This window comes from Diceros bicornis, chromosome 34 (genome assembly GCF_020826845.1).
Source record: "Diceros bicornis minor isolate mBicDic1 chromosome 34, mDicBic1.mat.cur, whole genome shotgun sequence".
Lineage (NCBI taxonomy): Eukaryota > Metazoa > Chordata > Mammalia > Perissodactyla > Rhinocerotidae > Diceros > Diceros bicornis.
Window position 1 is genome coordinate 7,746,403 of NC_080773.1, and position 124,477 is coordinate 7,870,879.

The 124,477-nt window shown below is 39.1% G+C and overlaps 2 protein-coding genes across 2 annotated transcripts; one reads left to right on the forward strand and one right to left on the reverse strand.

Annotated features, from left to right (window-relative positions):
- The first annotated feature begins 1,383 nt into the window (after positions 1 to 1,383).
- Positions 1,384 to 35,516, forward strand: LOC131397767 (zinc finger protein 568-like). Its single transcript, XM_058530817.1, has 5 exons — positions 1,384 to 1,803; positions 2,805 to 2,857; positions 22,864 to 22,987; positions 23,293 to 23,388; positions 30,520 to 35,516. Exons 2-5 carry the CDS (start codon positions 2,849 to 2,851, stop codon positions 31,962 to 31,964), a joined length of 1,674 nt encoding a protein of 557 aa, XP_058386800.1. The 5' UTR covers positions 1,384 to 1,803; positions 2,805 to 2,848; the 3' UTR covers positions 31,965 to 35,516.
- An 8,734-nt stretch (positions 35,517 to 44,250) lies between these two features.
- Positions 44,251 to 104,408, reverse strand: LOC131397950 (zinc finger protein 91-like). The gene is made up of 9 exons (XM_058531048.1): positions 104,325 to 104,408; positions 96,891 to 96,976; positions 95,398 to 95,524; positions 94,231 to 94,323; positions 85,002 to 86,353; positions 61,873 to 62,037; positions 58,732 to 58,858; positions 57,514 to 57,612; positions 44,251 to 49,617 (listed from the first exon to the last, which is right to left on the reverse strand). The coding sequence occupies exons 2-9, from the start codon at positions 96,897 to 96,899 to the stop codon at positions 48,251 to 48,253; spliced, it is 3,339 nt and encodes a 1,112-aa protein (XP_058387031.1). The 5' UTR covers positions 96,900 to 96,976; positions 104,325 to 104,408; the 3' UTR covers positions 44,251 to 48,250.
- Between the last annotated feature and the right edge of the window lie 20,069 nt (positions 104,409 to 124,477).

The following is a 124,477-nucleotide window of genomic DNA, read 5'->3' on the forward strand; positions in this document are numbered from 1 at the left end:
TAATCATTATTAGTTCAAAAATTAGCTAAAACTCAGCTATAACCATCTGGTATCTTTTTAATATGTACCTTTAGTACATATTTTAAGATATATTTAAATTTTATTATGGTTATTGTTCTGTTCAGGTTTTCTAGTTCTTAGTAGAAATTAGTAATTTAAATTTTACTAGAAAAGCTACAATTTCCTCTACTATGGTTATAGAGTTGCACATAGCCTCAAAGTTCTTTTAAATTATGTGTCTATGGTTTAATCTTTCTCATTTCTAATGTTTTCATTTTGATTTAATTTCCTGTTTTGTTATTGTTTATCAATATTGTGTTTCATTTATCCTTTAGAACCAAATTGCAAATTTTAAAAATCTGGCCCACTTTTCTGTTTTCTAGCTCATCAATTTCAGAGTCTATACTTATTCACTTTATATTTAACAAAATTTAATACATAATGTTTCATAAGAAGAACATGACTATGCCCAAAATATAAGAGAATACTCTTAAAGTAAAAAGAAAAAAATTCGTAATTACACGTCCTAGAAATTAACTACTGTTAACAAATGTTAGTGTAACTTTTCAGAGATCTTACTACCCAAGTGGCTTTTTTTTTTGTATTTATGTACTTATACAAAATTTGAAAACAGTATTACGTGGTATATAGAAGTTAGTTTTGGTATTCCATTATTTCCATTCCAGACCCAGGGTTGTCCTCCTTCAATCGGTTAAAAGAAAGAGATAAGAACGAGGCCAGAGTCGTCGTGAAGGTCACCATGACCACATCAAGGTTGAACTATGGGCAGAAATAAAAAATTACATTTTAACCTTAACTGTCAGCACATGGCTGGAGAGCAATGCAGTAGTCTTTCCCTGCAGTTAGGACGTTTAGAAAGCCCCGGCACAAGACACACTGTAGCTGGAAAGGGCGACCAATCAGAACTGGACTCAGCTTTAACCTTGCACACTCTGCAATTTTTGCCTTTAAAATCCAGCCACCCCAAGACGGAGGGGCGGGGCCCACCTATCAACTTGCGGGTTGAGGTGTACTTTCCCGGTTTGCAAACCTTTTAGTAAAGTCTCTCTTTTCTTTAAAACTTATCTTTGCCTCGTAAAGCTGCTCATTTTGGTTAACAAACCTCCCCCAGGCCCTTCTCAGGTTCCCCGATCCTGAGCTGCAGACTGCCCCACTTCAGCCTCTCCTCCTCCACATCCCCAGCCCGCTAAGCCAGGACTGCATTTCCCAGACGGCTCCAGGGTGGGCCCAGCCCCTACTGGGCGTCCCTACCACCCCGCCTCAATGGTGCCGAAAAGCCAGGGCACCTGGCTGCGGCGCTGCGGCCTTCCCGATTGAGGACTGCACTTCCCGGCGGCGCCCGCGACTGGAGAGGGGCTTCTCGGGGGAAACCTGAGCTCCCAGCTCCACCAGCATCGTGGGGCGCCAAGGGCTGAACCGCCCAGGTCCGGGAGGACTCCTAGCTCGCGGCATGGGGGCAGCCGTCCTGCGGGAGGACCGCCCCCCAGCCCCCTCCCCGCTCTCCCCGGCTGAGCGCCGCCTTTCCCAGAAGCCTCCAGGGCCCACAGCCTTTTCTCGCCCGCCGGCGGCCGCTTGCCGCCTGGAGCCGCGGGTTCGCCCAGGTGCTCGGAGGATGCGCAGGCGCGGCCGCGCGGCCGGGACCGGGCTTCCCTGAACGCGGCGCGGCTCTGGGCGCACGACTGTGGTGCCGGCCGGCCCTGGCTGGGTTTTGCCTCCTCGGGACTACGTTTTCCTGAGGGCTCCGCGGCACAGGCGCTTCCCGCCGAAGTCGGCTGCCCGCTGGTAGGTTGGCGGGCGTTCGGCCGCGAGGGTCCGGCGGCCTAGCTCACTGGTTTGCGGCGGATTGGATCAGACGGGAGTGCGAGGACCCCGGGCGGGGCTGGGGTCTTCAGTACGGACGGCCGTCGGGCACGTCCGGGCCGCGTGTCCCCGCTGGGACAGTCGCGGACGGCGCCGCGCGTCCGCAGGGGGTGGGGGTGGTCTCGGGCCGGCGCGGGAGCGGGCTGGGGGGCTGGCGGGCTGGCGGCCGAGGGTGCCGCAGCCGTGTGGCCTCCTGCCTGCGAGGATCGCGCCCCGATGTCCGGGGCTCGGCGACCGGTGGCCGCGGCGCCCACTCTGCCTTTGCGGCTGGAACTGGAGGGGGGCCCCCTTTGTACGTCCTTGGTGGACGCTGGGGGGGTCCGCCGGAGGATGGGTTCTGGGAGTTCACCCCAGACCCCCACGGCCTCGCGCGGTCCAGACCGGCCGCAGCTCACGCCGCCGCCGCCAGTCGGTCTCCAGCGCAGTGATGGCTTTCTCTCCGGAGCTATTTCTGGTGTCCAGCGGGTTTCTAGAGATTGGGACCGGGTGCCCCTCCTACTGCCACTTTTTTGTTCTTTCACCCTGTGGCTGTCGGGAGTCCAGGCCCGTAGAGGTGCCCCCAGCCCAGAGGACAGGAGTGTGGGAGTCGGACAAGTGGATCCGCTTAGGCTGTGCCTTGCAGCCACAGACCTGGGCTCAGTGTAAGATACTGGGCCTGGAAGAATCCAGTCAGACTGTGATGGGGGAAGGAGGCCTGAGTCTGGGATGCTCTCCCAGGACTCCTGTGTGGGCCCCTAGCGTCGCCTGCTCTTCTTTGTGGTGATGGGAGAGGGTGGTGGAGTTGCAGGCTTCTGTGGCTTTGGCTCCCTCCCAGTGCCTGGGGTGGGGCAGGGATTTAGTCGGACTTCGCCTCCTCTGGGCTCCAGGAAGGGACTGTTGTCTCATAGTTTCTGAACCCTTTTCCACCTTTTTCCTTCTCTAAGAATCCGGAAGAGGAGAAGAGAAGAGCCGCTGTGCATCAGAAGTCATGGGAGAGGTAAGGTGTATTTGGCACTTTCTTCTTGGAAAGGGCTTCTTGGTTTTCAGGACACTATCCTCTTTGAGGATTCTATCCAAAAGATTAACAACAGTGATTTGGAGAAAGGGGAAGAGAGGAGGAAACGACATATATGGAGCAGTTTTCCTAAACCTGCCAGGAGCCTAGACCGGAGCTGTCTACTTTGCACACATTGTCTCATCTGATCGAGAATTTCCATTTTCCTGGATTTTGTTCATTCCCAGAATACTCTTGACAGATTGTGCCTCAGTGATTTGGCAGGGAAGTTGAAGAACAGAATAAGTTTACTCAGTTCAGTCTCACTAATTTCGTTGTTGTCCCCTCCAGGGTCACATGCAATAGCCTGTTTGCTTCCAAATTTCTAACAGCCTGGAACGCCTGCCAGACCCCTTCAGCTCTAGATATTTCTTTTCCAAGATAGAAATAAGATAATCGCTCTGTTTCTTTTTTTTTTTGTGAGAAAGATCAGCCCTGAGCTAACATCCATGCCAGTCCTTCTCTTTTTTTTTTTTCTGAGACGGACCGGCCCTGAGCTAACATCTATTGCTAATCCGCCTCCTTTTTTTCCGTTTTTCTCCCCAAAGCCCCAGTATATAGTTGTATGTGGTAGTTGCATATCCTTCTAGTTGCTGTATGTGGGACGCCGCCTCAGCATGGCGGGACAAGCGGTGAGTTGGTGCGCGCCGAGGATCCGAACCCGGGCTGCCAGTAGCAGAGCACGTGCACTTAACCGCTAAGCCACAGGGCTGGCCCTAATTGCTCTCTTTCTAATGATTAAAGTAATATAGGATTCTTGCAAAAAGTTTCTTAACTGGAGAAAATTAAGAAAGTGTGTCACCCATGGTCCAACCATCTAGAGGTAGTCACTATTAATATTTTGAAATTATTTTGTCTACACATATATGTGGGTATGTAATTTTATTTTATTTTTTTTGGTTTATTGTGGTAACATTGGTTTATAACATTATATAAATCTCAGCTGTACATCATTATACTTCCATTTCTGCATGGATTACATCACGTTCTCATGTTCACCACCCAAATACTAATTATAATCCGTCACCGCACACGTGTGCCTAATTATCCCTTTCACCCTCCTTCCTCCCTCCTTCCCCGCTGGTAACCACCAATCCAATCTCTGTCTCTATGTGTTTGTTTGTTGTTATTATCTACTACTTAATGAGTGAGATGTACAGTATTTGACCTTTTCCCTCTGACTTATTTCACTTTGCATAATATCCTCAGTGTCCATCCATGTTGTCACAAATGGCTGGATTTCATCATTTCTTATGGCTGAGTAGTATTCCAATGTGTATAAATACCACATCTTCTTTATCCATTCGTCCCTTGATGGGCACTTAGATTGCTTCCACGTCTTGCCTATTGTGAATAATGCTGCAGTGAACACAAGGGTGCATGTATCTTTATGCACTGGTGTTTTCACATTCTTTGGAAAGCTACCCAGCAGTGGAATAGCTGATCGTATGGTAGTTCTATCCTTAATTTTTTGAGGAATCTCCATACAGTTTTCCATAGTGGCTGCACCAGTTTGCACTCCCACCAGCAGTGGATGAGAGTTCCCTTCTCTCCACATCCTCTCCAACACTTGTTGTTTCCTGTCTTGTTGATTATAGCCATTCTGACGGGTGTGAGGTGATACCTCATTGTAGTTTTGATTTGCATTTCCCTGATAATTAATGATGCTGAACAACTTTTCATGTGTCTGTTGGCCATCTGTATATCTTCTTTGGAGAAATGTCTGTTCAGGTCTTTTGCCCACTTTTTAATTGCATTGTTAGTTTTTTTCTTGTTGAGATACATGAGTGCTTTATATATTTTGGAGATTAACCCCTCATCAGATGTATGGTTTGCAAATATCTTCTCCCAATTGTTCGGTTGTCTTTTCGTTTTGTTGATGGTTTCCTTTGCTGTGCAGAAGCTTTTTAGTTTGATGTAGTTCCATTTGTTTATTTTTTCTATCGTTTCTCTTGTCCGGTCAGACATGGTGCTTGAAAATATGTTGCTAAGACCGATGTCGAAGAGCGTACTGCTTATGTTTTCTTCTAGAACTTGCATGGTTTCAGGTCTTACATTCAAGTCTTTAATCCATTTTGAGTTCATTTTTGTGTATGGTGTAAGATAATGGTCTATTTTCATTTTTTTGCATGTGGCTGTCTAGTTTTCCCAGCACCATTTGTTGAAGAGACTTTCCTTTCTCCATTGTGTGTTCTTGGCTCCTTTGTCAAAGATTAGCTGTCCATAGATCTGTGGATTTATTTCTGGGCTTTCGATTCTATTCCTTTGATCTATGTGTCTGTTTTTGTGCCAGTACCATGCTGTTTTGGTTACTATAGCTTTGTAGTATATTTTGAAATCAGGGAGTGTGATACCTCCAGCTTTGTTCTTTTTTTCTCAGGATTCCTTTAGCTATTCGGGGTCTTTTGTTGTTCCATATAAATTTCAGGATTCTTTGTTCTATTTCTGTGAAAAATGTTGTTGGAACTTTGATAGGGACTGCATTGAATCTATAGATTGGTTTAGGAAGTATGGACATCTTAATTATGTTAATTCTTCCAATCCAAGAGCACGGAATATCTTTCCATTTCTTTGTGTCGTCTTCAGTTTCTGTCAGCAATGTTTTATAGTTTTCGGTGTACAGATCTTTCATCTCTTTGCTTAAGTTTATTCCTAGGTATTTTATTCTTTTTGTTGCAATTGTAAATGGGATTGTATTCTTAATTTCTCTTTCTGTTACTTTGTTGTTAGTGTATAGAAATGCAACTGATTTTTGTATGTTGATTTTGTATCCTACAAGTTTACTGTATTCGTTTATTACTTCTAAAAGTTTTTTGGTGGATTCTTTAGGGTTTTCTATATATAAAATCATGACATCTGCAAATAGTGAGAGTTTCACTTCTTCCTTTCCGATTTGGATCCCTTTTATTTCTTTTTCTTGCCTGATTGCTCTGGCTAGGACTTCCAGTTCTATGTTAAATAGGAGTGGTGAGAGTGGGCATCCTTGTCTGGTTCCTGTTCTTAGAGGCATAGCTTTCAGTTTTTCACCATTGAGGATGATATTAGCTGTGGGTTTCTCATATATGGCCTTTATTATGTTGAGATACTTTCCTTCTATACCCATTTTATTCAGAGTTTTTATCATAAATGGATGCTGTTGGGTATGTAATTTTGTTTTCAGAATAGGATCATGTTACTGATAGAAGCAACTCACTTATTGAATGTTTACTTTGAGCCACTTGTAGTTCGAAGTTTTTTACATGTGTTGTCTTGTTAAATCCATACAACAACCCTATGAGACAGGTAGAACTGTATTTCATTGATTCTGTGGTGCGCTTTTTTTTTTTTCACGTTTTAACTTCTCTGAAGTCAGGATAGGTTTTACAATTCCTGGCAAGTCGCAGTTTCATTGATGGCATTTTTTTCTTTCGTGGTGTATAAAGTAATAGTGGCTGTATAATTAGTGGCATCTCAGAATTGATGAAATATGGTATTCTAAGTGGACAAATGAGGAAATAGATTATGTAAGTCTGTTGCCCCCAAATTACACAGTTAATAAATGGTACAACTGGAATTTCTAAATTGCCTACTGATTTCCTTTGCCCACTTGTCAAAGAGTGTTATTTTATTTTATTTTTTTTTCGTTTATTTTAAACAAGTTTATACCTTAAGCATATTTTCTCTTTGTCATTTGTAAGTTGTTTTAGGAATATTTTTTCACAGTTGATCTATTTTGTGTGTTTTTAGATTCAGGGCTTTCAAAAAATGTTTTCTTCCCTTTATGTCGTGCAAGAAGGTCTTCCTTACTACAAAAATAGAAAAGTCTCTCATATTTTCCTCAAGTGCTTTTGTCCAAACAATTTAATCTTTAAAGTATCTGGTGTGAGATATGACCAGAGAATGTTGGCTGTAAAAGTCCTAATTTGGGGTGTTTATTTAGGCCTTTTTATGTGACTTTGGAGTAATTACATTTTTTTTTTAATTTTATTTATTTATTTTCCCCCAAAGCCCCAGTAGATAGTTGTATGTCATAGCTGCACATCCTTCTAGTTGCTGTATGTGGGACGCGGCCTCCGCATGGCCGGACAAGCAGTGTGTCGGTGCGCACCCGGGATCCGAACCCGGGCCGCCAGCAGCGGGGAGCGCGCGCAGTTAACTGCTAAGCCACGGGGCCGGCCCTGGAGTAATTAATTTTAAACAATGGCAGAGTATTTGTAGTATGTTCAGGGTTTGTTCCCTGGACGTGTCTGAGTGTGGCTCCTCTTTCCTTAATTCTGGCCAGTCAGTTCTCAAGGATTCCTTTCTCTCTAAAGACTAAGAAGTATTCTTGCTATTCTGGATTAATCTGTTTCTTCTTTTCTTCTTTTTCTTTTGAACTCTGTGAGAACTTGTTGAGTTTGTCTTCCCATTCCCATCCTGGCCAGAACCTTCCTCAGATTCTCAGAAGAGGACGGCATCCATTCTCAGCACATTTTGTGAGGAAGGAACTCTACCTCCCTTGCCCTTCAACCCTTGACCATTCATTTCTCCCTCTGTTCCCTCCTCTCCTCAGAGTGGCAAGGGTCCTTTCTCTGTGTTAATGAGAAGCCATGCACTGTTATAAAACGGTAAAGTCGTACCCCGTTTCTGTTATTTATTAACTCTGTGACAGGGCTTCCTCATAACTTCCTCTGTATAGTGTGGTCTGCAAGGTTTGGGGAATATGATGGTAATGGAAATTCACGTGAGTGTATACTTAAACTGGCAACCTGGAGGTCCCCCAGCTCTTACCTCTCGGTCTTCCCAACATCCAGTGATTTTGGTGGAATCTTGTTCCTTTTCTGGGCCCCAATTAATCTTCTACATGACGCATGAAATTTTCACATACCCTTCAACCTAAGTTAGTCAGTATTTGCTCATTTCCCATAGCAGGATTCTTCTGCTTGTAACTGGAGCTAACTTGTCCTGCTTAAAACCCCTCACCTGTGAGAACAAGTCTAAATGGCTCATGATCTGATCCTTCTTTCCAGCCTTGTCTCTCTCTGCTCCCCCCTGACTCTACTCTAGCGGTTCCCAGAATGCTCGGTGCTGTCTCTTGCGTCTTGCACAAGAAACACAAGAGGGGCACTTATCCCACACCACCCCTTTCTGAGTTCTTCGAAGCCTACTTTAGTCTCCTGATTATGCTTGGTGACTCTGAGTGACTACATTCCCTTCTGCTGCATTTGTCGTGATTCTTATCACACTGTACTGTGACTGTCTCTGTAAAACTGCTGTTGTTAAATATTGAATTATAGAAGCTGTAGAAGGTATGACAAATGATCAAACACCCATATTTAAGAAGTAGCACGTTAATTATTGTTGAAAACCCATGTGTGCCATGAGTCATCCCGATCCAGTCCCCTTCTCTACTCCTCAGAGGTAACTGTTCTGAATTTTGTGTTTTTCATTCCCTTGCTTTTCATTTTTAAATTTGATATAAATAAAATCATACTGTTGAGAATCTTATGCAACTTCATCACTTGTCTCTCAGTGTGTATTCAGGAGATTCATACAAACTGTGAATTTATCCTACTACATAGCCATCCATTATACAAATACGTCTTTTTTTCTTTTATATTACAAACATTCCTGTGAACATTCTTGAACTTGTCTCTTGGTGTCATGTGTAAGAATTTCTCTAGGTGTATAACTCGAAATAAAATTGTTGAGTCATAGGGTATGTGCGTCTTCAGCCTTACTAGACACTGTCCAGTTGTTTTCCAGTGTTTATACCCATTTATAAATCCTGTTTCTTCATATCTTTATCAATGTTTGGTATTGTCAGACTTCTAAATTTTTACCCATTTGGTGGGTATGAATTGATATATTATTTTGATTTTAAATTTGCATATTTTGGTACCAAATGAGGTTGAGCCCCCGTCATGTTTTCTCTTCTCTGAAGTACCATATCATGTCATTTTCTAATTTTTCTATTAAGTTTTATATTTTCAGGTTTTCGTTACCTTTAGTGTGTTGTAGGCATTTCTTAAATATTGTGGATTGTCATTGTTTTGTCAATTATATGTGCTGTACGTGCTTTCTCTCAGTGGCTTGACTTCTAGCCTTTAAATGATGGTAGAAATTCTCAGTTTTAATGCTGTTGTGGGAGATCAAGATTTGGCCACCCTGAAATCTATCTCTTTACCTTGGTTGTTTTCTCTAGGGACATTTGACCTCCCCCACTAACTGCCTAAAGAATTTGACATAGTAACTCCTTCCTGGAACAGATCTATCATGATGGCTGTAAAGATAATGTAGGATAAATGTTACAATAGGAAAGGCACCAACAAGCCCATCTTATCGGAAGTTCTGTCTCTCTGGCCACATTCTCCGAATGGCCCTTCAAGGAGTTGCCAGACAATCATTTACATTTATAAGGGAAATCTCCATTTGTAAAGGTATCTCCCTCTCTGTTTTGGGAAGAGGGGGGGATGGCCTCATTTCTAGAGGCTTATCAGTGTGGAAGGTGAGGCCTTAAATCTGCATAATAACCTTACTCTTGTTTACTGTGCTTTAGTGGTAATCTCCTGTAACTGACTCCCCCCACCCCCAACATCCTCCTTTGTCGTTGGCTAAACATGGTATTTAAGACGAGAATTTCTGCTATTGTGTGGAGAAACGCAGTGTCCCTGCTTTCTCCCATGTATACATGTTATTAAACTTAGTATTATTTTCTCCTGCTAACTTGTCTTGTTAATTATTTGGCCAGCCATAAGAACCTTAAGGAAAAGGGCAGAGGGAGATCCTCCCTCTTCCCCCGACAATCCCTTTTCCTCCCAGAGTAATCTCTGTCTTGTTCTGTGTCCTGAGAACTTGGCTTTGTGACCAGTGAGAATATTCTCCTTGGTCTCCACCATACGGATCGTGCATTTACCGGAGTGCACCTTGGTGGCCAGTCGAGTAGACTGGGGTTCCGAACTGTCTTTGTCCGGCTGTGCCAAGCTCTCAGGGGAGTTTGTCATAAAGGGCCCAGTCCATAAGGGCTTTTGTCGTCTTAACCTTTGTTGCTTGTTAGTGCTGGAAAAATCCCATTCCAGTATCGCCTGCCCGGTGTCACAGATTAGCGGGTCTGTGACTGGAGGCGTCCCACACTATTGTGGGACACCGGAGACACCATCCTTACCGCCTGTGCAACGAAGGTCTTTACTTTCTCTGAATATCTTTGGGAGTGAATTCTGTGGATCATGGGGGCTACATCATCTGTGCCCTCACCAGGGACGCCTCTTGCGTCCATGGTAAAGATTTATTCTAAGCGTGGAAAGTTACCTCCGGGTCTTTCCTTAAAAAGGCTTATTGGTTCGAGTCACTATTGGAATAAATATACAAATGAAGATCCTACTCATCAATGGCCAGACGATGGATCCTTTGAATTGGGAAAACTTCTAAATTGGGGGGAAAAAAAATGTTTTGAGAGCTCTCACACAATTGTTTAATTGGTACCCCCCAAAAAAAAATGGCCAGAAAAAGGAAGGGAAAAATTTGACTAGCCTTAAGACCTTGACTCAGGTTACAATTGAAGTGAGAACATGTAAAAGTGTAAGTGTTGATCAGATTATAGAGGTTGGAATGTTTGAGCTAATTTTATATAAAGAGGTTACATCAACTTTGCCTGAGTATGTTTTAAAATGTCTGACTGGGAATGCTTCCCTTGTCCAAAATTAGACCAAGACCTATTGATAAAAATCTTAATGATAACTATGTTTAAAGGTATAAGAGGTGATGAAATTTACATGAAATTTTGTAGAAAAAAACTGATGTTATTTCTATTACAGAACTGGTTAACAAAAATAGTAATTTAAATGATGGCTAATTTTATCTAATGTCTTAAGTCTTATAGGCAATCGAAATAATTATTGGGAATAAGTAACTAAATAGTTGTGACAAAGATGAATGTTGGATGAACTTTAAACAATAATTATGTGTTATGGTGGTTACAGCTTCCAAACTCTTTTTTGTGACTTAAAACTTTAGAGTTTTGCTAAGTTTTATAATAAAAATTCAGTTGAGTAGATCATTTCCAAATAACATAAGATATTAGACATTGATTGCTAAATGTACATTTGTCTACTTTTGGCTTTTCATTACAGAAAAACTAAAAGGTGTTTTGGGTCTATTGATAAACATGTGTTTTATTAAAAGATTGTACTATAAAGTAACATATTTCTAGAAGTTATGAAGTGTTCATAAATTTTCCAAGCCACAAGATACTAATGTAAAAGAAAGTTTATAATTGTTTAGTTTTTACTTACAAATTGGGGTTAAAATTTCTAATTAGTATATGTGATTGAAGCTACTAAAAAGTAAGAAAAATATGTCTGTGTACAAGGAAAGTAAGATGTATAAAAAAGATATAAGAATGGAAATATTTTGTTTGGTTGATTAAGAGAGATAAATTTGTCCTCAAGTACTAGGAGGGAAAAGAAAGACATGGGACAAATTCTGAATGTAAAAAGAAAGTTATAGGTTTGTGAAAGAGGAATTCTGGAAAAGGAGTTTTTGCATGGTCAAGTTGGCTAAGATTGAAATGAATTTAATTAAGTAAATGAGTTTTAATAGCAGAAGTAAGCTGGTGCAAAATTAAAATTTGGTCTTCTGTCTCTTAAAAGGATAATTTGCTTAAACTTGACAAATAGGTTACAAAAGACTTTTCTTTACCTTTGAGTAAGTCTACCTAAAAGACAGAAAATCTATGTTTTCTTAAAATAATTTCCTGTGTTCAAAAGACTGAGGTCTCTCTATGAAGGCTTTTTGGACTGTTAATGCTCTGTTTGCTTTAACTTTTTATATTTTTGACAAGCTCCCCAAAATTCATATCTTAAATAAAGTCTTTTTTTTTACTTTTTTTCTTTGAGAATTTTCAAAGGGCCCTGGAACTTCTCAAAGAAATTTCCTCTCTTCCTATAAGGAGAAAGATACTTAACTTATTAGGCTTATTCAGTATGTTAAATTACATGGAAAGCATTGTCAGACAAGTGATGATAAGTCTGCTTAGGTGCTATTATGTGGGCAAATGTTATTGACATAGGTGTTTTAAAATTGTATAACATTACTGAAATTCTGATCTGTCCTGGTTATCAGTCATAATTCTGGTTAGTGTTGTATGTCACAAAATTAACCAAATTTCCTTGTGAATTGCCATTTTGAGGTCTTGTTGTTTACAGACTTATTTCTTTGCACTAATGCTTTTGCAAAATATGTTTCATCTTCAGAGAAGTTCATGGAAAGGACTTTAACACTTAACTCTAGAATACAAGTTTCTGACAAGCTTTCTGATCATAAAAGTGAACTTGGTAAGAAATTACAGAAATCTGATGGAAAAACTGATAACTTCATGAAGCTGCTAACAAAAAGATTGGGATCAAGAATGTATTACACAGGACTGAATGAACTGATAAGGATGATTATAATTTTTATGATTTTTCATTTGAAGTATTGCTGAATTTTTAATGTTTTGTTTTTTCAGATTTAAGGAAAACTTTTTCTCTTTTCTCCTGAGCTAGCTATGACTTATAGCAATTTGGTAAATGATACTTTTGTAAGTAAAATTGAAATATTTATCTTTTTCTCTCTATCTGATCCCTCGAATTTAGAAACTCTTAGTAAGTGAGTATTGTTTTCATGGCAATGTAGTTATTTGCATAAGTTCAATAAGAATCTGTTCTCCTTATAACAGGACACAATTGGAAACACTGGTTATATTACCAAGGTTGTAACTGAAACATCATATTTGCGATATAACCATACAGCTTTTGAGGAATGAAGATTGGACTTTATGGAATAAAGCCACGTGGAAATATTGGCCTGGTACCTTTATGTTCCAAGCAGCACTTACCAGGATAAGTAAAGAATGTCACTTATCTGGCAGGTACAAGGAACCTCAATATTTTGGGGGAACCTCAGAAGAGAGAAATTCACCCAAATCTGTAGGTATTACAGGCAAAGTCTGATGACAAAAACCTTGGCTTGGCTTTCCTGGCCTAGAGGGGCCTTTAAAGTTCGATCTGAGATTCCTTATAAAAGTGCCAGCAAAGCAGATTTAAAAGAGCCTATGTGATCAACTGCTATTCTTGCTGTACTTATGTAAATAATTGGGCCAACTCTATTGGAACTAGACTTATTTTGCAAACTAGTTAGTTTTAATTTGGCTATCTTAATAAAAATGAGGGTGATTTTAGAAAGAAAAATTATATTTCAGTAAAAATTATAGTATACATTTGCAGATATTAGATCCTAGTTTTGTTAATTGTCTTTTGAGGTTTTTGTTTTATATCTATTTACTGGACTGGATCCTGATTTCTTCTAGTTTCCTAAAATATCTGGCTACAGATCTCCAAACTAATGTTTTTCATTTTTTTCCCATCATTTTCATTTGGAATCACTGAAAACTAAACCTGCCCTTTTTCCTGAAGCCTTCCAACTGAAGCTGATGGACTTGATATAAACTTGAGATGACCTGAGGACACCATCAGAGACATTTTAAACTGCAAAAGATACTTTGACGCTGACATCTAAAAATCATCTTAACTGGCTGTCCTCTGAACTCAGAAACTGGTTTACAATTTGCTCCAACCATTAACCTTGTTTTTCTTTTGTTTACGTAGAAATGCTTCTATTAAGTACTTGATTGCTTGCTTCCATAATATAGGCATAATCTTGAGAGCCCACCTGCATCACCACCTTCTAAAATAAACTTAATTAAACTGATCTATTATCAGGACTAAGAAATGTGTTCAGTGAGATGAAACAACCTACCAACTCAGCTTCTGGACTATGAAACTTCTTTAAGTTTCAAAAGGACTGTGAAACTTTTAGTTTCAAAGGCGGGACTGTGGGAGATCAAGATTTGGCCACCCTGAAATCTATCTCTTTACCTTGGTTATTTTCTCTAGGGACATTTGACCTCCCCCACTAACTGCCTAAAGAATTTGACGTAGTAACTCCTTCCTGGAACAGATCTATCATGATGGCTGTAAAGATAATGTAGGATAAATGTTACAATAGGAAAGGCACCAACAAGCCCATCTTATCGGAAGTTCTGTCTCTCTGGCCACATTCTCCGAATGGCCCTTCAAGGAGTTGCCAGACAATCATTTACATTTATAAGGGAAATCTCCATTTGTAAAGGTATCTCCCTCTCTGTTTTGGGAAGAGGGGGGGATGGCCTCATTTCTAGAGGCTTATCAGTGTGGAAGGTGAGGCCTTAAATCTGCATAATAACCTTACTCTTGTTTACTGTGCTTTAGTGGTAATCTCCTGTAACTGACTCCCCCCACCCCCAACATCCTCCTTTGTCATTGGGTGAACATGGTATTTAAGACGAGAATTTCTGCTATTGTGTGGAGAAACGCAGTGTCCCTGCTTTCTCCCATGTATACATGTTATTAAACTTGGTATTATTTTCTCCTGCTAACCTGTCTTGTTAATTATTTGGCCAGCCATAAGAACCTTAAGGAAAAGGGCTGAGGGAGATTCTCCCTCTTCCCCCACACTGTCAAATTTAACACTGTTTTCCTTTCCTTTACTAATTTATGTCTTGTTTAAGAAGTCTCTTTTCTCCTAAGAGTAAAGATAATTCTCCCATAATGTTTTCTCAAGATATTCTCCCATAATGTTTTCTATGAATGAATGATATTGTTTTGCATTTTGTGTTTAAGTTTTTAATTCACTTGGGATTGATTTTAGGATATGGTATATGGTAGGGGTCCAGCTTCACTTTTTCCACTTGGATAACTATATCCCAGCATCATTTATTGAAAAGGCCATTGCAGAGAAGTAGGCAAACTGCACAGTCTGAAGGAACAGGCCCCACAAGACTGCCCTCACTTCAGACACCAGCTGCAAGTTTAAGGGTACCCAGGGCCACCCTCACTTCACACCAGCTGGCTATAAATTGAAGGGTTCCCACAACCATCCTCAGGTTCAGTAATTCACCAGAAAAGCTCACAGAACTCACTGAAAGATATATTCATGGTGACATTGATTATAGGGAAAGGATACATTAAAATCAGCCAAGGGAAGAGATGAATAGGGTGGAATCTGGGAGGGTTCCAGGCTCGAAGTTTATCCTTCCCAGTTATCGATATGTGGCAATATGCAGAGTATAGCCAACCAGGGAAGCTCACCCAAGCTTCAGTGTCCAGAGTTTTTATTGAGGCTTCATTACATAGGCATGATTGAATCATTTCCTGTGTGATTGAGCTCAGTTTCCAGCATCTCCCCTCCCTACTTGCCTGGAGGTCCAGCTGGTATCACTTGGTCCAAAGCTTGAAGGCTCTGATTACATGGTGGGTCTCTCTGGCATGCCCAGCGCCCACCCTGAGCCATCTCATTAGCATAAACTTACACACGTGGTCTTAGGGGCCCACTGTAAATGACAGAGACACTCCTGTCACTTGGGAAAATCCAGGTGTTTAGCCGTGACATCCCATCAGCTAGACAAAGGCAAGCCCTCTCTTTGGAGGCCAGATTTCTTAATCCACAGTCATCCTTTCCCCTCTGTACTTCAGTGGCAATTCTGTCATAAATTAAGTTTCCATATATATGTATTGATGTGTTCTGTCCTTTCTATACACTGATCAGTTTGTCTTTCCATACTGGTCTGTTTGTCTATCACTGCACCAAAACCACATTGTCTTAATTAAGGCAGCTTTGTATTAATGTTTGATATTTGGTAAGTCATGTGCTCTACTGTAGTCTTGTTCTCTAGGATTCTCTTATCTGTTCCCTGGCTTTTGGCTTCTCCATATAAATTTAGGAATTGGCTGATCAAGTTCCATAGAAATCCATTTGGGATATGAGTTTGCACTGCGTTGAATCCTTGATGAGTTTAGGGGAGGTTGACGTTTTTATAGTATTGAGTCTTCCTCTGCCTCTAACTGGTATAACTGCTTATTTAAGTCTTATATAATGGTTTTCAATAAAATTTTTAAAGTCTTAGACATCTTTTGTTAACTTTATTCCTAGTTATTTTTGTGTTTTGTAAATGGTATTAATTTTTAAGCATAATTTTCTCATTGTTTCTTGTGTACAGACATGAGATTGATTTTTAGATATTGATTTTTATATCCATCCAACTTGCTGAACTCTCATTTATTCTAATGTCTGGTAGATTCTTTTGGATTTAGGGGTCATCTAACTAGATAATTATATCATTGATGAATAAGGACACTTTTTGTATGTGAACAATTGTATTATCTGTAAATATTGTTTTCCTTCTTTTTTCAACCTGTATTTAGTTTTAATTCTTGTCTTACTGCACTAGTTTCCCTTGATAGGATGGGGAGAGGCTTCAAGTGCAGTGTTACGTTAATCATAATTTTTACTTCATGGCATGTTGTTATCATTGGTCTGAGCAAGGCCATTCTCTTGTTCTGATTAATTATTTAGTTTTTTTCCATTCCATTTACGACCCCCCATAGGCAGTCCTATTACTGTGCATCTTTTTATTAGTGTGTATTCATGTAAAATGTTTGTGTCTTGTGTTAAGGCCCAACGTGGCCAGTTTTTCTGAATCCTCCAGATATGATTGAAAAGAATTGGGTACATCGTTCTATATGTGGCCATTAAGTCAAGCTTGTTAATTTTATTTTGTTAGTTAAATATTTCCTATTTCTACTGACTTTTTGTCTGTTGTGTCTATCAATTATTTTGAGTGATGTGTTCTCCCATAATGGTGAAGGTTTGTCATAATTATTATTTTATTTATGTGTATGTGTTACCGAGCAAGAGCTTGATCTGCTCGCCGAAAGAAAAAAGGCCAGGCAGACGGTGGCAGAGAAAGAACTTCAATAAGCGATAAGCTAGCAAATAGGAAGATGGTGGCCTGTTGTCCTAAAAACAATCCACCTTAAAGAGGAACTGATTTGGAAGTGACTTATAAAGGCAAATGGGGTTGGGGAGGGCTCAGAACTGTCAGGTGATGGATGACTGCAGAACATGGGGCGCCTCTCCGCATCTGCTGAATGCAGCGTTCCTGAGGAACCCAAGAAAACCTCAGTTTCTTCCTTGTCTGGGACAGAAGGAACAGTTTGGGCAGAGGACATACATTTTCTGCTAACAGTTATTCTTTCTGCCGGTTACAGATTAGCTTGCCTATGTGCAGTTCTAAGCGTTTTTCCAAAGCACATTGTGAGAATAAGACGGAGGGGGAGCATGTGGCCTTGGGGGCTGAATTTCTGAGAGTCCTCTGTGCAGGGGCGACTGTCTTTCATATTTCTTAATGGGTCACATGTGTAAATTCGGGGGGTGGATTTTTAGTCTGCCATGTAAAGTTTACAATGGGTCATTTTAGCTTCTCAGTCTCCTGTGAGATGCTCGGTCAGCGGGGGTGCTGTCAGCAAGCTCCTCTCTTATCAGCTGTCTCTTGCTGTTCTGCAAGGCAAGCTCAGAGACTGGTTACATGTTAACCTTGTGGGTACAGGCAGAGTTTCATCCTAATCGAGGGAATGGTGAACTGCTTCCTCGGTTTCATATGTATGTGTCTATATTTAATAGATATTTATGTTTTATTAGGTGTGTACACAAGTTATCTTTTAGCCTTCTACTTTCAGTCTGTCTGGATATTTATGTTTTGGATGTGTCTCTTGTAAACAGCATATAACTGAGCTTTGGTTTTTGACCAACTTTATCTTTTAATGAGAGCATTTAGTCCATTAATGGTTGTAATTACTGATATAATTCAAAGTATCATTATTGACTTAGTTTGTGCTTTTTATTCTAGCTTTTCTGGGTTTTTTGTGTGTGTGTGTGTGTGAGGGAGATGAGCCCTGAGCTAACATCCAATGCTGATCCTTCTCTTTTTTGCTGAGGAAGATTGGCCCTGGGCTAATATCCGTGCCCATCTTCCTCTGCTTTATATGGGATGCCGCCACAGCATGGCGTGACAAGCGGTGCGTTGGTGTGCGCCCAGGATCTGAACCTGCGGACCCCAGGCCGCCGAAGCGGAGCGTGCACACTTAACCGCTTGCGCCACCAGGCCGGCCCCTCTTTTCTGTATTTTGTAAAATCTCATTTCAGTTTCCCCTGCATGAGTTTGAAAGTTATAAACTAGTTTTGTATATTTAGTGATTATCTTAGAAATTTTAACATATCTTCTTAATTTACCACTGTCTGAAACTAAAGAGCATCTTTATGCTCTTGCTGAATAGCCTAAGGAACTAGGATGTTCCAAGTGATCAAACAACTTATATTGTCAGATATTTTTCTCCCATCATTTTTTTTAACCCATAAAACATTTTTATTATTTTATATATTCAGATGTTAGCTTAGGTTACCACTTTCTTTGTTCACCATTCTTATATCTCAAAACCTCTACCTAGGATCTCTTGCTTCAGATGGAGGTCCATACTTGAATGAATTGCTGTTGTTTTGAAAATGTTTTTATTTGTCCTCATTTGTGAAAGATAATTTTCTCTCAGAAGACTAGGATATGCTGCTATCTTCTGGTTTACATCTGCCAGTCAGATTGTTGTTCCTTTGTAGACAATCAGTCTTTAATCTCAAACTGCTTTTAACATATTCTCTTTGTTTTTAATGCTCTGTAGAGTTGATATAATTGTCTAGAATTTCTTTTTATTTGTCCTGTTTGAGACTCCTTGGGCTTCTGAATAATGCTTCCTTTTGTCAGATCTGAAAATTTCTTAGCCATTATGTCTTCAATTACAGCCTTTTCTCAGTTTTTTCTCCTTTTTCCTTCCAGAACTCTAATTAGATATCTGTTAAACTCACTTTATCTTCTTAACCTCTCTTATACTTTTCCACGTTGTCTTTCTTGATAGCATTCTACATAATCTCTTTTTATATCTTTTAGTCCGGTAATTTTTCTCTTCGGAGATATTTATTCCAGCCATTGTATGATTTAATTTTAAGATTATGTTTTTTGTTCTAGAAGTTTTATTTTTCTCTTTTAAATCTACCTGTCATTTTTGTGAAGTTTTGTTTCTTACCATCTTACCTCCTGTTTAAAAAACATATAATATACTTATTTTATATTCTTTAGTATTCTCTATGTAACAGATGACTCTTTGGAGGTGTGTTATTTTCCCTCCAATATTTTATTATGGAAATTTTCAAATATAATGAAAAGTTGAAACAGTTGCATGACTGATTTTCCTGACTCTTTGATCATGGAATTATGCCTCTTTGCAAGTTTCATTTTTATTTAATTTTTTATTTAGGTGAAATTCACATAACATACAGTTAACCCTTTTATAGTGTACAGTTCAGTGGCATTTAGTGCATTCACAATGTTGTGCTGTTTTATTATTTTTGACTTTTGGGTCATTTTCGTTAGAATTCTACCCGTGGATTCTTGAAGCCTGGTTGAAGGTTGTTCCTCTAGGGCAGGTCTGTGTTTGCTTCTGCCAAGAGCACTGCCAAACCAGAACCACCGTAAAGTAGATTCATAGATGGCCAGTTTTTAGATTCACCTTAGTAATGTGGATGTGAGCTGCAGACCTGTGGGAGGGCTGACTTGTGGTTACAAGTCCTCGGAGAATTTTGCTTACACCAACTGCCAGGGTTCCAGTCAGGGTGTTTTCCTTGCGGCCCCGAGGATGGGAGTGCTACTTCTACTTTTCCCTTGCTCTGAGGGCGTGGTCCTGGAGGTCCCAGGTCTTTGCAGTGCAGAACCAGTCAGACTCCCATCTTGACCAGCTGTAGCTTGGTCTCCTCTCCCCCTGCTCTTCAAGGTCACGAGTGTCAAAGCTCATGGTCATCCAGGCTCAGCAGAGGTTCTCTGGTAAAATAAGCATCAGTGGCTCAGCACACCCCTCTTGGTGCCCACTTTGACTTATTAGCTTTAGACTTTGAAGATTATGTTCCTTCTTTGCCAGCTCATCATTGCATTCCAAAATGTTTTTAATATTCAGTACATTATTTTTCAGCTGGCGATTAGTCACAGTCACCAGTTCCCCACAAAGCTTGATGTCCTGTGATTGTCTACTTTTTTGTTTTTCCTCCCTGATTCTGAGCTTTTTAAGGGCAAGTGCTGCGTCAGAGTCATCGACAGGTCCCCAGTGCGCACACAGAGCCAGAGTCATGGAGGATTTTGATGGATATTTTTGGATAAAGGAATTTTGTTTGCAGAACTGCTTCTTTCCTCCCTTTTCCTTCTACCTTTGATTTCCCTTCAGAGCGCTGTGGTCTGCAGTGACAAACAGCAGACCAAGCATTTTCTGCTCCCGTAAGTGCAGAGCCTAGCTCAGGGTTCTTTTAAAGGATGAGGAAGTCCCTGGCTGCATCTGCGAGAGCCAGAAGTGGAAGGCAGTCATTTGCAGAGTTGGAGAAATCTAGATTCAAAACCCAGCAGTGTCACCACTAACTGCAAATCTGAGTAGATGATTCACTTCTCTAAGCTAAAGTTTTCTTTGAATTAGGATTCGTGGGCCTCTCCCAAGGATTAATACATATAAGGCACCAGGAACTTATAGTGCTTAATGCGTAGTAATTGTACCTGAGACGCAGTGAACACTGCCTATCAGCGGTGAGGCTGGCGGGTAGGGGTGAGAGGGAATAATATCAGGCAGGAAAGCCATGGGTGATCTTGGTCAGGAACCAGGATGTGCTGGCCACGAGGATTCTGAGAGTTGTGGTTTCATGTAAAGCCATTGCAGCCTGCATCCAGGGTTGGCTCTTCTGAGGCTGCTCAGGACCTGCTGATCCTGGTGGGTTGTCCAGCTCAAGATTGGTGCTTCTGGACAGGGTCTGCGTGGAAAGACGTTCAGTCTGGGTTCTAAGGGCCCTAGTTCTGGGATATGGGAACAAAGCCAAGGAGGTACCTGATGCACTGAGTCTGTTAGGCCTGGGGGAAGCTGGAGACCTCTGTTGCAGAAACCGTTGTCCAGGGCTGGGCCTGCCCTGGTGTCCTGTGTTTCTGGGCCTGAGGGCTCCGTCATGTCTTTGGGATGCCTCCATGGCCGAGGAGCTCATTGTTTTCCAGGTTGTGGTTCAAGGGTCTGCCTGACATAGGTCAGAGCAGGCCCGCTCTTCTGGGCTCATCAGCTCCTGATGGTGGGAAGGTTGTTTCTTCTGCATAGGTTATATACAGTTGGATTCCCTGGGGTTCAGGAAGGTAAAGGTTTGTTATTCCCCCTCAAATAGAGAAAGAGAGAGAGACTGTGTGTGTGTGTATGTGTGTCTATGAGAGAGAGGGAGAGATGGGGTGCCAAAAGCAGGAAGATGGGACAGGGGAGGGGAGGAAAGTTCATTCTCAGTCCTTTGGAGACTCAGGTCGCCTGGTGTCTCAGGGCTGCTTTTGCTTTTTCCTCCTTTGCCTCCTCTAGCTCTGCATTTCTCTAGGATGAACCCAGGGTATAAGAGATCTGTTTTTGCAACCCTGAAAGCCATTATTTATGTGAATTGATATTTCTCCCCTCCTTCATTGAATGCATTTTTTATTTTGGAAGATTTGAACAGTGGATTTCTTTTTCCTAAAACTTCCTTCTTCCCTGAGCCCCTCCAAGGAACTCGTTTCCCGATTCTTCCCATTCCAGTGAGTGATGCTACCAAAGGCTTCTGTCCCACGTGTCCCTCTATTCTTCAACACATGTTGAGGTATTCATTCAGCGAACCACTTAGAATACCTTAAGTGCATATCCTTCCGCCAGGCGTACTGATGGAGTGGAAAAACCAACCCTTGCTGGGAATTTTATACCTCCCTTGTTAGAGCTGTGATGTGATGAAGTGGAGATAATGGTTATGTGGGATCCCATGTTGTAAACTTGAGTTTCCAATTAGACAAGAAGGTAATTGATGTTAATTTGTTGCAGTCTCAGTATTTGCCCATATCTCTAGCTCTCTGAGATTTTTAGGATTGGGGAGATGATAGGGATTGATAGATTGAGTGTATGGAGTTATATGATAGTCCAAGGAGACTGTGCCAGGTAGACGCCAGTGAATGGGTCCATTTTGAACTTGTGTAGTGTGTGCTTGTCTTGGGTCACATCAATGTGAGTGTGGATCTTCCTCCATCAGTTCTGGTAGCTCAGGAACTGAGATAGTATAGTTAGGGAGAATTTATGGTAACTGGAACAATATAGCCAGATGTATAAATTGTTGAGAAGTAATGACTCTCATAACTACAAAAGAGCTTTAGAGAACTTGTCTAAACTAGTGTGCCAAAATAACAATACATAAGAATATAGCTGGTGAAAATGATATCTATTTTATAATTTGTGGTGACATAGAAAAGTGATTAGGATTTAATATTCTGGCATATTTATGAGCCTGAGTTTTTTGTTTTTTGTTTTTTCCTGAGGAGTATCAGCCCTGAGTTAACATCCATGCCAATCTTCCTCTTTGTGCTGAGGAAGACTGACCCTGAGCTAACATCGTGCTGATTTTCCTCCACTTTATGTGAGACATCGCCACAGCATAGCCTGACAAGTGGTGCGTCGGTGCGCGCCCGGGATCTGAACCCCGGGCTGCCAGCAGCGGAGCGCGCACACTTAACCGCTATGCCATGGGGCCAGCCCCTGAGCCTGAGTTTTTAAGAAATTATTAAGTCACTAAGTTATATTCAAATCCTGTTCTCAGAAATAGAAGTTTTATAAGTTATTTTTGAATCAAGCTTTTTAAAAAATTTCTTTATTGGGAGAATGGGAAGGAGATGGTCACAAGGGTTGTGTGATGAACATAGAGTGTGCTGTGTACTTGTGGTTACAGTTTTATTGAATTGGGAAACACCGATTATCTGGACTCTGTGTATTCCCAGACCTGGGTCGATAATGGAAGATAGTTGTAGGCGTGTTTAAGAATGACGTGTGCACCAAGAATGATGTGTGCCCTGATCACTCTTGCTTCCACACTGACCCGTCCACCTTAAAGGGTCCAGCACAGCCTGTTTTCCCAGCGGTGTTCCCCTACTGAATTGCTTTCTTCATTTTCTTTTATTCCATTGTAAAGATTTTGCCCATTAATTTCACAAATGGTATATTCATCTGCCGTTCCAGGGCTTGAACTTCAAAGATGTGGCCATTTACTTCTCTCAAAAGGAGTGGGAATGTTTGCACTCTGCTCAGAAGGATTTGTACCGAGATGTAATGTTGGAGAATTATAAGAACCTGATCTCACTGGGTAGGTTTGTCTGCCCCCCAAACTTCAGCATTGGCCTTCTGGAATTTGTATGTTTTTTGTTATGAATTTCTCGTGAGTGCTTTTCAAATGCCTGGCTGAATTAATGATTCTTGCTTACCAAAGTATGGTTTGTCCCTTGTGAAGTTAGAAATTGGCTGCTCCATTGGACAACTTTATCTTTTTTGTTCCTCTGACCTTTGACCCTTAATCTACTAACTCCTTTTTCTTGATAATCATGGACTGATTTTAATTCTGAGACACCCACAATATAACTTTGTCCTCGCTTTTTTTTTTTTCTTGAGCAGGACTTTCTGATTCTAAGCCGGATGTAATCTCCTTATTGGAGCAGAAGAAGGAGCCCTGGATGGTTAAGAGGAAGGAGACAAAAGAATGGTGTCCAGGTGAGTGATGGTGACTCGTGTGGGAGAAGCCGTGCCAGTGGTCACCCAGCTGGCTGGTGAGAAGGCGCACTTCTGATGTTGGTAGGAAAGCTCCCTGGAAAGGCCTGATATCTGGAGAAGAAAGTAAGGACGCTTCAGCGTGAGGCCTCAGATTTTTACTCTGCTTACCATTCTCTTGCTGCCCTTCCTCATATTTCCCACTGATTTCAGGAAGGAAGTGGCTTCCTCTTTCCCACGAGACAACCATTTTCCCTGCACTTTGGGTCCAGTGTTGTCCAGACTTTTAAAAACAGCTCTATTGAGATATAATTCACGTATCATGAAATTCACTCATTTAAAGTGTACAGTGCCATGGTTTTTAGTATATTCACAGAGTTTTGCAACTGTGACAACAGCCTCATTTTGAAATGAGACCCCATGCCCATTAGCAGTCAATCCCCACACCCAGCCCTAGGCAACCACTAAGCTACTTATAATCCTTTTTATTTCTGTAAGGTTGGTAGTGATAGCCCCTCTTTCATTCTTGATATTAGTGTGAGCCTTCTCTCTCTTTTTCGGTCAGTCTAGCTAAAAGTTTGTCAGTTTTGTCGATCTTTTCAAAGAGCCAACTTGTAGTTACACTTGATTTTTCTCTGTTTTTCTTTTTCTACTTTGTTCATCTCCCCTCTAATCTTCATTATTTCCTTCCTCTGTCTTTGTGTTTAGTTTGCTTTTCTTTATGTGGTTCCTTAAGTGTACAATTAGATTATGGATTTGAGATCTTTCTTATTTTTTTTAATAGTCATTTTAAGCTGTAAATTTCCCTGTAAGATCTGTTTTAACTATATTTCCTAAGTTTTGGTATGTTGAGTTTTCCTTTTGTCCAAGTCAGAAGTATTTTCCAATTTCTCTTGTGATTTCTTCTTTGACGCGTTGGTTATTTAAGAGTATGTTGTTTTCTGTTGATCTTCTGGCTGGTTGATCTGTCCATTATTGAAAGTAGAGCATTGAAGGCTCCAATTTGTTGAATTGTCTGTTTTTCCCTTCAATTCTGTTAGTTTTTGCTTCATGTACTTTGGGGCTCTATTATTACATGCACGTATGCTTATAATATAATTTCCTGATAGATTAACCCCCTTATATTATAAAATGTCCTTCTCTAGTTACAATTTTTGTTCTAAAGTCTATTTTATCTGATAATAGTATAGTTATTGCAGCTTACTTTTGATTCCTCTTTGCATGGTATATCTTTTTTTATCCTTTTCTGTCACCCGTTTTGTGTCCTTGAATTTATTGTGTCTTTTGTAGACAGCATATACTTGGATCATGTTTTTTTAAGACATCCTGCCTATTTCTGCCATCTGTTTGGAGTATTTAATATGTGTACATTTAATGTAATTACTGATAGGGTAGGATTTATGTCTGGCATTGTGGTATTTTGTTTTCTACATGTGTTATGTTTGTTTTATACTTCCGTTCTTCCATTATTATAGTTTATATTAAAGAGATATTTTCTAGAGTTCCATTTTAGTTTTCTTATTGTTGTTTTACTATAGTTTTTAGAGTTATTCTCTCAGCAGTTGCCCTGGAAATTTCAATTAGCATCTTAAAACAATTTAGTTTAGATTAATACTAACTAAACTTTAATCTTATTAAAAAACTGTGCCCCAGTATACCCCTGTTCCCTCCTCCCTTCTTTATATTATTGTCATGCAAATCACACCCTAGTACATTATAAGCCAATATTGGTAGACAGGATAATGACTCCCTCAAAAATGTTCACATCTTAATCCCTGGAACCTGTGAATATGTTGTCCTTACATGGCAAAGAGGAATTAAGGTTGTGAATCAGCTGGCCTTAAATTAGGGAGATTATCCTAGATTATTCACATGGGCTCAATGTAATCACAAGGGTTCTTGAAAGTCAGAGGTGTGACAACAGAAGAGATGCAGAGAGAGATGCAGTATGCTGGTTTTGAAGATGGAGGAAGGGGACCGTGATGAGCTAAGGAATGTGGGCAGTCTCTAGGAGTTGGAAAAAGCAAGGAAACAGATTCTTCCCTAGAGCCTCTAGAAAGGAGCACAGCCTGGCCACCAACACATTCATTTTGGCCTGTTGAGACCTGTCAAACTTCTGACCTTCTTCCAGCACTACATGTAAGGTAATAAATCTCAGTTGTTTTAAGCCACTACATTTGTGGTGATTTGTTATATCAGAAACAGGAAACTAATACACCATCAACACATTTGTATAATTATTGCTTTATGTAGTTGTCTTTTAAGTCAGATAGAAGAAGCAAAGAATTACAAACAAAAATACTTTTGTATCGTCTTATATATACCTATGTAGTTACCTTTACTGGTGCTTTTTGTGTCTTTGTGTGAATTCAAGTTATCTTTCGTCCTTTCATTTCAGCCTCAACAACTCCCTTTAGTATTTCTTGTAGGGAAGATGTGCTAGTGATAAATTCCCTTTGTTTTAAAAATAAACTGGGAATATCTTAATTTTTCTTTCTTTCTTTCTTCTTTTTTTTTTTTTTTTGGTGAGGAAGATTAGCCCTGAGCTAACATCCATGCCAATCCTCCTCTTTTTGCTGAGGAAGACTGGCCCTCAGCTAACATCTATTGCCAATCTTCCTTTATTTTTTTTTTCCCTTTTTCTCCCCAAAGCCCCAGTAGATAGTTGTGTGTCATGGTTGCACATCCTTCTAGTTGCTGTATGTGGGACTCTGCCTCAGCGTCGCCAGACAAGCGGTGCGTCGGTGCGCGCCCGGGATCCGAACCCCAGGCCACTGGTAGTGGAGTGCGCGCACTTACCCGCTAACCTACAGGGCCGGCCCCTCTTAAGTTTTCTTTTATTTATGAAAGATAGTTTTGATATAGAATTCTTGATTGACAGCCCTTTTCTCCCAGCACCAACTATGTGATTCTACTGTCTTCTAGTCTCCATGGTTTCAGCTGCTAGTCTTATTGAGGATCCCTTATATGTAATGAATTGCTTCTCTCTTGATGCTTTAAGATTTTATCGTTGACTTTTATGAGTTGCCTGTGATGTGTCTAGGTTTGGATCAAATTTATTCCAAGGTTATAGCAAGTTTATTCAACTTGGAGTTCATTGAGCTTCTTAGATGTGTACATGTAATGTTTTTCATCAAATATGGGGAGTTGGTGGACATTGTTTCTTCAAATGTTTTTCTACTCCTTTCTTGTTCCCATTCAGAGACTCCCTTTATGCATATATTTGGTATGTACGCTTTATGGTATCCCTCAGGTCTCTAAGGCTCTGTTTATTTTTATTTTTTATTCCTTTTTATTTCTGTACCACACACTGAAATAGGCTCTCTATTTACCTGTCTTCGTGTTTGCTGATCCTTTCTTCTGCAAGCTCAAATCTCTTGCTGAGCTCTGCTGGTGAATTTTTCATTTTAGTTGCTGTACTTTTCAACTCAAATTTCTGTTTGGTTGTCAGTTTTTGTTGTTGTTGAGGAGATTCGCCCTGAGCTAACATCTGTTGCCAATCCTCCTCTTTCTGTATGTGAGCTGCCACCACAGCATGGCCACTAATGGACAGGTGGTGTAGGTCCACACTTGGGAACCGAAGCCAGGCCACCAAAGCGGAGTGCACCGAACTTAACCACCAGGCCACCAGGGCTGGCCCTGTATTTTATAATTTCTTTTTTTTTTTAAGATTTTATTTATTTATTTTTTCCCCCCAAAGCCCCAGTAGATAGTTGTATGTCATAGCTGCACATCCTTCTAGTTGCTGTATGTGGGACTCGGCCTCAGGATGGACGGAGAAGTGGTGCCTCGGTGCGCGCCCGGGATCAGAACCCGGGCCACCAGCATTGGAGCGCGCGCACTTAACCACCAAGCCACGGGGCCGGCCCTGTATTTTATAATTTCTATCTGTTTGTTGATATTCTTTATTTAGTGAGACATCATTCTTATACTTACCTTTAATTGTCTAGATATGACTTCCTTTAGTTCTTTGAACTAAATTTATATTTATAGTAGCTTATTTAAAGTCTTGTCTATTAAGTCCGTTAACTGGGCCCCCTCGGTTACGTTGTCTTTTGGCTGCTTTTTTTTTTCTGTGTATGTGACATCTTTCCTGTTTCTTTGTATGTCTCATAATTTTTTGTCGAAAGTGGACATTTTAGATAATATATTGTCACAAGTCTGGTATCTTTTTTTCCTTAATTGAAGTAAAATTGGTGTATAACATTATATAAGTTTCAGGTGTATATTATAATTCGACATCTGTGTACACTACAAAGTGATCACCAAAAGTCTAGTTACCATCCATCCCATGCAATTGACCCCCTTCACCCATTTGGCCCACCCAAGTCTGGTATCTTATTTCTCTCTCACTGAGATGGTGGTGGTTGTTTCTGGGATTTGTCTTTTGTTTTTCTTGTTGCTGGTCTTTAATTTAGGTGCCCGCGTAAAGCTCTGACACCTCACGTTGAGCATCTGGAGAACAAGCAACTCTCTTGTCTCAGACCAGCCTTCTTGATTTCTAAGTAGTTAAATAACTGTCCAGTGTCATCCAGCTAGCAAATCTGGAGACTAGGATTCACACCCGAGCATTCTGGCTGTAGAGTTGTATTCTTTGTCACAACACCATACAACCTCTCATAAATGGTTGCCATAGTGTCTTCATTTTCCATTATAATTTTCTCAGAATTACATAATATTTTTATTGTTGTGTAAAGCTGTCAATATTCTAGGGGACGTGTGTAGGTACATGTACAGATTTATGCTAATGGTGCTGGCTTGCTTGTGCGTTACTGCCATGTACATGGGAAGTGATGTAGGGAGAGCATATTGAAGCTGGGAGGGATCAGAGGCAGGAAGACACCTCCATCACCTGTTAAATAATTAAAAGCATGGAGAAAGTACTCTGATTCTCAAGTCACTCTCCTTCTTTCATTATCTTTGGCATGTTGTCCTTTATTTCCACCTGAATACCCTTAATCTAGTGATTAGTTTATTTAACGTTAATTAAACTATGTGCTGGGAATTGGTTATATCGTAGTGAGTAAAATAAGTATTATGCTAGTTCTAGGCCACTTTGGGAGAAATTTTACCGGTAGATAAACTGGTGAATAAATATATAATTCCAGAATTCAGGAAAAGATTATGAGGGCAGAGAACAGGGTACTTGACAGAAAATTAAGACATTTAGAATGAGCGAAGCTGGCCATGCAGAGATCCTGGAACAGCACATTCGTGGGAGATGAAGCATTTCCTGAAAGGGGCTAGGATGAGAAGGTAATTGGCGTGATCTGGGAGACAAATGGAGGCCAGTCTAGTGGGCTTATGGTGAGTGAAGGCACCTCAAAATGAAGGGAATAGGGAAGCAGGGTCCTGATAGTGCAGAGTTTTGCAGGTTTGGGAAGAAATTTTGTATTTTATTGTAAGTGCAGGGAGAAGGCACTGTATTTAATTTTATTTATTTATTTTTTTCCCCCAAAGCCCCAGCAGATAGTTGTATGTCACAGTTGCACATCCTTCTAGTTACTGTATGTGGGACGCGGCCTCAGCATGGCCGGAGAAGCGGTGCGTCGGTGTGCACCTGGGATCCGAACCCAGGCCGCCAGCAGCGGAGCTCGCGCACTTAACCGCTAAGCCACGGGGCCGGCCCAGAAGACACTGTATTTAAACAGTGAGTCCCACCCTTTGAGTTGCCTCAGAATCACTGAGGGAGATTAATAAAAATTCCAGTGGCCGTTCATTCATCAAACAAATAGTTATTAAGTGTTTACTCTGTGCGGATACAGTGAAGAGAGGCCAGACAATACAGAAGTAAACAGGTTAGAGTATAATCTCATCTGTTAAGAGGTGAAGTATACTGATGTCTGCAAGATGGACAGATGCATAGAGGGATAGACAGACGTGATAAGGCCAGTAGAGCCAAATAGTTACTGTAGAATCTAGGTAGTGGGAATATGGGGGTTCACTGTCCAATTCTTTTCGTTTTTCTGTATGTTTGAAAGTTTTTATAATAATGTTGGGGAAATAGATAAAATGACGTGATCATAAGTACACTGCAAAAAATAGTGTAAGTAGAGTGATGAGGGTCCTATTTTGTAAAGAGTGGTCTCATAAATTGGCATTTGAATACAGGTCAGAATGAAGTAATTGAATGAGCCATATTGATATCTTAGGGAAGATATTGGCAGCAGAGATTCTGAAGGAGGGGTGTGCTTGGCAGGTGTGAAGAACATCCGGTTGGTCAGGGAGCTGGAGCAGAGTCAGCAAAGGGGAGGAGATGGGCAAGGAGGTCAGAAAGGGGTGTTGCAGGACAAGTTCAGGAAGGCCTAGTAGACCACATAAGGACTTGACTTTACTCTGCATGAAAGGGAAGTCCAGTGGAGGATTTTGAGCAGGTGAATGGCGTGATCCAACTTATTTTAACAAGAACACTCTGGCTACTGTGTTGGGTATGGGATATTAAGAGGGCAACTGTGGAAGTAGGGAAACCCGTTAGGATAGTGTTGTGTTAATCTTGGTGAGGCATGGCTTGGGACAAGGTGGTAGAGATACTGATAGAAGTAGTCAAAATCTAGGGCCGGCCCCGTGGCTTAGCGGTTAAGTGCGTGCGCTCCGCTGCTGGCGGCCCGGGTTCGGATCCTGGGCGCGCACTGACGCGCCGCTTCTCCGGCCATGCTGAGGCCGTGTCCCACATACAGCAACTGGAAGGATGTGCAGCTATGACATACAACTATCTACTGGGGCTTTGGGGGGGGTGGAAATAAATAAATAAAATCTTTAAAAAAAAAAAAAGAAGTCAAAATCTAGATATGGTTTGAGGCTAGACATGAGAGGACTTGCTGTTAAATGCAATGTCCTACTCCTTTAGATTCTCATTTATTTGGTCTTAGGTGGTTCCTGGACAGCGTACTTTTAACAAGTTTCCCAGCTGATTCCAATTCTCTCTGGAGGTGAAGAACCACTTCCTTCACGAGCTCCCCTCATTTTCTCTATTCTCATCCTCCCCTCCCCCCCCTTTTTTTTTTTTTTACAAATTGCAATGCAGTGTTACGAGCTATTTAAATTATCCACTGTTTTTAGTTTGTCATTTCTACCTTAGAACTTTCCTTCTGCAACATGAAAATCTCTCCTATTTTCTTTCTCGTTATCTTACAGATTGGGAGTCCAGAAGAGAAACCAAGAATTTATCTCCAAAAGAGGACAGTTATGAAGTTAAATCATTACAACCAGAAATAACAAAAAGACTTACAAACTCTAACCTTGAGTGCACTAGGGTCAGAAATAACAGAGAAGTCAAGTGCCCCCTGGAGAGACAGCAGGAGGGACATTTCAGACAAGCTGTAATAACCTCTGAAGAAAGGCCCACTCCCACTCCATGCCCAGTTGATAGAGGACCTCAGACAGTGCATGCTGGAGCACAATCCTGTGAACACAAGGAATGTAAGGAAGCTTTCAGGTACCACTCACACCATATTCAACGTGAAGGAAGTCATAATAAGGAAAAAGACTCTAAATGTGGAGAATGTGGGAAAGCCTTTAATAGTAGGTCAGACTTAATTAAGCATCAGAGAATTCACGAAAGCAGAAAAAGTAATGAAAATAAGAAACGTGCCTTTATTCATGACTCTGAAATTACTAAACCTCAGAGCATTAATACTGGTAAGAAACCTCATAAATGTAAGGAATGTGGCAAAGCCTTTCATTCTAGCTCACAACTTAGTAAACATCAAAAGATTCATATAGGCGAGAAACCCTATAAATGTAAGGAGTGTGGGAACGCCTTTCCATCGACCTCACAACTTAATTTACATCAGAGAATTCATACTGATGAGAAATACTATGAATGTAAGGAATGTGGGAAGGCCTTTACCCGTCCCTCACACCTTTTTCGACATCAGAGAATCCACACTGGTGAGAAACCCCATGAATGTAAGGAATGTGGGAAAGCTTTTCGTTATGATACACAGCTTAGTCTTCATCAGATAATCCACACTGGTGAAAGGCGCTGTGAATGTAAGGAATGTGGGAAGGTGTATACTTGTGCCTCACGACTGAGTCTGCATCAAAGAATTCATACTGGTGAGAAACCTCATAAATGTAAGGAATGTGGGAAAGGTTTTATCTCTGATTCACAACTTATTCGACATCAGATTGTTCATACTGATGAGAAACCGTATAAATGTAAGCAATGTGGGAAGTCCTTTCGTCGTGGCTCAGAACTGACTCGACATCAGAGAGCTCACACTGGTGAGAAACCCTATAAGTGTAGGGAATGTGAAATGGCCTTCACTTGTAGCACAGAACTTATTCGACATCAAAAAGTCCACACTGGTGAGAGACCCCATAAATGTAAGGAGTGTGGGAAGGCTTTTATTCGAAAGTCACAACTTACTCATCACGAGAGAAGTCACAGTGGTGAGAAACCCTATGAGTGTAAGGAATGCGGGAAGGCCTTTAGTCGTGGCTCAGAACTTAATCGACACCAGAAGATTCATACTGGTGAGAAACCCTATGAATGTAAGGAGTGTGGGAAGGCCTTTTTTCGTGGCTCACACCTTAGTCAACATCAGAGAATTCATACCAGACAGAGGAGTGAGTGAAGACATGTGAAAACACTGACATCTGAAAATTCATACTAGTAAAACAAACAAAAACCCCTGTGATCGTAAGGAACATGGGAAAGCATTTGAGGATAAGAGCTTACTTATATCAGAGTTCACACTGTGGAGGTAAGGCCTTTATTTAAGGAACAGAATTTATTTGACATTTGTTACTGATGAGAAGCCTTGTAAATGTTAGGAATTGGGAGGGGTTTATTTGTGTTTCAGAATTTATTAAACATCAGAGTTCAATTGGTGAAAAGCTCCATGAATATAAGGAAAGTGGGAAGTCTTAGGAAGCAGTGAATGTGATAGAGACATTAATCATTCAAACTTTCCTCAACATCAGGGTTATTAGCCCTTATGGGAAATCAGGATTCATAGTATAAATGTCATATATGTGGGACAACAATTTGTTTTAGCTAACAAGTTATTCATATGATAACTCATACTTGAGGAAGGCTTCATTAATGTTAAAAATGCAGCACATTCTTCCATCCTGCTCAAATCTCGTTAAATGTTTGCAAGCTCATTCTCTAAATTAACCTAGATTGGATCAGAGTGGGAAAAGATTTAACCAATGTCTCTTCTTTACCTGCCTTCACCATTATAACTCATTTCTTATAGGGCAAATTACTTAACCATGTCTAAGTTTCCTCATTTATAAATTAGTAATATTAGGACCATATTTCTTAGTAGCATTGTGAAGATTAAATATTTACCTTATATCCCTTAGAATAGTGTCTGGCTCATATTGAAAGTGTGTTAAGTAAGAGCTGCTTTTATTGTACTTTTCTTTATTTTCATAATTGTGTTTATTAGAGATCATATGAGAAGAAGGCCCTATGTGTTCAGTGACTGTAGGACACCTTACATCATCTCTTTCTTTATTGAGTGTTCTGTAATTCCTTCTGGAGAAAAATTAATAACTGAAGCTTTCATTCGTAGGTTGCCCCTTTTCCCCATCAGGGAATTCATAATGTAAAGAACCCCAGTAGAATAAAGGTGGGTTGCTGTGAGGTCCGAGGGAAGATTTAGATGATTTATTAAAACCTTCCCCAAAACAAGGGACATATGCCACAATCTCTGACTCTGTTCTGGAGAATTAGAAAATAACAAAGCCTTAGCCAAAATCTATTCCTCCACAAGGACATTTAAAAGATACCTGTTTAAATAATTTTTACATTAAAAAGGAAATCAAGGCAAATTACCATTAGGAATGAATGACAGAGAGACAACTACATGTTGAAATATGGAGGATGCAACAAAGCTGCACTCTGAGGAAGATTAACTCCCTTCAATATGTGTAGAAAACGGGGACACCAAAGGCGAGGATTCATTCTAACTTCACAGTACTTGGTGCACTGCCTGTTTCTAGTAGGTTCCCGGTAAACATCTGTTGATCAGAGGAATGAGAGAATGAATAAGCACTCAACTCTAGGATGTAGAAAAGCTCTAACAAAATAAGTGCAGAGCCAAAAAAGAAAAAACCTTGAAAGAAATGAAAAAGATTACACCATAAAAGAAGAATCTCAAGCACGTGAATGAGAAAGGATATGTAACTACAAAAATGGAGCCGATTTAAAGAAAGAAGGCAGTGTTGTGGCAGACACTGGGTTGCCATCCATCAGTGTTAACCGTTCTCCCTTTGCAGGGATCGCCTGCTGCCCACGTGCCAGATGCCGGCTCTCCTAGCTCGCTTTGCATCTGGGCGTGTGTATCATGGGCCTGGCCACAGAAGATCCATGCAGACGGCTGCACATGGGCCTCAGTTCAATGTTCTTTCCTAACAAAATAGGAGGAAAGAGTCTACGCATATACAGGATGTGTGTCTGTCTGTCTGTCTGGTACCTGGCATCATGGCCATTCTGCAGCCAGGGCGGAGGGGCTGAGCTTGGCATGGGAGAGACAGTCACCTGTGTCCTTGGTGTTGCTGAGCTGATGAAACAGTTCAGACCTGCCCTGTCCCTGGGTTTGTATGAAATGAGAAACTCCGTGCACATCTGGTACAGGTTGATACTCAACTTTTTATAATATATCTGAGTCCTGGGGAAAAAATTTTTGTATATATCTACACACATTTATTCAGCTTTAGTAAGATGAGAAAATGTTTATAATCAGCTTTTTTATAGTATATCTGAAATTGTGGAACAGCGTTTTCTTAAATATTTTCCTAAACATATTTTTGTTTATATATATACAACTTTGTTTAGTAAGATGTAGGAAGTGTTCCTTTACATTCAGCATTTTATAGTGTATGTTTATATTCAGCTTTTTACAGTATTTATGAAATCCTGAAAAAGTATTATTTTCCTGAATAAAGTAAGAACCCAGAAAAAAACTTTTTAAAGAGCTACACCATGTAACTCCTCTAGAATTGGAGTATCTTACAGATAAAATCTTCCAAGTCTTCAAGATAGAGTCACAGCTGTGAGGCCAGTATAACCCTGATACCCTTTTGCCAAATTTGGAAAAAGACAACATCCAAATCAAATCAGCTTTGTACTCATGGTGTATGAATATTCCAATTGAAATATCAAGTCAAATCTAGCAACTTATTAAAAGAAGAAAATAGGGTTTTTTATCTAGAATAAAATCATGACCTAACCTGTCCAATTCTTTAAGAATGTAATATATAAATGTAGTGTTTATACATTGAGAACTAGACACTAAAATAACTATGGCCCACTGAAAGTAGTAAACAGGAAACTATTACAGCGTATGCACCTTCACCTGCTGCGAAGTCCCTGCAGCTCTCCACATAATCCTACCTCATGGTCTGTGGACGTTACATTTGCAATCATCACCATCCAGTGGATTCCACTTCACCCCATGCTTTATAAAAATAATACATATTTTAAATGTTTTATGTAAACATGTATTAATGTGATAAATCAGTCAGCCCACTGGAGGACAATTTATAACAAATTCAAGCCTTTTTTTAAAGGGGGAAGTGATGATTAAATATTATCTGCACTGGTATATTTCATAAGTCTGTTTTTGTAAGTTGTACATATTCTAAGAAGGGATGCTGTGCCCTTTAGGAGAATTGAAGAATGAGTAAAGCCAGGCAAAACTAGGCATGACCACAGTACTGGTTTCATTACAATTTCTAACCTTTTTTGAGTTATAATCAACGTTGAGATGGTTCTCTTTCATGTTTTGCCCATGTATACATATTTTTCTTTTCAAGATTTGAAAGTTCTATTCCGAATTTATATAACATGTTTTACCAAAAACCAGGGGTATACTGCAAAAGTTTAAAAAGAAAAAATATATATATACACACTTATTCTCTGAAGTGCCAACATTGGAAGCCTTCCATGCGTTTCTCCATACTCAGGAAACATACATCTAGAAGGTTTGTTCTGGTGATGTGCGTGTGTCAGGCGGCAGGGGGTAGTTTAGATGGGATTGTCTTACACGTTGACGTGTACCCTCCTCACTTTGTGACATACCACCGACATCCTTCCAGTCAGTACCTATAGATGTAACTATTTAGCTTTAGACTTTTACAAATAATTGTACAAAAATAATTTTACTACAAATGTATTGTTGCATGTTGTGTTTATTTCTGTAGCGTGGGTGGATTCCTACCAGTTGGATGCCTTACCTTGCCACGTAGTTATTTCACATGTAGAAGTTAATGCCTTACTGTGAAACGCACGTTAACCTCCACAGGAACGTGTGTCCATTCCCGACAACTTCAACCAGGACTGAACCTTGTTAAATTGGGTGAACAAAAAAATGTGCCTTCAGTCTGCATTTTCTTGACTGCCAGTGAGGTTGAGCATCTTCCATGCCTAAGAGTCATTTGAATTTTATTTCTGTGAATTGCTTCTTTTTATCTGTTCCCTTTTTTTAATTGGAGTAGTTTTTGAGGTAATTTGTAGAAACTTTGTTAAGGAGGTGCTTTGTCATATACTTTGTGGTTTGTTTGCTTCGTCTAACATGTATCTTTTCCCTTTTTACGGCAAAAGAAGTCAACGAACTTTTTCTGTGAAGGGCGAGATAGTAAATATTTTAGACTTTGTGATCATAGTCTCTACTCTGCCTTTGTATGTGAAAACATAGAATACATAAACCAGCCGTTCTACCAGGGCTAATTTTGCCTTCCCTGCCCCCAACCCCAGGAGACATTTTAGTTGTCACTGTGAAAGGGGGTGCTGCTGGCACCTGGTGGGTTAAGGCCAGGGATGCTGCTAAACATCCTCCAGTTTATAGTGCAGCCCCCACAACAGGATTATCTGGTCCAGAATGTCAGTAGTGCTGAAGTTGAGAGATCCTGACCTGTAAGCAAATGGGCATGGCTGGGTTCCAATAAAACTTTATTTACAAAAGCAAGCAACAGGCCACATTTGGCCTGCAGGTTGTAGTTTGCTCACCCCTATTTTAAATAATGATGTTTCTACTATATAATACCTACTTTTCTGGTTCTGTTCCTGAATTGTCTCTTTCACCTCATTTTCCCAAATTTTACTATATTTTATTTTATGCTTTTAAATCTTCTTGAATAAATAATACAGAAAAACAGTAACACCTGTGTAACTACTACTTGGTAATTAGGCATCTTGTTTTTTCATTAAAATTTTATAAAAGTGAATCATTTCAGGAACAGGTGAAGTCTCTTTTCCCTTCAGTCCTCTTCTCCCAGTGTCTGCAGAGGCGATGACTTAGTGCACTGAGTGTTTATAAAACTAGTACTTAGATGTGCACGTGGATGGTACATAGTATTATGGGGTTCTAAGTAACACAAATGGCGATACGTCTTTCTGTAATTAACAATATGTAGGATCTAAAACTACTGAAAAATGCTGATTTAATTCTTTTACCTGGTGTGTTGTATTTTCATACAGTTTTTTCATTGATATCTCTTCGTTAGTAAAATAGAGAACAACAATTGGAGATAAAACCCATTCTATATAGTATTTTCACCAGCAAGGGATTTAATAAAGGATATTTTGTAATTTGAAGAATTCTCAGAGGCCAAGGAATCAGGCTTATGGGCTGCACAGGCCTGAAGAAAGTAGTCAGGATAAAGGCCTAGACACACCACATGGCCGCTGATAAAAGCCAGACACACTCTTCCTTGAACAGTGCTTCACACAGTACAGTTGTGCGCCACATAACGACGTTTAAGTCAACGACGGACTGCATAACGGATGGTGGTCTCAAGATTAGTACCATATAGCCTAGTGTGTAGTAGGCCATGTCTAGGTTTGTGTAAGTGCACTCCATGATGTTCACCCTATTATGCTAACCTCCTCCACCTCAAGGTGCCAGTAGTGCCTGGTGGAAGCCCTCCTGCATGCCAGCTTCCAACCGCGCTAGAGTCGGGGTGAAGTACGTGAATTGTAATGAGTAATCACAACTTGGAGGATGATAAGGCAGATTCCTTCTTGTCTGACACTGTCCCGTTAAACTTATTTGATGAAACAAATACTTTCTCTGACCCTGGATGAAATGCACAGACTGTACCCTGACTTTGAGTCCAGTGTAGAGAGCAAAACCATAAGCATTGTTTACAGATGGGGCTTCTCCCTCCCTTAGTTGAGGCATGTTGCAAGGGGGGTAAGATGGCAGATGAGGAAGGAAGACATGGACAGCTTCTGCCTCTCCAGGCCTTTTTCTCCTCTCCTAGCTCGCTGACCCTGGTTTCTCGTTGCTTCATGGGTGAGCTTAAGTGTTGGAGAGAAAAAGAGCTCAAGTTCCTACTTGCCACATACAGCAACTAGAAGGATGTGCAACTGTGACATACAACTATCTACTGGGGCTTTGGGGGAAAAAAAAAAAGGAGGAGGATTGGCAATAGATGTTAGCTCAGAGCCGGTCTTCCTCAGCCACACTGCTGTGTGCACTTAGCTGGTTCTCTTCTGGGCCGCTTTTGTAAAGTTCTTTTGGAGGCCCTCAATGTATAAAACAGATGATCTGTTCAATAATTGTTTTGCATTCCTTTTCTGATTTGTGTCTACTTTGTGTCTACACTGCTGTACTCTCTTAAATTTGTCTAAATATTTTTCTTATTTAATCTGTTAATGTGCTAAATTACATCACTCAATTTGAGTTTGTTAAATGTTTCCTCATGATTAGGTTCAGAATATGCCTCTTTGCATTTATGATTCTTTTTTTGTGAGGGAGATCAGCCCTGAGCTAACATCCATGCCAATCCTCTTTTTGCTGAGGAAGACCGGCTCTGAGCTAACATCTATTGCCAATCCTCCTCTTTTTTTTCCCCCAAAGCCCCAGTAGATAGTTGTGTGTCACAGTTGCACATCCTTCTAGTTGCTGTATGTGGGATGTGGCCTCAGCTTGGCGGGACAAGCGGTGCGTCGGTGCGTGCCTGGGATCTAAACCCGGGTCGCCAGTAGCGGAGCGCGCGCACTTAACCGCTAAGCCACCGGGCCGCCCCTATGAATTATTAACACAAGTACTATATAATATCTCTTCAGGCATGTCAGGGAGTACATGATGTGACTCTGTCCTATTATTGGTGATGGTAATTTTAATCACCTGATTAAGGTGGTGCTTTCAGGTTTCTCCACTGGAAAGAATATTTTTCTCTTTGTAATAAGTAATATGTGGGAAGATTTTAGATATTTAAAATGAATATCCCATTTGACATCAAAGGTTTAATGTCCATTGATGACTATTCATTGAATCAATTATTACTACGATAGTCATATCCTATATGGTTCTAATCCTTTTGAAATGTGTTGAAATTTGTTTTATGGCTCAGTGTGTTCTCAATTTGTATAGAAGTTCTGTGCTTGCTTGAAAAAGTGTCCACTCATCAACTAACTATTCCTGAGCTTCCTAGGCTGCTTCTAAAGATTGTACAAAGAATCATCAGTTCAATGAATTAATACGTGTAAAGTGTTTAGAACAGATCCTGATTGACCTATTAACTGTTGATGAGGATGATAATGATAATACACATACTATTATGGAGACTGGCACAGATGTTAGCTCAGGGCGAATCTTCCTCAAGCAAAAAGGAAGGTTGGCAATGGTTGTAAAAAAGATGAATAAAATTGATAAATCTCTAGCCAGGGTAATCAAGAAAAAAGAAGACACAAATCACCAGTATCAGAAGTGAAAGAAGGGTCTTCAATTCTGATTGCATAGACATTAAAGCAATAATAAGGGAATATTATGAACACCTCTATGTCTACAACTTTGATAATTTAGATGAAGTGAACCAATTCCTTGAAGACACAAACTACCAAAACTCACACAAGGAGAAAGAGATAACCAAATAGCTCTTTATATCGAAGTGACTGAAGCAATAATTAATATCTCCTCAAAGAAGAAAGACCAGGCACAGGTGGGTTTCAACAGTGAATGCTACCAAACATTTAGGGAACAAATGATACCAATTTCCACAATCTCTTCCAGAAAATAGAATCATGAGAGAACGCTAATAACTCATTTTATGAGGCCAGCATTAGCATTATCTTAATACCAAAACCAGAAAAAAATATTACAAGAAAGGAAAACTAAAGACCAATATCTCTCATCAACATAGATGCAAAAAGTCTCAGAAAAAAGTATGAGCAAATCGAATCCAACAATGTATTAAAAGAATTATACACTATGACCAAGTGGGATTTAGTCCAGCTATGCAAGGTTGGTCAACATTTGAAAATCAATTGATGTAATCCACCACATAAACAGACCAAAGAAGAAAGATCAAATAATCATATCAATGACAGAAAAAGTATTTGGGGGGGCCAGTCCAGTGGTGTAGTGCTTAAGTTCATGTGCTCCACTTCGGTGGCCTGGGGTTCACAGGTTCAGATCCCGGGCACAGACCTACACACTGCTCATCAAACCATGCTGTGGCAGCGTCCCATATACAAAATAGAGGAAGATGGGCACAGATGTTAGCTCAGGGCTAATCTTCCTCAGCAAAAAGAGGAAGATTGGCAATGGATGTTAGCTCAGGGCCAATCTTCCTCACCAAGAAAAAAAAAAAGCATTTGACAAAATCCAACCTCCATTCATGATAAAAAAACAAAAAAATCCCAGAAAATTAGGAAAAGAGAACTTCAACTTGATAAAGAGCATCTACAAAAACCCTACAGCTAACGTCATACTTAATGGGGAGAAACTGGATGCTTTCCCCCTAAGGTCAGGAACAAGGAAAGGATATCCCCTCTCACCATTCCTATTCAACATCATACTAGAAGTCCTTACTAGTTTAATAAGACAAGAAAATTAAATAACAGGTATACAGACTGGAAGGAGGAAATAAAACTTTGTTCATAGATGACACAATAATCTATGTAACCCCAAAGGATCAACAAGGAATTCCTGGAACTAATATGCAAGTATAAAGGTCACAGAATACCAGGTTAATATACTGTCTTGACATGAGTACAGCCATGTTTGGCCGCTCCATTGACCTACAGCCACCAGCACACAAAGAAATACAAAGCTGCTTTCTGTGTGGTGGGAACTGGCCTTTCTCCCACGGAGAGAGTTGCAAGTTGTAACATTTCAAGGCTCTTGGAGCGTCGTAGCACGGGATGGACTGGCCATCTGTGCTGGGCTAGGACAATAACCAAAGAGAACAATGCACGTACACAATTACTGGGCTGGGACGTTAGCCAGAGGGCTCAGTGCAGGTACGCCACTGATAACCATTTGTGCATGGAAACACTAAATGCTTGCTCTGCAAACTCTGTAATTGCTTACTCTGAAAATTATTGATGGTATAAAAACTGTTGGAAACTGAGACCCGGGGAGAGTTCCACCTGTGGAAGGGACGCCTTGCCCGGGATGTGTGATCCTTGCCCAGCCGCATCGATTGACAGGACTCTCCTGGCAGTGGGGTGTGGATATTGTGAGTAATTGATTTGATGTGAAGTAATTGATTTGATATGAAGTAATTGATCTGATGTGTTCTCTTTTCGGTCAACCTGGTGTTTCTCTTTCTGGTTGATTTGTGTCATTTCTCTTCAGCCGATGTGGATATTTTCCCTTGCCAGTCGAGCTGATGTTTTTTCCCTCTTAATATTTGACCTATTCGGATCTGTTTGCAGACTATCACCTTTACTATCTTCTATATAATAAAATATACCTTCAGTTCATTTGTTTGGAGTGGAGAGTGTCTTTTACGTCTCCGATCGAATCCAGGAACCTCATAACATATACAAAAGTCAATTTCCTGTATACCAGTAATGAACAATTGGAATTTGAAATTAAATATGCAGTACCATTTATATTAGCATGAAAAAAAACAGGTATAAATCTGTTGCGAGTTTAGTTAAGCCACCCATAGTATTGCTGCCTTGGCGTCCATTTGGATGTTTGGTCAAGCAGCCCGCAGGGACCTTAAACTGACACTAGCCCCCTCATGCAAGTGCATGCACTCGAGAACAGCCCATGGAGTCACAGCAAATGTAAGTTCCTTGTAAGACTTCCTCAATAGCCCTTGTGATCAACAGTCTCCCCTGTCTCCAAGCGCCTTCTTGTGCACCCCTTAGGTAAGACCCCTGTGGGGCTTACCAAAACTACCCTCTTTTGATTTGAATTCGCTCATCCAACCTTAGCCCAGGAACACCAAGGCACTCCACCATGGACCCTAATAAAGGTATGTGCCCCAGGTCCTATCTCTCTCTCCTTCTGTCTGTGCTCTGCCTTGACCTCCCCATGAGTCTTGCCTGGTACTTCCTCCAGGACCTGTGAGTAATAAACTCTATTTCAATTTCTCTTGTGGTCTGATGTTGAACCATGGCTCACTATCTGGCACCCTGTGCTGCACTTGTGTTACTTTGACAGATCCATAACAAAGTCTAAGAAAATATCTGTAGGATCTGTATTTGGAAAACTACAAAACTCTGACAAAATAAATCAAAGAACTAAATAAATGGAAAGATAATCTAAGTTCACGAATCAAAATACTCAACATTGTGAAGAAGTCAATTTTTCCAGACTTCATCTGCAGATGCAGCACAATGTCAGTCAAAATGCCAGAAAATTATTTTGTAGATATCAGCAGAGTTACTCTAAAGTTTATATGGAAAGGCAAAATCCCCAGAATAGCCAACACAATACTAAAGAGGAAGAACAAATTTGGCTCACATTACACATTTTCAAGACTTACTATAAAGCTACAGTAATCAAGACCACATGGTATTTGAGAAAGAAAAGACACATTTATCAACTGAACAGAATAGAGAGCCCAGAAATGGACCCACACAAATGCAGTCAACAGATCTTTGACAAAGTAGCAAAGGCAATAGAGAAAGGATAGTCTCTTTAACAAATGGTGCTGGAACAACTGGATGTACATATTAAAAAAAAGAACCTAGACACAGACTTTTCTTATACCTTACAGAAAAATTAAAATGACCATAGATCTAAATGTAAACTTTTAAACTATAACATATTGAAGAAAACGCAGGAGAAAATGTACTTGACCTTGGGTTTATGATGAATTTTTAGATACAATGGCAATAGCAAGATCCATGAAAGGAAACAATGATTAGTTGGGCTTTATTAAAGTTAAAAATGTCTGCTCTGTGAAATACACTGTAAAGAGAATGAAAAGATAAGTCACAGACTTGGAGAAAATATTTGCAAACCACATATCTGATTAAGGATTGTATATAAAAAGAACTCTTAAAACTCAACGAGAAGACAAAACAAAAACCAATTTAAAAATGGGCAAAAGATCCAGGTAAACATCTCACCAAAGACATTACAGATGGCAAATAAACATGAAAAGATGCTCAACATTGTGTTTGGTCATTAAGAATTGCAGAGTAGAACAATGAGATGTAGTATCCACTTGTTAGAATGGCTAATATTCCCAAAAACCTTGACAGTACTAACTGCTGGCAATACCAACATGAGGAGCAGCAGGAACGCTCATTAATTATTGGTAGGAATGAAAAATGATACAGCCACTTAAGAAGACAGTTTGGTAGTTTCTTACAAAACTAAACATCATCTTACCATACGATCCAGCAATTGCGCTCCTTAATGTTTACCCAATTGAGTTGACAACTTATGTCCACACAAAAACCTGCATGTGAATATTTATAGTCACTTTATACATAACCGCCAAAAAGCTGGAAGCAATGAGCGTGTCCTTCAATAGGTGAATGGATAAGCAAACTGTGATACATCTATAAAAAGGAGTATTATTTGGCAATAAAAGTAAATTAACTATCAAGCTATGAAAAGACATAGAGGAATTTTAAATGTATATTACTAAGTCAAAGAAGCCAGCCTGAAAAATTTACATAGTGTATGATTCCAATTATATGACATTCTGGAAAATGCAAAACTATGGAAATGGTAATTAGGTGAGTAGTTGCCAGGAGTTCAAGGATGGGGGCGGGAGGGGGGAGTTGACTAAGTGAAGCACACCAGATTTTTTAGGGTAATGAAACTGTTCCATATGATACTGTAATGGTGAATCAAGACATTAAGATCTGTCAAACCCATAGAACTTTAAGGCATGAAGAGTAAGCCTTAATGTATACAAATTTAAAAATATTTAGGAGGCCAGATGATCCCAAGATGGAATGCAGAATGTGACAAAATAATCTACATCCATTGTATAGTATCTTGGTTGTTAAGTTTAGCAAGTCCATTATAACAGACATTATAGTGAGAGTTGTAATTATCATGAAATTGTTCTCCAGCATTTTTATTGTTTGAACTGAGTGATTACGGAATTTTTCTGGTTTTGTTGGCATTCAGTATTCTTCAGTTCTCTCACATTCAAAAACATATTGGCTTTCTTTAACAAATGCAGTTGAGAGAATCCTCAGTTTATTTGAAGTGTTAAAATCACACTTTAGGGCCGGCCCCGTGGCTTAGTGGTTAAGTGTGCGCGCTCCACTGCTGGTGGCCCGGGTTCGGATCCCGGGCTGGCGCCAATGCACCGCTTCTCTGGCCATGCTGAGGCCGCGTCCCACATACAGCAACTAGAAGGATGTGCAGCTATGACATACAACTATCTACTGGGGCTTTGGGGGGGGAAAAAAAAGGAGGAGGATTGGCAATAGGAGCTGAGCTGGTCTACCTCAGCAAAAGGAGGAGGATTAGCACGGATGTTAGCTCAGGGCTGATCTTCCTCACAAAAAAACAGAGCAATTTGTGCTCCTAAAGAAACAAAAAAAATTGAAGGGATTCAAAATTGGTGCAATGATGAGAACAATCCGGCAATCTGTGACCTGGAACTATATACAGCCCACAGCGAACATTTCACTCTAGATATGCAGCTTTGAGAGATTCTTAACTCTTTAAATAAGAAAATACACAAAAAGGTATTCAACACAGCATTTTTATTACAATGAAAAGTCGTTTATGACCTAATCAGTGTTTAATAGAATATTTCAGCATGTTCAGTATACACATTATCAAGGACCAGGCTAGAATTTATTCCATTCTAGAGAAAAGTGGGAAGCTGCTTCAGAGTAGGATGTGAGCTGCAATGGCAAGTGCCCTTCCTCACCCCTTCCCAACACACTCACTCACCACACTGTCTGAAACGACGTCCTGGAAGACATTCGTTGCGGTTATGGTAGCAAACCATAGTGCTTCACATTCTACCCAAGTGCTTCACATCCTACCCAAGTGCTTCACATCCTACCCAAGTGCTTCACATTCTAACGGCGTTAAGAGAGACTTGGAGTGAGAATTCCACAGTGAAGTAAGTTTGAGATACACTCTTAAAGATAAATTTCTTTGCTACATCCTTTGACAAGCTGATAATGTGGACTTGGATTTCCCCAAAAGTAGATTTTTTGTGCTTTGCTTCATTTACACTTTTTCCCAAAAAATCGTTTTTTTCAAATATCCTCAAGGACTAGTATTCCCTGAAGCAAACTTGTGGAAAATGTCAGGTCACGGCCCTCTGCCATGTTAAACACAGGTCTCCTGGGATATCTGCTACTTGGGAAAGGCAACACACTGACCTATTAGTGAAGACTGACTTCAAAATAAATTCTAAATCTATTTTCTTTAGAAATATGAAGAATAGAATTTTCATAAAGGAAGCTGGTCTACATTTTGCCTTTTAGGAGCTATCTTCACCCATTTTTGTATCAGGATTATTTTAGCTGTGTAAAATTAATTGGTAAAATCTTGTTAAGGATTATCTATTTCTTAAGGCTACAACTATCAGATTTTTTTTCTTAAACAAGAACTTCATACACACACATTTGTTTGTCGGTCTATTTGGGTTCTACAGCAGTCAGTTGTAGTAACACATTCTTGTAGAAAGAAATGTAATCCCTCTATATTTTTACATGTATTGGAATATATATAGTACATACATATAGTATTACCTCATAATTAAAACAAAATTTCCTTAGTAGTCTCTAGTTATGTCACTTTTATCGTTGCTAATGCTCTAAATGTATTATCTTGCACTTTTCCCCTTGATTAGATCTGCCAAAATATAGTCATTAACATTGGATTAAGTCTACCATTGTCTAGACTCTTAATTTCTCCATTTAATTGTACTTTGCTTCTCTTGTGTTGGTTTTATTTTGTTCTGTTTCTGGTTTCTTGACATAAACGCTTATTCATTCCTTTAACACATTTATCTATCTGAGAGGTCCAGTGCTGACTGCTGCAGATAAGTGAAGAAGGTGAAGACGGCCCACCAAGTTTCCTTAACGCATTAATGCATTAAAGGGCATTCATTTCCCACTGAATAGAACTTTGGTGACATCTGACAAGTTCAGATATGCAGGCATCTCATTAACAATCATTTCTAAGTAGTCTGTAATTTCAGTTTTGATTTTAAACTTTATTATTGAAACTTTCGAATACATAAAAAAGTACAAATATTAGAACAATGAACCCCACAAACAAACCGCTCCACTTCAGTAATTATCAACATCTACTTCCCGGCTCTTTGCCAATTCGTTTTCTCTTGCTGGAGTATTGTAATGCAAATCTGGATATCTTATCATTTCGTAAATATGTAAGTATGTATCTCTAACACACGATCTTTTCTTTTTTAATAACCACACTGATATTATCATCCCTAACAAAATTAATATTTCTAAATATCACCGAAAATTCAATGCACGTCCATGTTTCCCCCACTGTCTCCAGAATGTCTTTATACACAGGTCCGAGTAATGCCTACATATTGAATTTAAGTGATGTCTCTCAAGTCTCTTTTAATCTGTTAACAGTTGCCCTTCTTTTCTTTTTCATGCCATTCATTAGTTGAAGAAATCAGGTCACTTGTTTTCTAGAATTTTACACATTCTGGATCTGCTTGGCTGCTTCCTTGTGGTGCCATTAACTCCATTCATCTATTCCCCAAATTCTTAGTTTTAAAGAATTTGATTTAAAGGTTTGATTCCTTCAGTCATTATTTTGGCAATAAAGCTTCATAGGCAGTGGTGTGTATTTCCTATGCATTATATCAGGAGGTGCATATTGTCTGATAGTCCCGCTTTTATAGAGGTTAAAATTGATCAAAGAGTTCAGAGATGGTCAGCTTGATAAATCCACTATAAAGTTCTCACTATAAAAATCTTTCACCTAATAGTTTTACTATCCATTGAAGGTCATTTTCTGGGCCATTATTCCATTAGGGAACTAGAAAGATTTTTCTAATCCTATCAATCTTTCTGTATTTACTGGTTAGATTTCTTAAATTAAAAAAACACATACACACTTTAATTCTATGAGCTTTTGGTGGCCCTGAAACTTGGTTCACATGGGAAAAGCAAAATAAATGCTTATTTTTCCTCTTATTTATAGATTTTGGAATGAATTGGTGCCCAAACATCTTCCATGTCTGAGCAAATTGTGCAGCCATAACCAAGCAAACTATCAAACTACTATCGGAGTCACGTCAAGAGACCCAACTCCCACTGGCTGAAGATGAGGCGATTTGAGCATCAAAAAATATACTGACTGAAATGGAATGACGTTTTCTTTCTTTTATACAAGAATTTTACACACACACACGAACACGCACACACACAATATTAAATTTCCAAGTGGTTAGTTTCCTTTCTGCCATGTTCTTGACAGTTTCTAATTAATCTTGAACAGCGGTCAGACAATAGGAATTATAAAATATTTACTTTTTGGAATTTATTATGTGAAAATAATTTCATATTTCTCTTTGATTCTTCAACAGTTGTACTCTTATCAACCTCACATTCATGACACTCACATAATGCTTCTTTTCAGCATAAAATTTCTAATGCAACTTAAGTGATGAAGAACTTCTCACTTCAATATAACCTCTCGATTTTATCCAGAATAAATTATCTTAAGTTTAGTAAGTGCTGAGCAGTGACAGGAGGCATTTCTACATTTATTACTTCTATAGGATATTCCTTTCATACGAATTCACTAATAGTAACGATGATAATAACAACTGTAGATAATATTTACAGAAAACATGCTATGTGGCTGCTATTTTCCAAGTATTAACTACTTATTCCTTACAACAGTCCTATTATACAATGTGGTAGGCTGACTCTGAATTGGCCCCCAATGGTCCCTGCCTCCTGGTATTCATACTCTTGTGTAATCCTCTTCCCTTGAGTGTAGGGCAGTTTAACTTGCTTCTAAGCAGAAAACAGCATAGGTGATGACGTTACTCGAGTGATCAGATTACACAAGAAGAGAACTTCTGTGCTGTTAGCAGACTCTACTGCTTTCTTGGCTTCTAAGCTTTAATGAAGCAAGCAGCCATGCTGAAGAGGCCCAGGTGGCAAGGAATGAGGTCAGCCTTCAGCCAACAACCATGTAAGGTTGGAAGTGGATCCCTTCCCCAGTCAAGCCTTCAGATGAGATCCAGCCCTGACGGAAACCTTGATTTTAGCCTTGTGAGAGACCCTGAAGCAGGGGACCCAACTACGTTATGCCCAGACTCCTGACCCATAGAAATTGTGAGATAATAAATGTGTATTATTTTAAGCTACTACGTTTGTGGTAATTTATTACACAGCAATAAATAACTAATATACATAGGTACTATTATCACCATTTTACAAGTGAGCAAAATGAGGCAGAGAAGTTTAAGTACCTTGTCCAATAACACACTGGTAATAAAGTGGTGAAATAGAGACAATGATAGATAAGGCTAAAGATTTTCCTACATTCACTATATTATCATCTTAAATGGATTTGCTGAAGATAAATAATGTTTGACCGGTGATGGAAGGCTTTTAAAGCAACATATTTTTTCTGTAATATAAAATTTCTTATGCTTAGTTGTGAGCATTAAACAATTCTCAAAAATGAATTTTCTGATGTTCTGTAACAATGTACATTTGAAGGCTTTATTAAATTCCGTTATGAATTTTCTGATGTTGAGTAAGGTGTGAATGTTGTCTAAAGGCCTTTTTACATTCCTTACATTTGTAGGGTTTCTCACCAGTATGAATTCTCTGGTGTTGAGTAAGAAATGAATAAAGTCTAAAAGCCTTCCCACATTCCTTACATTCATAAGGTTTCTCACCAGTATGAATGCTCTGATGCTGAGTAAGTTGTGAGAGCAGTCTGAAAGGTTTTCTACATTCCTTACATTCATAAGGTTTCTCACCGGTATGAATACTCTGATGTTGAGTAAGTTGTGAGAGCAGTCTAAAGGCCTTACCACATTCTTCACATTCATAAGGTCTCTCACCAATATGAATGCTCTGATGTGAAATAAGTTGTGAGTAACTACTAAAGGTCTTCCAACATTCCATACATTCGTAGGGTTTCTCACGAGTATGAATTCTCTGATGGCGAACAAGTTGTTGCCTTAATCGAAAGGTCTTCCCACATTCCTTACATTCATAGGGTTTCTCACCAGTATGAATACTCTGATGGACAGTAAGCTGTTGGCATATTCTAAAAGCCTTTCCACATTCCTTACATTCATAGGGTTTCTCACCAAAATGAATTTTCTGATGTACTCTAAGGTCTGGACCACATACGAAGCCTTTCCCACATTCCTTACATTCATAGAGCTTCTCAGCAGTATGAAGTCTCTGATGTCGAGTAAGGTGTGTACACTGCCTAAAGGTCTTCCCACATGCCTTACATTCATAGGGTTTCTCACCAGTGTGAATTCTCTGATGTCGAGCAAGTTGCTGATGTACTCTAAAGGCCTTTCCACATTCCTTACATTCATAGGGCTTTTCACCAGTATGAAGTCTCTGATGTTGAGTAAGCTCTTGGAGCACTGTAAAGGCCTTCCCACATTCCTTACATTCATAGGGTTTCTCACCAGTATGAAGTTTGTGATGTCGAATAAGGTGGGCACGCTGTCTAAAGGCCTGCCCACAGTCCTTACATTTATAAGGTTTCTCACCAGTATGAATTCTCAGGTGTTGACTTAGTGTTGAACGACGAATAAAGGTCTTCCTACATTCCTTACATTCATATAACTTTTCTCCATTATGAACTCGCTGATACTCAGCAAGAAAATTATGCTTTTTGTAAGTGGTCATTTTTTCAGAAGTAATTTTCACTTGCCCAAAATATCCCTCTTGTGGTTCCTTTTGCCCCTCAATCTTGCTTTTGCATTCCCAATCATTTCTAAAAATGGAGTCCTGAAGGCTATAGCTTTTAATTCTTTCCATTATCTCCCATTGGAATGAATATATTTCATAAATGTCCTTTTCTGGAGATAAGGTATTGGTCCTGTATCTGGACTCCAAATCTGAAAGAAAACAAGAAAGCAAACACGTGCTGTTTTCCTGTTCCAGAAGAAAACTTCTATAGAGAAATTAAAAGCACTTAAAATAATGCCTATTACAAGTGAATGGATTAAACATCTCTAGAGCATAGGCGTTTCTGCTACAATACCACATATGTGTACCTAAAAAAACCTTATCTTCTGCAAAATTACACACCAAAAATTAGAGTTTATGAGGAAAATAGGGCTGGAGAAGTCCACTCAAACCTATGCAACTTTATTAGCAGAGCATTAACAAATACAATAACTGACATCACAAGAGATAACCCAAAAGGCAATCAGCATGGCTGAAGGCCACTTCACGGATATTACAATGCATAAAAATAAAGTGGAAATGCCAGATTTCAGGTGCTGAGACACTGCACATGAAAATAAAGCCCTGAGCCAGTGAGGCTACCATTAAGGTGGCAATAGGGTGAAGTGTAACCAGTCTTTCGCTAGGAGCCACGCAAGGTTGATGGTATATGTCTCTGGGGAGGGAACCCTGTGTGCAGGCATTTATTATTAATTTTCTTAATATAGAGGTGAAAGGGCTTCTAACAATAAAGCATCAAACGGAGGCTTTTGCCTTTCCTGCTGAATGCTATAAATCTACTTCTACTGTTCTGGCTCCATTCAACTAGGAAAATTACCTGTGAACCAACTTCCACATTATACTGATATCATTCTGTTTCATATCACTATTTAGCAAATTTGTATTATGGGTTATTAATTGTATTATGGAACACACTATTTTCATACATTTCAAAAAAAGGCAAAGGAAACACAGCAAATAAAGAGAGTCCAGGAATGGAGGTGAGGCTGGTGATCAGGGAAATGAGCTAAACCACTGGAGGCCCGATTGAGGTGTGGATAAGAATCACATGACGACTTGTTAAACCCATACAGAGGGATCCGTAATGGACTGAAACCAAATCTACAGGACTAGGTTCTGGGCATGTTTTTGTTTTGTTTTTATTTATATTCTTCAACAAATGATTCTGATGCTGATCAATGTTTGAGTATCCCTACTTCAATGTTTTCAGTGATTTCTCTTTATTAGAATAAAATATAATTACCTGAGTGTGGATAATAAGGCTTCTGCTTATCAACTCCTCTCCCATTTACTCTCTCCATTCATGCCATAAAGCCCTCTTTTCAGCTCACAAAACGCACTACAATTGTTAGTTCCCATCAAATAGCACTGTTCACAGGTTCCTCTTTTTCGAGAAATCCTCTGACTTTGCGTGGTGGGCTTCTTTCATCCTCAGGTCTCAAACACGACTTCTTCAGAGAGGCTATTCCTGCTGACCTTATTTAAATCTACACACTTTATGCTCTAGCCCAGCAACCTGCTCCTCTTCTATAGAACACTTTTCTTCTCAATTTTTTGGAATAATGTATTTATTAATTTTCTCATTTGTTATTCTGTTAGTGTCTTACCCCTAAGTTTCTCCAGTGGAAGAAACAATTTCTATTCATTTACCATTAAATAACAAACCCCAAATACACAATAGATGCTACTCATAGTTAATTCCCAGAATTATGTAATCACTAACAAATATGTACATCTGTCTCTAATCTTCTACACTGCACTACATGCAATGACTTGCTTACCTCCACTAGAGTTTATACTATTACTTATCAACACTACATTTACTCCAATATTTGTTCCTTCATATCTTCCCTAGGTGCTCCTTTCCCATCCACATAGCCAAAGCAACTTTTGGACTTTCCAAAAAACAATCTCAAATATTTTTCAATCATGCTAACACTGACAAGCTTATGAAATCCTGAGCAAAAAGGCATGGGTAGATATTCAGTATAGCAGAATGACTGTCAAATATGGAATGGGGACGGGTATCACCTGAGTGCAAGAGAGTAAAAGTAAAGGCTATGTTGGATGTGGGCTCGAAGAAAGTGATCCACATAGGGGACTTGCAGGAAGAAAATCTGAATGTGGAATGAAGTAAGCAAAGAGATGGGGAAAAATGGCATAGGAGAGACAGGAAAGTTTTTTTCTGTGACTATAGTATAAATGTATAAAACTGTCGAAATGACTCAAGCAATAGTCTGATCACTATGAAACAAACTGAGAAATAATAAAATCATAAAACCAAGAGACATCTTCACTTCAAATTTTAAAAACTCTCTACTAAATTGTAGAATTTCTAGAAAATAATATTGAAAATACTACATTATCAAGAACCTATGAAATATTGCTACAGATCTTAAAAGAAAATTCACTGATATATTTAAATTCTCAGAGCAATAAAAATGAAGGAAAAAAATACGAGTAGCCCACTCAAACGTTAGAAAAAGAACAACAAAATATACTAAGGAACCCAGGAGGGAATAACTTAAAATAAAAGCAGAATTTCATTAATTAGATAACAGAAAAAGAATTAAATTAATACACAAGAAACTCGGGTTGTTTAAAAAAAAAATCAGTGAAACATATTAACCATTAGCTAAGATGATAATAAAAAAAAGGAAAGCATTCAAACAAAATGAAAAATAGCAACTAGGTATTCAGCTCAACTCACCATTTTTGCACATCTTGCAATGAAAAGCACTGACTACCTTTATTCTGGGCTATCTTTTCAAGAACATTTGTATAACAAACAGCCTTGGAAGGTAGAGATAGTATCTCTCTCTGGATAAATAGGCAGGTCTGCTAACTGCTCAGTATAACAAAGGTATTATCTCCCTCGGAGCAAAGGTCATACGTGCTTACTGCCCATTATGAGAGATCTGGTTCCCTAAGCTCAGGGTTCCTCTCCTATAATGCAGCTCACTGCGTGTTCAGGGATCCATCGAGACCCATTCACATCACCCCCACGGGACCTGTAGGCAAAGGGGACCGATGCCAATATACTGCTGCTTGTTGTGCCGTGAGCAATAAAACCCTTTGTCTACGGCTTAGGAGTCTTGTGTCTTCTGCAGCATCCACAACACTGTGGCAGGCTAACTCGTTAGCTTGCAAGTGGGGCAAAATTGCAGGCGCTTCACAGTTCTTGACACTAGCAAATAATTAACCATAAAAAGCTTCAATAATTAAAATAGTATGATATTGATGACAACAAACTGAATAAAAATATTAAAAATTCTCACTAAACATACTGTTGATAATTGGATGTTGTTATTCTAAAACTTAAATATGTGTGTGTATGCAGGTATATTTAAATAAAGTAAATTACTAAGTATATAAATTTCATTAGGACCCATGAGCCTTTCTTGAGGAATGCAATAAAGAATAAACTAAAGAAAAGCAAGACAGACCTCCAAAGAAAGAAAAACAAAACTAAATCATAAGGATTGGTATGAGCATTGAATCTTTTTAACTCTACGACTAGTACTAATACACTGCTAATAATGTAAGGATTATGGTTACAGAACATAAATTACATGTTATTTGATCTAAAACATAGAAATACTATAACAAAAGATGGGAAAGGCGACTTCTGTTTCTGCCTATCCTGGAGAAGCTGTTATCAGACTAACCCACTAAAAACAACTAAAAAGGTTAATTAAAATGAAATTTGTTTTAGGACACTAATGAACAACCAAAGCAGCCAGGCTTAGACACCAAGGTCCTGGCGAGAAAGCAAACATGTTGAATTAAGCTGACATTCTGCATGGACTTTCCCCTAAGACATCTGCTGACTCTTAAAGTGTACATCTACCACAGGCAAGCAATTAAACAGAAAGCAACTTCTAAAAGGCTAAAGATCCAAGTAGAATTTTAGCAGTCTCCGTGCTAGTGAGAATAATCCTCCTCACCATTCTAATCATCCTGGCTGTTCTTCAGGAATCTTCTCGCTGTTCCTCAAACATACAAAGCTTCTGCCCCCCGACCCAAGGCCTTTGCATTTGCTGCTCTCTCAGGACTGCTCTTGCTTGAAATATTCATATGGCCTGAGCTCTTTTTTCATGTCTCCATTCAAATAACATCCCCTCAAAAAGCCCTGACCACCCTAAAACCAACCCGTCTACACCTGCCAATTTCTATTCCCTAACTCTCCTCACTTTTTTTAATAATGCTTGTCACTACCTAACACTATTTATTTACTTGGCTACTTACTGTCCTTACTCCTATTATGATGCAAACAACACGACTGCTGGGACCCATCACTCTTGTTCACAACTGTCAACTGGTGTCTAGCACAGTGCTTGGTTCAGACTGGGCACTCAATACAGCTCCCATTGATAAGCCTGGGTAGCTGACCCCCTAAATCCAGGCTAGCCTACACGAGATTAGACTGCCCAGCCCTTAATAAATGACTGAATTTATTTTTAGGCAACAAAATAAATACATAAACTAATCAAAATAGAAACTGGATCCAATATAGATAGACATTGCTATGGACTGAATTGTGTTCCTCTAAAATCATACACTGAAGCCCTAACCCTCAGTGTGCCGGTATTTGGAGACAGTGCTTTTAGGAGGTAATTAAGGTTAAATGAAGTCATAAGTGTGGAGTCCTAATCCGAGAGGATTGGTGGTCTTATAAGAGAAAGAAAAAGATCTCTCTCTGTCCACCATGTGAGGACAGTGTGAGAAGGGGGCCATCTGCAAGCCAGGAATAGAGCCCTCACCAGAGCCCAAAAATGCTAACCTTGGATTTCTAGCCTTCAGAACTGTGAGAAAACAAACTACTGGTGTTTAAGTCACCCAGTCTATGGTATTTTGTTACGGCAGCTCAAGCTAATACAGATTTAGATACAGATGAATTGCAGTCACTGAGCAAGAAAAAGAATAGCACCTCTCTTTGTTCAAATATTTTACCCATCAACCCCAATGGGAGATTTTTGTTTACTTTTTATTTTGAAATAATTAAAGATTCACAGGAGGTTGCAAAGAAATGTACAGGAAAAGTCTCTTATATAACTATAATACAATATTCAAATCAAGAAATTAACGTTATTTAGCTTAATTAGACTTCACCAGGTATACATGCCCTCATGTGTGTATGTATACAGTTCTATACAATTTTATCACGTCTAGCCTTGTATAACCACCACCACAAACAAGACACTCAACCGTACCACAACCACAAGACTCCCTCGTGTTACTCCTTTATAGTCCTAACCACTCCCTCCCCTCTCTACATCTCTAGCCCTGGCAACCACTAATCCATTTCCCATCTCTATAATTTTGTTATTTCATTAATATTCCACAATTGGAGTCGGGTGGTACATAACCTTTTATGATCAGTTTTTCTCACTTAGAGAAAAACTTGAGGTTCACCCAAGATGCTGTGTGTATCACTAGTTTATTCCTTTTTGCTGCTGAGTACTACTCTATAGTATGGATGCACCTTTTACCCATTTTTGATTGGGTTATCATTACAATCACGTGTCCCATAACAATGTTTTGGTCAACAATGGACCGCATATATGACGGTGGGCCTATAAGATGAGTACTATATAGCCTAGGTGTGTAGTAGGCAATATCGTCTATCATCTGTGTATGTGTACTCTACGATGTTTGCACAACGACAAAATCAACTGACAATGCATTTCTCAGAACGTATCCCTGTCGTTAAGCGACACATGATCGTATAGCATTGAGTCGTAGTATATACACTGCATAAGGGTTTTTTGCCAGATGTTTTACTACTTTTTTCTCCCCGTCTGTGACTTATCTACTCACTTTTTTATTGGTATATTTTGATGAGACAAAGTTTTTAATTTGGATAAAGTCTGATTTATCAATTTTTTATTTTTATGGTTTATTGCTTTCACCTAAGAAATCTCTGCCTACTACCAAGTCATTCCCATGTTTTCCTCTAAAAACTTTATAGGTAGCTTTTATATTTTTTATAAAATTTATATTTAGTTTTTTAATTTTTATTTTATTTTTTATATTTAGCTTTTATTTTGGCTTTTTATATTTTTTACATTTACTTTTTATATTTAGGTCTAAAATTCATCTCAAATTAATTTTGGTATAAGGTAGGGGTTGAGATTTGTTTCCAGTTATTCTAGCACCATTTGACGAAAGCATTTTCCTTTCCCCATTGGATGCTTTGATGCCTTTGTCAAAAAATAAACGACCCTTTAAGTATATGTGAGGTCTATACCTAGGGTCCGTGTTCTGTTCATTGATCCTTATCCAAGACCACAATGTATTGATTATTGTAGTTCGTTTTTTGTGGGGTTTTTTTTGGTGAGGAAGACAGACCCTGAGTTGACATCCGTTGCCAATCCTCCTCTTTTGCTTGAGGAAGATTGGCCCTGAGCTCACATCTGTGCCAATCTTCTTCTATTTTGCGTGTGGGATGCCACCACAGCATGGCTTGATGAGCAGTGTGTAGGTCCGTGCCCAGGATCCGAACCCATGAACTCCAGGCCACTGAAGCAGAGTGTGTGACCTTAAATATGCCACTGGGCCAGTCCCTTTATCATTTTTATATACTGCTGGATTTGATTTGCTAATACTTTGTTAAGGATTTTACATGTACGTTCATGAAGGATATGAGTCTGTAATATTTTTTTCCCTTTGGTAATTTCTTTGTCAGGTTATAGTATAAGAGTTACACTAGTCTCGGGGCCGGCCCAGTGGTGTAGTGGTTAAGTGCACACGCTCTGCTGCTGGCGGCCCGGGTTCGGATCCCAGACGCACACCGACGCACTGCTTGTCAGGCCATGCTGTGGCGACATCCCACATAAAGTGGAGGAAGATGGGCGCGGATGTTAGCTCAGGGCCAGTCTTCCTCAGCAAAAAAAAAAAAAAAAAACAGAGGAACATTGGCATGGATGTTAGCTCAGGGATGATCTTCCTCACCAAAAAATTAAAAAAAAAAAGTTACACTAGTCTCATAAAATGAGTTGGGAAGTGTTCTTTCCTTTTCTGAAGGAATTTGCATAATATTACCACTATTTCTTCCTTAAATATTTAATAAAATTCACCAGTGAAATCATCCAGGCCTGGCATTTTCTTTGTGGAAAGACTTCTGATAATGAGTTCAATTACTTTAATAGATGTAAGTTTATTCATATTTTCTTTTTTTTATCTTGTGTTAGTTCTGGTAAGTTGTATTTTTAAAGGAATTTTTCCATTTCATTTAAGTGGTCAAATTCATTGGCATAAAGTTATTCATGGTTTTCTCTTATTATTCTTTTAATGGCTATAGGATGTGAAGTGAACCCCTCTCATTTCTGGTATTAATAATTTATGTTGTCTCTCTTTTTTTCTTGATTAGTTAAGCTACGTGTTTATCAACTTTGTTGATTTTTTCAAAAAATCAAGTTTTGGCTTTATTAATTTTTTTCTATTTCTTTTCTTTTTCTATTTTGTTGATTTCAGCTCTTATATTTACTGTCATTTTTTTTTTTTTTTTTTTTTTTTTTTTTGTGAGGAGATCAGCCCTGAGCTAACATCCGCCAATCCTCCTCTTTTTTTGCTGAGGAAGATGGCCCTGGGCCAACATCTGTGCCTATCTTCCTCCACTTTATATGGGATGCCGCCACAGCATGGCTTACCAAGCAGTGCATCGGTGCGCGCCCGGGATCCGAACCAGCGAACCCCGGGCCGCCGCAGCGGAGCGCGCGCACCCAACCGCTTGCGCCACCGGGCCGGCCCCTTTACTGTCATTTTTTCTTCTTTTACTGAGAACAACTCCTTGCTTTGAAGTGGGAGAGAAATATGAGAGACGAGAAACAGAGAGCTGTAATCCAGGTCAATAGGAAGTTCCTTTGCTAGTCCGGACTTAAAAATATTTTAATTTGCTTCCTGGGTCTCAGGCCTTTCCACTACAGGCCATGGCCTTTTGAAGAGAGATCCCCAGTGACATCTCAAGGGTGTGCCTCTACCCTAACAAGCTTGGCTATCACCTGTAGTAATGACTTCCCCATGCCTGCTCAGCCCTCACTCACCAGGGTAGTGTCTTCTTGTCCCTTCCCTCACAACCATCCAGGGCTCCTTCCCTTCATCCAATAAGGTAACTGTGTCTGGTTTAGAAATGAAAGGTCCTGCTTAAAAGATAATGTGATATGAAACTATAAGCTTAAAAGTCCTTAGGTTCAGATTTGGTTACATTTATAATTACCTATAGATCAAAATGGTACTTTATAAAGCCTACAAGCAAAGAAATGCAAGGCAGCTGAAGAATATTCATATTAGGGTAACCTCAGGACCACAAGAGATGGACACCAGATGGTTAAGAACAGGCCTTAATATAATTTCAACTCATACAAGTTCCGTTGAGAGGCAGTCTTGTGTCGTGGTTGAGACACAGAATCCAGATCCAGATTGCCTGGGTTCAAATCCTCCCTTTATTGCTACATTACCTCGGCAAATTATTAACCACTTGTGCCTAAGTTTTCTCATCTGAAATGAGGATAATAGTAGTATATTTCTCACAGAGTTGTTGTGAGGATTAATTAATAATGTACAATGCTCAGAATAGTACCTAAGCACAAGTATATACAGTTATATGTATATACACACACGTGTATGTATTAGCTATTAATTTTTATTGTTACCAATTTGCTGAGAGGAGAATAAGAGGCTTCCTGAGACATCCTCAGATCCTTTCTAAGATAGTCATTCAACATTAAATGCAGAATTCTTAGATTTTAATGTTCAACCACAAAGCAGGTAGAACTGAGTATGTCTGTTACAGGAAACAGAGGGTGTTTACTTGAGTTTTAAATAAGCTTGGTGGATCTATCTCATACTACATAAGCTCTACAGGCTCCTTTCATTTTTAGAGAGACTCCGAACCCCTGTGTCTAGGTATTCTCCTTGCAGGTGGATCAGAAAGGACTGTTAAGCATCTACATCAATTCTAAGCTCTAATACAATGTGAAATCTGGTTTCTTGAACAGTGTTTCTGTTGTAAGCAACCCAGAATTGAAACCCAGCCCCTTGGATACTAAGGAAACAAGGAAATCACAGAGCCTGAAGAAAGTCTGAAGGATATAACAGATGGGAGTGAAGAAGTGTTAAATGGAGGGGCCTATTTCTATAACCTAACAAAGCTTAAAACATTCCTTTGGAACAGAGAGAAAAAACTTATCCAGTTTCTCAGAACATTAAGTCTGAAACTGACAGTAGAGAAAGCCAATATAATTCAGGATAAACAGCCTTACCTAGTGAGATGAAGTTGCTATAATTCTCCCACATCACATCCCTATATAAGTCCCTCTGAGCTGAGTCCAGGAATTCCCATTCTTCCTGTGAGAAGTCTATGGCCACGTCCCTGAACGTCACTGAACCCTGAAAAAATAAAACTCATGTATTACTTGTGAAAATAAATAAAATATTTTTCAAATAGAAAGAGACGAGATCGAGGATTGCATTGCAGACAGGGGGCCACATAGCAAGCAATAGGGTAGGGCTGAAAACTTATGACATGCATAGGGGACAGTAAGAAAATTAGTATCACTGAAGCAGAGGGCTCATGTCTTGAATAGCCCTGTGGCTACCTTAAGATTAAATTTCTACCCAAAAATATCTGGAAATAAATAAAATAACCAAAAAAAGTCCCAATTAAATGAAACAGCCTTCTGCAAGCTGTGTCTCCAACACAAATTCTTAAGAAATACGAGGTCTTCTATCTTCTTTTCCCTTTAATGATGATGAAAAAATATTGATAAAAATTTCTTCTACATGTACTACAAAATCTCTAAAAAAATAGACAAGTCCGTAAAGTCAGATTTCATTATAAACATTTTCCCTGTTATGACCAACTCTTTAGTAAATGTTTTAAAATTGGCTACATGGTAGTTCACATTTTGAATATTTTAGATACAATTTCTCTTTTTTTTTTCTATTTAGATGTTTTAATTCAATATAAACTCAAAAATCTTCCTCAACTCTCACAGTCTACATTACCTATTACTTACGCATCCAGATGACCTTCTTACTATTTTATCATCCACCATCCCTCACTGAATCGTGAAGATATCAGTCTGGACCAGTGGTTTTCAATGAGGAGTGATTTTACTCCCCAGAAGACATCTGGCCATGTCTGGAGACAATTTTAGTTGTCACAACTGGGGGGAGGGGGTGTGAGGGTGATAAGCATCTGATTCGTAGAGGCTAGGGATACTGTCAGACATCCTACAATGCAGAGGACACACAAAATAAAAGATTTTCTGGCTCAAAATATTAATAGTTCCAAGGTTGAGAAACTCTTCTCTAAACCAGCACATCCTGTAAAACTACACAATGGACTCTGCTCCTGGTATTCGTCTCTCAGGGTTTCCTGGACATGATTCTTGATCTCTCTATCTGCAGTTCTGTTCTGATCACGGCCTATTCACACCACTGGTGAGGGAGGGATCCTCACCCTAAACAGTATGAGATGGCTGAATATCCGACACTGGACAGATGAGACTGACAGCAGTTTATTAGTCACATATACTCACAGCCTGGGGGAGGAGGCACCACATGGCATGCAGGGCCACACAGGGGTTGCACTCAGGAATACAGTGAACAAGCAGGGTGTGTGGGAGGCAGGCTTTGTAGTAAAAGGAGGGTGAGATGTTCCCTGGTTCCCGAAGGAGGATGTGATGGGCTTGTCTGAGTAATTCTGTGGGCTGGCAGGGAGGTGAAACCCATTAGGATGAGGACCAGGAGGAGTTTGGCTGGTCTGCCTGATAGGGGAACTAGCCAAGTAGGGAGTCTTTTCCACCAGATGGGGGGCATATCTGGCGAGAGCAGAGGAACTCATGGGTAGGCCTTTGAGGCCTTGACAAAGATATCAAGGCGGCACATGAAATTTTAGGCCTTGCAAGCCCCCAACCACATCCCTACCTAATCCACCCAATCCTAAAAGCCTTACAAACCATAAGATCTCAACACATACAGAGACTGAGACCAACCAATAATAAATCCCATCTTATGCACTTGGAAAACTCAGGTGTGTGGAGAAGTTTGGAGTTTCCCTGTAAGCAGTCAAATAGCACCAAATTCTCTCTTTCATCAAACCACAGATCTTCAAGGAAAGCTCAAAACAGGCATCTCTCACTTAACATCAAGAACCCATTCCTGAACCTCAGACATGGCAACACTACATTTCTAACCAGGGGCCGATTTTCCCATCATTTTAACGCAAAGAATTATAATGCATTATACATCAATTCCAACCCTCTGACTAGCTTCACATCTCCCCCCAGTATAGAACTAGAGTACATGGGTCAGTGCACACATGGTATCTCTGGCTTTAGTATTTTCATTGTCTCTTTTACTGAACTCTTTTTTCTCCCTTGCTTTGTTTGTTTCTCCACAATTTTCTTAAATACTTTTCCAACTTTTCAGGAACTCATTTTATACTAGACAAAAACAATGGCCACATATGAGGTGCACCATGAAAATGCATCAAGGCAGGAATGGTGCATGCTCAGTATGACGCTCTGATGCCTCTTTTACGACCAGCAGCACCACCTGCACACACCCCCTTTCACGATCCTTGCATGCATTTCAAAACATCCACAAATGGTTCTGACGGTCTAGCAACTGTATTTGGAATATAACAAGACTCTTCCTGCACACTGTTTTTGTTAAAAAATGTGCCTTGAACTATATGATTTCACTTATATAAAGTTCTAAAAACAGGCAAAATTAATTTATGGTATTTGAAGTGAGGGTAGAGGTTACATTTGGACTGGGTGGGGACTGAGGGACTCAAAGGTGGGCATCTGAGGTGCTAGTAATATTCTCTTTCTTGACCTGAGTGCTGGCAGCACAGATATACTCAATTTGTGAAAATTCATTCAGCTGTACACTTATGATTGGTGTACTTTTCTCCATGTACATTATATGTCAATAAAAAGTTAAAAACACTTTAAAAAAATGTCAAACTGTGTATTGGGGACATAAATTTTTCCTTCATACAACTAGGCTAAAAATCACTGTATTCAGAGAAATATACATTCTCTGAAGTTTAATTATTAAAATCAAAAGCTGTTCTATTGGAAAATGTTACTAGAGGGGACATCCTGCAGAGAAAGCCTACATTTTTCTCAAGCATTTCACTTTTGCTTGCTCATGGCTCCCGACAGAAGATTTTGTAGAGAGGAGATGGTCCACATTAGTGGAAAAAAGGGAAGGATGCAGAGACAGGATACTGGGCTATTTGTCCCCAGCCCTCACAGGAATGAGGGGAACTAGAGCAGGTTCTTGGATGGAGTTTTATTAAACAGGAAATTTCAGGATAAGAAATGAGTATGTACACATGACCTAGAAATTGACAATATCTCAAAAAGGAGGAAGAAACATCAACTTACATGGGCCATGGTTTCAAACTGCAAGAACTGGTCAGTCCTCAAGATTCCTCTGTTGGAGGACTGCAGAGTCCTGATAAGCCAGAGCTGGAAGAAGAAAAAGAAGGCATGAAACCAGCTGTGCCTTAGAGCTCCCAAATGACTTATGTTAATATAAGCTTTTTTCCCCTTCCATTCTTACTTCCAAACTATTCCCACTACTAAACCCACACAAACTAGAGGAGAGTATAGAGTCTGAAGAAATCCAAGCCCTGAAGAGACCCAGCTAAACAATGATGGACTTGGTATAGAAGCCCAGATACTTCTACAGGAGGGTTTCTGACCAGTTCCCCATCTGGCAACGTGGATCTGGTCCTGACACTGGAGTACTCCAACCTGTCCTGAGCAGCTCCTCCTCCCTCCAGAAGAACTTTTCAGGGCTGAGAAAGGGCCACACTATTCAAATAGAGCCTCCTCTGAGCCCCCAGGATCCTGCCTGAACTTCCTGAACACAAAGACAGAAAACCACACAGATTGAGCCTGGCAGCTCCGGGCTCTTCCCAGCCAGGAGAGCTCACTACTGTATCCCAGTCAGGACTTCTCACACCATGACATCCTCTGCCACCCAGTATCCAGGGGAGGCGGGGATCCATGATCGAGACAGTTAGTCAACAACAAACAGTCACTGAGAACTTTCATGTGATGGGTGCTGATCCTCAGTACTGTTCTGCAAAGGAGTTCTTCTCTCCTTCCAACAGCTCAGGAAACTGATGCTCAGGGGTCAAACTGTTTGCCCAAATTCGCAGTTATTAAGTGGCGGAGCTCTGTTCTGCACCCACATTTCTCTAAGAAGCCATCTTTCAACTTTGGTTTTTGCCTCTGAAGGCTAGGATTCCTACTTCACTGAGAGAAACCTGAGCAAGGGCAATTCACTAAAAAATAGAAATAACGTTTCAAAAGATACCAAACCTCACCACTAATTAAGGAGATGCGCGTTAAATGACCAAAAAATATCTTTTTACAGTGATTAGATTGAAAGATCTAAAAGACTTATTAGCAAGGTCACAGGGAAATGGACACTAGGTTGATGCAAATTTAGAACTATGTGAAGCAGCATTTAAATCTTGTAACCTGAAAACCCTGTGAAGCAGAAACTCCACTTCTGGGACTCAATGAACTATTTGCACATAAAAACGTTTGCAGAGGGATGTTGACAGATATGGTTATATATAATGGATAAAAGCTGAAAAGAATCTAATCAGAGAAATGATTAAATAAACTGTGGTGCACCTATAGTATTGAAAACCATGCAAATATTAAGAAGTGATGATGTTGCCATAATTTTGATGAAATGAGTGAAGCCGTGTGTTTGAAACAAAAAATCCCAACATATGTGGCATTCAACTATTTTGACAGAAAAAAAAAATCACATGTATGCCAGGAAGGACCAGTTCAAATGTTTACAGTGACAGCCAGTGACACTCACCACCAAACTAAACATAGTGTGACCCCAAGTCCACAAATACTCCAAAGAAGGAAAGACTTTCCCAGTCAAGGGTCTCTTTCAGTCTTCTGTTGAACTGAGAAAAAAGCTCTGGATACTCTAAACACAGCTGTTGTTTTTCCTGAGTGACTTTCTTTTTTATTTCAGCTACTAATTCATGAACCAACTCTAGGATTTAATTTGCCCATGGATGCTGGAGCACCAGCCAGAAAAGGACGGCAAGAAGTCCCTGACTGGCGTCTTTTCCCCACTGATGGCTGTCTTACGGCTGCCTCCTTTCACATCTTTCTGACAAGTGGGTTTATTTTACTTCTGAGCCAATCCTTTGGCTAAGATCCCTATGCAGCTCTCCCATGGCTGTGGGATCTTCTTGTCCTACTAGTCTCACTTTCATAGAACATCATTAATACAAACATCATAAGGCAAAAACCCTACTGTAGGAAATCCATTTACCTCCACAGACCCCATAGCTTCAGTATAACCTGGACCTAACTTGACAGTGTTTGCTGTCATCAGATTAATATCTCCTCCCTCCATCATGATGGATTACTGAGTAAGGTAGGAAGGATTTGTTTTTAAAGTATATATAACGATGAGACTTGGCATACTGTTGTAATTACTAATATAGGCTTTGGTGTCAAACTTTCAGGATACAAATCTCAGCTCTGATAGTTATTAACTGTGTGATCTTGAACATGTTACTTAACTTTTCAGCCTTAGTTTCCTCCCCTATAACATGGTGATAAGGGGGCCAGCCCAGTGGCGTAGTGGTTAAGTTCACACGCTCTGCTTTGGCGGCCTGGGGCTTGCAGGTTCGAATCCTGGGCGCAGACCAACACACCGCTCATCAAGCCATGCTGTGGTGGTGTCCCATACATAAAAAATAGAGGAAGATGGGCACAGATGTTAGCTCAGAGCCAATCTTCCTCAGCAAACAGAGGAAGACTGGCGACAGACGTTAGCTCAGGGCCAGTCTTCCTCACTAAAAAAATATAATAATAAATAGTGATGATTACCAGTTCTTTCTCAAAGGGTTGCTATGAGGATTGAATAAGACACTATATATGATAAAGCACTAAAGAAGCAAATAAACATTCAATAAAAGTCAGCTATACACTGAAGATGAATACTACATACTCTCCTTCCCATAATTATTAAAGAAAATTCTCTTCTGCTCTTTCTTTTTTCTTCCATAAAAAATTTGAGCTTCTCAGCCCTGCTTTTTCTTATAATGCTAACTAATAAATTTCAAAACTTCACACTGACAGGCAGTTCCTCCAAACAACAATTTACAAAACGGGGGTATGTGGAGGGATGAAGTACAAAATCCTCACAATTTTTGGATCTGGGTGATGAGGAAAAACATGGAATTACAACACAAGAGTACCAATTAAATCTATTGAGCACCTATTGTATGTCAAGCATTATCTGAGGACTTTACATATATTAATTCATCTACTCAAAGCAATGCTATACAGAGGTTCTATCATTATCCTCCTTTTACAGATGAAGAAACTGTGGCACAAAGAGATGAAATAAATTGCCCCAAATTCACCCAACTCTAAGTGGCAGGTTTAGGATTAGAACCCTGGTCATTTAACTCCATAACCCGTACTATTGCCACTACACTAAACTGCTTCTCATAAGACCACATAAATATGTGGCCTGAAACAAACACTGTCAAAAACCTGAAACCACTTCTCAAATTTCTACTAGTGTCTTCCCTTCCTATCCTTCTTAACACAGACCTCTCTGTTAAAACTATCATACTTCCATTTCTTAAAAGCCTCAAAAGCAGAAGACTCTGTCACCAATCAAACCATCTCCTATCTTTCCTTGCTTCTGAACTCAGGGCAATGGAGAAGATCAAAGACACGTAGTGTATGATTCCAACTCAACTCTAACCTTCTCAGCAAATCACAGCCTAGAATAAAGCTCTGCAGTGGCCTCTGTTGAGGAGGTTTACTTGGAGGCCATTCAAATGATGAGCAAAAGCATGTCACAACAGGAACTAAATGTTCACGTGAACAGCCACCGAGCGGGAGGTTACCCTCATCACCCCCACAGTTCACTGGGAAGGAAGGGCAATGCACCAGGTCAAGGATAGGATGTTACCCATGTTAAAGCCTAATCAGCTCAAGTCTACCTGGAACAAGCCTGTATAGTCTCACAAAATCAGATTTATTGCCTCCAGAGAGAGGAAATTCCACAGGAACGTCTGGAATGCGATGGAGGAGAGGGAGAAGAAAAGCTCTTTTGTAAAAGGTTGAGTTCCAGTAGAAGGATTCTGAGGAGGATTGAAGGGAAGCGGGGAGCAACTCGGGAATGGTTGCTGTTTCTGGGGTGAACTTGGGAGAGGCAGGGATTAACTGGACATTGAGTGCTATCATGAAGCAGGATAGCTCAGCAATTGGGTAGCCCCAGTAATAAAAACACCAAAGCGGGTCTGGAGCATCACTGGTAAGACAGCTGTAATCTCTCAAAGGAGGAGTCGTTATGGCATTTTACAACTGCTGCATGACCTGGAGAGCCATAATATTTTCTATAACTCTGCAGCTGGCTTTAACTGTCTCTTCTCTCCCAGCCTGACTAACGGCAGGGCTGCTTGTTAACTGTTCAGTCCGAGCTGATTTTCACGCTTTCACAGTAGAAGCAAATGTTCCCGTGCCCGGAAAAATAAAAATCATATTTCATGGAACAAAGAGGAAACACAAACTCATCTATAATTATTTCCTCCGTTCTCTCTCCTTCCCAAAGATCAGGAAGATGGGGGTAGGAGGCCGGAATCCTGAGACATGGAGCCATCCTTGGAGCTCGGCCGGCCTGGCTAACGGAGGACACACCCCCCTACCCCACTCGCCCCCACTGTCCACACACACATAACCCGATGGGAAGACGGGGCCTGGGGTAGAGCTGGCCCTTCCCGGGATCAGAGAGAAAGGCCCGAGTACAAAGGCCAGCACTGGAATCTGTCCCTGAGTCCACGGCAGCTTCCTCGCGGGAGAGCGCTGGTTAAGCTGTGTCTGAGACCTGCAGTCGTTCTCCAGACTGCGTCTTTTTGTTGGGGGCCTTCCCAGACAACTAACTCGGAGCCATTCTGGGCCGCTGATCTGTGCGGCCCTGAAGCGGGGGGCGGGGCAGGGGACGCCTCAGGGCACCCAGTGCCCAGTGAGCGTCACAAACTCCACAGTCACTGCAATCCGGTTCACACCCAGGCCCGCGCCGCCCCCGCGCCGCCCCCGCGCCCATTTCCTCAATGCACGCGACCAACTCACCTCTCGGAGCCCACACCAGCAAGGAAGCCGGAAGGAAACTTGTCGCAGAGGCCTGTGGGAAATGTAGTCCGTGGTAGGGAGGGCCTGGTCACCGCCCCAAGGGGTTGCGCGGAGTGCGCAAGCGCGGGAGCCGGGCCAGGCGCTTGAAGATGGGCTGGCGGGGGAGGGGCTGCCCCGAGGGGCTGCCCCGGCTTGAACAAAGCGCGCTCTGCGAGGTCGAGTTTGTGATTGTCGCTGAGGAAGCCCTACCAGGGCTTAGAAAGAGGTCTAGGTACCAGCAGGCCCTAATATATGTATTAGGCGTACAGCAGGTGCTCAGTATATATACCCAAGTGGGATGTGGTTATACATAAGTACTCAATAAAAATATGCCCCGAACCCTATAAAACCTGGAGCAGAACCTAGACACACAAAGGTCGCTCGTGCCTGCTTGCGCTCCCTGCTTCCTTCCCTCCTTCCTTGCGGTTTTTTTCTCTTCCCTCCTGCAGTTGTGAACGTATTGTTCTATAAAAGTCTATTAGGTTAAGGTGGTTGATATTGTCACTCAGGTTTTCTTTATCCTTACCGATTTTTTAAAATCTAGTTCTGTAATTGCTGAGAGGTGTGTCTATTTCTATTTTCCGTTTAGTTCTATCAGGTTTTTGCTTCAAGTATTTTCAAGCTCCGTTAAGCACATGCATTTATAATTGTTTGCCTTCCTAATGAGGAGGACTGAAAAGTGAGCATTAGGAAGAGTATCTTCAGAAGTCTTTCTCAGATGAGGAGTAATTAAGTTTCTCCTGTCCTGGGTTTGTTCAGGAAAGACACGGGATAAGCCCGCCAGGGACCACACTGCAGCATCCTCCCCATCTCAAATTCTTTGATATGTTAGTTAATAAACGGAAGAATTTGTTCTTCTTCCAAGAATATAAAACTTTAGAAATCATTTAAAAATGTCTAGGCCAATCTTAAGTCTCATTTTGCAAGCAGTAGACTGTATATGAAATAGGAGATACATGAAAACTACGATTATGGATTTGTCTATTTCTCCCTTTAGTTTGCTCACTTTTTGCTTCATGTATTTTGAAGCTCTGTTATATAGTGTATACACATTTACGATTGTGTGTCCCCCATGAACTGAACCTTCTATTATGAAAGGTTTCTCTAGTCTCTTGTCTTAACATCTATTTTGTATATTATAGTCACTCTAGTTTTCTTATGCTTACTGTTTGGATGGTTGATCTACTTCCATATTTTTTCCTTGAACCTATCAGATTTTATATTTCATATACATTTCTGGTAGATATCATGTAGTTTTGGTTTCACATTTTTTATCCAGTATGATAGTCTTTGGCTTTTCATTGAAATATTAAGTTTATTTATGTTTATATAATTATAAATTTGGTTGGATTTAGGTTTACTATATTGTTGATTTCTATTTGCCACATTTTTTATTAAATATTTCTCCTTTCCTGCCTTTTTTGGAGAGGTTGATCAATTTTTTCTGATGTATTTGAATTCTTTCATTGGCTCTTCAGCTGTACCTCTATGCATTTTTTTTTTAATAATTTTATTTATTTATTTATTTTTCCCCCAAAGCCCCAGTAGATAGTTGTATGTCATAGTTGCACATTCTTCTAGTTGCTGTATGTGGGACGCGGCCTCAGCATGGCCGGAGAAGCAGTGCGTCAGTGCGCACCCGGGATCAGAACCCCGGCCGCCAGCATCAGAGCGCACGCACTTAACCGCTAAGCCATGGGCCGGCCCACCTCTATGCATTTGTTAGAGGTTGCTCTAGGGATTAAAATATGCATCCTAATTTAACACAGTTCTACTTAGAATTAATGTTGCACCACTCCATGTAAAATATAAGAACTTTGTAACAATAGTCTTTCATTTACACTCCTTATTCTTTGTCCTACTGTTGTCATACGTATTTCAGCTGCATACATTATAAATCCCATCACATAGTGTTGCATTATTTTCTTTTAAAGTCATATGTTTTAATAACATTTAGAGAAGAAAACATTTTATATATACCCACATATTTACCATTTCTGATGCTCTTCCTTCCTTCATGTTGGTCTTTTTTTTCAACTAATGTCAACTCTCTTCAACCTAAAGAACTTCCTTTAGCATTTTCTATACTGCAGTTCTGCTAGTTATGATCTAAATTTCCTTTAACTGAAAATATCTGTATTTTATCTTCATTTTAAAAGGATATTTTCTCTGGAGATAGAATTCTGAGTTGACATTTTTTTCTTTAGTGCTTTAAAGATATTATTCCATTGTCTTTTGGCTTTTCTTATTTCTGATTGAGTAGGAATCCTTCATATTTTTGTTTCCCAATGTTATGTGTTGTTTTTTTCTGATTACAAGATTTTCTATTTATCAAATTTGGGGGATTTTGGTCATAGTTTTTGTTCTACCACATTCTATCAATCCTCTCATTCTAGGACTCTACTTAGAAGTACAGTAGGTCACTTAATAGTATTGTTCCATAAGTACCTTTGTTTCTTTTTCCAATCTTTTTCCTTTTTGTACTTCAGATTGGATAATTATTATTGATCTATCATGGAGATCACTGACCCTTTCTTTTGATTTCTCCCATCTGCTCTTATGTTCATTCTGTGAAATTTTCATTTCAGTTATAAAACTCTCATTCCCAGGTCTATTTTTTATACTTTCCATTTTTCTTCTGAGGTTTCTGTCCACTTATTCATTCTGACCATATTTTCCATTAAGTTAATAAACATATTTATACTACCTTCTAATTCCAGTATCTGGGTAATCTCAAGTGCTATTTCCATTGGTTGCTTTTTTCCTCCTTATGGATCACATTTTTCTGGTTTTTAAAATGACTGGTCATTTCTCATTGTATGTTGTACATTGTGGATGCTATTTGTTGAGAGTTCAGATTTTGTTATCTTGCTTTAAAGAGTATTGATTTTTTATAGCAGCCAGTGAATTTACCAGCAGATCAGTTTGATCCCTTCAAGGCCTACTTTAGAGCTTTCGTCTGGTAGATCTAGAGTAGCCTTTGCTTTAGAGCTCGCTTAACCCTGCTCTTAAAGTGTGGCCTTCCTAGGGTGTCAACTGACTACCAGGGTGTTCAGAAGTGTCTGTTCACTGAGTGTTTGGAACTTCCTATTTCCCACACTGTGTGACTTCTAGATTCTCTGTTCAGCTCACAGCTCCCCAGCAGCTGTTCTCTGCTAGGCTTTGTGGAGTCTGTCCCTGCACATGCACAACTTAGTATTAATTAAAAGTGTAAGGAGATCCCTATGCACAGTTCTGGGGCTCCTTTTTTGCAGAAAATGATTCTCTTGACCCTACCCTACATATTCCAGCCATCTTAGCATCCCCAAACTCTATTCTTGGCCTCCTCAGCTCAGTGAGATTCTGAGTTTACTTGAGCTATCCTCCCCATACCACGTTCCAGAAAGTGCTGCCAGGCAGAAAGCAGAGGCAATCATGGGCTTCGTGCTTTTCTCTTCTGTCAGTGAGCACAGTCCTGCATTGCCTGTTGTCCAATGTGTGAAAACCATTGCCTCGTATATTTTGCCTTGTTTTTGGATTGTTTGTGGCAAGAAGCCTAGTTGGATATCTGTTACTCCATCATGGTTAGGAGCCTTTTTTATTTTTTAATTCCTGGAATGCATACCTCTCTTGTCTTTCTAGTTCACTAGGATTGTTGTTAGCTCACAATCCTGTGCTAGCTCACCATCTTAATAAAGCAAGTTAATCAATTAAGTTTGTAATACAGTTGACCTATCTAGCACTTAGGAATACATTTCGTTTATTACAGTGTTCATCCTGTACTTGACTGAATTCAAGAGAAAGAATCTGCAGGTTCAGGACATCTCAGTGGAAAGTGTCCTGCTATGATGGTATTTTATTTTTGTGAATCTAAGACAGTCACATTTTTCTTTTGCTTTAATGATCTAATTAGGCTTTTGGTACCACCCTGTCTTCAGGTGTTACTACTTTGAAAAAGTTAATACTTTTTCTTGATTACATTTAACTGAAACAAAAGTCCTTCATAATTTTATTTTATTTATTTATTTTTTTTGGTGAGGAAGATCAGCTCTGAGCTAACATCCAATGCCAGTCCTCCTCTTTTGTGCTGAGGAAGATTGGCTCTGGGCTAACATCTGTGCCCATCTTCCTCTACTTTATATGGGACGCCGCCACAGCAAGGGCTTGACAAGCGGTGCATCGGTGTGTGCCGCGGATCCGAACCTGCAAACCCTGGGCAAATGAAGCGGAGTGTGCGCACTTAACCACTGTACCACTGGGCTGGCCCCAAAAGTCCTTCATAATTTATTCACCACATATTTTTCACACACATAGACCAGGCATTATTATGCATCAGAGATATGAATAAATTAGTTAATTAATAAGTAAAATCACCAAAAAAACCCGCAACAAACCCAGTTACTGCCCTCAATGAGCTCACAGCCAAGAACTGAAAAATGACCATTTTAATACAATATGTTAGGTACGAAATTGGACTGATAGGACTGGCTTGATCAGGACTCTTATTCATCAGTTTATCAGCAACATCTCACCTAATTCCTGGCAAATACCAGGTGCTTAAACATATAAATAATGAATGACTGGAGACATGTGGGTATAAAAAACTCCTTCAGAGATTTGAGTATAGTATAGCCAACTATTGGGTGAGAATGTTATATAGACACTTCAGATATCCAGTCTGTTCCACTCAGTACAGCAGATATTTCTTGATTATCCACTTTGATAAGACTGGCAGATTCTGAGCATCAAAATTATAGAAAGAGATTATATGCATATAGCAATAAGTACAATAATCAGGGTAAGTACAGGATGCAATGAGAATTAAAATGATGGGTACATGGTTTCCACAGCTCATGTTTGAACTGAATCTTAAAGGACAAGTATGATTTATTCAAGAAACAAAAATGTTCCAAATAAAAGTATGGGGTTATATAAAAAGATGATGTTTGGATAACTCATATTACTGGTTTCAAGACTTTCTATAATGCTAGAGCTATCACAACAGCATGGTATTGGTGAAAAAATAGACACATATATTGGTGGCACAGAAGTGAGAGCCCAGCAATAGACTCACACAAATTTTTGTGTGTGTGTGTGTGTGTGTGTGAAGATCAGCCCTGAGCTAACATCCATGCCAATCCTCCTCTTTTTGCTGACGGAGACCGGCCTTGAGCTAACATCTATTGCCAATTCTCCTCCTTTTTTTCCCCTTTTCCCCAGTACATAGTTGGATGTCATAATTGCACATCCTTCTAGTTGCTGCATGTGGGACGCTGCCACAGCATGGCCGGACAAGCGGTGCGTTGGTGCACGCCCAGGATCCGAACTGGGGCTGCCAGTAGCGGAGCACGTGCACTTAACTGCTAAGCCAAGGGGCCGGTCCCGACCCACACAAATTTAATCAACTGAGCTTTGACAAAGAAGCAAAGGAAATTAGATGGAGAAAGTATAATCTTTTCAACAAATGGTGCAGAACAATTGGATGCCCATATGCAAAAATAAAACAAAAAACCCAAAACCTTGACACAGAACTTACGCCTTACACAGAAATTAACTCAAAATGGATCACAGCCCTAAATGTATAACACAAAACTATAAAACTTCTAGAAAAAAAAATAAGAGAAAATCTGGTGACCTTAGGATGGTTGATGAGTTTTTAGGTACAACACCAAAAGCATGAAAGAAAAAACTGATAAGTTAGACTTTATTAAATATTTAAAACTTTTGCTCTGTGAAAGACACTGTTAAGAGAATGAAAAGACAAACCATAGACTGGAAGAAAATATTTACAAATACTTATGTAATAAAAGTTCATATCCAGAATATATAAAAAACTTTTAAAACTCAACAATAAGAAAATAAACAACCCATTTGAAAAATGAGGAAAAGCTTTGAGCACACACCTCACCAAAGAAGATATACAGATGGCAAATAAGCATATGAAAATATGCTCAACATCATTTGTCATTATGGAATTGCAAACTAAAACAACAATGAGATACCACTGCTATCTTAATCAATTTGGGCTTCTATAACAAATTACCATAGACTGGGTGGCATAAACAACAAACATTTATTTCTCACAGTTCTGGAGGCTGGCCGGTAGATCAAGATCAAGGCACTGGCAGATTCGGTGTCTGGTGAGGGATCACTTCCTGGAGTGCAGATGGCCATCTTCTTGTTTCCTCTTCACATGGCAGAGCACAGAGAGAGCAGAAGCAAGCTCACCTCTCTCTTCTTGTAAGAGCACTAATCCCATTCACAAGAGCTCCACCTTCCTGACCTAATTACCCGCTAAAGGCTTCACCTCTTAAAAGTATCACATTGGGGGTTATGTTTTTAACATATGAATTTTAGGGAGACATAAACATTCAGTCCATAACAACTACTCACCTAATAGAAGGGCTAAAATCCAAAAAATTGACAATACAAATTGCTGGCAAGGGTACAGAGCACCAGGAACTCTCATTCATTTCCAGTGGGAATGCAAAACGGTACAGCCACTTTGGAAGATACTTTATTAATTTCTTGTGGAGATAAACATAGTCTTACCATATGATCCAGCAACTAAATACGTGTTACTAAGTGAAAGAAGCAAGTCTTAAAGAAACAACTTGCACAAATGCATATTGCTAAGTGAAAGAAGCTAGTCTGAAAAGGCTACATTCTGTGATTCTATTTCTACGACATTCTGAAAAAGGTAAACTATAGAGATGTAAAACAGTTCACTGATTGCCAGAGATTTAGGGATTTGGGAAAGTTGAATATGTGAAGCACAGGGGAATGTTTTAGAGTGGTGAAACTATTCTGTATGTTGCTATAGTAGCAGATACATGATACTAAGCGTTTGTCCAAATCTATAGAACATCACAACACAAATAGTGAATCTTAATGTATATGCATTTAAAAAAATCAATTAGGTCCATCCTGAGGGATCCCGGGATGAAATTCAAATAGTGACAAAAGAATCAAACTGTACTATGAATGTATGATAAACTTCACTGAAGAGTATGGGGAAAAAAAGAAGCTGACCTAAGGAACTTTGGAAATGAGTAGAAACTGTAAGTCTAAAGACAAATGTACATAAACACTGTACTCTAATCAGTAAAATTGTATGGGTAAACAATTCTGAAACCATTGTACATGTATACTGGTATTGAACAAATAAATAAATGGATGGTAGACAGTGGGGTTTCTTCTTGGAGAGGGAGGTTCTGGCCCAGCCAGTGGCAGAAGGCTAGAATGAACTATGTGCTACTGGATTAGAGTCAGAGAAATCAATATGAACTCACGTTTAGCTAATATACACACACATATATATATTTATAGATCTGTATATATACTTGCGTTAGTATACACAAATACATTTTCTAGCTCTACCTGCTGAGAGCTGGGCAGGAAACATACAAGATGAGCCTGGAATATCTTGTAGTATCAGAAAGTAAAGGAAGTGCTCAAAATACAAACTGATGGAGGTACGTCAAAGGGACACAGGAGGCAAATGAAAGAACTCACAACAGCAAGCTGGAACAATTTGAGCAAAAAAAAAGTAACATAGGGTTGGGTAACTTCGGGTGTTATAACCCAAAGTATAAAATAAATATCCATGAGTCCATCCTGACATAAACAAATGGTTGAATACGTAAATAAACAAATGGAGAAGAATGGACAAATCTCCCACGTAGAAGAATTCTAAACAATTTGTGTGGATTACCCCTCCTCAAGTAGTTGGAGCTTTACTCCCCACCCATTAAGTGTGGGCTGTGCATAGTGACTTCCTTCCCAGAGTACAGTATGGGAAGGGGGAAAAAGTAACACTACAGTGGAGAAATCTGGCAAACACTACCTCAGCTAGGTGTTCCAGGTTAACATCATCAGTGATACGTCAGTTATGTTGATAGCATGCACCTTTGATATGATGTTGTGGGAATGGCAGTTCATGTGGTCTTCCTCCCCTGAAAATCCAAACCTCCAGCCTAACTAGGAGAAAAATATTAGGCAATCCCAATTTCAGGGACATTCTGTAAAACAACTGACCAGTACTCCTCACAACTGTCAAAGACATCAAAAACAAGTGAACTCTGAGAAACTGTCACAGTCTTGAGGAGCATAAGGAGACAGGGTGACTAAATGTAATGTGGTTTCCTGGATGAGATTCTGGTGCAGAAGAAGGACGTTAGATAAAAACAAGGAAATTTGACTGGAGTATGGGCTTTAGCTAATAATAAGGTATCGTTATTGGTTTATTAGTTGTGACAAATGTACCATAGTAATGTAAGATGTTAACAAAAGGGGAAACTGGGTGCTCTTTATTTGGGAACTCAACTATTTTTGCAACTTTTCTATAAATCTAAAACCATTCTAAAAGAAAAAGTTTATCTAAAACAAAGTATGAGGCTATAGAACAAGATAATGAATGCAGAAAACTTTCATGAGACCTTATTAATTAAGAAGTAACAAGTGAAAGTGAAATTTATTATAATGATACTAGAGTGTTTCAAGGATCCCAATGTCTGGACCTCAGGAACATGGAGCACAGCCCTTAAAACTCAATTAGGCCTCTACATCTCCCACCCTGCCTCAATCCTCACCCCCTGAAATATTAGAAAGAAAGAATGTGCATAAAACCAGATTAGAGTTAAAAACACTCACACACACAATCTGCTCTCTTCGAGATTAAACACATGAATTAAATAACTCTTCTTGGCTGAATAGCAGACTGAAGATAGTGGAGGAGTGACTAAAAGAATAGAAAAATCGATCTTAGAGTTTCTCCCAAAACTCTGTACAAAAGAATAAAGATGGAAAACAAGAGAGAAAATGACATGTGAAAGGCAGCACCAGAAATTCTAATGTCCAATAGGAATTCTAGAAGGAGAAATCAATAATAAGGAAGGAGAGGGAATTCAAAGAAAAAAAAGAGAAGAAATTTTCTTGGAGGTAAAAAAAGACAAATTTTCAAATACAAATTTTAAAAGTTAAAATTTATAGTGCTCTTTTTATTTGCCAGGCCTAATTTTAAGAATGTTACATGTATTAATTATTCCTTATAACGACCCCATTATGTGGGTGCTGTTTGGATACTCATGTGACAGACGCAGAGGCACAGTGAAGTGAAATAACTTGCCCAACATCATGGAGCAATTAATGGAGGAGGCAGAATGCAAACCTGCTCTTTGTTAGTAAAACTTCTTATTTTGAAACAATTTCAAACTTACAGAAAAGTTGCAAGAATAGCACAAAGAATTCCTCATACCTTTCATATAGATTCCGCGATTGCCGACAATTACCGCATTTGCTTTTTGAGTCTATTTTTTTCTGAATAATTGGAATTTCATTCAGAGAGGTCAGTTGCACACACAGGTTCCTTTTCCTCTAAATGCTTCAGTGTTAATACATCCTAAAAGCAAAGACATTCTCTTCCATAATCACAGTAAATAATGATCAAAATTAGGAAATTTACACAGATACAATACTTTTATTTGATCTACAAACCTTATTCAAATTTCATGATGGTTTCAATAAAGCCTTTAGAGAAAAAAATTTTTTTCTGGTCCAGGATCATACGTTACATTTAATTGTCATGTCTCTAGTCTCCTTTAATCTGAGATAATTCCTCAAGCTTTGTCTTTCTTGACCTTGACATTTTTGAAGGCCATTTATTTTGTGGAACATTGCTCAATCTGCATTTTTTTCTGTGATTTCCTTATGATTAGATTCTGGTTATGCCCTTTGGCTGGAATATCACAGGAGTTGCTCTGTTCTTCTCAGTGCATTATAACAGCAGGTACAGGATGTCATTTTGTCCCACACCAGTAATGTTAACTTTGATTACTTGGTTAAGGTGGTGCCTCCAGGTTTCTTCACTGCAATGTTACTATTTTTCCCTTTGTGGAGAGACATTTTAGAATGATAATCAACATCTGTTTCTCATCAAACTTTTACCCACTAGTTTTAGCATCCATTGATTCTTACCAGAATCAATTATTACTGTGATGGTTAATTGATGGTGATTTTCTAATTTCATCATTTCTTTGTAAATTAGTAAATTGGCATTCTACTATAAAGCATGTTTCATGGATTCTTATTTTAGTCACTGGGTTACTCAATGGTTTTACTCAATTTGTTACTATCATGACATATTTTGATGCTCAGATTGTCCCAGATTTGGCAACTGGGAACTCCTTCAGACTGACACTGTGACTTTTTGAGATATTTCAATCATTGTTTGAGCACTTCCTACTTTCTGCCCCCACAAAATATTCTTTTTTAAAGATTTTATTTATTTATTTTTTTTCCCCAAAGCCCCAGCAGATAGTTGTATGTCATAGCTGCACATCCCTCTAGTTGCTGTATGTGGGACGCGGCCTCAGCATGGCCGGAGAAGTGGTGCGTCGGTGCACGCCCGGGATCCGAACCCGGGCCGCCAGCAGCGGAGCGCGTGCACTTAACCGCTAAGCCACCGGGCTGGCCCCCCACAAAATATTCTAATCTCATTTGTGTTTTCTTTGCTCAGCACTGACATATGCTGTTTTTCCAGGGAGCTCTGTTTCCTTGGATCCGGGTGCTGGATATGCTCACTGTTACTAAGATGTCATTGCTTCCATGTCCTCTCCACTAGGAAATATATATATTCATATATGGATATGTATTGATTTTTAAAATATGTAAAACATTAACATAGTTTCCATAGTAAAAAATATACAAAAAGGTATTCTCAGAGAAATGTCACTTCCCCTATTCTTTCAGGTACTAAATTCTTTGTATATTTGGGTCTATTTATGAATTTTCTGTTCTATTCTCCTGGACTGTTGATGCATGAGTAGCACATCATTTTGATTATAGAGACTTTTTAGTATTTTTAAATATCTGGTAGGACTAGCATCCTTTGGTAGCTATTCTTTTTCAGTGTTAGCCTAGCTATTCTTGTATAAAACCTGTACTGGTACCACTATGGATACTGTACGTACTTCAGATGAAATGACCAACTGAATTGTCCCCCTCCAGTAATTCTCCCTCCCGATATCTTTTCTCTTCATGGCCCTTATCAGTATCTGAAGTTAGGTACTCACTTGTCTGCTCCCCAGATTTTCTTGGTGATTGGGGATCTTGTCTTTAACATTCCCTAGCATGTTGTCAAAGGCTAGAGCACTCTGGGGCACACTGTAGGTATGCATTATGCACAAGCACTTTGTGCACATTTTTTTCATTAGCTATTCTGGTTTGTACAGTCATATCACATTGTGGTTTTAATTTTTCCATTTTCTTGATAATTAGTGAACTTGAGTACCTTTTTATATCTTTGTGTGTGTGTGTGTGTGTGTGAGAGAGGCAGATTGGCCCTGAGCTAACATCTGTTGCCAATCCCCCTCTTTTTGCTTGAGGCAGATTGTCGCTGAGCTAACACCTGTGCCCGTGCCCGTCTTCCTCTACTTTATATATGGGAGCCACGGCAGCACAGCTTGATGAGTGGTGTGTAGGTCTGCACCTGGGATCTGCACCTGCGAATGGGCCTCTGAAGAGGCGTGTGCCAACTTAACCACTATGCACCAGGCCAGCCCCCCTTTGATATCTTTATTGGCCATTTGGATATCCATTTTTTTGAAGTGCTTATTTTTTTACCCATTTCCTATTTGGTTGTCTTTTTATTGATCTGTAGGGGTTCTTTAGATATTCTGGATGAGTCTTCAGTCAAATAAATATATTGTGGATATATTCTCCCACTCTGTGGCTTGCTTTTTCACTTTCTTAATGGTGTCTTTTGATGAAAACAGATTCTTACATTTAATATAATAAAATTTACCATTTTTTTCTCCATATGGTTAGCGCTTCTTGTGTTCTGTTTAAAAAATCTTTGCCACCTCAAGGCTAGAAAGATATTCTACGTTTTCTTCTAAAGCCTTTATCTTTTACGATTAGATCACTAATGCATCTGGAATTGATTTGTGTGTAGTAGAGGTAAGAGCCAAGATTAATTTAGCAATATGGATATGCAACTGACCTAGAGCTACTTATCGAAAAGACCACCATTTCCCAACCACATTGCAGAGGAGACTTTGTCATAAATCCTATGGCCACATATATGTGGGTCTACTTCAGGGCTCTTTATTTTGTTTCATTGGTCTACTTGTTTATTCTTGCACCAATACCATACTGTCTTAATGACCAAAGTACAACTTATCACATTAACACATTCAAGAAGAAAAACATTATATCAGTGTGCCAAAATGGCATCTGACAATATTCAGCAGGCATTTCTAACAAGAAAGTTAAATAGAGACTGAAGGAAACAACTGAGCCACACAAAGTCTGTTTACCTCAAACCTAGAGCAAACATTGTACTAAGTGATTTCCATTAAATTGGGGAAAACAATTAGATGCCTGCTATCACCACTAATTCTAAATCTTGTTCTGGAAATTCTTTCTATTACAGTAAGAATAATTAATAATCACTATAAATATTCAGAAAAAGACAAGATTATGTCTATTTGCAGTTGACATAACTTCCTAGAAAACCAAGTCTAGCAAAATATAAATTAAAAAGATTATTGGGTAATAATGAAAGCTATGATTGTATCCATATTTAAATTTTTAATATGACAGTATCACCATAAAAACAGACATAAGCCACAATCTGGGAGAAGGTAAGTCCATCATTTACATTACTAAGTAAAGAATTACTAACTAGAACGTTATTTTTAAGCCCACAATTCTTACATGAATGTTCTTAAAAAAAGGAATATGGGCAAAAGACATGAATTGGCAAGTTACAGTATTTAGCAATAAAGAGATGTGGAAAGATGCTCAACTCACTATTAACCACAAAAATATTAAAGCACATACCAGAAGTGGGGATATAAGGAAATAATATTTCACTGGTTGAAAGGGTTGTAAATTGGCACAATGATGCTCTCCACTTTCACGGCGTTATCTAGTGAGGTTGAAAGTGAATATAATCTGACTGAACAATTCCACTTTTTGATAAATACCTCAGAGAAACTCTTGCTTATGTATAGCAAGAAACACACATATCTATAAGATATTTTTCAGTGAGAAATTGTATATAACCTAAATATTGACCAATAAAAGGTCTAAATATATATAGTGTATTTATATAAAGAATAGGGCTGAGGCTTTCTATTCTATTGAAAAGCACCATTTTAAATTTTAAGAAAAAGCAAGTAGCTAACAATTGGACAGCATGATGTGAGTTGCTTTCCTCACCACACAGGTAAGCACACACCTGCCATAACGAGGACATTTCCATCCTTGAAGCCACTCCTTCTGGTTACGGCAACATCCGCCCAAGTGGAATCACACCTGCAATAGGTATTGGGAATGGGAATTCTCTAGTGAAGTCTGACATACACTGGGTTAGACAAAATGAAACATTTTTTTGATAGTCTTTTGATAGGCACTTAATGTGAATAAATTTTTTTCCCAAGAAATACAGTATACAGAGCTCCCATGCTTATTTGACCACAATTTCGTTTTCTTCAAGTACCATTAAGCACTATTGTTTTGTGGAACATGGTTTCAGAAATTCTGAGTTAATGTGCTGTCTCCAGAAGACCTCTGTTTACATGAAAATGTAACCATGGAGGAGAAACACATTGACTTATTAGCAAAAACTAATTGTATTATAGCACTTAAAAGACTTTTTTTATGTTACATTTTTGCGTAAACATTGTATGTACTGTTTACAAATTAAAAACAATTTGAAATCATGAGTGGGAAAAATGTATTATTCTAGATGATGAATGATTATTCAATGCATCTTCCCAATCTGCCCACTCGGAACAAAATGGACTTGTAGGTACAAGTCTTAATGTATGCCTACAGCAACATTACAGGTTTGGTTGAAAACGAAGTGTTGTGGCAATACGCATTTCTACTTTGTGGAAGGTAATAATTTTTAAGTGTTGAATGCCTATTTTTCATATCTATTGTTTATTCCTTTTATAAAGTTGATGAAGGTAAGATAATCGAGAATGAGAAACAATCTAGAAGATATTGGGGCTGGCTCATTTTCATTTTTTCCAACATTGTTACATTGCCCAAGTTAGAAAACCTAAAATCTGAATACCTAATTAAACCACAATAGGTCAGGCCCCTGGATATTCCTGGTAGATCGTTTTATGTTTCATAATTGTTTTAATAAACTACTGAGTTCAATTTATTGAACTTTATTTAGAATGTTTGCCTGTATCTTAAGTGATACTGGTCCCGATTTTGCTTTTTAGGGGTTATCCTCTTCCAATTTTATTATTGGGATATTGCCTTATAGAATGATCTGGCAAAAATTTGTTAGAGGTTATCTATTCTTTAAAACTTTTTATTGCTTGCAAAACTATTGAATCTAGTTTTTAAAAAACACGATCATAACTACATTTACATTTTTTCCTTTGTTTATAGATCTATTCAGGTTTTCTATAGTATCTTGAACTTAGATCATTTAGGTTTCTTTAGATAATTCATTCTCTGTATTTTTATACATATTGAAATATATGTATATAGTAATACACATATAACTTTAAAAACTTTTAATTCTCCTTGATATATGTAGCTATTTCACCTTTCCCATAAATAAAGCTGTACTGAGGCAGCTTTTTTCCTCAATAATAACTGCCAATTCTATATTCACGGTCTTTTCAAAAAAAACACCTCTGGATAAAGTCTACTGTTTTACTAACTATTCTACTTTTATTGTATGAATTACTTCCTTCTACTTACCTTAGTTTTTTAAAAAAATTATTTTCTAGCTTAAGTTAATGCTTATTTTTTTCAACACATTTATCAATTGCCTGTTATATGATAGGCACCGTAGGTGTGGAGACTGAGTGGTAAACAAGACAAACTAGTTCCTCAAACCAGATTTTCTAAATGTATTAAGGTGATTAATTTTCTATTAAATAGAGCTTTGGTGATTTGCTACAAATTTTTATTTGTAGGCACCACATTATCATTTATCAATAAGTAGTCCAAAATTTCAGATTTGATTTTCTACTTAAAAAAACCTTTACTGTGGAAATTTTCAAATATATGCAAAGGTAGTAAGAATAGCACAATGAATCCTATGCACTCATTATCCAGCTTCGACCCTTTGGCAACATTTTGCCAATCTCGTTTCATCTATCACTCCCACCTTTTGTTTTCCTGAAGTATTATAAAGCAAATCATAGATGTGACGTGATTTCACCCTTGAATACCTCAGTATAGATCTCTAATGCATAAGGACTTACACACACATACACACTCCCACATCCATGCCATCATCATGCCTAAGAAAATGAACAATAACTGCTTCATATAATTTAGTACTCACTCTAGGTTTACATTTTCACAATAATCTAAAAAATTTTTCACTTATTTGTCCAAATCAGGATTGTATTGACTATATTTTCTGTATTCTTGATGCTCTGGCATTTGGTGACTTGATCCTGGAAAGACTACCCCTCTCAGGGATAGCAAATTCCCAGAGGCAGCAAATGATACCCCCATCCCCCGACCATCTCCTTTATCAAACTCTCACACACCGAGCCAATATTCCCCCTGCCCTAAATCACCCCAGGTACCGGACAACTAGGGACTACCCCTATAGGTCAGAGCCCACCAAAATTATTCCAACCATCCAATCCTAAACTCGCTCAGTGTACCTAACCAGTACCCATCCCTTCCTTCACAGGAAAACTCCAGTAAAGGCTCTGAACCATGCTCTGCCCTCTCCCCTCTTCCCCCTCCCAAAAGAATTGAGTGTTCCCCACGTGGACCTGCGTGGCACGTGGTGCCTGCTATTTCTAGGGATCTCGGAGTATAAACTTCTTCCTTCACGACAATCATTTCCGTGTCCGCATGTCTAACCACACCTGATTAAAACAAATTCTCGGTACATTTTAACACAGGGATCTCAGTACATTCCATGTAATGTATTTAATCGATATGTCTCTTAAGTCTCTTTTAACTTGTAAGATTATGTTTTTATTTTGTCTTGACATATATTGCTTAAAAAACTAGACCATTTATTATGTGGAATTTCCCACATTCTGGATTTGGTTGTTTGCTTCTTTGTGTTATTAATTTCTTTAATCTCCATTTCCTGTAAACTGGTAATTACCTTTAGAGATTAAACTATCCTTCAGGATCAATATCTTGGACAAGAATACTTCACAGGTGGTGCTGTGTACATCCATTGCATCCCATCGAGAAGCACAGAGCCTGGCTGATCTAATTTAAAGATGTTACTACAGATTAGTGGGTATTGTCATTGTACTCCATCTGTTAAAAGGCTTCCTATCAATCTTTCACCCAATGGTCTTCACATCCACTGGTATCACCACCAAGGTTCATTATTTCATAAATTTAAAAAGTGTGATTTTTCAAATTCTATCATTCCTTTGACCTTTATTAGCTAGAATTCTCTAATAATAAAGAACTGTCCTTCACCAACTTTTGGTTGTCTTAAAACATAGTTCATAAAGGAAAGGCAAGAAAAATGCTCCATTTTCCCCCTTTATTGATCAATAAATGCCCTAATGTGGTCCAGAGCTGACCAATGCATTTGGTCAGAAAAAGAAGCTGTCAAAGGCTATAGCGGTCATGACAAAAAGAACACAGGACCCAATTTGAGGAAATTGCCATTGGCCAAAGAGAGGACAATCTGAGCATCAAAAAAAGCCTGCAACGGGGGCTGGTCCCATGGCGTGGTGGTTAAGTTTAGCGTGCTCCACTTCAGTGGCCTGGGTTCACAGGTTCGGATCCTAGGGGCACACCTACACCACTTGTCAGCCATGCTGAGGTGACTACCCACAGACAAAATAGAGGCAGAGGCACAGAAGTTAGCTCAGGGCTAATCTTCCTCGAGCCAAAAAAGAAGACTGGCAACAGATGTTAGCTCAGGGAGAATCTTCCTCACCAAAAAAAAAAAAAAAGGCTACAATGGATTTAAAAACAATTATTGCAGGAATTATAATACAGGTGATCTTAAATTTCCAAATAGTTCTTTTTGTTATCCTTTGTTAGTTTTAAATTAAACTTAGTCTGGGGCCAGAGAATGTAGATTGTAGAATATCTGCTTTTTTATGAACAATCTGAAAAAGCATTTCTTACTTTCACTATTTTAACAAGAATAAGTTATCTGAAATTCAATAAGGATGACTGTTGGTGGAGGGCACTTCTATATTCATTGTGCCCATAGTGTTTTATAGGAATTTTCAAAAGAGTAATATTAACGATGATAATAATAAAAAACAAAATTTAGTGGCTTAAAATAACAACCATTTTAATATATCTCATTATTTTGCAGGTCAGGAATTTGGGTAGGGGCTCATCCAGTCGATTCTTCTGTTCTGTATAGCGTCAGCTGAGGTCACTTGGTGGCATCCAGCTGGTGGCCACTGAAACTATTTCACTCAAACGTTTGATGTCTTGCGCATGTCTGGAAGACTGGACTCAGCAGAGTGTCTCTCTCCCTCTCTATGCAGTCCCAGGTCCTCTCCATGTGGTCTCCTCAGCAGAGTAGCCAGACTGTTCAACACAACAGTTCAAGGTCTGAACTTGAGAGAGTATTCCAGGAGATGAAGTAAAATCTACCAGTAAAGCCTTGGTCCAGGAACTGTCACAGCAGTACTTCTACTATATTCTACTGGTCAAAGTCACAGTCTGCCCAGATTCAAGGGTAAAGGATGTGGATTCCACCTCTTTTTTTTTTTTTTTTTTGTGAGGAAGATCAGCCCTGAGCTAACATCCATGCCAATCCTCCTCTTTTTTTTTTTTTTGCTGAGGAACACTGGCCCTGGGCTAACATCTGTGCCCATCTTCCTCCACTTTATATGCGAGGAAGCCACAGCATGGCTTTATATGTCATGGCCGCCACAGCATGGCCTGACAAGTGGTGCATTGGAGCATACCCAGGACCCGAACCCAGGCCACCAGCAGCAGAATGCGTGCACTTAACCACTATGCTACAGGGCCGGCCCGGGATTCCACCTTTTAATGGGAGGAGTGTCAATGAATTTGCAGCAATTTTTACTCTGCCGCAGTATTATAGTACCATTTTATAAATGAATAACTTATATCACAGAGCAGTTAATCACTTTGTTCAATATAACACAAGTAGGAAAGTAATGGGATAGAGATGACAATGTGTCTTTCCCACATTTGTTATATTAATAGGATTAGTTTTTAGAATGAATGTGAAGTTCATCAGGTTTGAGTGATGGTAGAATATATTAAATTAACATATTCTTTTAAGATATAAAACCTCTTACGCCAAGTCAATTACATGTATGAAGCAAAAGAGATTACTTACTACATTCATAGAGTGTTCTACAACACAGAACAAAAAGATTTTCTTATATTTTAACATTATGAATTTTCAGATGATGGGTAAGGTGTGAATGTTGTCTAAAGGCCTTCTTACATTCCTTACATTCATAGGGTTTCTCACCAGAATGAATTCTCAGATGTTGAATAAGGGATGAATTAAGTCTAAAGGCCTTCCTACATTCCTTACATTCAAAGGGTTTTTCACCAGTATGAATGCTCTGATGTAGAGTAAGTTTTTGGCGCAACCTAAAGGCCTTCCCACATTCCTTACATTTATAGGGCTTCTCACCAATATGAATACTCTGATGTTGTGTAAGTTGTGAGAGTAGTCTAAAGGCCTTCCCACATTCCTTACAGTCATAGGGTTTAACACCAATATGAATACTCTGATGTGAAATAAGTTGTGAGTAACGACTAAAGGCCTTCCAGCACTCCTTACATTCATAAGGTTTCTCACCAGTATGAATTCTGTGATGAAGAATAAGATGATAACCACGACTAAAGGTCTTTCCACATTCCTTACATTCATAGGGTTTCTCACCAGTATGAATTCTCTGGTGGAGTGTTAGCTGTTGCCGTACTCTAAAAGCCTTCCCACATTCCTTACATTCATAGGGTTTCTCACCAGTATGAAGTTTGTGATGTACTCTTAGGCCAGAGCCACACAAAAAGGCCTTCCCACATTCTTTACATTCATAGAGTTTGTCAGCAATATTAAGTTTCTGATGTCGGGTAAGGTGTGCATATTGTCTAAAGGCCTTTCCACATTCTGTACATACATAGGGTTTCTCACCAGTATGAATCCTCTGATGGAGAGTAAGCTGTCCACGCACTCTGAAGGCCTTCCCACATTCTTTACATTCATAGGGCTTCTCACCAATATGAATTTTCTGATGTACTCTAAGGTCTGGGCCACATATGAAAGATTCTCCACATTCCTTACATTCATACAGTTTTTCACCAGAATGAAGTCTCTGATGTCGAGTAAGGTGTGCAGTTTGTCTGAAGGCCATCCCACATTCCTTACATTCATAGGGCTTTTCACCAGTATGAATTCTGTGATGAAAAGTAAGTTGTTGGCGTACTCTAAAGGCCTTCCCACATTCCTTACATTCATAGGGTTTCTCAACAAAATGAATTCTCTGATGCGGAGTAAGAGATGTGCGTTTCTGGTAAGAGGACACTTTTTGAGATGTAATTTTCACTTGACCGAAATATCCTTCTTGCCCTTCAAATTTTCTTTTGGACTCCCAATCATTTTTTAAAATGAGGTCCTTAAGGCCATGGTTTTTAATTCTTTCCATTATCTTCCACTGGGATAAGTTTATTTCATAAATGTCATTTTCTGAAGATAACTTCCTGGTCTCATACTGGGTCTCCAAATCTGAAAGAAAATAAGAGAGCTAACATTGTAAAAGAAGTAAAATTTCTACAATAAAAATAAAAGATAACCAAAGTAATGCCCAATGAAATTCTAAAAGTATTGTTATACAATTTGAAAACAAACAAACATAAGGGAACACCAGGAAAAACGCAAGTTCATCTAAGAAAGTGAGACTGATGACAAAGTAAACGTTTTATGTCAGTGGTTCTCTCATAATTTTATTTATTTATTTTTCCCCTAAAGCCCCAGCAAATAGTTGTATGTCATAGCTACAAATCCTTCTAGTTGCTGTATGTGGGACACAGCCTCAGCATGGCTGGACAAGCAGTGCGTCGGAGCGCACCCGGGATCCGAACCCGGGCCGCCAGCAGCGGAGCGCGCGTACTTAACTGCTAAGCCACAGGGCCGGCCCTGTCAGTGCTTCTCAAATTGAGATGTGAATCAGAATCACCAGGGAGCTTGTTACAAATATTAAGGTTTAAATATCACCTAAACCACTTGGATCAGATTTTACAGTCTGGGCAGCCCTATATTTAATATTCTCCATACAATTCTGATGCAGGAGAAAGGTTGAGAATTCATACTTAACTTTTTTCAACAATTTCTCTTTATTCTTAGAATAAAATAAAACTCCCTGTGGTTAAAAAGGCCTCTGCTTACCTATAACACACCTCAAACCATTTCACTTTTACTGCTACTTTCTACCGCTGAAAAGCAGAGAAGCCGCTTTTCAGATCTTAGAACACGTCCCAACTTACTTTCACCTCTTAGAATGTTTCACAGTCTGCTCTAGCTCCCACAGATCTTCTGATTGCGCTCTTTGCATGGCTGGCTCCTTCTCATCCTGAGGTCTTAGGTTAAAGTCACTTCCTTTAAGGCTGACTCTACTGACAGTCTCTAAATCCATGTTGTTATTATATATCTGTGTTGTTGTTATATATTACAGATCAACGTCTATCTATATTGAAATTATATATTTATTAATTTTTCCAATTATTATTCTGCGTATTTTCTTACCCCTAAACCTCTTCAAGGGAAGAAATAATCTCTACTTTCTTTTCTTTCTTTCTTTTTTTTTTTTTTGTGAGGAAGATCAGCCCTGAGCTAACATCCATGCTAATCCTCCTCTTTTTGCTGAGGAAGACTGGCTCTGAGCTAACATCTATTGCCAATCCTGCTCCTTTTTTTTTTTTTTGCCCCAAAGCCCCAGCAGATAGTTGTATGTCACAGTTGTACATCCTTCTAGTTGCTGTATGTGGGAGGCAGCCTCAGCATGGCCGGAGAAGCGGTGCGTCGGTGTGCGCCCAGGATCCGAACTCGGGCCACCAGTAGTGGAGTGCACGCACTTAACTGCTAAGCCACGGGGCCGGCCCTCTACTTTACTTTCTATTAAATAATAAAACCATAGCATATAACAGGTTTCACTCATTTAATTCCCACAGTTATATACTTATTCTGAATATATTTCTCTGCCTCTAATCTCTCAGACCTTACTACAATGATTAAATACTCCCTTTATTCATGCAAGCTAGCCCAGCTAAATATATAAATTGACAGTGGTGGTTATCTATTACTATGCATCCTTCCACTGCTTATACCTTATCTATGCAGTATTCTCTGCACTGCCCATTCCCTCCTTCAAATAGCTAAGGGTTACTTTTTCTTTGTCTCCATATCATAACAAGGTACTGAGGAGATCTACTTATTGAATCTCCCTTTCAACCTATCCTATCACTGATCCATTTTACAAATGCTCAGCTGGTTCTGTTCTTTCATCCTCTTGCTCAGGTCTTCTCCCTTCCCTCCCCTCAGGGGCAAGGCCATTCCTATATTTTCTAGAAATGTGTCCCAGTGAATTTTCAGACAGGGAAATAAGTTTATACCTTATTGAAGTTCTTATGAAATCCTTAGTTAAAAAAAAAGATGTGAAATGTAAAGAATTCACTAATAGAGATGAAGGGTCTTGCAGTTCATTGTGAAGAACTTGCTAACAAAGGTCACATAGACCAGAGGATGGTAAGCTAGTAGGAGAAAAAGCCAGAGGAAAATTTAAGTGCTGAATGAGTTGTGTATGAGAGAGAAAAAGGATGATGTTTTCAATTATAATATAGTCTGTATAAAAAAATTAAAATCAGGGGCTGGCCCAGTGGCACAATGGTTCAGTTCACGTGCTCCCCTTCGGTGGCCCAGGGTTTGTGGGTTTGGATCCCAGGTGTGGACCTACGCACCGCTCATCAAGCCATGCTGTGGTGGCATCCTATACACAAAATAGAGGAAGACTGGCACAGATGTTAGCTCAGGGCTAACCTTCCTCCGCAAAAAGAGGAAGATTGGTAACCGATGTTAGCTCAGGGCCAATCTTCCTCATAAAAAAAAACAAATTAGAAAAAGAATAAACTGAAGCAAAGCAGAAGGAAGAAATTAACTGATATAAAAGCATAATTATATTAGTTAGAAAACAGGAAAAAAGAACTAACCCATAAAGCAAAAACAGACTCTTTAAAATGAATAATTTTCTAGGTAAATATAATTTACCAAAACTGACCATAGAAGAGATATCCTGTATAATAGACTAATTTCCATAGAGCAAATAGACAATGTGGTCAGACTTACCATCTCCTTCTCTCAGGAAAAAGGCTTTAAAAAGGTTATTAAAGCTTTAAAGAAAAGGCCATCCAAATTCTACTTAGACTGAGAACTAATAAAAAGGAGGACTTCCAAACTATTTTCATGAAGTAATATCGTGCTAAATAAAGATTGTTCATAAAAAGAAAACTATATACTAATTTCCTGAAAACTGATATAAAAACTGTCAACATCTAATAAAACAGTACACTGAAAGACCCAGTGTTATTTATTCAAAGAATGTTAAAGTGGTCCAATATGGGAAAATCTATTAAGATAACTCAACATATTAACAGAGCAGAGGAGGGGGGAAAAAATGACATATCAACTCCAAAGATGCTGAAAAGACAAGTGAAAAACGAACCATTCCTGATTTTAAAAAAACAGCTCCATAAAACAGGAATGATCCTTTCCCTAAAATGAAAAAATATATAATCTTAACACAAAAAGGCAGCTTATTAGTCAACACACTTAAATATTAGAAAGAAATCAGAGGTAGAAGAATTGAAAAGGAGGTAAAACTATTTCCATATGACTGTATAATTGGAAAACTTAAGAGGTTTAAATAATATAAATGGTAACAGAATTAAGTTAATAGGACATAAATTCAAAATACAAAAACTAATAGCCTTTACATACATATTTAACAATAAAATATAAGGGAGAAAAAAGATCCCAGTCAAGACAGTAACAAAAAGCAAACTTAAAATATATATGTAACCTTTATGAGGAAAACTCTAAAACACTCATGAAGCATTTGGCATTAGATTTTCTAAAGAAATCATATACTGAATCACAAAAGGGAGATTACTCTGCATAAGGCGAGAGTGGCCTACCAGGGGTGTTCACGCTGAGAAGTTGAGCAGGTACGGACACAATAGCTAACAACAGAGTAAATACTGTGTTCAAAGTGGCCAGGTATACTGAATCCTGCAAATTATTTCCCTTAGGCCAGGCAGCAACTATTTGTCTGCCACCAGAGTAAGCAATAGACATGGAGGCTAGGGCATGAGAGACATGCTAGTGGCTAGTCAAGTCTTGGGGATATAGCCACATCCACAGGACAAGTTGACAAAGCTCTCCTGCCTCACAAGAGTTAACTGTGTTTGTTCCAAACAAGTTTAAGCCAGTTTCACTTTTTCCCTGAAAGTACCTAATTTAATTAAATAATATGTAAACTCATAAGTAACTAAGAGAAGAGACTGATTCTATGAAAATGAAATGGAACACTCTGGAAAAACTGGTCATAAATACACATTGTTAAAAATCACGGTGGTCAAACATCTAGTGTGGGAAGGATAATAGTAAAAGACGGGGGAAAACATAACAAGAAGGGTTCTGCACTCATATTGCAAGTCTGGTTCTTGTTCTACTTAAAAAAATTTAAAACTAGAAATAATAGACTATGCTTTATGTATGTGGTTTAGATGAAAAATTAAATACGAGACAATAAAAAGGAAGGCTTGGATACATATCAAAAGTATTGGCATACATTTTAATGTTGAGAGTTAATACTTTTATGGTATGTACATAAAATATCTAACACATTTTTACGAATTAATAGACCAACTACCAACGGATTGGATCAAAGGATTTCTATGTTATTAAAGATTGCTGATGAGAATATAGAAAAATATGTCTTTTCTTTAATTAGCTAAAAATACATAAATATAAAAACATAAAGGCAGTTCCCCCTTTAAAGAGAACCAGCTTTAATTGAATGAAAAATGTCACATAAATCACCCGGACTTATTACTTAGTCTGTTTGGGCATTGCATTTTATTTTATTATTATTTTTTTTTTGTGAGGAATATCAGCCCTGAGCTAACATCCATGCCAATCCTCCTCTTTTTGCTGAGGAAGACTGGCCCTGGGCTAACATCCAGGGCTGTCTTCCTCCACTTTATATGGGATGCCGCCACAGCATGGCTTGACAAGCGGTGTATCAGTGTACTGCCGGGGATCCGAACCTGGGCCACCAGCAGCGGAGCACGTGTACTTAACCACTACGCCACTGGGCAGGCCCCTGGGCATTTTATTTTTAACCACCCTGCTTTGTTGATACAAGAAGGTCCGGGATATAGAAGATTTGGTTCCAAGGAAGTCCTATTTGCATTTCAACACTGGGGACAGTGTACAAAGATCTGAAAATAATAAAACTTGACATCCAAGGAACTGTACTTCTGAGAACCAATTTTAATCACATCCTGAATAAGTCCATACTGAATGCTAATCTTGAACAATCTTCATGTTCTATTCATCATCATCTTTCTTATTTCACTGAGAAAATAGCAACATTAGAAGAATATTCTGTCCTCTCCACCACACTGACCAACCTACCTGCATTCATAATTACATTGTTTTCTTTTTTAATAATTTTATTTATTTATTTTTTCCCCCAAAGCCCCAGTAGATAGTTGTATGTCATAGCTGCACATCCTTCTAGTTGCTGTATGTGGGATGCGGCCTCAGCATGGCCGGAGAAGCGGTACGTCGGTGCGCGCCCGGGATCTGAACCCAGGCCGCCAGCATCAGAGTGCGCGCACTTAACCGCTAAGCCACGGGGCCGGCCCTGTTTTCTCTTTTATTCCCTCTTGTTCCCTGGATCCTATCCTCTTCCTCCAACTCAACCTCAAAGACACTGCTCCCACAAAGTCTCTCTATTGCATCAATTTTCCCTACCTAGAGAATCATTCCCCTAAGCACACAAACATGCTCTAATATTTCGTATCATAAAATACACTGCTTATAACCCATATCCCCAGGGTAACAATAAACTCTATTTCCCAGCTTCCCTTCATACATAATTCCTTCAAAGAGTTGTCTTATACTCATTCTCATCCCTGCCTCATCTACTCTTTTCTCATTAAGTCATTCCAATCACGTTTTCACCCTGACTCCACTAAAATCACTCTTGACAAGGTCACCAGCATTCTCCATTTGCCAGAACCTGGGGTCAAGTCTCAGTCCTCGTTCTCTATCCCTCCCACCTGAAACATTTTCTTTTGTTTTCATTTTATATCAGTGCCTGCTCCTTCTCCATCTCCTTTGCTGCCCCCTCTTTCAAAGGTCTAAATGGTGGAGTGCCCGTCTGATGGAGTTCGCCTATCGGCTTTCTTCTGTCTGCCTGCCTTCTTCAGATGATGACATTCAGACCCATGGATTTCAATTTCAACCATAAAGTAAAGACACCCAGGTGTATATCAGGCCATAATTTCTCCCTGACTCCAGGTGTACATATTCAGCTGCCTACTCAACATCTCAAACTGGAAGAATAATACACATCTCAAACTTAAAATATTCAAAACAGAAACTCTTAATGTCGACCTTCCAACCTGCTCTATCTTCCCCACCTCAGTAAACTGTGCTTCCATTCACCCAGCTGTTCAAGCTAACACCCTTAGCTCCTCCTCTGATTTTACTCTTTCCCACTTACTCCACTTATAATCCCATAGGCATGTTCTTTTTGGCACTACCTTCATACATATCACAAGTCTATCAGCTTCTTACTATCTCCTACCATTGCCTTTCTTATCCACACCACCATTACCTCTAGTCTGAACAGGTGAAATTGCCTCCATACCCGTCATTCCTGCTTCTGTACTCAACCAGAGGGATCATTTTAGAACATAAAGCAGACCATAGTTTCCAATTTCTCTTAATGATTATATTATCTGGCCCTTGCCTGACTCTGATCTCATCTCTTGTTACTTTCCCTTCTCCTTCCCTGTTCTAGCCATAACGGCGTTCTTGCTATTTCTCAAACATGCAAAGGTAACTTCCTCTTTAGGTCTTTTCTATCTGTTCAGAATGTTCTTCCCCTAGAAAGTCACATGGCTTGAGCCCTTCACGTCTCCCCTCAAATATTACTTCCTCAAAAAAACTTTCCTTCGTTGGTCCACTCTTCTGTATGCATGTTATACTTCAATAAAACTTGAAGAAAGAAACAAAGGAAGAAAAGAAAAAAAAATGAATGATCTTATTTAAGACATCTAACTTTGAGTCAACAATTGTTATTATGGCTAAATGTTTACAGACTAAACTGATATTTTCTTATTCACTTGGAACCTCTGCATTTTGTTTTGTTTTTTACTACTAATAGTTGTAAATTTCATTTAATTACCTAAATGTAAATAAGAAAATAAGTTAGGATTGGGAAAAAAAGGCATGTTTTTCTTTCCTTTGGTAGAAAACGAGTCAGGAGATATAAGATTATAAATAGCGTGGGCATTAAAATGGCCCTATTGTTACAAAATAAGAACTTTTAGCCTAAAATGAGTCTCCTCAGCCAGACTTAAGAATATACAAAGAGCAAAATACGAAATGATAACATATATCTCTATATAAAGAATTTTAAGGATCTTTTTTTAACAAGAGGTTCAAAAAGAGATGAAAATAGCACAGGGGTAGAAGCTAAACCAAGGGATCCTTCTTCCTATAGTCTATCACATTTCCATATATACATACACGGAAAAAGGCAAATAAGAATCCAAGGATCTGTCTTCTAGAGTAATTCATATGAAACTTAATTGTTGATAAAACATATATTATTACAATGTCAAGCATATTTTTCTGTGTGGTCTTTTATTTCCCACTTAAAAATTTATGAGAAAGTTAGGAAAAAAAGGCTTCTCTGACCATAACTAAAACAGCCTTCCCATCCCACCCCATTCTCTATTCCCTTACTCTGCTCACTTTTCTTCATAGCTCTCTCTTATTACCTGACATTATATTTTCTATTTATTTACAGTTACTATGTTTCTCTTATTATGAGGTAAATTCCATGGGGACAGATACTCTATTGTTTTTTTGTTTTTTTTTTTTTTTCTATTGGTTTTATTTACCACTGTATCAATAGTGTCTAGCATAATGTCCAGCTCAGGGGTTGGGCTAACTATCTGTCTATCTATAAAAGCAAAAGAAGAAAGCAACTGAATCAAAATACAGATAGAATGGCTGTCAACAGCAACAAAGGGAGCACTTCTCCACCCCATGCCCCCTTCAAAGGGAGGGAAAAGTGGAGAGAACAACAAAAAAAAAGGAAGAATGGTAAATGGGATAAAGAAGTAGTTCTGTTAGTACCCCCAACTATGATCTGGATTTGCTCCCCAGGTCTCAGACTTTTTCTCCTCAGGCCATGGACCTTTATAGAGGGCTTTCTAAACAACATCAGAAGGGTGTGCCTCTTGCCTAAGTAGCTGGGCGGTTTCCTCTGATGATGGCTTCCTCCTGCACGACTGGCCCTCACTCACCTGGATATCGTCGTCTTCCTTTCCTCACAACTTTCCAGGGCTCTTTTCCTTGCTCCAATAAGGAAATTACATCTGGTTTAGAAATGAAGCGTCCTGGTTAGAAGAAAAGAAATGTAAGGTGATATAGAAATAAAAAATAAATTTGAAACAACTTTGATTCAGTCTTGGTTAAAGTTTTAATAAACTATTGGTCAAATGGTAATTGACAAGGCCTTTAGAACAAAAAAGGGCAAGATGGTTAAGAAACATTCACATTAAGGTTACATAATAAACAGAGATTAGAGAGGGAGGGAAAAGGTCTTATTTTAATTTATATTCATACAAGTACTCCTTCTTGAGAGGCAACAGTGGTTGAGAGCTCAGACTGCCTGGGTTCAGATCCTGCCTCTGCCACAACTCAGTTGTGTGACCTTGGACAAGTCACCTCTATGCTTTATTTTCCTCATCTATAAAATAGTGATAATAATTATACATATCTTACATGATTGTTGTGAAGGTTACATTAATACACATCTATATCTCAACATTGCCTAGATTATATACTAAGCACTACATATTTTTTTTAGCTATTATTTATTTTTACTGTTATTTTGCTGAGAGGAAAACAAGAAGCTTCCTAAGGCATTTATTGTTATTTCTTAGGATATTCATACAATGTTAAATGCAAAGTTCTTGGATTTTTAACATTCAATCATAAAAGTAGGTAAAAGTGAATGTCTTTGTTTATTAACAAAAGGAATAAGTTCTTTTGAATTGTAAATAAATCCCATTGATCCAACTTACCACCAGTCAGAGAAAAACCAAGATACAGGTTGTAGCTGTTTTCCTTATAGGTATACCAACAAATAACAAAACACCTAGAGCAATTCTGAGTTCAAACGCAAAATGAAACCTGATTTCTTTGACACTGGTAAGGCTGTAAATCACCCAGGTTTCAAATCCAGCCCTTTCATCATTAAGGAAGGCCTGAAAGCCACTTAAGGATACAGAAGATGAATACGCTTAATGGAGGTGCTCACTTCCAAACAAATGAGGCTCAAATCATTCCCTTGAGAACAGGGAGCAGAAATTCATATAATTTCTTGAAATATACTCCTGAAATTTCTAGAGAAGAAAGCTGATACTACAGAGAACAGAGTCTAAATTACGAGAGGCAGATGACTTTACCCAATGAGACCAAGTTGCTGTAGTTCTCCAACATTACATCTCTGTACAAGTCCCTCTGTTCCAAGTCCAGGTATTCCCACTCCTCCTGAGAGAAGACTATGGACACATCACTGAACATCACTGATCCCTGAAATGACAAACCGTATAATACAATTAAAATTCAAGAAAATTCGTTTTAAGATGGAAGGAGAAAAGATGGAAGAGATACTAAGGAAACAGACCATATGGCAAGCAAACAGGCTTGGGCTGGAAGCCTGCAACGTAGTGAGTTAGGAAAAGAGCGTGCCCTAAGCAGCATGCCTATGTGTTCTCTTGAGGGATCCTGCTGCTACAGAGATAGCCTCTTGTGTACTCTGGCATATCTTAATTATCCAAACATGTGTGGGAAAGAGAAAAAAACAATGAGTTTTCCAATTAACTGAAATACCTTATATAAACCTTCTGCCTGCTACATACCTCCCTCATAAATTCTCAAGAAGTGTGAGTTCTTCCACCCTTTCCCCTTATAGAACAGATTTTAAAACAAGTTTCCCTATAATACATCTATGTTAGAAAAGGATCTGAATACAATTAAAGAATTTCTTCCAAGTTCATCATTGAATCAGATCATATCACAAGCATTTTCCCATTTATGAGATTCTTTAATGAACTTCAAAAAAAAACTGGTTGTATAACAGTCTATGCAATGGACATATGAGACTTAGTCACTCTTCTATACTTAAATATTTTGGGTCTATATAAAATATTTAAGGTCCTCCTCAATTCTGAGGGTCTACAACTATTATGTATCTGCATGATCTTCTTACTGGCTATCATTTTCCATCCCTCACTGTATGCATTCCTTGATCCTGAGATGGAGCATACTGATGTAGATTCTGGATACTGGTGATCCAGAATCACAAAGATGTCATTCTAGACCAGCACATCCTGTTCACCTACAAATGGAACCCTGCTCCTGGTGGATAACTCTTAGGGATTCCAGGAGAAGATCCCTGATCTCTCTGCATGCAACACCCAACCACATCCCTACCCAGTCCTAAAAGCCTCACAGAGCATGAGATCTCACCATACACTGAGGCTGAGGCCAACCAACAGCAAATCTTACCTTATATACTTGGAAAACTCAAGTCCAGAAAAGTTCAGAGTTTTCCCACGAGTAGTCAAATGATCCCATCCTCTCTCATCAACTCACAAAATGGCCAAACATCTCTCTCAAGGGATTTCATTTCTGTTTCACTGCATCTCTTAGCAAAAGACTGAGCACATATGAAAGATGCTGAATGATTTGTTCAATGAATATGTGAACAAAGACCAGAAAAAAGAGGACTCATAGGATAGGCATTGTTCCATTTAGCCTCATCCCTCACTGGATTTGGAGGAACGGGGAGAAGGTTATTAGATGTGGCTCTGATACATAGAAAGTTTCAGGATAGAGAAATGTTCATAGGATCTTAACATGACAGTATTTCCAGGAGAAAGACAGAGTAACTTACATGGGCCATGGTTTAGAAATTCAAGAACTGGTCAGTCCTCCTTGGGGTTTTCTTGCATGGAGAAGCAGAGTTCACAGAGGCCAATGCTAGGGGGCAGAAAAGGAGGCCATGAGATCAGATAGGCCTCAGAACTCCCAAAATGACTCGAGCTAATATGTCCTTTCCCCTCCCTTGACCTCCCCACAACACACACACACACACACACACACACACACACACGCATGCGCGCGCACACACACTGAGAAAGATTTGAGGGAATCTTGACAAATCTAATCCCTACTTGTAAATTTCAGGGCTAGTAAGAGGCCACATCATCTAAACAGGATTTCTTTCAAAGAAATTCTCACAGGCCTGCTTGGATTCATCAGATACAAAGAGAGAAATTCATAAGGACCAACTCTGGCAGCCATTACCACTGCAAAACTGCTGCACTGGCAGCCCTGCCTGCCTGCAGCCGTAATAATAACTTCCAGAATCTTGTGGGCTCTTCAACCATTTTCAATTAGAATCATCCACATTGCTTTCCAAAATGACTTTCATTTGCCATTCTCTTTCTTACAACCTAGTCTAAAGAAGTGTGGATTCATGCTCTCAACAGGCAGATGGTAACACATATCTATATATCAAGAATTTTCATGTGATGCCTATTTTATATACAGTAACTGTATCCTCAGGATTGCTATGTAGAATAATAATTACCCTATCTATGCACTGGATCAGAAAATTCATGCTAAAAGAGCTGAAATCACTTGCAGAAATTCAGTTAGTAAATAGCAAAGCTGCATCTGGACTCCTTATTTTTCTAACCACAAAGTCAGCTGTCATTCAGCTCCAGCTCTTGCCTCTGAAGCCACGAATCTCTTGCTCCAATAAGAGAAACATGAGCATGCATGACTCACTAACAAATAGAAATAACACATCGAATCACCAAAGGATATTAAATCTCACTTTGAGTACTGATGCCCATATTAACCAGTTTGTGAGGAAATGAATATTCTAACCTGCAGACTTTGTAAATTTAAAAGCACATACAAGCAGCATTTAAACCATGCACTTAAACCCTTTGACTCAGAAATTCTATTTTTGGGATTAAAGAAAATAATTGTTTATGTAGACAAAGATGTAAGACTGTGCTGACAGACATTACTCATAATGAAAAAAGCTGGAAAGAACCTCAATGTCCTTCGGTAGGAAATAGATTAAATAAATTATAAAGCATCCATAGAGTGAAAAAACTTGCCATTTAAAAATGATGACGTAGATCTTTAACCGGAAAGATGGAAATATGTTTGCTACGTGTTGAGTGAAGAATGTAGGTAATAATGGTTGTGAGTAGTGTGATCCTGTTATGGCAGGGCATAAATAACTGTATGCATATACATATTTGTGTATGTGCAGAGTAATCACTAAACGCTAAGGTTTAGAAAATATATGAGGACATACAAAATATTGAAGATATGTAGTCTTTAGAAAAGTAAAATAAAATGGACATTATGATTATATTGGTAAAGTATACATATATATCAGCATAAAGAGGCACTAACAGGCATCAACAGATAGAAAAAAATCTGCAAAGGTTGCTTATTTCAACATTGTGATCTTAATTTTCTTCTTTTTGCTTGTATTTACTTCATAATTTTATATGGTGATATACACTTTGGAAATATATTTTTTAAATTTTGCAAACAGGAAGCTTTTCTTCATATAGGTGAAAGAGACTCACTTTTTAGAGCAGTCATCCCTTGAACTTGGAGAAAAAAGCTGCTGTGTTTTTCATTTCAGCTCCCCATATCTGAACAAACTCTATGATTTGTAAGTTGTTCATGTACCTTGGAGTTTTGTCAAGAAAAGAATGGTTAAACATCCCCAACTAACGCCTTGTTTCACTGCTGCTGCCTCTCATAGCTTCTTGACTGATGCATTTATCTTGCTTCTGAACCAGTCATTTTAGCCATGATGTCCTCCAAAGAGCTACTGAAGCTTCTTGCCCTGTTGGTCTCACTTTGCATCAACATCATGAGAATAACAACTGTGAGGCATAAAGCTTATTTCATAAAATCCATTTACCTCCACAGAAATCCGAAGGGTGTGGTATTATTTGGTCACAACCTGACAGTGCTTGCTATAATCAGAGACGTCTCCTTCCCAGGAACTCCCAAGCCATGCCATCTGACTGTTTCAATGACCTTTATCACACTTGTCTTAGTCTTATTCCTGCAGAGGTTTATCTACCTCAATAGATAATAAGCAACTTAAGGATAGCAACACGTCATTTTAGTACTTTAGTACTGTACTTTCCCCAAGCACTAGCACAGGATCTGGCATATTGTGAGTACTCTATAAATGTCTGATAATTCAACCTAGAAATTCCATTTCTAGGAATTTATCCTTCTGAAATATTTGTAGAAGTACACAAAGAGACATATGCAAGGAAGTTCATCAGAGAATAACTTATAACCAAAAGTCAGAATACCTAACTGTGGGCAACAAGCTAAATAAATTATGTTTCACTATATGAAGGCATATTATGTAATTATTAATAATAATGATACTGGTATCCATGATATCCACGATAAATTACCAAGTACGGCAGGTAGACTAAAAAGAATATGCACAATTTTGGAAAGTGGTTCATATATGAAGAATACAGGCTTTGTTGTCAGGATCCAGGATATGAATCAAAGCTCTGACAGTTATCAACTAGGAGACTTTGGACATGTTACTTAATTTTCAGTGCCTCTGTTTCCTCATAGATTAAACTAGAGAATAATAACATTATCTATCTTATAGGGCTGTTATGGAGGTTAAATAATATAATACATATAAAGCACTTAAAATGGCTTATTATAAGCACTAAATAAAATAAAATAAATCACATGCTCCTTATTCCATTTATTAAATAAAATATTAAATAATTTTTAATTAAAAAATTTAAAAATTTTTGATAAATTTTCTTTAATAATTTTCTTTAATAATTTTAATATGAGGATGCCCTTTCTCTTTTTTCCTTATAGTAAATTTTTTGAGATTTTCAGGACTGCTCTTTCTTACAATATTAATAAATTTTAGAACTAGGCTTGAGAATGTAATTTTTCTTAATAATGTTAGTAAAATAGATTCACAAAAATCAAGAGGGCCGCCCCGTGGCTTAGCGGTTAAGTGCGTGCGCTCCGCTGCTGGCGGCCTGGGTTCGGATCCCGGGTGTGCACCGACGCACTGCTTCTCTGGCCATGCTGAGGCTGCGTCCCACATACAGCAACTAGTAGGATGTGCAGCTATGACATACAACTATCTATTGGAGCTTTGGGGGGAAAAATAAATAAATAAATAATCTTATAAATAAATAATCTTAAAAAAAAAAAAAGATTCACAAAAATCAAGAAGCAAGCAGTAGAGCAAGGCCTCTCTTGCTCTCCATCCCTAGCAGCTGCAAGGAGACACCATTTAGCATCATAAAACTCAAGAAATTTGATTTGATAAGGTGGCATACTGAACACATTACAAACGTTTCAAGTTCTTCTGTATAATGTCTGAATATGTCACTACTACCACTTTTTTCCCCTGTTATTATAAATCTGTAATTAGGAGTAACCTTAAACCACTAAAAAAAAGTCTCTATTTCTGAAGGGATATCTTAATAATTTGTTGCTCTGGTAATTGTTTTAATCAATGTCTCCATAATCCTAAAAGGTGTAAATTCTTGAAGTGTTTTTCAAATTAGAGGGGAACAACTGCACTTCCCTTTACTCTGTACAGGCATAACAATATAATAAATCTTATGACTGTACTGGATTTCTTTTTCAAAGCGTTGGGTAGTTTTTATCACCTTAAATAATCAATTTTTGTGATTCTATTTTGCAAAGCAAACATATGTACACAAGTGCACAGAAAAATATCTGGAAAAACAATCATCAAAATAGTAATATTCATTAACTCTCGATGGTGGGACAATCGATGGGCAATTAAAATTTTCTTCTTTATAAGTTCCTTATAAGGTCTCTGTATTTTTTTTTCTTTTTACAATAAACCTGCATTAATTCTATTATCAAAAACAAAAATTAAACTATTTCCATACAAATAAAACAAAAAACAGAGTTGGGGAGAGGGAGTATCTTCTAGTTGTTAACAGAAATGTGAGGCTATAGGCCTGTAACATGAGGGGGTTCCACAAAAAAAAACCCTGGCATGGCAGAAATAAATAACATTCATCAATTCTTTTACTGTTCTTCATCAAAAACAACGAGCTTCCTTCACTATTTTTCTTCTGTGCCTGAACACAATCAAAGTAAGCAGCATTCCCAAATTACTCCAAACTATACAGAACAGTATTTGGTACAAATAGATGCTTTATCTCTGCCTTTCTCTACTGAATAATTAAAATTTCATATTAGATATAATCTTCACAAAATGTCTTACAAACCCCTTGCTTAAAATCGATCATCTACTTTTTTTCCTTCTCATGATTCGCATAATACCAATGGCATAAAATTGCATCACATGGATGGATTGTGATTTATTTAATAATTTCCCATTGTAAGACACTAATTTTATATAAGTTATCCCAAAGAACATTCTCAGATATTACAGTCTTTGATTCTAGGCGAGCGGATCTGAATCTTTTTGGGTCATGTTTGATAATCTCCTTAAATTATGGACTTCCTCCCCAGAACAATGGTATATTAAGAAATATTTACAACAATTTTTCTCATAATTTCAAGGGGTTTCTGGTTCCCTGAAAGCCCCAAATGGGTTTAAATTACCTTTGTTTAAGAATTCCTTAATATCCAAAATATAGGGCCGGCCCCGTGGCTTAGCGGTTAAGTGTGTGCGCTCTGCTGCTGGTGGCCCGAGGTTCGGATCCCGGGCGCGCACCAACGCACCGCTTCTCTGGCCATGCTGAGGCCGCGTCCCACATACAGCAACTAGAAGGATGTGCAGCTATGACATACAACTATCTAGTGGGGCTTTGGGGGAAAATAAATAAATAAATAAAATTATAAGAAAAAAAAATATATCCAAAATATATAAAGAACTCATACAACCCAACAACAAAAAAACAAACAACCCAATTGAAAAATGGGCAGAGGGGGCCGGCCCCGTGGCTTAGCAGTTAAGTGCACGCGCTGCGCTGCTGGTGGCCCGGGGTTCGGATCCCAAGAGCACACAACGCACCGCTTGTCAGGCCATGCTGTGGCGGCGTGCCACATAAAGTGGAGGAAGCTCAGCTCGGATGTTAGCTCAGGTCCAGTCCTCTTCAGCAAAAGGAGGAGGACTGGCATGGATGTTAGCTCAGGGCTGATCTTCCTCACAAAAAAAAAAAAATGGGCAGAGGATCTGAACATTTTTTCAAAGAAGATAGACAGATGGCCAACAGGCATATGAAAAGATGTTCAACATCACTAATTATCAGGGAAATATAAATCAAGACCACAATGAGATATCACTTCATGCCCATCAGAATGGCTATTATTAAAAAGCCAAGAAATAACAAGTGTTGAGGAGGATGTGGAGAAAAGGGAACCCTTGTATACTGCTGGTGGGAATGTAAACTGGTGCAGGCACTATGGAAAACAATATGGAGATTCCTCAAAAAATTAAAAATAGAACTACCATATGATCCAGCTATTCCACTTCTGGGTATTTACCCAAAGAACACAAAAACAGTAATTTAAAAAGATATATGCAACCCTACGTTCATTGTAGCATTATTCAGAACAACCAAGACTTGGAAACAACCTAAGTGCCCATCAACAGATGAATGAATAAAGAAGATGTGGTATACATATATATGATGGAATACTATTCAGCCATAAAAAAGATGAAATCCTGCCATTTGTGACAACACGGATGGACCTTGAGGGTATTATGCTAAGTGAAATAAGTCATATGATTTCACTCATATGTGGAAGATAAAAACAACAAGAAACAAGCACACAGATATGGAGAATAGACTGGTAGTTACCAGAGGGGAAGGAGGCTGGGAGGAAGGCAAAAGGGGTAAAGGGGCAAATATGTACAGTGACAGATGGCAACTAGACTTTTGGTGGTGAACACGATGCAGTCTATACAGAAGTCGAAATATAACGATGTACACTTGAAATTTATATAATGTTATAAACCAATGTTACCTCAATAAAAAAAAAAACTTATCTAGACCATTTGAACTTCTCATTTTTTTAAAAAAAGTGCCCATCACAACTAGCATGGTATTTTCATTTCTCTTCCTCTATTGGAAGCGGATGGGAAATCTCTGAAAACCACCACATAACAACAAATAGTTAATGTTTACTAAGTACTTACGAAGTATCAGGCACTGTTCCAAGAGCTTTACACATAGTTATAAAAAGAAAGCTCACAGAAGAATGGGAAGTGTCTGCCAAATGGACATGTGCACATAGGCACCAGGGAGAGGGCGTAGGTAATAATTCAACGGACAGGCCATTTAAGGAGGAGGAGGCAAACGGTCCCATGTCCTAAAAAATAAAAACGCATTTCACAGAACCAGAGGAAATACCCACTCGCCTTGACCCTGACCCTCAAGATGGGCCACAGTAACTCATTCCTGCTCCTCCTCAGGGCCCTTCTCGTCCAGTATGACAAGATGGGGAAGAAGCGGATCTTAGGACAACAGGGCTGTCTTGGAGCCCAGCCCAGCCTGGCTCAAGCAGGGCACGCCCCGCCCACACCTGTCCCCCCCCCCACACCTGTCCCCCCCCCGCCCCCGCCACGTCCAGAGCGCAGGAAGAGGGGGAGAGTACTGCTGACCCCTCCCAGCACTGGGGAAAGGCCAGGGGCGCGGAGGTGCGGGACGGGAAGCGGACTGCACAGCAGTGTCCCGGCGGGAACTCGATGGTCTGGAACCTGCAGTGGGACCCCTCGGCGGCGTAAGCGTGCGAGCGAGGCCGCGTGTCCGCGCCCGAGGACGGCGTGCGCTGGGAGGGCTCCGAGGAGCCAGCCCGGGCACGTCCACGTCTAACTCTCCGGTCCCGAGCTCGGGTCTGAGCCTCGGCGCTGGGGGTCTTGACTCTGGCGCTCGGATGTCCCACTGCGGGCCCACTCCGCGGCTGGGCCCGTGCGGCTGAGGGCAGAAGGCTCAGCTGTGACGCCAGGGTCGGAGTCACACAGTTCGCGGCCACGGCAACCTGCGCTCACGCTAGAGGCTCTGCACCCACCTGAGTCTCACAAACGCCATCACCCACTAGTCCGGGCCTCACAACCGCACAGTCCCGATGCCACGCCCCAGCCCCGTCACGCCCACAGACACACAGCCGCACACGGCTGCCCCACCGCCGCTCTCGCGCACTCTCGGGCCTGAGGCGCGGGGTCCCGACGCTCTGCGGTGCTGCAGCGCCTCCCTTCCTTCTCCTCATCCCCGGGCCGCAACGCTTTTCCGACAGACGGCCGGAACCAACGCTCCGAGCCCGGACTGCTCACCTGGGCGCCGAACCGGTCTCGCGGTGATGCCCAGCGGAAGCGAGGGCCCCGCGGCCCAGTCAAACCCACAGTCTCCGGGGCCTAACGGGTCGCGCGCGGGGGTCACTGGGAGCTCTGGTTGCACGCGCCGAGGGCGCAGGCGCGGCCAGCTCCAAGAGGCGGAACGTCAGTCCCGCCGGCTAGTAGAGTGCGCCGGGATCCAGTCTAGCTCCGGTCAGGGCGGGGTTCCCGGCCTTTTGTCCCCAGAAAGTCCCGGCAGGACCTGGAGCGGGGCGGGGCAGGAGCATTAAAGCGGGATGGGCGTAAATGTGACTCTCCGTGGGGCCGTCTGGGGAGTCCTGTGACCACGGACGGCGCTGTGTGTCTGTCTGTGGAGTGGTTCCGGTGCGATTGTTTCACTGGGCGGGGCTGGTTTGAGTCGGAGATCGTGGGACTGCGAGGACCAGAATGCGGGCTGTGAAGGAGACTTTATGACTGGGACTGTGCGTCGGGCTGTGTAGGACTGAGAATGCTGTGGGGGCCTTTGCGGTAATGGGGTTGCCTGGGAGTGCGTGAGATTGTGTTTCTGTGAGCGTGTCTGTAACTGACTGAAATTGTATGGGGCGCGGTTGTGGTAGATTTGTTTCCTTGGGCCTTCCCTGCAGACATGGATGTGAGTCACTCGCTGTGTGTCTGAGGACGCAGGCGCCTGACTGTGTGGCGAGTGTGCGCCTCTCGTGTGTGCCTGCGGGCCTGAGGCGAGGTGGCGGCTGTCTGGATGATTGGATGTGACCGAGAGCCTCACTCGCCTCAACCCTGAAGTAGGTAAAGGAATGTTGCATCTTCAAGGAGCATCAGCTTTATTGAAGGATTTGGTGAAAAAACTGATTTTTCTGGAAAATTATGTATTTATTTTACATTTAATCAGAGGTTTACTATGGAGAAGAAGGTAAATAACCATAACTTTGAAAATAAGATTTCAAAGCAAATTCCTTTTGTGGAGAAGTTGATTTGCTTCTGCCCCAGAGTCCCATGAGTGAGCTTTCCCTGTTTCTTGGTGTTAAGGGGATTTTCTTGGAAGATTTAATAAGCCCTGGACTAACAAAAAACATCTTTACATAAAAGAGAAGCGGTGTAGCTAGAGCAGACATCCCAGCATTAGGGAGTCAAATATCTTAGGTTCTAGATCGCGCACTGTTTTATCTTTCTTAAAAGAAGGCAAGAAGCTTGTTGAAGACTCAAAGCACGAGTTCGTGCTGCCATTACTACTTCAAATTTAACATTACAGGCTTTTATTCTTACCTTTTATATTTCTGCTTTTGTCTAACAATCTTTTCTCTAGAAATCCTGATTCTTAATAATACTCACATTTATTTATTTGCATTAGCCTAGAATCGCTATAAAATAGTTTAAAATTGCAATGCCAATATTATTACTAACAATAAAGCTAGTAAATAAAATTTTAGATTGTAGTTCCTCTAAAGCAGGGGTTGGCAAACTACAGCCTGCAGGCCGAATCTGGCCGGCCACCTGTTGTATAGCTAGTGGGTAAAGAATGGTATCTATGTTTTTAAACGGTTAAAAAATATCAAAAGAATAATAATATTTTGAGGTGTGAAAATCATGCATTTCAGATTTCAGTGTCCATAAATAAAGTTTTATTGGAACATAGCCATGCTCATTTATATATTGTCTATGGCTGTGTTTGAGCTACAAGGGCAGAATTGAGTAGTTACGCAGACTGAGTGGCCTGCAGAGCCTAAAATACAGTTGATTCTCATCATTCATGGTAGTTATATTCTGTAAAGTTGTTGCAGACACTAATTATGGAACCGTTGCTCGTAGGGGAAATACAGGGTTAGTTTCCTGCAAGCATCTGGTCACAACATTTTTGTGAAGCAATCAATACATTACCTTGTTTTATGTGTTTCTGTTTAAAGGCACTTTTTATATATTGTTGATTCATTAACATTGAACTCATGGGCAACAGCACGATAACTCATGCCTATGAATGAAGCTTATCTAACACAAATTTTCTCTGTAAGGCACATCACAGCCTTCTTGCACTTAGGAACACTGGGTAGTGCTTCAGCATATGCTTGGGGGCCATTTTAAACAGCAAAATCACCAATAAAAAGCACCAAAATGAGAAAAAAAGTGGTACTAAATAGACTGTGAAAAGGACACTTTCTTTGCAGTCTAAGAGCTAAAACAAGAAGGCAGAAGGTCACCCTGTTTGACTTCAGCTGAGAACATGTGTGTCTAGGGACTCGTTTTCCTTTGCTCTTCATTTTTCATTGCTCTTCACGTGTCCACGAGTGACCACGAAAGTGCTGTGGGTATTGGCTTTGAGATTATAAATAAATTTTAGCAAGTAGCTAAGTTCACAAATACGGAATCCACAAAAAATGAGGATTGACTGTATTTCCTACCTGGCCCTTCACAGAAAAAGTTTGTCAGCCCTGTTTTAGAGTATATCCCTCTTAATCATACAGTTATAGTTTTTAAAAAGTACTTGAAATAATTCTTTTCCTTGTGCTATCAATAATTTCTGTAATTGATTGTAATTCATTAAATAAATAAAAATCCATAAACAAGAGAAAAGGGAGTAAAAAAGGAAAGCTCTTCTTTATAGAATGCCAGCTAATAACTTTGATTTTACATGGCTTGTGAACTCTGCTTCAAATATATTTATGATATTTGGTTTTGATGAGGATTTCATACAGTATGTTGTTTTCCTTGAAGTTCAAGTTCATTTCTGTTGTCTCCTCTCATGCCAGCTATCACCTGCAGTTAGGTAAGACAGTGACATCGTTACAATGGATAATCTTCATGGCATTAAGGCCAGCCATTGGTGGGGTAATATAACAAAATTTATCAGGCAATACTGAGTTTTCCTTGAAGTCAGTCTCTATCTGATTTCTTCCAGTGCTTGATGTTTGCCTTGCCTCCTAGTGACCAACTTTTCTGCTTCTTTACAGAGTCTTGACACTCACAGGGCCACTCACATTGGGGGGAACAAGGTGCCCAGGGAATAGCTTTTCCAAAGCTGGGCAATGGCTGGGTGAATGAGTTTTAATTACGGAAGCAGTGCTGGTAGCTTGTGTGCATCCTCAAGTGCATTACTGCTAGGGTGCTGGCTTAAGCCTATGTGGTTGCTCCGTCCCTGTCCGGGGAGGGAGGGTGCTGCTGCACTGGTCACTCCTTAGGTGTAGATTGCCTGGACCAAACCTCATATTTGCTTACTAAGGAGTTCTGTACCCAATTCCAGTGTGTGTGTGTGTGTGTGTGTGTGTGTGTGTGTGTGTGTGTGTGTAAGGGGGTTTCCCCACACCACCCAACAATTCTCAGACACCAGCTGTGTGTCCTACTATTCAACTCAATTCTGACACTTACCTACCTGGAGATGGCATCAGATCCCACAGGTTAAGGACTCAGTCTACAAGACCACCCCTCCCCCATTTCAGACGCCAGTCACAAGTCCAGGTTATCACTTGTGCTTCTGACCAACTGGCTATAGATTGGAGGTTCCAATGACCCCCAATTTGGGTTTGATTAATTTGCAAGAACAGCTCACAGAACTCACAGGAACATTTTACTTACTGGATTACTGGTTTTTTATAAAAGGATATAACTCAGGAACAGTCAAATGGAAGAGATGATGCATAGGGCAAGGCATGAGGAAAGGGTGTGGAGCTTCCACAGTCTCCCCAGATCTCCACATGTTCACTACCCAGAAGCTCTCCAAATGCTGTCCTTTTGGGTTTTTATGGAGTTTTTGTTACATGGGCATGATTGACTAAATCATTGGCCATTGGCAATTGATCCAGCCTCCAGCCCAGTGCCCCTCTTCTCTCCCTGGAGGTCAGGGGGCTGGGACTGAAAGTTTCAACTCTCTAATCACATTGTTGGTTTTCCTGGCAACTAGGAACCTTAGGGGTCCAAAAGTCACCTCATTAACATATCAAGAGACACTTTGATCACTCTCATCACAAGAAATTCCAAGGGTTTTAGGAGCTCTGTGCCAGAAATGGGAGAGAGACCAAATATATATTTCTTATTCTAAATCACAATATCACACTTACTCTCCATCATCATTGCTGCCATGAGCAGGTGGGCTTTTGAGTATGAAGTGCTCCTAGGACTGGCAGGCCAAGCCAAGGCATTCTCTTAGTGACTTCAAAGCCTTTGAGAAATTGCAAATGTATTTGTATCTTTACAACAATGTATTCATATTTTACATATTTAATGCAATGAAAGAAAGCAATAAAAAACAGTTGTACATAGCAATGGAAAAAGGATATGAATAAGCAGTTAATAAAAAATATATTGCTAATAACCATACAAATTTAATCAAGTTAGTGAAAAGAAATATCTAAAAGAAGTGTCAGTTAAAATGAATTATTTTAAATTAGGCAGAGACAATTTTAAAAGATGAACACCAAGGGTAGGCATGGAAGTGGAAAACAGTCATGCTCATGAGGGCTGTTTAGTAATATATATCCAAGGCCAGTGATTAAACTTTTAGACATTATCTTAAGGAAATAACGAGACAAATGCACAAAAATATGCTTTTTCACCACAGCATTGTTTACAATACTGAAAGTAGTACATGATCAGGGAAGTAGTTAAATTTGGGGGTTCCATATGTAAACTATTAACCTAGACATCATATACCATGTATAGACTGGTCTGCAGATGAGTGATATATAAGTATATATTATTTCCAGATTAAATTAGATTGTGCAAATCACCTAGGCCAGTATGACCTTTAGTATGTTCTCAAGGAAAAATTTACTTTCTAGGTATCCACAATAAAGGGAAAAAAATAATGAATCTATTTGATATATATTACAAAATCTATTCAAGTAATCAGTATTTAAATGTCACTTCACATTTTCTTATGTATTGTGAACAACATGCTTAAAATTATATCATGAACATTTATATTCATGTTCATTTATATTCGTGAACAGTTATATTCATAAAAATTTATTGCATACCCTTAATAAATATTTTAATGGGTGCATAATTTCTTTTCTACTGGATGGAGCTACGTTTATTTCATACCTACATCCATTTTCCCTTGAGAGGGAAGTAGTCTCGCTCTTTCTACTATAAGGATAAGTGATGAGTTAGATGTTTGACATTGTTCATAGTCCCTGGAAAGAAAATGACTCCATCTCCTGCTTGAGTTTTTTGGGCTCTGAATTGTATCCTGGCCTGCAATTCATTTCTCAGAAACAATTGCAAAGGTTCATTTTCCAAGAAGATATGCCCGCAGTGCACTCTTTCTCTAGCCTATGAGCTGGAAAGGGGCCAAGGAGGAGGTCGCCAAAGCATAATTAAAGTATAGAAGGTGAGCTTCCTGGCATTTTAGAAAACTTTGGGCTACAGTCAGAATTTTTGGTTGATGCTTCTTGTAAGTAGAGAATAGATTTGTGTTCTTTTGTGAGCCTAGAAGATGATTCCAACTCTCATTAGAGATTTTTCCCATTTCTGTGTTCAGGAAACCAGCTCCTTTCTTGCCTATATTTCTCCTCTAATGGAGGTATACCAATATGAAGAAAAAGAAAAATGATTTTACTTGATGCCTCTGCTTCTATAAGGACCCAGCTATTTTTCCTCTGATACAACTGCTTTCTCAGCATAAATACCATTCTAGGCCAAATGATTCATAAACAAACACAGAATCTCACACTACTCAGGAATGTAAGTGCAGAGTAAAGTTCTATATATGCATAATTAGGCCTGGGTGGTGAGAGACCATAGAGGGAGATAGACAGAAAGCTCTTCAGTTTGGGACTGGGGATTTTAGGTTGGGGTGGAATATTTTAGCAATTGACTTCCAAGCTAACATAGCATATTGTCCATTTACAGCTATTTAAGGCATCCTTCACTCCTTGGATATTCACTGGAGAGGGGTGACAACTGACCATTCTTTGTGTTCAATCACAAATAATTGTTACCACTCTGCTTCCTTTAGATTTTAATACTTAGAAAAACAAACCATGTCTCCTATCTTATAGACAAGGTCTGTGACCAAAATTCCCAGGCTCCTCCTAGGCACCTTATGACGCTGTCAAATAACTTTCTAAGCCAGAGCTTCTCAACCTTGGCACTATTGACATTCTGGGTCAGATAATTCTTTGTTGTGGGGGGGCTTTTCTGTGTATTGTAGGATATTTATCAGCATCCCTGGCCTTTTCCCATGAGATTCCAATAGCAACACCTCCCCCACCCAATTGTGACAACCAAAAATGTCTCAGGCCATTGCCAAAAATCTCCTGAGCGGTGGGGTGGGGAGGAGAGACGGGCTGCTCAAGGGGAGAATCACTGCTCTTAGGCTTAATTTCTAGGTTACTATGAGGTTCTGTGTCTCTCTTAGCCAGAAGACCAGTAGTTCAGTATCATTGATTGGGTTATTGCTCCAATCCATAGCTCCAGATAATTTTCATTAGAAACAGATATCTTGCAGTTAGCTAGAAGGACATATCACACGAAAACAGGTGCAGGTACACAACCAAGACAGAGAGCCAAATTCAGGAACATAATGGGGTTTTCTGGGGTTGCAGTCTCTGTCTTCCATTATAATTTAATTATTAATATATTTTGGTTGAAAAATATATTTTAAAAAACTTGCCTTAGTAAACCCTAAGGCAAGCCTTAAAATTCATTGGTTTTTGTTTGTTTTTGTTCTCTTAGAACATTTCTGCACATTTTCTGTCTATCCCTTTTATTTTATTCTATGTGGGGTGCCTCCTTTGCTAAAATGGTAGTCAGCTTTGAAGATGTGCATATGCATTGTACTTTGGTAGGATAGAAAACCCTAACGCTGCTCAAAAGAAACTCTGTAGGAGAATTTCAGAAATGTGCTATTGCTAAGTAAATTCCATTTTTTCTCCTGTTACTGTTGTAGGATAATAATTTTGGTTTCTCCTTGACACAGTCTATACAAATTCAGAAATTCTGAACTGGGCATTGAAAGAAGATAACAGAGAAAGAGATTTTTTTTTAATGTTGCAATCTACACGAGGGAAGAGGGCTGAGAGCAGCCCTTTGTCATTTATCTCCCGTTGGTTAGCATTCATTCTCAAACATGTAATGTTTATGGAAGACCTATCCCTATGTGCAAAGGTGTTTGTTATTACTTTGGAAACACTGAGCTGGTGTATATTAGTCTAACGTTTATTCTTTTTCTACCAACTGACATAAAATTAAATAACAATTATATACATACTTTATAACATTCAATAAAATTTTGTACAGCTACGTGGTTAAACACAATTCTCTCTTCATCACATCTTTTTGTTTATTTCACTTTATTTGGAAAGTGGAACATTCTAGGAATAATGGGGCACAGAATTCTAAGACATACTCTGTGGGAGTGAAGTACATATTTTTTCAAGTTAAAAAAAATCAGTATACTAGAAAGTTCCAAATAAAGTATCATACATGTAAATCAATTTTCCCATAGATATAAGTGAAGAGAAGTGGTTTAGTCATGGCTTCTACCTAGTGGAGCAATTCCCAGAAAACATGAATTAGCCACCCAGAAGAGGCTATAGAGGAGATACCCAAGGGATATAACAACACTAGGGACATTTACAATTGGAAATTAAAAGATATGTGCATTCTACATGTTGGAAATATTTTTGTCAATGTCTAGCCTTGTTAGACATGTGGGCATCCACATCAGTCTGAAACCTAATACATGCTTATGTATGATAAGAAATCTAGACACAGCTTAGATCTTATCCATTCTAGATGGGAGAAAAGCCATATTAATGTGATGAATGTATTGAGGTGTTTGGCTTTCAATCAATGCTTCATAATGCTCAGAAAGTCTTCACAGGAACAAACCTAATAAATGCAGAGTATGGACGAATGAAACCATACAAATATTATAATGTGGTAAGTGTTTCCATTGAAGGTCAAATCTTTACACTCACTGAAGTGTATCCAAAAGAGAAAAGCTGTATGTTAGAAATGTGGTCAATGTTTTGATTGCAACTCAATTCTTCACAGAGGTAGAGAAATCTGGTAACAGTTATTAGTATGATAAGGGTTTCGAGCTAAGCTTTCATCCCCATTAGTCACTGAAGAGTCCACAAATGCATGACTGTCCAGAAACAGACACATGACTAATATTTCACATTCACCTAGTGTCTTCACACTGGAATGACTTTATTAGTGTGAAACTGGAGTAACATTTTATTATTAACACAGAACTAGAAGTACTGCATATGGTGCAGCCTTGTTTGGTCACCAAGTGATGCAGCCAGTATGTTGTTGATTAGCAGTGATGGTGGGAGGCATTCTTGCCTTGGTCCTGATCTCAAAGGGAAAGACTTCAACATTTCACCATCCTGTAAGGTTCTCAGATATCCTTTCTCACTTAAAAGATGTTCCCTTCTTTTCGTGTTTTTCTGAGAGGCTTGATGATGAATGGATATTAAATTTTATCAAAGGCTTTTTTCTGCATTTTTTGAGATGATTCTGTAGTTTTTCTATATTAATCTGTTAATGTGGAGAATCATATTAACTGATTTTCTAATATTAAATCAAATTTGCATTTCTGGAATATATATTCCAAATTGGTCATGATCTAGCTGTCTAAAAATTGCTGAATTAGTTTGCTAATAATTTGGATAAGAATTTTGCATTTATCTTCATGAATGAAACCTGCCTATAACTTTCTTTCCTCGTATTGTCCTTGAGAGATTTTGAAACCAATGTGATCATATTTTCATTGAAGAAGTCACTTTTTCTGCTTCCTAGTCCCTGGAAAAGTTTATGTGAGATTGAAATTATTTTTAATCTGAATGTTTGGTAGAACTTTCCAGTGAAATCATATGGGCCTGAAGTTCTCTTTGTGGGATGATGTTTGATGTTTGCTGACATTCCAAACATAATTCTATGCCAAAAAAGCCACACTTGGTCTCTTGGTTCACAGTCCACTCAGCATATCTCATAATAAATATCTCCTTGAAGCTGAGGAAAAGGCCACCTTCCACCCTTCCCAATGAGCTGAAGGAACAACAATCTTTCCCAATTCCAGTTGGCCTTACATATAATTCTTATATGCCAAATTCACTTTTGTATGTCCTTTGTGGATTTGATTATAAATGAATCACAATCGAAGACAGCCTGAAAAAGTGGGAAATGATGATTGGAAGAAGATAATGGAGGTGAATTGATGAAGAACAGGATTAAAAGGTATAGCCATGGGAGAAGCAAGACAAAGCTGAATCACAGAATTGTATAACTGGACTATAGAACTGTACATGTCACCGTACATAAGGTGTAAGAGGGCTGTGGTGCCTAGGCAGAACTTGGGTAAAGGCTGGGTAAGCTGGAGTTAAAAGTCATATGGAAAAGTACCAGGAAGACAATGAACTTTTTTTTTATTTGTGGCAACATAAAATTCACCATTTAAACCATTTTAAAGTGTACCATTCAAGTGGCATTTAGCACATTCACAATGTTGTTCTTCCATCATCAATATCTAATTCCAGAACATTTCATCATCACCACCCCAAAACAAACAAAAAAACCCACAACCCATTACACAGTGACTTCCCATCCCTACTTCCCTTCAGCCACTGGCAATCATTAATATGTTTTCTGTCTCTATGGATTTCTTTTGATGGTGTCGCATAAGTCCTGTAAGCTTTCTTCACTTTTTCATTCTTTTTTCTTTTTGCTCCTCTGATTGGATAATTTCAAATGGGGTGTCTTTAAGTTCATTGATTCTTTCTTCTTGTTGGTCGAGTCTGTTGTTAAAGCTCTCTATTGAATTCTTAAGTTTAGTAATTGTATGCTTCAGCTCCAGGATTTCTATGTTTTTCTTTTATGGTTTCTATTTCTTTGTTGAACTTCTCATTTTGTTCATGCATTGTTTTCCTAATTTAGTTTAGTTGTCTGTCCGTGTATTCTTTTAGTTTGCTTAACTTCTTTAAGAGAATTATTCTGAATATTCAAACAGTTCATAGATCTCCGTTTCTTTAGGGTCAGTTACTGGAGCTTTATTAGTTTCCTTTAGTGGTGTCAGGTTTACCTGATTCTTCATGATTCTTGTATCCTTGTGTTGGTAAATGTGTATTTGAGTAAAGGGTCTTGTCTTCCAGACTTTACAGCTTTGCTTCACCAGTTTGCTTAGCATGGGGTACTGAATTGGTTAGCTGGTAGCATCCAAAGGCAAGTGAGGCTTGCTACTGGGGTCTCTAGATAAGTGAGGCCACTGCCTGTACTCTAAGGTCAGGGCATTGCCTCTGGCTGAGTTCCACTGTGGGATGGGGCTGCTGGCCAGGTTCTTCATTCAAGTGGGGCTGTAGAGTGGGTTCCCTGGTTGGAAGGGGCTGCAGGCTATGTCACATGGTCAGGTGGGGCCACTAGTTAGGCTCTGCAATCACCTCTGGTTGCATAGGGTAGCAGGCTGTATTTCCTGACAGGGTGGTGCCACTGATTGGATTCCATGATTGGTTAAGGCAGCAGGCTGTGCGCTGCAATTGGTCTTGGTTGAGTGGGGCCTCAGGCTGTGCTTGCTGACTGGATGCTGCCACTGGCTGGAGTCCGTGTTCAGGCAGGGCCATGGGCTGAGCTTTGCAGTTATGGGGCCTCAGGCTGTGCTCTGTGATCAGGTGGGGCTGTGGGTTGTCCCCCAAAGTTAGGCAGGGCCGCAGGCTGGGCTTTGTGATCAGATATGCCATTGGCTATGCTCCACTAGTGGGAGAGGTCACTGGCCAGGCTCTCTGGTTGGGCAGGACTCCTGCTGTACCTCACAGTTGGGTGGGGCTGGAAACGGTGTTCTAGGATTGGGCTGAGTCATTGTCCAGGCTCCTTGGCTGGGTGGGGCCACAGTCTATGCTCTGTAGTTGGGTAGGGTCACTGGCTGAGCTCCCTGCCTGAGCAAGGCCACAGGCTGTGTTCAGCAATCAGGCAGGGCCATAGGCCAGGCTCTGCTGCTGGGTGGAGTTGTAGGCTAGGCTCTGTGGCTGGGAGGTACTAGAGGCTAGGCTCCAAGACTGCTCAAGGTCACTGTTGAGGCTGCCTGGTTATGCATGGCCAGAGGCTATGCTCAGCAGTTGAGCAGGGCTACTGCCTTGGCTCTCTGCCCAAGTGGGCTATAGGATGTGCTCCATAGCTGCTGTACATCTGTGGCCACACTTCCTGGAGGGACAGGACTTAGAGGCTATGCTCAGCTATTGGGTGGGAATTCAAACTCTTCCCCTGCCCAGGTAGGCTGTAAGATGTGCTCTGTGGGTGCCAGGTGTTTGTGGCCACACTTCCCAGATGAGCAGGACTGGAGGCTATGCTCAGCAATTGGGTGATACTGTTAATTTGCTCCCCTGCCTGGATGGGCCATAGGATGTGCTCTGCAGGGGCTGAGCATCTATGGCCAGGCTTCCTGGTGCAATGGGACTGATGGCTATGCTTAGTGGTTAGACAGAGCTGTGAATTTGCTCCCCTGCCTGGGTGAGGCTGCAGAATGGGCTCCACGGGCCATACAGCCCATTGGCTGGGGATCCAAACTGCCAATTGAGTTCACCGGCCAGACGGGACCACCACCTCAGCTTTGCAGATAGGGAAAGCCACTGGCTGGGATCTCTGCTCTGTTGCTGCTATAAGCAGGAATGCAGTCTGCCAAGATCTAAGTGCTGGTGGCTGTAATCCCCACCTTCCTTCTCTGTCTCTGTCTGATCTCCAGTGGTAGAGCTCCATAGATTCCCCCAGTAATCCCCATGAGGTGAGACCTGAGTAGGCCTCTCTGGAAGTGTCCCACAATGCTGAGGAAGCTACATGTCAACCTTGGGTTCTCTTTTTCCCACTGGAGAAACCATTGACCCACTGAGAAGGGAGGCCTTCTCAGTGCAGTGCTGTGCTGGCCTGGGGGAGGGGGCAATGCAGTCAAAGTGAATCCACTCCCTTTACCCTTCTAATGTGGTTCTTCTCGGTCTCTGTGGTCTAGGGGGGTGCTTCAGGCTTACCCTCAGGTTCTGGGGTTTTCACAATGGTGTCTTGTCTACGGATAATTGCTAGCTGGTCTTCTTATGAGGGGGATTGAAGCTGGGAATGACCTATGTTGCAATCTTTATGATGTTCCTGGTCTCTAAAGTGCTCAGTTTCCAACAAAATATTGTGACACATGCAGAGAAACCAGAAAATGTGGTGACCCATACACAGGAAAAAGAGAACCAACAGAAAATGTCACTAAGGGGGGGGTCCAGATATCATATTTAACAGAAAAAAACTTCAAATCCGCTGTTATAAATATGTTCAAAGAACTAAGCAAAACCATACTTAAAGAAGTAAAGTAAGTTATAATGAAAATATCTCACCAAAATAGACAATATAAATAAAGAGAAAGAAATAAGAAAACCAAATGGAAATTCTGTAGTTGAAAAGAACAATAACCAAAATAAAAAATCCACTAGAGGGGCTCAATAATAGATTTGAACTGGCAGAAGAAGGAATTAGGAAACTTGAAAATAGAGTAATAGGGATCAAACAATCCAAAGAACCAAGAGAGAAATGAAGAAACAGAAAAATGTGGGATACCACTAAGTGCACCAAAATATACATAACGAGATTACCACAAAGAAAGGAAAGAAGGAAAACAGCAGAAAAAACATTCAAAGAAATTATAGCAGGAAACTTTCTAATTTTGATGAAAAACATTAATTTATACATCCAAGAAGCCTAATGAACTCCAAGAAGTATAATCACAGAGATCTACACACAGAAACATCATAATAAAAATGATGAAAGTTAAACACAAAATAAAAATATTGAAAGAGCAAGAACAAACCAACTTGTGCTATATAAGAGAACACCAAGAAGGTTAACAGCTGACTTTTCAATAATAGAAAATTAAAAAATGAAATAATGAAAGAAAGAAGGCCAAAAGGCAGTGGGATGACATATTCAAAGTGCTGAAAGAAAAAAAGTGAAGTAAGAATCTTATATCCATCAAAATTATTTTTCAAAAAATAAAAATGTGGGCTGACCCAGTGGCATAATGGTTAAGCACGCACACTCCACTTCAGTGGCCCAGTGTTCGCAGGTTCGGATCCCAGGTGTGGACCTACACACCACTCATCAAGCCATGCTGTGGCAGTGTCCCACATACAAAATAGGGGAAGACTGCCACAGATGATAGCTCAGAGACAATCTTCCTCAAGCAAAAAGAGGAAGATTGACAATGGATGTTAGCTCAGGGTAAATCTTCCTCACCCCCCAAAAATATAATAAAATAAAAGTGAAAAGATAAACAATACATTATTTTAACTATTGTCCAGATAAACAAAAACTGATAGATTTATTTGCTAGCAGATACACCTTACAAGAAATACTAGAGGAAGTTTTTCAGGCTGAAAGGAAGTGATCCTATGCAATAATTCAAATCCACGTAAAAAAACAAAGAGCACCAGTAAAATAATTGTGTAATTATAAAGTGGATAAATTCATATTTCTTTTCCATTCTTCTCTTTACTAATTGAAAAAGCAATTGAATAAAACAATATGTATATAATAATATTTGGAGGCCTATAACATATAGAAATATAATATATTTCCCAGTAACAGCACAAAGAAAGTGAATGGGAGCAAAGCTGTATTGGGCTAAGGAAATGACACCAGAGAAATGGTGGTAACTCGAATCCACAGGAAAAAAGAGAACCATATATGGCCAATAAGAAGGTTAATATAGGAACTCTATAAATATATACTTATTCTCTTTTCTTATCTCAGCTTCTTTAATAGATATTATATAAAGTAATAGTTAATGTATTGTTGGGTTTGTAGCATATACAGGTATATATGTCTAACAATATAGCAAAAAAAGGGGAGGAGGGAGTGGAGCTATATAGGAGTGACATAACTTTATCTCATTGGACTAAATCTGAAGTAGATCCTGATAATGTAAGATGTATATGGTAAGCCCTAGAGCAACAACTAAGAAAATAACTTTAAAAAATATGGCAAAAAATAATTTTAAAAATTTAAATGTTGTGTTAGAAAATGTTCACTTCACGCAAAAGAAAGAAGTAAAGACTAATAGAGGAACAAAAAAGACATACAGAAAACAAAAAGTAAAATGGCAGCAATAATTTCAACAATATCAATAACATCAGATGTGAATGGATTAAACAATCAAAAGGTAGAAATTGTCAGACTGTATTTTTTTAAAAGATCCAATTATATGCTATCTACATGAGACACACTTTTGATTAAAAAATACAAAAAAGTTAAAGTTATAAAAAAAGATATGTCACGCAAACACCAACCATAACAAAGCTGGAGTGGCTATACTAATACCAATCAGAATAGACTGAAACAAAAAATATTACTAGAGATAAAGAGAGATCATTTATAATAATAAAAGGGTCGATCCACCAAAATACATGACTTAAAAATTGGAAAAAATGAAGAAAGAGATAGACAATTCAACAATAACAGTTGGAGAGTGCAATACCCCATTTTCAATAATGGATAGAAAAACTAGGTAGAAGATCAGGAAGGAAACAGAGGACTTACACAACACTATAATCCAACTAGACTTAACAGACATCTATAGAATATACCATCCAACAGTTCTGGAATGTATATTCTTCCCAAGTACACATGGAACATTCTCCAGGATGAACCATATGGTGGTTATAAAACAAGCCTCAAATTTTTAAAAGGATTGAAATCATGCACATTATGTTCTCTGACTAAAACGGAATGAAATTAGTAACAAATAATAGAAGGAAATTTGGGAAATTCACAAATATGTGAAAATTAAAAATACACTCCTAAATAATCAATGGGTCCTTGATTTCAAACTATATTACAAAGCTATAGTAATCAAAACAGTATGGTATTGGCATAAAAACAGACACATAGATCAACAGAACAGAATAGAGAGCCCAGAAATAAACCCAGGCAAATATGGTCAATTAATTTGTGACAAAAGAGCCAAGAATATACAACGGGGAAAGGACAGTCTCTTCAGTAAATGGTGTTGGGAAAATTGGACAGCCACATGGAAAAGAATGGAACTGGAGGGGGCTCACCCCGTGGCCTAGTGGTTAAGTTTGGCATGCTCCGCCTTGGCAGCCCAGGTTCGGTTCCCAGGTGTGGCCCTACACCACTCGTCAGCAGCCATGCTGTGGCAGTGACCCACATACAAAATAGAGGAAGATTGGCACAGATATTAGCTCAGGGGAAATCTTCCTCAAGCAAAAAGAGAAAGATTGGCAATAGCTCAGGGTAAAACTTCCTCAGCACAAAAAAAAAAAAAAAAAAGAAACTGGACCACTATCTTACATCATACACAAAAATTAACTCAAAATGGATTAAAGACTTGAACATAAGACCTGAAACCATAAAACTCCTAGAAGAAAACATAGGTGGCAAGCTCCTTGACATCAGTCTTGGTGATGACTTTTTGGATCTGACTCCAAAAGCAAAAGCAACAAAAGCAAAAATAAACAAGTGGGCCTACATTAAACTAAAAAGCTTCTGCATGCAAAGGAAACCAGTAACAAAATGAAAAGGCATGGAAACAACCTAAGTGCCCACCAAGGGATGAATGGATAAAGAAGATGTGGTATATATACACAATGGAATACTACTCAGCTATAAAATAAGAGGAAATCTTGCCATTTGCAACAACGTGGATGGACCTTGAGGGTATTATGCTAAGTGAAATAAGTCAGATGGAGAAAGTCAAATACCAGATGATCTCACTTATAAATAGAAGATAAAAACAACAACAACAACAAACAAACACATAGATACAGAGATTAGATTGGTGGTTACCAGAGAGTAGTGGGGAGGGAGGAGGGTAAAAGTGGTGACTGGGCACATGTGTATGGTGATGGATTGTAATTAGTCTTTGGGTGGTGAACATGATGTAGTCTAAACAGAACTCAAAATATAATGATGCCTGAAATATATATAATGTTATAAACTAATGTTACCTCAATTAAAAAAATGAAATAAAAAAATGAAAAGACAACCTATGGAATTGGAGAAAATATTTGCAAATCATATATCTGATATGGAGTTAATATCCAAAATATATGAAGAACTCATATAACTCAATAGAAAAAAAACAAATAATCCGATTAAAAAATGGGTAGAAAATCTGAATAGATATTTTTCCAAAGAAGATATACAGATGGCAAACAGGCACATGAAAAGGTGCTCAACATCACTAATCATCAGGGAAATGCAAATCAAAACCACTATGAGATATCACCTCACACCTGTTAGAATGGCTGTTATCAAAAAGACAAGAAATAACGAGTTGGCAAGGATGTGGAGAAAAGGGAACCTTTGTGCACTGTTGGTGGGAATATAAACTGGTGCAGCCACTATGGAAAACATTATGTAGATTCCTCAAAAAATTAAAAATAGACCTACCATATGATCCAGCAATTCCACTTATGGAGTTGATTCAGCAATTCCAGATCAGCATATTGCAGAATCAGCACATGATTCAGCAATTCATATATATATATGTTAGCCATAAAAACAAAAGAATTCCTACCATTTGCAAAAACATGGATGGAACCTGAGGGCATTATGTTAAGTGAGATAAGTCAGACAGAGAAAGACAAATATTGTATGATCTCACTTACACGTGGAATAAAAAAAACCAAGCTCATGGATGTAGGGAACAGACAGGTGGTTGCCAAGGGCAGGGGGTGGGGGGCGGTGAGTGAAATGGATGAAGGGGGTCAAAAGGTGCAAACTTCCAGTTATAAAATGAATAAGTCATGGGAACGTAATATACAACATGGTGACTGTAGTTAATAATACCATGTTGCATATTTGAAAATTGCTGAGAGAGTGGATCTTAAATGTTGTCATCACAAGAAACAAAAATTTGTGACTATGTATGGTGATGGATTTTAACTAGATTTATTTGCTGTGATCATTGTGCAATATATACAAATATCAAATCATTATGTTGTACCCTTGAAACTAGTGTAATGTTTTATGTCAATTATATCTCAGTAAAAAAAAAAAAATAATCTGGATCATTGTTTTTAAGAAAAATTATCCAGAAGATGAAAAAAACAAAATAAGGATGGCATGGAATTTCCATGTCATACAGGGGCAATAAATAAATAAAAATCAATGGGTCAAAGAAAAAATAACAAGGGAAATTAGAAAATACTTTGAGATAAATGAAAATAAAAATACAACCTACTAAAACTTAGGAGTTGTAGCTAAATCTAATAGCTAAAGCTAACAGCAGTAAAATGCCTGTATTGAAAAAGAAGAAAGATCTGAAATCAACAATCTAAATTGCTACCTTACAACACTGGAAAAAGAAGAACAAACTAAATGTACAGCATACAGAAGGAAGGAAAAAATAAAGATTAGAATGAAAATTAATAAAATAGAGAATAGGAAAACAATAGCGAAAATAAACAAAACCAAAAGTTCGTTCTCTGAAAAGATCAACAAAATGAACAAACCTTTACCTATATTGACTAAGAAAAAAGAAAGACTCAAATTTCTAACATCAGGAATGGAAGAGAGGACATTATTACTGACCATACACAAATTTTTAAAAATTATAAAGGAATACTATGAACAATATATACCAATATATTAGATAACTCAGATGAAATGGGAAAATTCCTAGAAAGACATAAAGTGCTGACTAAAGAAGAAATAGAAAATCTGAGTAAATACATAAAAGGTAAAGAGATTGAGTTAGTAATTAAAAACTATCTAAAGAGAAAAGACTGGGCCAACATGCCTTCGCCGGTGAATTCTACCAAACTTTTAGAGAACTAAATGCTTCACAAAATTCCAAAAAATAGAAGAGGAAGTCATACATCCCAGCTTTTCATTGAGTCCAGGATTAGCCTAATATCAAACCAGAAAGACATCATGAGGAACGAATCCTACAAACCAATATCCGTTATAAATATAGATGCAAAAATCCTGAACAAGGGCCGGCCTGGTGGTATAGTGGTTAGGTTCGAGATTCTGCTTCGGCGGCCCAGGGTTCACCGGTTCGGATCCTGGCCCTGGACCTATGCATCACTCATCAAGCCAAGCAGAGGCAATGTCCCACATAGAAGAACTAGAAGGACCTACAACTAGGATATACAACTATGTACTGGGGCTTTGGAGAGAAAAAGGAAAAAGAGGAAGATTGGCGACAGATGTTAGCACAGGCCCAATCTTCCTCAAAAAAAAAAAAAAAACCTCCTCAATGAAATACTACCAAACCAAATCCAGTAATATATAAAAGGATACACCATGACCAAGTGGGATTTATTAAGGAATGCAAGGTTGATTTAACATTCAAAAATCAATTAACGTAATACACCCAATGAGTGGAATAAAGCACAAAAACCTCCTGATTATCTCAATAGATGCAGAAAAAACATTTGAAAAAATCCAATTCCCCTTCATAATAAAAACACTAAACAAACCAGGAAAAGAAAGTAACTTTCTCAACCTGACAAAGTTCTTCTACAAAAAATCCACAGTTAACATCATATTTGATGCCAAAAGACTGGATGCCTTCCTCCTAAAATCAAGAACAGGATAAGCATGTCTATTCTTACCACTTGTATTTGACATTTTACTGGAGGTTCTAGGCACAGCAATTAGTCAAGAGAAAGTGAAATAAAAAGCTTCGCGATTAAAAGGGAAGAAATAAAACTATCTGTTTGAAGATGACATGGTCTTGTATATAGAAAATCTTAAGGAATCCACTAAAAAATTATTAGAACTAATAAATGAGTTCATCAAGGTTGCAGGATATATGATCAATATACAAAAATCAATTGTATTTCCATAGAGTAGCAATGAACAATCAAAATTGAAAATAAGAAAAAATTCCATTTACAGTAGTATCAAAAAAATAAATATTCAGGAATAAATTCAACAAAATAAGTGCAAAACTTATAGTCTTAAACTACAAACCAGTAGTTTGTAATTTGAAAGAAATTAAAGAAAATCTAAATAAATGGAAAGACATTCCATGTTCATGAGTCAGCACATTTAATATTGTTAAAGTGGCAGTATTTCCCAAATTGGTCTACAGATTCAGTGCAATCTCTATAAAAATCCACCTGGTTTCCTTGATAAATTGACAAGCTGATCTGAAAATTTATATAGGAATACAAGGAACCTAGAATAGCCAAAATAATCTTGAAAAATAACAAAGTTGGAAGACACATTTCCTAAATCCAAAGCTGAGTACACTACAGTAGTCAAGATAGTGTGGTAGTGGTATAAGGATAGACATAAAGATCAAGGAAAAAGAATTGAGAATTCAGAAATAAACCCCCAGATTTACAATCACTTGATTTTGAGAAGGGTGTCAAAACAATTCAATGGGGAAAGTAATAATTTTTCAACAAATGTCACATTGGGACAACATATTCACAAGCAAATGAATAAAATTGGGCCCCTACCTCACACCATAAACATAAAGTTACTCAAAATTGATCAAATACCTAAATATAAAAGCTAAAAAGTATAAAACACCTAAAAGAAAACATGGCTATAAATCTTTGAGACCTTGGATTAGACAATGGTTTCTTAGACATGACATTAAAAGCACAAGTAATAAAAGAAAAAATAGATGAATTAGACTTTATCAAAATTTAAAAAAAACTTTAATGGTTCAAAAGACATTATCAAGAAAGTGATAAGACATCCTACAGAATGGGAGAAAACTTTTGCAAACCATATATCTGATAAGGGACTTTCATCTAGAATTATATAAAGAACACTTACAACTCAATAGTAAAAAGACAACCCACTTTAAAAACAGGCAAAGCGTCTGAACAGACATTTCTACAAAGAAGATATATAAATGGCCAAGAAGCACTTGAAAAGATGCTCAACATCATTCGGCAACAGGGAAATGCAAGTCAAAACCATAAAGAGATACCACTTCATACCCATTAAGATGGTTGTAAGCAGAAAGACAGATAATAACAAGTGTTAGCAAGGATGTAAAGAAATCAGAATCCTCATACACTGCTGGTGGAAATATAAAATGTGCAGCCACTTTGGAAAACAGTCTGGAATTTCCTCAAACTGTTAAAGACATATAACCATATAACCCAGCAATTTCACTCTTAGATATATATATGTAAGAGAAATGAAAATATATGTCCACAGAAAAATTTCATGAATGTTCA

Bases quoted from the DNA above. Each gene is read 5' to 3' on its own strand.
- LOC131397950 (XM_058531048.1), bottom strand. The intron at 58,859-61,872 runs GTAAGTTGATGT...TTATTTTTTCAG, and splicing joins AGTTTGAAACCATGGCCCAT to GGTTCAGTGACGTTCAGGGA. The intron at 49,618-57,513 runs GTGAGTGAGGGC...GTTTTCTTTCAG, and splicing joins GACAAGAAGACACTACCCTG to ATTTGGAGTCCAGATACAGG.
- LOC131397767 (XM_058530817.1), top strand. The intron at 22,988-23,292 runs GTAGGTTTGTCT...TTTCTTGAGCAG, and splicing joins TAAGAACCTGATCTCACTGG to GACTTTCTGATTCTAAGCCG. The intron at 23,389-30,519 runs GTGAGTGATGGT...GTTATCTTACAG, and splicing joins GACAAAAGAATGGTGTCCAG to ATTGGGAGTCCAGAAGAGAA.